Below are 144,179 nucleotides of genomic sequence, written 5' to 3'. Positions count from 1 at the left end.
TCCATCACAGATCGATTCCCGCCGGTTGTCCGCCATTAACAGCGTTTTCCCGCCATCTGCAGAGTTTCCCGCCACTGGGAGACGATTCCCGCCATTTCCGAAGATTTCCCGCCTTGCCAGAGCGGACGCCATTATGGGCGTGCCAGAGGGTGGCGGGAGGCCACCTCCCATCGTGGGCCAGGACAGAAAATGGCGCCAAAAGTGGAAACCGCCCCCACCAACAGAGACTGTGATGCTAGAGGTGTCTGTCAGCGTGAAAGAACTACCCCTGGAGCTGACAATCACCAAGTGGCCCCGGGATCGCCTTCGAAGTGGGAGGACTGAGAAGAAGAGAGCAAAGATGGGTGTCGCCTGGAGCAGTCTGGAGCGAGCGCACCCGGAGGCAAGAAGCCTGGAGAAGAGTATCGGAGGAGCTTACCCGGAGATGGCGAGAAAGCAGAGCAGCACCGGCCCGTTGGCCAGGAGCCTGCTAGAAACAGAGGAGGGAGAGCAGAGCAGCACCGGCCCGCTGGCCAGGAGCCTGCTGGAAACAGTGGAAGGAGAGCAGAGCAGCACCGACCCGTTGGTCAGGAGCCTGCTGGAAGCAACGACCCCACTAGGCCTAGTGGAGGTCCTAGCACAGCTCCCCCGAGACCGGGAGTGTCCACAGACCGCTCTGGAGGGCCTCGCAAGGAGGATGGCCCGGGTGCAGCGAGAGACGTTGGCGGAGTGGAGCCGTGAGATGGCCCAGCAGACCGAGACCTGTAAGCGGAGCACGCCACCCAAGACGAGGAGACAGACCGCCTCTGAGGATGGCGCGGGAGGACTGAAGGCCGGAGACGGCGCCGAGAAGGGAGCCGAACGATTGGAGGCAGGTAAAGGGGACGTCTATACCCCAAACCGGGAAACCGCGTACCTGCCCCAGCTCCCCGTCGCAGAGCCCGAAGTCTATCCAGCCGTGCCCGTAATCGCCACGTCACCGCCACAGACTAGGCCTCAACCGGAAGCCGCCGCCGCGACCCCTGTGACGCCATGCGCAATGACCCCGAGCGTGGCCAAGCAGGAAGTAACACAAGCCTGGTCGCAAGGCCTAGTACCCCCGGGCGCCGCAACACCAACAGCGCCCCCTACCTCCGCGGAGCCACCGGCCTGGTCGCAGGGCCAAGTAGCCCAGGGCGCCGCCATCCTTACGGTGCCCTTCACCTTCCAGATACCCCAGGCCTGGCCGCAAGGCCCGGGCAACCCGGGCGCTAACACCACCGCGCCCATAAGACCAAGAGTGCCGCATCTGGGAGAGGACCAGTTTACCCAACACACGTGCCCGGATGGGCAGCCTTTCATCTGGCCCCAGGAATATCATGAACTGGAATGGCAGAGGAAGGCTGGGGCCATGTGTGCACCCCTGATCCCGGCTCCAAAGCCCGTAAAGAGGATCTCGCCCCCGCTAGAAGAGGACAAATTTGAGTGGGACCCCACCGGAGAAGATCTCATGGGGTTCACTCAGGAGACTCGGGCAGCTGCAGCGGAGCGTGCTGAGTGCTGCCGCCAACAACTCGAGGTCTTCGAGAGGGAGCGGAGAGAAAGGCGGGTCCGGGAACAGCAAGCTCAAGTAAGGAGCGCGGAGCAGAAGAGCCGGGCCAGGAGAGACCCCCGTGCAGCGCATAGTCCCCGCACCACCGGGACTGTGATCAAGTTTAACATGCAGCATGGGTGGGGCTTCATCCGAGACCACCGCACCCCAGGCGACGTCTTCGTGACTAGGAGAGACGTTGAATCCCACCTACCGGAGGGACACAGAGGTCGTGACCTTTACATCGGGGACGAGGTCACCTTTACCCGGCACAAGTGTGCCAAAGGACCCTACGCCCTCCATGTGCATCGCCTGACGGAGGAAGAGCTGCGGTGTGAGGAGGAAGAACAAGAGGACCCGGACGGGTCTGAAGTTAAAGGTAACCACAAAGAAAGAGCAGGAGGACGTCGTCGTTGAGTACGGCAGAGTAGAGGCTGTACATAGTTACCCGTCGGGGTACCAAAGAAACTGTTGCTGATAATATAGTCCCCGTTGGGACCAGCATGTGTGAACTGTTTACCCGTTTATCCCTTAAATCCCACTGACCGAGGACTGAGAGCGGTCATTCCTCCCTTATACCTGGCCGAGGACTGAGAGCGGCCATATCCCCTGTATATAGTTGCGCGTCCTAAAGCGCTCCCTACTGGTTTTACAGGAAAGCCACGAGTTTTTTCAAGAAAAGACTGTCGCACTTTACCCGGTCACACGTTGCACAGTGACCGGAGGAGGAGCCAGAGGCGACGAGAATGTTATTTATATGAAAAGTTTTCTGATATATATATGATATTTTATATGTTTTTTATTATGTTGTTTATATGAAAAAATTTGTATGTTTTGTGGTGTTTTGTTCTTACAGCCCGAGGACGTGCTGTGATTTACCAGGGGGGAATGTAGCACCCTGAGGATTCGGCTGCTACAGGGGTATTGCACCTCAACCCAGAGGTGTGGTATTCCACTCCCGGGTAAGGATGGAGTGTGGACCTGAGCTCGGTAGGCTGCATGCACTACACACATCCCATTTCCGAGGAACAGACCAACGGTACTCCCACTTAGAAATGTGCAGGTACGACCGAGTCTGTTCCTGGCTGGAGTGGGAGGGGGGTGGTACATCCCAAGTAGTGTAGGGGCAGATAGGGGGAGCAGCCTGGGTAAAGATAGGAGCTCATTGGGTGCTGGTCACCTGAGCTCACACATAGAGGGAGTATATAAGGTGGGCACCATCTAAGATCAGGGTCAGTCTGTGAGGAGTCAGTCTGTGAGGAGTCAGTCTGTCAGAGTCAGTAAGAAGCAGAGGTCCAGATGAGCCTGCAGAGAGAGAGTGGAGCAGAGAAGGAAAGACCCAGAGAGGGAAAAAGAAAGGACTCTGAGAACCCAAATTCAATCCCCGGGTGAAGAGTCGGCAATAGGGTACCGGATCCCAAACTGGTGGGGGCAAAAGCACACCCTAGCCAGAGACCGGAGGCCGTGGGCAGCGTCTGCCATGGCCACCCACCACATCCACCCCGAAGGCAAACCACGTGGAGGGTCAGGGAACCCAAGGCCAAGGGTCTCCCAACAGAAGGCCCGAGGGAGCTGGACCTAGGTGGATCACTAGTGGGGACGGCCAGAGGAAAGGACAGAAGGAGAGCTCAGGGTCACGCTCCGGACTTGTTTGGGGGTTTGCTGAATCCAGGACCTGGTGGACGCAGCACGGCTCGGGTGGTCACTTGAAGCTGGAGTGACCGGAACATCAGCAGTGAGTAAATACCCTAAACTGCACAACCCGACTCTGTCTTCACTTAACATCTACGCTGCACCACCACAACCCCCATCCTCTGCACCTGACCCCCTGAGGCCATACCCCACCCGTTGGGGGTTATACTACCAAAAGCTGCACCAACACCATCAGCCTCAGCGGACCCTGCTGCAGCGGCGGCCATAGTGACCGCAATACAACGGGTGGCGTAGTCGACAATAAAGAACTTAATAACATCTGTAGGACTGCCACACACACTGAGCTTGACACCCTGGGCACGGACCGGGTCACAGCCACTCGGAGACTACAATCCCCATCTGATCCGGCTCCGGGTATTCCCCTAAAGAATATGGCCCAGGGGGTGCGTCAGAAGCACTGCAGCACTGCCTTGGCCAAGCGGCAAAAGGCTGTGCTGAAGCTAATATGCTTAGCTGAAAAACCGCACAATGCTGAAGAGCTGTGGAAAGCTCTGAAAGAGCAGGCAGATCTGTGGCTCACACCGCTGAACCTACAGCCAGGCAAGGTCGTGTGTGACAATGGCCGGAACCTGGTGGCGGCTCTGAGGAGAGGCAAGCTCACACACGTACCATGCCTGGCCCATGTGCTTAACCTCGTGGTTCAGCAGTTTCTCAAATCCTACCCGGAGCTGCCAGATCGGCTTGTTAAAGTACGCCGCCTGTGTGCCCATTTTAGAAAGTCAGCTACAGCTTCCGCCGCCCTTGCCGTGCTTCAACAGCGTTTGCAGCTTCCGGCTCACAGACTGGTGTGTGATGTCCCCATGCATTGGAACTCTACACTGCAGATGTTGGGAAGGATTTGTGAGCAGAAGAGGGCAGTTGTTGAGTACCAGCATCAACAAGGCCGTCGGTATTCAGTTCAGACTCCACACATAAGACCTCAGGAGTGGACATGGATGTCAGACATATGTACCATCCTCCAAAACTTTGAGGACTCCACCAAGATGGTGAGCGGCAATGATGCCATAATTAGCATCACCATCCCGCTTCTCTGTCTTCTGAAACGCTCTCTGCTCACAGTCAAAGAGGATGCATTGCAGATGGAGCAAGGAACCATACAGGGTGATTACACACAGCCAAGCCTCATCTCATCCCAAAGTGGATTGGGTGACAATGAGGAAGAGGAGGAGGAGGAGGAAGGACAGGAGCTAGTTTCATGCACTATAGATGGTACTACCTGCACCGTTGTCATACTGTCTGTTCAGCGTGGATGGCCAGAGGACAGAGAGGAGGAGGAGAGCTTGGTGAGGACACGGAAGTCTTGCCTGTTAGTAGTCTGGCACGCATGACTGAGTTTGTGTTACGCTGCCTTTCCCATGACCCTCGCGTTCTCAAAATTTTGGGTGACAGTCATTACTGGTTGGTGACACTTCTAGACCCACTCTACAAGGAGAACTTTCTATCTCTTATTCCTGAGGCGGACAGGTCAACAAAAATGGGGCTGTACCAGAAGGCCCTTGTTGCGGAACTATTAAAGAATTTCCCATCTGAAAAAACTGGCGACAGACGGCACAGTTCGTTGGACAACCAAGGAGTACAGGCGAGAGAGACACAACTTCAATCCAGCAGAGCCAGGGGAACACTGTCAAAGTTTTTGGAGAGTTTTCTCAGACCCTCCCATCGCACACGCCCTGAGGTGCGGGGTACTCTCACAAGGAGTGCAAAGTTTGGGAAGATGCTGAGGGAGTACCTTGCCGACCGTACCAACGTCCTTCTTGATTCCGCTGTGCCTTATAATTATTGGGTATCCAAGCTGGATACGTGGAATGAACTGGCTCTCTATGCCTTGGAAGTCCTGGCCTGCCCTGCCGCCAGCGTTTTATCAGAGCGGGTTTTTAGTGCCGCTGGTGGAATTGTAACTGATAAGCGCATCCGCCTGTCAACTGAAAATGCTGACAGGCTGACTGTTATAAAAATGAACAAGGGCTGGATTGGGCCAGACTTCTCAACACCACCGAATGATAGCAGCGTAACATAAACTCAAATCCAGTGTCTTTTCTTGGGAGGTGTATTCCCATGCACCTTTTCACACCCACACATGGGTATACTCTTCCTGATTTTGGCTATTTGCTCTTGTCCTCCTCCTTCTCCTCATCCTCCACCACCATATCACCAGGGTGACCGTGGTCCATGATGCAACACCCACATAATTTTTATAAAGGGTGTTTATGATGCCCGTAAAAAAATTTTTTTTATGCAGTATGTTCATGTATACCCCCCAGGGGTAAATGTTTGTCAGCCCATACACTTAGTGCATGGGCATTACAAGTATAGGAGGCCCGCTCCTTTCTAATGGGAACATTTTTTTATGAGGCCCTCCTCCACGTCTCTTCCAAGGGTTATTGAAGTGCCTCCAAATTTTTGGCAGCCCTTGCATTCACTGCATAGGCCAACACTATGGGAGACACTCTCCTTTCTAATGGGAATTTGTCGTTACTGTGGCCCTGCTCTATGCGTCTTTAAATTCTTAGTGGGGTTTTTCCTAAAATTGGTCAGCCGTTGGACTCACTGCATACCCTATAACTGTATAGCAGACCCTCTCCTTTCTAATGGGAATTTGTTATTACTGTGGCCCTGCTCTATGTCTCTTTAATTTCTTAGTGGGGTTTTTCCTAAATTTGGTCAGCCGTTGGACTCACTGCATACCCTATAACTGTATAGCAGACCCTCTCCTTTCTAATGGGAATTTGTCGTTACTGTGGCCCTGCTCTATGTGTCTTTAAATTTTCACAAATTTTGGCAGCCCTTGCAGTCACAGCATGGGCATTACCCCCCGCTCCTTTATAATAGGAACATTTTTTTTACTGAGACCCTCCTCTATGTCTCTTCATAGGGGTATTGGGTTGCGTCCAAATTTTTGGCAGCCCTTGCAGTCACTGGATACGCAATAGCAGTATAGGAGACCCACTTGTTAATAATGGGAACAACAAAGCATAGCCGGCTGATGGCTCTCTAACAATAGCGAGGGCCGACTGCTGGCCTTTTAAGAATAGTAAGGGCCGTCTGATGGCCCTATAAAAATAGGCTTTATGACTTTCAGAGTCCCTCCATCATAAATAAAACAGGATGTGTCTCATGATGTGTCACACACCACATTGCCAGATAAGGTTGTAAAATGTTAAAATGACATTTCCCGGTGAATGCATTTGTCTTAAAAAATAACGTAAAAAACCCCCCAAAAAATAGGATCTTTCTTAGTATAAAAAACAGCGTCACCAATTTAACCTCAATGTAATCACATTGTTCAGCTCATGCACCTCCTCCTCCATCTCCGAAATGACCACATCAGTCACAAGCTGACAGCACTGCAGCACTGCCTTGGCCAAGCGGCAACAGGCTGTGCTGAAGATAACATGCTTAATTGACAAACCGCCCAGCGCTGCAGAGTTGTTGAAAGCTGTAACACAGCAGCCTGATCTGTGGCTCTCACCGCTGAACATACAGCCAGGTATGGTCGTGTGTGACAATGAGCGGAACCTGGTGACGGAGAAATGACAGCCGGAGTAGATACAGTTTCCCTCTATGCCAGTCCTTTCACCGAGCTAAAGAATATGGCTGTGGTGAAATACAACTCCCACTGAGAAGCTGTTTCAGATTGAAAAACATTGTGCCCACCAGAGGATTTGATTCTGAGGGATAACCTTTCTCCCCCGCTCAAGAGCCCCATAGCAGCTGCAAAGTTAGCGCTATCATGAACTCTCCTGAGGTAGAAGCCAAGGCACACCAGAGGATTCTCTGGTGGGACCGTCCAACCCTGCCAAGAAGCAGTCCTGGCTAAGAAAATGTTGGAAGGTTCCCGGACACTCTATTTTTACTGAGGAGGAAACACACGCAAACACAGGGAGAACATACAAAGTCCTTGCAGATGTTGTCCTTGCTGGGATTTGAACCCAGGATCCCAGTGCTGCAAGGCTTCAGTGCTAACCACTGATCCAATGTGCTGCCGTTCACCCTCTAATATCTAACAGGCTGGAGAAACTTGCACCTACAGCCACTCTATCTTCAGCTCCTTTGTGAGAAAATGTATTTGGGAAGCCACTCAGTCTACCAAATAAAATTCCTGAAAAGGAAATTGGGGATGGCTTCGCTACTGGTACTGGGGGCAGTGCTAATACCATGGCGTTGTACCATAGTTTGCTGGAAATATTCCAGACTCGTAGGAGGCAAGCAAATTCCCACAGAAAAGTACCAGCAGTAATGTTCAGGCCACATTTCAAGTGCAAGCAGCTTTAGAGGACTTCCTGAGAGACATGACACGCAGGGCAGATAGGGTTTCCCTCTATGCTAAATACAACTCTTAGGAAAAAAAGTTGTGGACTGGCTCCGTACCGTCCCTGGCCACATTCACCTGTCAACGTGTTTGTGGTTAGGCGGTCCTTCCCAATAAATGCACTGGGGAGGGCACGGGTAATGTTGTGGGACCCGTGCTTGTGGAAGGTGGAGGCGATACCGGGAAATATAGTGGCGGCTGGGGACCAAGTATGGACACCCGGCCGCCGCCGGCATGAGGTTGTGAAAAGCTTCTGTGTCACCCTGGCCTGGATGCCACAAATATAATAAAGCTGTGTCTGAGAGCAAGGGGGAGGTCCTCTAGTCAAGGACCATTAGCATGCAGCACCTCCTGTTCCAGACCAGTAGGGGGAGCAGGCTGCCCCTAGAAAAGCTGGAGCTGGGGGCAGGGTTAGAGAGAACTGAACAACCAGTCTCTGGATTGAGAGGTGTCCCAGAGCAGGGACAGACAGTTGTGTTGCAGCCTAAGAGGACGTGTGGCAGTAGGAGAGCCACGAGCCAGGGACCAGAGGCGAAGTGAGCCTGTCCTGGCAGACAAAGAAACTAATCTACCAGACTTTGGTGTCTGAGGCTGGGAGGATTCCAAGTCCTACAGCAGATAACCAGTCCGCAGGGGACTGTATGTTCCTTGGCCTAAGAAGCCCGGAGGCTCTGCCACAGCAGAAGGGACCAGCAAAGCCGTACCTGGCCGGGAGTAGAAATGGACCCAAGTTGCAAGCCATACGGGCGAGAGGACACGGTGAGCTCGGGAACGTGGGCTGTTACACTACAGGGAGGGAAATAGCCAGAAGGAGCACAGAGAACACGGTAGGCCTACACCCTCACCCTGACCAGGGTCAGCTTCCCACTTGTTTTCAGACATCCAGGCCCCCTCATAGCCAGGCCTGTTTCTGGGTCATTTTACCTGTTCTAATAAAGACCCTGAACTGCTTAAGAGGCCTCCGTTTACTGGCTATCGCGGTTGGAATCATCCCCTCCATCATCCATTATATATACTGCCCTGGGGCCATACTCCTCCCGTGGGGAGTTGAACTATTCAGTGCTGCACATTTATATCAGCCCCAGCGGTCTGCACTGCAGCGGCGGTTAGCCCTGACCGCAATTCACGGGTGGCGTAGTCGGACATTACCTACAGCACATCGTAGACTACCACTGGTCTGACCACCCTGAGCTACGGAACCGGGTCGCCACCACTACCCCCATTATTGCCCTGTTGCCCGGATCCGAGTGCCCCACGGCCCAGGGGGCGAGTCACTTCCGCCTCCACGAGCTTAAAAGGCCATATTTCAAGGGCAAAGAGCTGCCAAGAAATCTGGCAGTTTAGTGTTGCGGCCTGTGGGTGGGTGGGTGGCTGGCTGCATACTTGCGCTTGCATTCCAAGTAACAGAAAACTAAGCAAATGGTGGCCTCTATCATCATCATGGCCTCACCTCGGCACTATGAACTCTCCTGAAGGAAAAGCTAGGGCCCGTCCAACCCTGCTGAAAAGCAGCCCTGGCTAAGAAAAGTGTGGGGGAAGATTCCCGGACATTCTATGGCTGCTTTTTTACTGTGGATCGGCCATGCTTATGCATGTTATTTCTCAAAACGTATTACAGATCAGGCCATTGTCCAACTCTGTATTCAAGACATTAAATGCGCAAAGAAAGATGTGTGTGTGTCAAAGCACCACCGACAAGTGCGAGTTGATGTTGGACGGGTTGCCATTACTTCTGCAACAAGCTCAATTACAGGTCTTCCTGGGAGAAATGACACGCAGGGTAGATAGGGTTTCCCTCTATGCCAGTCCTTTCACCGAGCTAAATACAACTCTTAGCAAAAAAAGTTGTGCACTGGCTCCGTACCGTCCCTGGCCACATTTACCTGTCCACGTGTTTGTGGTTAGGAGGTCCTTCCCAGCAAGTGCACTGGGGAGGGAATGGGTAATGTTGTGGGACCCGTGCTTGTGGAAGGCGGAGACGATACCGGGAAATATAGTGGCGGCTGGTGACCGAGTATGGACACCCGGCTGCTGCCGGCATGAGGTTATGAAAAGCTTCCGCCCCCACGAGCTTAAAAGGCCACATTTCAAGTGCAAGCAGCTGTCAAAAATTTGGCAGTATAGTATTGCAGCCTGTGGGTGGGTGGGTGGCTGGCTGCATACTTGCGCTTGCATTCCAAGGAATGGGGTAGGGACAACTGAACGCTGCACTGGGACAAGGACGTGGATGGTGATTATTGCACGTCTGCAACGACAGGTGCATGGCGGGAGGCATCTTCGCATGCGCCAAGGATCACTTATGATGGGCACACTTTTAGGCAGTGACCTGGGAGTCAGAGATGCTTCCAGAGGTCTTCCCCATGCTGTTCCCATGTCTTTTCAGCACTGTATGGATGTGTCTGATGATCTGTCACACACCACATGGCCAGATAAGGTTGTAAAATGTTAAAATGACATTTCCTGGTGAATGCATTTGTCTTGGTTGAAAGCAATGCAAAAGTGCAAAAACGCTACGTGTGAACATAGCCCAAGGTGTGGAGGAGTATTTTTGGTTTTGGTTATTTATTTTGCCTTATATACAAGTCATTACCCTGGAAAGGATGTTCCTTAACATATTTCCCAGGAAAATCCATTTTGGTTTCGTTTTGGTATGTTTTATTGTGAGTCCGTAAAAGTGGCGTAATACTCGGACCACGTTGTTGACAACAGTGATCTGGGAGTCAGAAATGCTTCCAGGGGTCTTCCGCTTGCTGTCCCCATGTCATTTGAGCACTGTTCCCATCAATTTGGGCAATTTTTAGGTCCTCTGCAGACCGCGGGGGGGAGCCGCCTGAAAAATGCTCGAGTTTCCCATAGACTTACATTGGGCTCATTGCTCGGGTCGAGCACCCGAGTATTCCAATGTGCTTGACCCGAGCAACGAGTACCCGAGCATTTTAGTGCTCGCTCATCACTAGTCGGTTAGTGTAGTTTACAGGAGATATCTGTGTGTATTTGGTATTGTGTGTTATCCTAATCCTCTTTCCCATTTATTTTACCCCTCCTACTGTTCCCTTGATTTCCACTCGGTTGTTTGGTGAGTGTATTTGTATGATTGTAGTTTTCTTTTATCCCTGTCTGTTTCCCCTGTCTGTCAGGTTTGTGTTATCCTATACATTTCTGGCCCATACCTCCCTGGGTGCGTTAGGAAACAGATCAGCGTGCATATACAGTGGGTACGGAAAGTATTCAGACCCCTTTAAATTTTTTACTCTTTGTTTCATTGCAGCCATTTGGTAAATTCTAAAAAAATTCATTTTTTTTCTCATTAAAGTACACTCTGCACCCCATCTTGACTGAAAAAAAACAGAAATGTAGAAATTTTTGCAAATTTATTGAAAAAGAAAAACTGAAATATCACATGGTCATAAGTATTCAGACCCTTTGCTCAGTATTGAGTAGAAGCACCCGTTTGAGCTAGTACAGCTGACTCGCCCCCTGGGCCGTGGGGCACTCACAACCGGGCAATGGGGAGACAATGGGGGTAGTAGTGGCGACCCGGTCCCGTGGCTCAGGGGGGTCAGACCAGTGGCAGTCCTTTATAAGTTTTAAGTGATGTCCGACTACACCACCCATGGATTGCGGTTATTATGAACCGCCGCTGCAAGGCAGACCGCTGGGGCTGATGGTGTATGCAGCTGAGGTAGTGTAACTCCCCACGGGAAGAGTGCAGCCCCAGGGCAGTGTAGTGGATGGTGGGGGTGATAGTGCAGGGCATCCCAGTACCGTTAGTGCTGGCGAAGCAAAAAGCACAAAGACAACGTGTTGCAGTCCAGGGTCTTTTACTCACAGTTCGTATATTCCCAGTCACTTCTGTCAGCAATGACCGCCCGAGCCGTGCTGCGTCCACCAGGTGAGGGGCTCGGTCAACCCCCAGGCAGTTCAGGAATATGGCATAGGACCCCCTTCCATCCTTTCTCTGGCCTGCCTCACCAGTGACCAACTTTTGTCCAGCTACCGCGGATCTGCGCGGGTAAACTTGGGCCCCGTTCCCCGCTGTCCTATATGGTGCCTTCCTAGCAGGTTTGGTGAGGTGTCGCACCAATAAATGATCACGACCTCCGGTCTTTGGCTGAGGATAGTTTCTCCTCCACCAACTTGGGATCCGGTACCCTTAATCTGCCTGACCCTTCACCCGGTATTCTCATGGGTTCTTAGGGTCCCTTCTGCCTTCTTGTTTCTGAGTCCTTCTACACTTTGGGTACTTCTCTTTTCTTTTCTTTGCTGTTCCTTTCTGTTCCCTTCTGTTTCTGTTCTTTTCTGTTTCTGTTCCTTTCTTCTGGCTCCGGCCTTCACTCTAGGCCTGCCTCGTGGAGCTGGGCCCAGACTGAGCCACAGCTCCCTGTCAGCCCTCTCTGGCTGAACTTCTCCTCTATCTGCACACAGAACTAAGATGGTGCCCACCTTATATACCCTCCCCTAGTGTGTGAGCTCAGGTGACCAGCAACCAATGAGCTCCTATCTATGCTCAGAAACCGTCCCCTTCTGCTCCTACATCACTGGGTTTTCCTCCCCCCTTCCCACTCCAGCCAGGGACATATTCTGTCGTGCCTGCATACTAATGGGAGCACCGTTGAGCTGTCCCCTGGAAATGGGGTGTGTGTGATGCATGCAGCTAACTGGGCCCTGGTCCATACTCCATCCTTACCCGGGAGTGGAATATCACACCTCTGGTTGAGGTAATAATAATAATAATAATAATAGTTTATTTTTATAGCGCCAACATATTCCGCAGCACTTTACAAATTTTAGGGGGGACTTATACAGACAATACAGAATAAGCATATCTCATATCGAACGGAGTGAGGGCCCTGCTCGCGAGCTTACAGTCTATGAGGAAGTGGGGGAGACACAAAAGGTAAAAAGTACATATATTGTATAATGCAGCCTTGATATACTGAATAGGATAAATAATAATACATGGACTGGTCGCCAGCCAGTATGTGTGCAGTCCTGACAGAGGCTTTTATGTGCATGGTTGGTTTGAACCCGAAGTTGAAGAAGATTGTAATATGGGGGAAAGCTGGGATGGACAGAGTGTGTTTAGGTGATACGCCAGTCTAAAGAAATGTGTTTTTAGGGTTCGCTTGAAACTGTGGGTATTGGGAATTAATCGAACTGTCCTGGGTAGTGCATTCCAGAGAATTGGCGCAGCACGCGAGAAATCTTGGATACGGGAGTGGGAAGTTCGGATTATGGAGGATTTTAGTTTCAAGTCATTTGCAGAACGGAGGGCACGTGTAGGGTGGTAGACTGAGACAAGGGAGGAGATGTAGGGGGGTACTGAAGCATGGAGCGCTTTGTGGGTAAGCGTGATAAGTTTAAAACGAACTCTATATTGGGTGGGCAACCAATGCAATGACTGGCACAGGGAAGAGGCATCTGAGTAGCGGTTGGCGAGGAATATGATCCTGGCTGCTGCGTTCAGGACGGATTGGAGAGGGGAGAGTTTAGTAAGAGGGAGACCGATTAGTAGAGCGTTGCAATAGTCAAGACGAGAATGAATAAGAGCGACAGTAAGAGTTTTTGCCGAGTCAAAGGTGAGAAAAGTCCTGATTCTTGAGATGTTTTTGAGGTGTAGATGACATGAACGAGCGAGTGATTTGATGTGAGGAGTGAAAGAAAGATCTGAATCAAAAATGACCCCAAGACAGCGGGCTTGTAGCTGGGGAGTAATGGTTGAGCCACAAACGGAGATGGCAATATCGGGCACAGGTAGATTAATGGAGGGAGGAAAGACGAGTAGTTCAGTTTTTGACAGATTCAGTTTTAGGTAGAGGGAGGACACAGTGTTAGACACAGCAGAAAGACAATCACTGGTCTTTTGTAGTAATGCAGGGGTGATGTCCGGAGCAGAGGTGTATAATTGGGTGTCATCAGCATAGAGATGGTGTAACATACCTGGCGGCGTCCTTGCATAGTGGTCCATCTCCCACTGTGCAAGAGCGCGCACTTGATCTCCTGTCCAGAATGTCTCTCTGGCTTCCCTCCATGCTGTCTGTTTGTGTCTGTTTCTGCTGCTTAAGGGCGGCGCCCGATCACTTCCTGCTTTTTGTACCTGCTGTGGGTCACACCCCTTGTGCGTCCTCAGCCTATTGCTGTCTGTCACCTGGTATATAGCTCAGCTGCTTCCATCTATCCCTGCCTGAGCATAGTGTTTCATTCAGTGTGTGCTTGCACTCTGAAGGTGCCAGGTCCCGTTCTGTGTTCTCTTGTCTGCCTATCCTGGAGGCTGTATTTCCAGGCCTGTCTGAACACGCTCCTAGCCTGTTCCTCCTGCCTTCTAGGGGCCGATTACCTAGACCTGTTCCTGTATCTTGTCTGACCTGTCTGAACACGCTCCTAGCCTGTTCCTCCTGCCTTCTAGGGGCCGATTACCTAGACCTGCTCCTGTATCTTGTCTGTCCTGTCTGAACACGCACCTTGCCTGTTCGTCCTGCCTCTCTGGGGGCCGTATTCCCAGACCCGCTCCTGTATTCCGTTGCAGTGTCGGTCTCCTCCGTACACTCAGTTCCAGTCTGAACTCTCTCCTATCCTTTACCTGTTTTGCCTCTATGTCCGTTCCCTTCCTTTTTCTGCAGAGTCTGAACTTGTACCTAACTCCTGCTTGTTGTCTCTGTACTCCCGTTTGTGAGTTTGTGGTCCACTCGCTACTTCTCTGCTAGTACCCTGTGGGTGTCTGGCTCTGCCTTTCCCTTCCTGTCTGTTCCGTGTGAACAGAGCCCTGTCCCCCCTACTCAGCCTAGCCTGCTCTGACTCCTTTGCTCACCGCTCCGGTGGTTCTAGCCTGCCCTGCTTCTGCCCACTGCTCCGGCAGTCCTGTCCTGCCCTGCTTCTGCCCACTGCTCCGGCAGTCCTGTCCTGCCCTGCTTCTGCCCGCTGCTCCGGCAGTCCTGTCCTGCCCTGCTTCTGCCCGCTGCTCCGGCAGTCCTGTCCTGCCCTGCTTCTGCCCGCTGCTCCGGCAGTCCTGTCCTGCCCTGCTTCTGCCCGCTGCTCCGGCAGTCCTGTCCTGCCCTGCTTCTGCCCGCTGCTCCGGCAGTCCTGTCCTGCCCTGCTTCTGCCCGCTGCTCCGGCAGTCCTGTCCTGCCCTGCTTCTGCCCGCTGCTCCGGCAGTCCTGTCCTGCCCTGCTTCTGCCCGCTGCTCCGGCAGTCCTGTCCTGCCCTGCTTCTGCCCGCTGCTCCGGCAGTCCTGTCCTGCCCTGCTTCTGCCCGCTGCTCCGGCAGTCCTGTCCTGCCCTGCTTCTGCCCGCTGCTCCGGCAGTCCTGTCCTGCCCTGCTTGTGCTCGCTGCTCCTGCAGCCCCGTCCTGCTCTGTTCTTGCCCACCGCTTCGGGCGTTCCCTCTCTGCTGTGGTTGTCTACCGCATCTGCGGTTCTGTGACCCAGTCTGTACTGGGTCTTAACCTTTCTGTGCTCCAGCCCGTCCTTTCGGCCAGTACCTCCCTGCCTGCATACTCGCCTGTATCCACCCATCTGCATACCTGCCGTGTTTGCTTATATCCACCAGTCTGTGCCAGCCTAACCTGCCTGTTCCTGAGTCCCAGTGTGTACTGGGTCCTATCCCGCCTGTGTTCCTACCTGCTAGTGCCTCCCTGTCTGCACTCTAGCTGGGCTTGCCTGTACCCCTCTACCTGTATTGTTCCTGAGTCCCAGTGTGTACTGGGTCCTATCCCGCCTGTGTTCCTACCTGCTAGTGCCTCCCTGTCTGCACTCTAGCTGCGCTTGCCTTTACCCGCCTGCCTGCATACCAGTCGTGCCTGCCTATACCCTCCAGTCTGTGCGCCAGCCTAACCAGCCTGATCCAGTAATCCCTGTGTGGGTCAACCCCCGTGTCCGGAGTTTGACCTGGAGTAGCACCTGGTCCCTCTGCCCGGTTTCTCCCTGGTGCACTTGCGTCGTATGCCGTCGTGCCATCTTGGTCGGATCGGCCAGATACTTAGTCACGCCCCTCCAGGCACTCTCCGGTTCATGGTCCAGTGGAATCACACGCACACGCCGCTCAGCCCGGGCGTGTGCATAACAGCATGCTCAGGCCATGGTTCCCGTTGAGCCCCACGGCCTTCGCTCTCTGAGAAGTTTTCCAGCGAATACATGCATTAAAATAAATAAATAAATATTTTTTTTTTCCTTTAGCTGAGTTCCAGGCGAATTACGCACCCGTCCAGATGGATCTATCTGCTCTCGTTCCCGCGGATCCGCTACGTTATTATGGGGATCCTAGACAAAGTCGTGCATTTGTGGAGCAATGCATGCTACACTTCAAGTTCTACCCTCTATGTTTTCCCACCGATCGGGTTAAGGTGGCATTCATTATGTCTTACCTGGCGGGTGATGCCTTGGAATGGATCAACCCCCTATATGAAACACAGGATCCGATCCTCCTGGACCTAATGGCCTTCCTGGTGGCCTTTCTAATGGTCTTCGATGATCCTAACCCGGAGGCTCCTGCTGAAGCTTCACTTCCCAATATCCCGGAGCAGCCCCAATGGGTAATGTGTGTGGGTAGCGCAATAGTCCTCCAGCCCAATGAGACTACTGCCCACCCAGAATCCTCACAGGGTGACTACGCTTTCCGGAATACTTCTCCCAACCTCAAGAGGCAGTCCAGACGTGCTAGACGTAGAGGCAAGCCGTCACGCCAGGGTCTGTCCTCCCTGAGACCTCCTGACCCCAACCTTGAAGTCCCTACTGAAGCTTCATCTCCCTGTATCCCGGAGAAGCCCCAACGGGTAATGTGCATGGGTAGTGCACCAGTTCTCCTGCTCGAAGAGACTTCTGCCCATCCAGACTCCACACAGGAGAACTTCCTGCACCCGGCATCAGATGCTTCACCCACTTTAACCGGTGTGCATGTCCAAGGATGCTCCAAAGCTGTGGTTACCTCAGAGTCTGTGCACCTCTACTACCTGGCGGAGGACCCCCTGTTGCCTCCTGAATCCTCCGGGGTACCACTCGATGACAAATGGAGAGAGAATTCTCTACACCCGGTACTCGATACTTTGTCCGCTTCGTCCTGTGAGCCTGACAATGGGTACCCCAAAGTGGTAGTTACCCCCGAGTCTCTACACCCCTCCGACCAGGCGGAGGACCTCCAGTTGTCTCCTGAACCCTTCGGGGTGCTACCTGGTAGCGAAAGGACAGAGACTCTCCTATACTCTGTACCTGATACCTCGCTCGCTTCGTCCAGTGAGTCCAACCTAGTGTACTCCGAAGCAGAGGTTACTCCCGAGTCTCTACAACCCTCCGACCAGGTGGAGGACCTCCAGTTGTCTCCAGAACCCTTCGGGGTGCCACCTGGTGGTAAATGGACAGAGACTTTCCTATATCCTGGATCTGATACCTCGCTTGCTTCGTCCAGTGAGTCCGACCTAGTGTACTCTGAAGCAGAGGTTACCCGTGAGTCTCTACACCCCTCTGACCAGGCGGAGGACCGCCAGTTGTCTCCAGAACCCTTCGGGGTGCCACCTGGTGGAGAATGGACAGAGACTTTCCTATACTCGGTACCCGATACCTCGCCTGCTTCGTCCAGTGAGTCCGACCTAGTGTACTCTGAAGCAGATGTTTTCTCTGAGCCTCTGCACTCTTCTGACCCGGCGGAGGACCTCCAGTTGTTTCCTGAATCCTCCGGGGTACCACCAGAAAACAAAGAGACAGTGACTTTTCCTCATTATGTACCTGATAACCCGTCTATTTCTTCCTGTGAGCTTGACAAGATGTACCTCGAAGCAGAGATTACCCCCAAGTCTCTGTCCCCCTCCAACCCGGTGGAGGACTTCCAGTTGTCTCCTGTACCCTCTGGGGTGCCACCTGAAAATATGTGGAGAGAGACTTCCTTGTGTGCTGTTCCTGGTACTCCACCCGTTTCGTCTGTTGCTAAGGGTGGCTGGATGGGAGGTAGCATCCTAGCTACCCAGAGGAGACCAGTTTTTCCGGTGGACAGGGGAAGTGATCTCTTCGAAGTGAAGAATTGGCCCTCGAATTCCCTGCGGAAGATTCTGGCAGGCCTGAAGAAGAGGGGGCGTAAGGGGGGGGGTACTGTAACATACCTGGCGGCGTCCTTGCATAGTGGTCCATCTCCCACTGTGCAAGAGCGCGCACTTGATCTCCTGTCCAGAATGTCTCTCTGGCTTCCCTCCATGCTGTCTGTTTGTGTCTGTTTCTGCTGCTTAAGGGCGGCGCCCGATCACTTCCTGCTTTTTGTACCTGCTGTGGGACACACCCCTTGTGCGTCCTCAGCCTATTGCTGTCTGTCACCTGGTATATAGCTCAGCTGCTTCCATCTATCCCTGCCTGAGCATAGTGTTTCATTCAGTGTGTGCTTGCACTCTGAAGGTGCCAGGTCCCGTTCTGTGTTCTCTTGTCTGCCTATCCTGGAGGCTGTATTTCCAGGCCTGTCTGAACACGCTCCTAGCCTGTTCCTCCTGCCTTCTAGGGGCCGATTACCTAGACCTGTTCCTGTATCTTGTCTGACCTGTCTGAACACGCTCCTAGCCTGTTCCTCCTGCCTTCTAGGGGCCGATTACCTAGACCTGCTCCTGTATCTTGTCTGTCCTGTCTGAACACGCACCTTGCCTGTTCGTCCTGCCTCTCTGGGGGCCGTATTCCCAGACCCGCTCCTGTATTCCGCTGCAGTGTCGGTCTCCTCCGTACACTCAGTTCCAGTCTGAACTCTCTCCTATCCTTTACCTGTTTTGCCTCTATGTCCGTTCCCTTCCTTTTTCTGCAGAGTCTGAACTTGTACCTAACTCCTGCTTGTTGTCTCTGTACTCCCGTTTGTGAGTTTGTGGTCCACTCGCTACTTCTCTGCTAGTACCCTGTGGGTGTCTGGCTCTGCCTTTCCCTTCCTGTCTGTTCCGTGTGAACAGAGCCCTGTCCCCCCTACTCAGCCTAGCCTGCTCTGACTCCTTTGCTCACCGCTCCGGTGGTTCTAGCCTGCCCTGCTTCTGCCCACTGCTCCGGCAGTCCTGTCCTGCCCTGCTTCTGCCCACTGCTCCGGCAGTCCTGTCCTGCCCTGCTTCTGCCCGCTGCTCCGGCAGTCCTGTCCTGCCCTACTTCTGCCCGCTGCTCCGGCAGTCCTGTCCTGCCCTGCTTCTGCCCGCTGCTCCGGCAGTCCTGTCCTGCCCTGCTTCTGCCCGCTGCTCCGGCAGTCCTGTCCTGCCCTGCTTCTGCCCGCTGCTCCGGCAGTCCTGTCCTGCCCTGCTTCTGCCCGCTGCTCCGGCAGTCCTGTCCTGCCCTGCTTCTGCCCGCTGCTCCGGCAGTCCTGTCCTGCCCTGCTTCTGCCCGCTGCTCCGGCAGTCCTGTCCTGCCCTGCTTCTGCCCGCTGCTCCGGCAGTCCTGTCCTGCCCTGCTTCTGCCCGCTGCTCCGGCAGTCCTGTCCTGCCCTGCTTCTGCCCGCTGCTCCGGCAGTCCTGTCCTGCCCTGCTTGTGCTCGCTGCTCCTGCAGCCCCGTCCTGCTCTGTTCTTGCCCACCGCTTCGGGCGTTCCCTCTCTGCTGTGGTTGTCTACCGCATCTGCGGTTCTGTGACCCAGTCTGTACTGGGTCTTAACCTTTCTGTGCTCCAGCCCGTCCTTTCGGCCAGTACCTCCCTGCCTGCATACTCGCCTGTATCCACCCATCTGCATACCTGCCGTGTTTGCTTATATCCACCAGTCTGTGCCAGCCTAACCTGCCTGTTCCTGAGTCCCAGTGTGTACTGGGTCCTATCCCGCCTGTGTTCCTACCTGCTAGTGCCTCCCTGTCTGCACTCTAGCTGGGCTTGCCTGTACCCCTCTACCTGTATTGTTCCTGAGTCCCAGTGTGTACTGGGTCCTATCCCGCCTGTGTTCCTACCTGCTAGTGCCTCCCTGTCTGCACTCTAGCTGCGCTTGCCTTTACCCGCCTGCCTGCATACCAGTCGTGCCTGCCTATACCCTCCAGTCTGTGCGCCAGCCTAACCAGCCTGATCCAGTAATCCCTGTGTGGGTCAACCCCCGTGTCCGGAGTTTGACCTGGAGTAGCACCTGGTCCCTCTGCCCGGTTTCTCCCTGGTGCACTGGCGTCGTATGCCGTCGTGCCATCTTGGTCGGATCGGCCAGATACTTAGTCACGCCCCTCCAGGCACTCTCCGGTTCATGGTCCAGTGGAATCACACGCACACGCCGCTCAGCCCGGGCGTGTGCATAACAGATGGTACTGAAAACCGAATCTACTGATTGTTTGTCCAATAGGAGCGGTGTATAAGGAGAAAAGAAGGGGGCCTAGGACTGATCCTTGAGGAACCCCGACAGTAAGAGGAAGTAGGGAGGAGGAGGAGCCGGCAAAAGACACAGAGAAGGAGCGGTCAGAGAGATAAGAGGAGAACCAGGAGAGAACCGTGTCCTTGAGGCCAATAGTGCGGAGCATAGTGAGGAGGAGCTGGTGATCCACAGTGTCAAATGCTGCAGAGAGATCCAGGAGAATCAGCAGGGAGTAGTGACCATTAGATTTAGCTGTTAGTAGATCATTAGAGACTTTAGTGAGGGCAGTTTCAGTAGAATGTAAAGAGCGGAAACCAGATTGTAAAGGGTCAAGAAGAGAGTTGTCTGAGAGATAGCGGATTAGACGGGAGTGGACCAGGCGTTCCAGGAGTTTAGAGATAAAGGGAAGATTGGAAACAGGTCTGTAGTTGGCCGTGCAGTTCTGGTCGAGGGATGGTTTTTTAAGTAATGGTTGTATGCTGGCATGTTTAAAAGAAGAGGGAAAGATACCAGATGAGAGGGAAAGGTTGAAAATTTTAGTTAGGTGAGAGGTGACAGCTGGAGCAAGGGACTGAAGGAGATGTGAGGGAATAGGGTCGCTGGTGCAGGTGGTAGGGCGAGAAGATGCAAGGAGCCTGATCACTTCATCTTCCGTGACTGGTTCGAAGTCAGAAAATGAGCAAGATACAATGTGGCGGGGGGGAGCATGCATAACATTTGGGGATTGGGAGAAAATTTCCTGTCGGATATGGTCAATTTTTTCTTTGAAATAGTTAGCCAGATCGTCAGCGCTGAGGTCGGTGGTCGGGGCCTGTGCTGTTTGATTGAGGAGAGAATGAAACGTGTCAAAGAGTCGTTTAGGATTATTGGAAAGTGAGATGATGAGGTTGTTAAAGTAGGTGCAATACCCCTGTAGCAACCGAACCCTCGGGGCGCTACACAGCCATGAGTCTTCTTGGGAATGATGCAACAAGTTTTTCACACCTGGATTTGGGGATCCCCTGCCATTCTTCCTTGCAGATCCTCTCCAGTTCCGTCTGGTTGGATGGTGAACGTTGGTGGACAGCCATTTTCAGGTCTCTCCAGAGATGCTCAATTGGGTTTAGACCAGGGCTCTGCCTGGGCCAGTCAAGAATGGTCACAGAGTTGTTCTGAAGCCACTCCTTTGTTATTTTAGCTGTGTGCTTAGGGTCATTGTCTTGTTGGAAGGTCAACCTTTGGCCAAGTCTGAGGTCCAGAGCACTCTGGAAGAGGTTTTCATCCAGGATATCTCTGTACTTGGCCGCATTCATGTTTCCTTCAATTGCAACCAGTCATCCTGTCCCTGCAGCAGAAAAACACCCCCATAGTCTGATGCTGCCACCACCATGTTTCACTGTTGGGATTGTATTGGGCACGTGATGAGCAGTGCCTGGTTTTCTCCACACATACCGCTTAGAATTATCACCAAAAAGTTCTCTCTTCGTCTCATCAGACCAGAGAATCTTATTTCTCAGAGTCTGGGAGTCCTTCATGTGTTTTTGAGCAAACTCTATGCAGGCTTTCATATGTCTTCCACTGAGGAGAGGCTTCCGTCGGGCCACTCTGCCATACAGGCCTGCCTGGTGGAAGGTTGCAGTGATAGTTGACTTTGTGGAACTTTCTGCCATCTCCCTACTGCATCTCTGGAGCTCAGCCACAGTGATCTTGGAGTTCTTCTTTACCTCTCTCACCAAGGCTCTTCTCCCACGATTGCTCAGTTTGGCTGGACGGCCAGGTCTAGGAAAACTTCTGGTGGTCCCAAACTTCTTCCATTTAAGGATTATGGAGGCCACTGTGCTCTTAGGAACCTTGAGTAGTGCAGAAATTCTTTTATAACCTTGGCCAGATCTGTGTCTTGCCACAATTCTGTCTCTGAGCTCCTTGGGCAGTTCCTTTGAGCCCATGATTCTCATTTGGTCTGACATGCACTGTGAGCTGTGAGGTCTTATATAGACAGGTGGGTGACTTTCCAAATCAAGTCCTATCAGTTTAATTAAACACAGCTGGACTCCAATGAAGGAGTAGAACCATCTCAAGGAGGATCACAAGGAAATGGACAGCATGTGACTTAAATATGAGTGTCTGAGCAAAGGGTTTGAATACTTATGACCATGTGATATTTCAGTTTTTCTTTTTTAATAAATTTGCAAAAATTTCTACATTTCTGTTTTTTTTCAGTCAAGATGGGGTGCAGAGTGTACTTTAATGAGAAAAAAAATGAACTTTTTAGAATTTACCAAATGGCTGCAATGAAACAAAGAGTGAAAAATTTAAAGAGGTCTGAATACTATCCGCACCCACTGTAGGAGCATAGCAAGGTACGAGACCCCAGCATCTCTACCTTCAGGGGTAATCTGGGGTACAGGGATAGCCTAGGGTCCTCCTAGTTTGAGGGACAGGGAATGAGTCAATTGCCCTGGGAAATTCTGCTCCAGTATCGCGACAGCACCTTGGAACAGCAGAGCCAGGGATGCAGACAAGCATCTTAATACAGTAGAGCTGGGTAGACAAACAGGCACTTTGACACAACAGAGCAGAGTGTGCAGACAGCACCTTGAAACAGCCTGGCAAGGGATTCAGATAGGCACCTTGATACAAGAATGAGAATACAATGCACACTAGTAGAATGGGAGCCAGTTGCTGGGGAAGGAGGAAGCAGAGCCCGGCGCCGGAGCCAGGACAGGAACTTAACCACCAGAAGAATTTACCTCTATGGCTTTCTGAAGGTTAGCAGGTGATAATAGCAGTAACCATCCATTACTACCTGGGATATTAGGTGGCAACTAACCCAAGATCTATAGATCGATATCAACATAAATCCCCTTTAGATCACCATGTATTTCATTGTTAACCCATTCACCAGCCTATACCTCTAAACACATGTTGTCATACATGTAGAAAGTTGACAAAGTAAGTATAACCGGTGAGTGGAATTTTTCTCTTTCTGTAAAGCCATAAAATACAATATTTGTCCCTCAGGCTGATGGCTCTTAACTACTTGGGTTCATTGTTAGTATGCGGTGATCGTTTGTGAAAAGTGTAAAGCTCTCCTGTCTTTATAATCTAGAGAACGGAGCTCTGCCGGATCAGACTACACAGGTTATTTTTGTTGTCTGTAAGCAAGGAGGCACATCGCTCTGCACAGGAGCTGTATACCCAATACGGTAGAAGATTTTCAATGGACACTATTTAAGTTTTATTCATTTTTAGTTTTAGATGAAATGGAGCCGAAACAAAATGTTTCAAAAGTGTACACACCCTACATTAGAAAAAGGTTTGATTTACTGTGCTCTACCATGAGTAACATAGATGACATTGACTCTTCATTGCAAATAACTCTAATGTATAAATGGGAATTTTCCATGTGATGGGACATTACGACTACCCGCACCCGCCACACCAGCAGACAACATGGGAGTAATTGTGTATATAAGAAGGCTCTGGACCGCTCCCATCCCCCACACATACTGTAAAAGTGTCCACTTCTATTGAGGGGTTTTCAACTCAAGAGTTTATTAAACCTCAGTGTGAATGATCAAAGCGGTTGTGAAAAAACATCTGTTAAATTCTATGACAAATCCATTGTATGTAATCCCCTTTATTATACTCCAGAGCTGCATTCATAATTCTGCTGAATTACTATAATGCAGGGGGAATCTCCAAGTTTTTATGACATCAGAAACTGTATAGAACCTGGTGTAAAATGGCAGGGGCATCATACGCCACCCGCGACATGCAAGCCAAGATCATCTGCCAGCCTCTGATTGGCCGGTGACCTTTATTGATATTGTGGCACAGGGAGCCGGCGGGTTTCTGCACCACAATACATTTCAGCTGAATGTGCAGCCAATGACACACGTCCAACTGAAAATGATGCTGACGTCGGAGGGTCCCCAAGACTCCACGTCCCTAAAGACATTTTCCAGAATGTAAATGGACCCCGATTAAGTAGGGAGTGCTGGGGGATTTTAGCCTGCAGATTGTGATTGCAGTTCTGAAGTTAATAATACAAACCATCAAATCATTATGAGCCAGATCAGCAAAAGTGCAGACACTACTTAAAGGGAATTGGTCACCAATTTTTTGCACTCCCATTTGAGAGCAGCATGAAGTAGGGACAGAGATCCTGATTCCAGTGATGTGCCACTTACTGGGCTGCTTGCTGCAGTTTTAATAAAATCACTATTTTAGCTGCTGCAGATCTAGCAGTGCTCTGAATGCTGAGCTGTACATAACCCCGCCCACACCACTAATTGGCTGCTTTCTGTGTACACTATGCATAAGCCACCAATCAGTGGCAGGTTGTGGTTGGATAACATGGCAGCAGGTTTACTAGTCCTTTAGTGATAATCTCCTGCTAATAAAACAGTGATTTTATCAAAACTACAGCAAGTAGACCAATAAGTGACACATCACTGGAATTGGAGTCTCTGCCCCTACCTTATGCTGCTCTCATATTAGGTGGTAAAAATCTGGCGACAGATTCCCTTTAAAGGGAATGTCTCATCAGAAAATTACCTACTGTTTAAATCAGGTTCTTTTGTGACATATTTTTATTTTTTTTAAACAATCTGAATGGCCTTTATGCAAAGCTACATTCCCCTTCATTGGCCCCTGCAGGGAAAATACCTGCTTTCTTCCGCCAAATCATTGATGAGATTACCAGAATTGCCCCTTTAAGGTTGAAATGGTAAATTCTTTCTTGCGGGGGCTGTAGCCATTAGGAATCTCAGCGAAGAAAAATATTTGATCCAGTAACACTTGGTCTAATGATATCAAAGTCCCCAACCCTGAGGAATTCTTAGAGTAATTCTTTGTTTCCTTCAGTATTTGCTACTTTTTAGCTTTGATCCATGAAGACTGAGCTATGACCAGTGACTCCAGCTTAGTTGTGCTGTCTATTGGAATCAGAGCAAGCCTGAAATCTACCCTATGTCTCAGATGCTCGGGTTGTCTCTCCCCTATGCTTTACACTGCACTTTATCTTTATTAGTTAAATAACTTATTTTGACAAATCAGACTTTTATAGACCTGATGATCCTATATCCACGGTATGTACATATATATATATATATATATATATATATATATATATATATATATATATATAGACGCCTACATAGTATGGAGTATACTCAGCTTCTGTACCTGCACCATATCCATACACCCCCACGCAATGTGTGACATACAGTACATGAAGGTGACATATTGGAAGGGGGATAAATGGGTATAAAGGATTATAAAAACATGTCTGCTTTTCTTCAGTGCAGTGCCACCTCTGTCCACAGGCTGTTTGTGGTATTGCAGCTTTGTCACATGCACTTCAAAGGATCTGAGTTGCAATACCACAGATAACCTGTGGACAGGTGTGGTGCTGTATCTGGAAGAAAACAGCCAAGTTTCTGTAATCATGGACAACCGTGTTAACTGCAGACAAAGGGAGCTACCTTAAATCGTGGGTGGCCAAAAGTCGCCACAAATGTAATAACTAGAGCTACAATAGGATATATCAATCAACTATATTAATTAATAGTATGTATACTATAGGGTGCAGTATAGAATACTCTACAAATTGTGCCCACAATGTACATGGCATACATATTCCCTTTCATTTAACCCCTTTATTTCTGCATCATTTCAATGGTGGCTGTAGTGTTCATATTTGCACATTAGAGGGCATCCTTGTACAGGATTTGATTTTTTTTTTTTTTTTAAATCCCAGAACTATTTACTGATCGTTCTTCGTTAATAAAAAAATATCTGCTATGGGTGTAAAACATCTGTAATTGATATGCCTGATAGTCCTACACTAACGCTGGTTGCTAAAGATCCAATCAAAACCGTTCCGACAAGATGTTAATTTTTTTTAATTTTTTTTTGCTTGAATGCTTTTTCTCCCATCGGCTATAGAAATATTAATAAATACAAAAAAAAACCAACAATTTTAACTTGTGGTATTCACTCCTGTATCCATTCAAATAAGGAGGGAATGACGTTGACACGTGAGTCGCGACCTTCATTATAATGGTAAAAAAATGTCGTAAATAAGCAAATCTCTTATTTTGTTACATTGTTGGTGTTAATATGAACGCTTAGAAAAGACAGTGTTAAAAAAAAAATAAAAAATATATTTTATTTTTTTTATTTTTTTTTAAATTTGGAAAAAAATAAGATGATTGGAATAAAAGAGAAGTTTGACTCTTGGTTTATTAAAAAAAAAAAAAAAAAAAGAGTGAGGACTTTCCGTTCTCTGTGAACCTGGATTGAAATGATGACATCTTCCTTCTGGTTTCCATAGCATCCGCACTGGTGAGACTAAGAATGAATTCTGCACAGGGCGATCCGCCCAATTCCCTTGGAAAGTTAGCAGTGGAAGCTTGAGGAGGCTCTTCCTTTCGACTGGACCTGTCCATGGTGCTGAAAGGAGTTAAAGGGCAGCCTCTCAGTCTCCAAAACCTGAGATTTTAATTGCTTGCTATGGTCAAAGGGACTTCAATATTTTCCTGGTGAAAGTCTTTGCAGTTTATCCTCTAAAATAAATGCAATTTTTGCAATATTGGGATTTTCTACTTTGGACGTCAGTTTTGGTCTATGGTGAAATGCAATATCCTCCTCATCAACTTTCCATTCCCGCTGCTGAGAATCCACAATATATGGAGGCGATGGTGATGTAAAATGAATTTTTAAGCCGCCAGAGGACCAAATGCTGCTCTGTTCCAACCATGAAACTGCCTTCACTTACAGTACGAGGAAGCTCCCCAGCCAGCAACACTTTGTAATCCTCCTTCTCTATCTGTAGGCGAAGCCATCACTTTTCTTTTTTTTTTCTTTGTAGGATTAGGTTTGGAATATTTTGTATCCTGGGATCTATACTAGCACTATGAGAAGTTGCCATTCTTTGCATTGTACAATTTAGCCAGAGAACAAGCAACAACACCTGAAGCAATAATGGATACAATAAAACAAAGGGTCTTAGCACCTGGGAAAGAAGGGCTGAAGAATTTTGCAGGAAAATCCCTGGGTCAGCTACACAGGTATCAACATTTTAATGAAAAAAAAAATTAAAGTTTATTTGTAATCTTTTGAGTTTTCTGAATGTATCTGTGCACCTTTTGATAAATATGTGTAAAAGGTTCATTCGGTGAGTCCAAATATCTCCCATTGATACGATGAATATTGATAAGTTGTGTACGTGCTCGGTCGCCGCCATATTCCCTGCTCATTAATTATTGGTTGGCTTCAAATTTAATTTCAATTTTAGAGCTTAAATATTCTAAAAAGCAGGAACCTGTGAGGGTAAAGAAGCAGACACGCCATGAATAGATTCCCAAGTGGAATGTACAGAAGCTTAAGCGGAATAAATAAATATTTAATAAGTACGAAGGTCGACTTCAGCAGGGACACAAATTAGACATTTCCTTCCATCCGCTAATCTTTTTTCTTTTTTTCAGAAGTGTTTAATTTTTTATTATATTTTTTTAGCACTTTTTTTTAATATGGTTTTGCCATGACGTAGCTATGACGCATGTGATCGTATACACACGTCTATACATTTTTAGTTATAACTAAATATTTATTTTTGCATCTATCTGTAAGTGCAATATCAAATTTTTAAAACACTTTGAATTTTTGGGAAAATTTTATTTTATGTATCATTTATTTCCCAACGTGTATTATTTGAATTTTTCAATTTCCGGTGGTATAATATTTATTAATAATTTATTAATAATGCTTAAAAAAAATGATAGGTTAAAACATATATACTCCTTTAAATACAATATATTATTAAAATCCTTATGATCAAATTGTTTCTTTTCAAAAAGTGTCGTACAATCAAATGTTTTTATTGTAACTTTTTAGTGATATTTTTATTTTTTACTTTGGTAATTAGAGATATATATGTCATTATTTTTCTTTTTATGTGTTTATATATGTGTGTCTGTATATATATATATATATGTGTGTGTTTGTGTATATATTGTGTGTGTGTGTATATATATATATATAATGTGTGTATGTATATGTGTAATATATGTGTATAAAATATATATATAATGTGTGTGTATATATGTGTAATATATATAACATATATACAATGTGTGTGTATATATGTGTAATATACAATATGTGTGTATGTATATATGTGCAATATATATATATACACATATATAATTTATGTGTGTATATATATATATATATATATATACACATAGAATTTATATATATATGTGTATATATATATATATATATATACACACACATAAATTATATATGTATATATATATATATTTCTTGCTATTATGTGTTTTATGCAGAGTTTAGTAAAATCATTTCATGTTTGAGCTTGACATTTTTGTAACTATTTGTTTAGGTGGGTTTTTGGGAATCTATATAAGAACCCCCTACATTTTATGACTATGTGAAATATTTATTAAGTCTATGTTTCATATTTTAAGGGGATTATTTTTCTGGGGCTTTACATCTTTTTTACTCTATTATCTGAAACAAATTTTTCTAATTTTTCTTTTTCGTTTCAAAGCTTTGAATTAGAACGTTACGAGCCATTTTGCATTTACTTGACATCGAGCTATAAATATTTGGGTTATTTTAAGCGGCAAGGAATAAAAAAGAATGCAAACTAACGTTATAATTTTTTTTGAAAATTGAAGAAAATGAAAATCGTGTTCTTATTTTTTAAGGGTTTTAGAAAAAAAAAATAAAAACGAACATATTGAATTGACGGAAGATGGAAAACCATTGCAAGTGTCTGAGAAAAAAACTCCTATATGTGACTGCACCTGCTTCGGGCTACCGAGGAGATATATCATCGCCATCATGAGTGGGCTAGGGTTCTGCATTTCTTTTGGGATTCGTTGTAATCTGGGAGTGGCCATAGTGGATATGGTAAATAACAGCACCATTCATCTACACGGAAAAACTATTAAAGAGGTGAGCAAGTCTAAAACCTACAGAAGAAACCCTTATGCATTCCCACCTCCTATCTATTTTAACCCTTTTACATCCATCGTAGTCTGAAATGATTTTGTATACAATTTAAAAAAATGTGTAAAAGGCATGAAAAATAATTGTTACTATCTGGAATTTTGGAAAAATGGAAACAAGTAAACAAAAAGAAAAATTTTTCCATTTTTTTCCTCCATTCTTTTTCTTCCTCTATTTGTATCACTTTCAAAGAATTGTAACAAATAAATAATTTATAGGATATGTAAGGATGTTTTTTTGTTTCTTTTTCTTTCCTTTAACAGAAAGCAAAATTTAATTGGGATCCTGAGACTGTTGGAATGATCCATGGCTCATTCTTTTGGGGTTACATAGTAACACAAATCCCTGGAGGATATATAGCTTCAAGATTAGCTGCTAACAGGTACCGACAATTCAGTAATTACATGAAAGCCTGAACGTCGCCCTACGATGTGATTTATTTTCCGAATAAAATATTGTTGTTTTTTATTGCTGCTCAGTTTACGTGAATCTTATACGCGATCAAAGCTACAATAAAAATAATTTTCTAGAATAGCTAACCTTATGTGTTGTAAGGAAAAAAAATATCACAATTCGAAAACGTTTAAAACGTTCTTTAAAGTTATTTTAATTTTAAATATTTTAGAATTATAAAAAAATATTTTATCATTTTTTAAAATAAAAAAAAATGTAAAGACATTTAGGTTTTTTATTTCATTCAAATGAAATAATTTCCATTCTTATGTAACCAACATGATATTTATATATATATATATTTTTTAAAATATATATATATTGGATTTATTTTATTAGATATAGTAAAAAAATGTACTTGCTTTTTATTTTTATTTTTGAAATGTACTTTTAATTAAAAATATATTCTAAGCAAAATCCAATCCCCCATGCAGAGACTGCTACAGATGGTGCTCTCAAAGCCCAGACCTCAGTTTCTATGGTGTTTGGCAATATTTCAGGGACCAAGGGTGTGATTCCACCTGTTAATTAGATCTACTGAGAATTGAGGATGAATTCTACTCTCTCATCCCTTTGTAATAACTGTGGGCTTTATGTTCAGTGTGAAACAGGAAGAGGAAGAAATTTTGTGATGCTGACAGTATGTACGACAAGATCTGTCAGTCAGATCCTAGAGATAATATACAATGTATCACTGAAGACAAGATTATAAACAGGAAGCAATAAATCATTTTCTATTTTCCAGGGGGGAAAAAAAAAGTAATTATGTTAAGAAGGGAGAGTGAATACTTTGAAGGGTTGTGAATTATCTTTCATGGAAGGGGTTAACTAATATGTTCCTGTGAGCTATTTTGCATAGTATAAATAATGCATGAATGGAAAGGAAAAAAGTCATTGCTTTATGGCTTATGCTGCTAGAAAACAGTTAAATAAATCAGTGCTCCAAAAATATTTATATTTGAGATATTGTTTGTTTGATAATAAATAAATAATATATATATATATATATATACATCTGTGTATATATATGTGTGTATATATGAATGAATGGAAAGGAAAAAAGCTTCATAGCTTATACTGCTAGAAAACAGGTAAATAAATCACCCCAACAATATTTATCCTTGATACATTGTTTAAGAAAAATAAATACCAAAATAAAAAATAATAATTAAAAAAATATATATAGAAATATATATATATATATATATATATATATATATATATATATATATATGTTCCAACATGACTATAAGATTCTCTTAAATATCAATGTTTTAGTTGACTCATCAAATTTTTGGAGAACATTTTTATAAAATTTTGTCGAATGTTTATATGGTTGAAACGTATAATTTAGAATACTTTATTTTTTATGGCAATCATTGTGATTATCAATATAAGGTTAAAGTAGAGGCTGAATGGGAGGGAATGTTAAATGTAATTTTAAGGATATGTTTTCGAAAATTGTCCCTTAAATATTGCAGTTCTCTCTGTTTCTGTCTGACTTGTGATTTTCCCAGTCCAGATGAATGTGGTCTATCAGCAGCAGATTTTTGACTATGAACGAGACGCTGCTTGTTTGCACTGAATTCGCTAATGAGCAGATATTTGTATGAGATGAGATAAAATATTGTAATGGCAGACAGATGGGAGGAAGATTGAAAATATTTTTTTTTGGGCAGGACTGAAATATTGTCCTTTAAATGACCTTGAAAAAAAAATATTTTTTCCTTTTGGAAAATTGTTGCAGAAGAGATTTCTATGAGAGTAAAGAAAGAAAGAATCTGATTTATTGATGCAACAATGTATCAGTGTATGCATTCTTAGGAGTAACATAGAGAAAGATGAATAATATGATAATAAAAGGCTACTTTTTCGTTCAGAGAATGGGTAAAGAACTATGACTGCCCCCTGTAGGCCATACTCTAATGTTTTGGTTAATGTTTGACAGAGAAATAATGGTGAAAGCCACCAACTGACAAGGTCCATACAAATACTTCTATTTTATCTAGGATATTGTCTATATACTCTATATATCTATTATTTTCTATCAATGTATTCCATTTATTTATCTACCTATCATCTATCTATCTTTCAAACTATCTGTCTATCTATCATCTTTCTATCACTCATCTTTCTAAATCCATCTTTTATCTAATTAAAAACTAAATATCTATTTCTTATCTATGTATTCTATTTATCTAATCTATCTGGTTTAACTGTAGTTGAAAATGTTCATATCGACATATGGACACTACTTTCTAAAGTCTTTCATTGGACACTTTTCAACTGCCCTAATGTCCTTCCAGACTTATACACAGGGGATCACAGCAATAAAAACCAATCCTTTGGAACAATTGTCACCAGTAAATGTTGTGATATTACAAATAAGCGTGACCCAGAATTAGGCAGGTTGGATTAATGAGATTACATGGGACACAGATGCAGTGTAGTCACACACCTGCTACTCCGAAACAGCATAACAGTCATTGTCCAATGATATGATAAGACTGACAACAGTACATGTCCAGTGTGACAGCTGTACAATAAAATATCAGAGTATGTAATGAGGTGTAGACTTAAACAATGTAGAATGATAATGTTATAGCAGTTATATGCTTGTACATAGGGGGCAGTATTATAGTAGTTCTATTCTTGTACATAGGGGCAGTATTATAGTAGTTATATTCTTGTACATAGGAGCAGTATTATAGTAGTTCTATTCTTGTACATAGGGGCAGTATTATAGTAGTTATATTCTTGTACATAGGGGGCAGTATTATAGTAGTTATATTCTTGTACATAGGAGCAGTATTATAGTAGTTATATTCTTGTATATAGGGGGCAGTATTATAGTAGTTATATTCTTGTACATAGGGGCAGTATTATAGTAGTTATATTCTTGTACATAGGAGCAGTATTGTAGTTATATTCTTGTACATAGGAGCAGTATTATAGTAGTTATATTCTTGTACATAGGGGGCAGTATTATAGTAGTTATATTCTTGTACATAGGGGGCAGTATTATAGTAGTTATATTCTTGTACATAGGGGCAGTATTATAGTAGTTATATTCTTGTACATAGGGGGCAGTATTATAGTAGTTATATTCTTGTACATAGGAGCAGTATTATAGTAGTTATATTCTTGTATATAGGGGCAGTATTATAGTAGTTATATTCTTGCACATAGGGGCAGTATTATAGTAGTTATATTCTTGTACATGGGAGCAGTATTGTAGTTATATTCTTGTACATAGGAGCAGTATTATAGTAGTTATATTCTTGTACATAGGAGCAGTATTATAGTAGTTATATTCTTGTACATATGGGGCCGTATTATAGTAGTTATATTCTTGTAAATAGGGGGCAGCATTATAGTAGTTATTTTCTTGTACATAGGGGGCAGTATTATAGTAGTTATATTCTTGTACATAGGGGGCAGTATTATAGTAGTTATATGCTTGTACATAGGGGCAGTATTATAGTAGTTATATTCTTGTATATAGGGAGCAGTATTATAGTAGTTATATTCTTGTATATAGGGGGCAGTATTATAGTAGTTATATTCTTGTACATAGGGGGCAGTATTATAGTAGTTATATGCTTGTACATAGGAGCAGTATTACAGTAGTTATATTCTTGTACATAGGGGCAGTATTATAGTAGATATATTCTTGAACATAGGGGGCAGTATTATAGTAGTTATATTCTTGTACATAGGGGCAGTATTATAGTAGTTATATTCTTGTACATAGGAGCAGTATTATAGTAGTTATATTCTTGTACATAGGAGCAGTATTATAGTAGTTATATTCTTGTACATATGGGGCCGTATTATAGTAGTTATATTCTTGTAAATAGGGGGCAGCATTATAGTAGTTATTTTCTTGTACATAGGGGGCAGTATTATAGTAGTTATATTCTTGTACATAGGGGGCAGTATTATAGTAGTTATATGCTTGTACATAGGGGGCAGTATTATAGTAGTTATATTCTTGTATATAGGGAGCAGTATTATAGTAGTTATATTCTTGTACATAGGGGGCAGTATTATAGTAGTTATATTCTTGTACATAGGGGGCAGTATTATAGTAGTTATATGCTTGTACATAGGAGCAGTATTACAGTAGTTATATTCTTGTACATAGGGGCAGTATTATAGTAGATATATTCTTGAACATAGGGGGCAGTATTATAGTAGTTATATTCTTGTACATAGGGGGCAGTATTATAGTAGTTATATTATTGTACATAGGAGCAGTATTATAGTAGTTATATTCTTGAACATAGGAGCCGTATTATAGTGGTTATATTCTTGCACATAGGATCAGTATTGTAGTTATATTCTTGTACATAGGGAGCAGTATTATAGTAGTTATATTCTTGTACATAGGGGGCAGTATTATAGTATTATATATTCTTGTACATAGGGGGCAGTATTATAGTAATTACATTCTTGTACATAGGGGGCAGTATTATAGTAGTTATATTCTTGTACATGGGGCAGTATTATGGTAGTTATATTCTTGTACATAGGGGGCAGTATTATAGTAGTTATATTCTTGTACATAGGGGGCAGTATTATAGTAATTATATTCTTGTACATAGGGGGCAGGTATTATAGTAGTTATATTCTTGTATATAGGGAGCAGTATTATAGTAGTTATATTCTTGTACATAGGAGCAGTATTATAGTAGTTATATTCTTGTATATAGGGGCAGTATTATAGTAGTTATATTCTTGTACATAGGGGCAGTATTATAGTACTTATATTCTTGTTCATAGGGGCAGTATTATAGTAGTTATATTCTTGTACATAGGGGGCAGTATTATAGTAGTTATATTCTTGTACATAGGGGCAGTATTTTAGTAGTTATATTCTTGCACATAGGGGCAGTATTATAGTAGTTATATTCTTGTACATAGGAGCAGTATTATAGTAGTTATATTCTTGTACATAGGGGCAGTATTATAGTGGTTATATTCTTGCACATAGGGGCAGTATTATAGTAGTTGTATTCTTGTATATAGGGGCAGTATTATAGTAGTTTTATTATTGTACATAGGTCGCATTATTATAGTAGATGTAGCTTTTTCCATAGGGGCAGTATTATATTAACATTTGCTTGCTAAAATACGCAACTCAATTTTTTAAATAAAGTGATATCTGTGTTTGTAAATGACTAATGTGCTTAGAACAGTTTACATTCCTTTTTCGCCTCTACTCCTTGCAGTTCATACATTACAGCAAGGGGGGCAATAATGAGCATAGAAGTAAACATTTCCAAGGGTAAAAATAAGGTTATCTCTGAGACCTGTATTCCATTCTGGGGAGTAAGGTTGAAACATGACATTCTTTGCCCTTTTAATATTTCATTATGTGTTATGCATCATAATTAATAATACTATGCAGGTATTGTTTACCTGATATTAGTGTGTGATGCTTAAACGCCCCCAAATTAATCTCTCTGATCCCCTTCCCCAGTTTTTTAAACCTTCAATACATTCCTCCTCAGAGAACATTTTACATTTCCAGAAATAACCATATATCAATATAATACTAACATAACAATCCAAAACTGTATAATACATACAGTGGGGGAAATAAGTATTTGATCCCTTGCTGTTTCTGTAAGTTTGCCCACTGACAAAGACTTGAACAGTCTATAATTTTAAGGGTAAGTTAATTTTAACATTGAGAGATAGAATATCCCAAAAAAAAAATCAAGAAAATCACATTGTATAAATTAGATACATTCATTTGCATGTTGCAGTGAGAAATAAGTATTTGATCCCTCTGGCAAACAACACTTTATACTTGGTGGCAAAACCCTTGTTGGTAAGCACAGCAGTCAGACATTTTTCGTAGTTGATGATGAGGGTTGCGCACATGTCAGGAGGAATTTTGGTCCACTCCTCTTTGCAGATCATCTCTAAATCATTCAGATTTTGAGGCTGTCACTTGGCAACTCGGAGCTGCAACTCCCTCCATAAGTTTTCCATGGGATTAAGGTCTGGAGACTGGCTAGGCCACTCCATGACCTTACTGTGCTTCTTTTTGAGCCACTCCTTTTTTGCCTTGGCTGTATGCTTTGGGTCATTGTCTTGTTGGAAGACCCAGCCACGACCCATCTTCAATGCTCTTACTGAGGGAAGGAGGTGGTTGGCCAAAATCTTGCAATACATGACCTCATCCATCTTCCCTTCAGTGCAGTGCAGTCGTCATGTCCCCTTTGCAGAAAAGCACCCCCAAAGTATAATGTTTCCCCCACCATGCTTCACGGTTGGGATGATGTTCTTAGGGTTGTACTCATCCTTCTTCTTCCTCCAAACACAGCGAGTTGAGTTAATGCCAAAGAGCTCAATTTTTGTCTCTTCTGACCACAGCACCTTCTCTCAATAACTCACAGAATCATCCAGGTGTTCACTGGCAAACTTCAGATGGGCCTGCACATGTGCCTTCTTGAGCAGGGGGACCTTGCGGGCACTGCAGGATTTTAAACCTTTACGGCGTAATGTGTTACCAATGGTTTTATCGGTGACTGTGGTCCCAGCTACCTTGAGATCATTAACAAGGTCCCCCCGTGTAGTTTTAGGCTGATCTCTCACCTTCCTCATGATCAAGGATACCCCACGAGGTGAGATTTTACACGGTGCCCCAGATCGATGTCGATTGACAGTCATTTTGTATTTCTTCCATTTTCTTACTATTGCACCAACAGTTGTCTCCTTCTCACTCAGCGTCTTACTTATGGTTTTGTAGCCCATTCCAGCTTTGTGCAGGTCTATGATCTTGTCCTTGACATCCTTAGAAAGCTCTTTGGTCTTGCCCATGTTGTAGAGGTCAGCATCTGACTGATTAATTGAGTCTGTGGACAGGAGTCTTTTATACAGGTGACTATGTAAGACAGCTGTCTGTAATGCAGGTAACGAGTTGATTAGGAGTGTCTAACTGGTTTGTAGGAGCCAGAACTCATAATGGTTTGTAGGGGATCAAATACTTATTTCTCACTGCAAAATGCAAAAAAAATTATCTAATTTATACAATGTGATTTTCTTGATTTTTTGGGGGATATTCTATCTCTCAATGTTAAAATTAACCTACCCTTAAAATTATAGACTGTCCATGTCTTTGTTAGTGGGCAAACTTACAAAAACAGCAAGGGATCAAATACTTATTTCCCCCCACTGTAAATCAAGGTAATTTACGTCTAAAATATAGAATTAAAAAAAATACTAAGAAAAATATTAAAAAAAAAAATAGATATTCAGGATTTTTGTAGGTGTTTATACCATCTGATTATTCAATTACATGAACCCATCAGCAATGAGATGTTACATTGAATTGAATGCATCTTGGAACTTTATTGTCCTGAGGTTGATCAATGAATATTATTTTTTCAGTGGGTTTCCTTTTAAGCCGCAGTGACCGTGAAGAGGTCGGGCCTTTGTCTGACACCATTTTAAAGGACAAGAAGGGGCTCCCCGTGCCACACGACAGCCTTAATCCTCATTCAGCACTTGCTACTTTCCATATGCTCCATGCAGGGGCCTTTGTCTTCCTCTAGTAATATAGACGTTTTCCTGTTTTAATGAATCACAGGGGATTCAGTTCAATATGAGCGAGTCTCAGATGTGCGGCCCGTAATGAAGAAAAGCTGATTTGTTTTTATTAGATTGAAAGGTGAAAAGAATCTACTACAGAATATAAATGCTCCAGCTTCATCAGGTCTGGCGCCATGTAAGACGTCTTCTATTCTCGTGATTCCCTGACACACGTCTTCATTTTATACAATTGTCTTTGTAAATCAAAAAGCCAACGCTCTAGAGCAGGGGTCTCAAACTCGGCTGGGTATATGGGCCGCACATGGAAAAAATTTGAATTTGGGGGGCCGCATTCTTTGTTCAATGTGACATTTTTAGTGATACCATTTTTTTTGTATACACCTTTTGAACATTTTTTCCGTGTTTATTTTTTTATGGCTTGGGTCGTTATGGATGTGGCGATAATAAACGTGCACTTTTTTGTGTTTACTTTAGTTTACATATAAAACAGCATTTTTAGCGCCCAATATTTTTTCATGCTTTATTTTTATTTTTTTGATTTTTACAATTTTGTTTCCCCCAATTGGCCACATTCAGTAATATTGTCTTACAATTAGCATCATATAGTAATAATGGCAAACATCTTGTAGTAATGTTCCCCATCCAAGTCCCCATCTTGTACTAATGTGCCCCATCCAGGTCCCCATCCTGTGGCTATGTGCCTCATCCAGGTCCCCATCTTGTGGCTATGTGCCCCATCCAGGTCCCCATCCTGTGACTATGTGCCCCATCCAGGTCCCCATCCTGTGGCTATGTGCCCCATCCAGGTCCCCATCTTGTGGCTATGTGCCCCATCCAGGTCCTCATCCTGTGGCTATGTGTCCCATCCAGGTCCCCATCTTGTGGCTATGTGCCCCATCCAGGTCCCCATCTTGTGGCTATGTGCCCCATCCAGGTCCCCATCCTGTGGCTATGTGTCCCATCCAGGTCCCCATCTTGTGGCTATGTGCCCCATCCAGGTCCCCATCTTGTGGCTATGTGCCCCATCCAGGTCCCCATCTTGTGGCTATGTGCCCCATCCAGGTCCCCATCCTGTGGCTATGTGCCCCATCCAGGTCCCCATCTTGTGGCTATGTGCCCCATCCAGGTCCCCATCCTGTGGCTATGTGCCCCATCCAGGTCCCCATCTTGTGGCTATGTGCCCCATCCAGGTCCCCATCTTGTGGCTATGTGCCCCATCCAGGTCCCCATCTTGTGGCTATGTGCCCCATCCAGGTCCCCATCCTGTGGCTATGTGCCCCATCCAGGTCCCCATCCTGTGGCTATGTGCCCCATCCAGGTCCCCATCCTGTGGCTATGTGCCCCATCCAGGTCCCCATCCTGTGGCTATGTGCCCCATCCAGGTCCCCATCTTGTGGCTATGTGCCCCATCCAGGTCCCCATCCTGTGGCTATGTGCCCCATCCAGGTCCCCTCTTGTGGCTATGTGCCCCATCCAGATCCCCATCTTGTGGCTATGTGCCCCATCCAGATCCCCATCTTGTGGCTATGTGCCCCATCCAGGTCCCCATCTTGTGGCTATGTGCCCCATCCAGGTCCCCATCTTGTGGCTATGTGCCCCATCCAGGTCCCCTCTTGTGGCTATGTGCCCCATCCAGGTCCCCATCTTGAGGCTATGTGCCCCATCCAGGTCCCCTCTTGTGGCTATGTGCCCCATCCAGGTCCCCATCCTGTGGCTATGTGCCCCATCCAGGTCCCCATCCTGTGGCTATGTGCCCCATCCAGGTCCCCATCCTGTGGCTCTGTGCCCCATCCAGGTCCCCTCTTGTGGCTATGTGCCCCATCCAGGTCCCCATCCTGTGGCTATGTACCCCATCCAGGTCCCCTCTTGTGGCTATGTACCCCATCCAGGTCCCCTCTTGTGGCTATGTGCTCCATCCAGGTCCCCTCTTGTGGCTATGTGCCCCATCCAGGTCCCCATCCTGTGGCTATGTACCCCATCCAGGTCCCCTCTTGTGGCTATGTACCCCATCCAGGTCCCCTCTTGTGGCTCTGTGCCCCATCCAGGTCCCCTCTTGTGGCTATGTGCCCCATCCAGGTCCCCATCCTGTGGCTATGTACCCCATCCAGGTCCCCTCTTGTGGCTATGTACCCCATCCAGGTCCCCTCTTGTGGCTATGTACCCCATCCAGGTCCCCATCTTGTGGCTATGTGCCCCATCCAGGTCCCCATCTTGTGGCTATGTGCCCCATCCAGGTCCCCTCTTGTGGCTATGTGCTCCATCCAGGTCCCCTCTTGTGGCTATGTGCTCCATCCAGGTCCCCATCCTGTGGCTATGTACCCCATCCAGGTCCCCTCTTGTGGCTATGTGCTCCATCCAGGTCCCCTCTTGTGGCTATGTGCTCCATCCAGGTCCCCTCTTGTGGCTATGTGCCCCATCCAGGTCCCCATCCTGTGGCTATGTGCTCCATCCAGGTCCCCATCTTGTGGCTATGTGCCCCATCCAGGTCCCCTCTTGTGGCTATGTACCCCATCCAGGTCCCCTCTTGTGGCTATGTGCCCCATCCAGGTCCCCTCTTGTGGCTATGTGCCCCATCCAGGTCCCCTCTTGTGGCTATGTGCCCCATCCAGGTCCCCTCTTGTGGCTATGTGCCCCATCCAGGTCCCCATCCTGTGGCTATGTTTTCCCTGTGCTGTTCTTCACACACATAAAAAAAAAAAGATGATTCTCACCTGTCCTCCGTTCCCTCGGCGTCCTTCCTGCAGATGTGGCCCGCAGGCACCACAGAGTCAGACCCCTTGACGATCCCGACCTGGTCCAGGAGGAGCCGCCGACAGCAGCGCTGCATTGCCGCACAGAGACTGTCTCCCAGCATAGCATTTTCAATGTCAGCCGCCGGCCAATCAGAGGCCAGCAGCTGACATCTGCATATGGCAATGACGTCATACTCGCTGCGCCGACACGCAGATATCAGCTGCTGGCCTCTGATTGGCCGGCGGCTGGCATTGGAAATGCAGTGCTGGGAAACAGTCTCTGTGCGGCAATGCAGCGCTGCTGTCGGCGGCTCCTCCTGGACAAGGTCGGGATCATCAAGGGGTCTGTGCCTGCGGGCCGCATAAAGCAGCCTCAGGGGCCGCATGCGGCCCGCGGGCCGCGTGTTTGAGACCCCTGCTCTAGAGTGTCTAAAATAAAGTTTACCTATGCTAATGCGCCCAGTCCCAGCGTGATCTGCTTATGAGATCTAATAAAAAAAAATATGGGTATGCAGCATTATATTATAAAAGAAAAATAATCAAATAAAAAAATGTAACAAAAAAAGTTAAAAATGAATTATAAATGCACATATTTCTCATTGCATGTAGAATGTGTATATTTTTTCACATTATTTTATAAAATAATTAAAAAACATACAACATAAGAAATACATTATTAGTGATGGCTATCATAATAATGGGAAATAAATCTATTAATACAGTAATAATTATTATATTATTAATAAAATTATTATTAATAATAATTATCAGTTTCATTATTATTATTAATATTAATAATAAAATGCGTATTTTATGGGAAATAAATCTATTAATATAATAATAATAGTTATTATTATATTAATAGATTTATTTCCCATAAAATACGCATTTTATTATTACTATTATTAATAATAATAATAATAATAATAATAATGACAATAATAATTATTATTATTATTAATAACATTCGTATTTTTTTGTTTACATAGCAATAATTATCACACCGAAAAATCCAGGAACCAGGGCACCAGACGTCTTCCTTTTAATAGCTGTATTAGTGCAGAAAAGTCACAATGTTTCGGCCGTGCAGGGCTTTTATCAACAATAGAAAAGAGAGATCTGCATCGCAATAATTATCACACCATTATCATCTGAACTAATTTACTTCTAATTTCCCAGAGGGAGTTTTTTCACTCTCTTGGGTCAGTTCTCTAATAATATACCCCAATGCTGTCCAATTATGTGTATGAATGAGCTAAATACAGGTTACTATGCTGCCAGTGATGGCGTATAGGCGGCATACTTATGCCTTTGCATACAGATTATTCTTAGATTAGGCTTGTGAACCATCAACAGACTTGGCCATTGCATCATGTGAATAGGTCTGTGCTGCAATACCACACACAACCTGTAGACAGGAGTGGCACTGTTTTGGGAGGAAAGCAGCCATGTGTTTGCAATTCTGTTCAATTCTTTTAAGGGTGAAGATCCTTCAGGAGGATAAAGGGCTCAATGGCTTTTTAAAGTGTAGGTGAAGGTAAATTAATTCTAACAAGGTAAAAGCCATACTATTAGAATTTTCAAATTATGTTCCAAAGGGACTAGTTATGTAATAAGAGGACATCAATCCTAATTTTGGCCATTTTAGCCACACTTATTTCTGCTTGAGAAAAGTAGAAGACCTCACAAAGTGGCGGATTGTGAGAAGGTGACCTCATTCTGAACGCTCAATACTAAGTGCATCCACCTGTTGTAGTAATGTTGACTGTAGAACAGTTTTCCACATTGAGTTTCCATGGTCGAGCATCTGCAAGTAAGGTGAATTCTGCAGATGGAAACTATTTTCTGAAGCGTTGGAGGATGAACTTAGATTTCGGGGCTGAGGCTAAGACTTTCTGATATGTATTGGAGGGACAATTAGGGTCTGAGCTGTTCTTCATAGTTCCAGCCAAGTGACATCCAAAGAAATAATGAGCACACCTAACATTCTAACTTTGTAACAACACTTCGGAGAAACTTTTTTCCTGTTTTAGCAATAGACTGTTCCTGTTCACAAAGTGAGGTTCCTGATATTTGATTTGTTGAGATTGTTGAGGAAGAACTCTGCTGACCTCCAGAGTTTTGGACCTCAACTCCACCGGATGCCATGGATGAATTGAAACTTAAAGGAGTTGCCTAACCTAAATAGCATAATACAGTATACAGTTGCAAAAGAAGTAATGGTCACCTCGCCAGCTTCCTGCCTCTCCTTTGCCAATACTTCCATGGTCTCCTGCCAGGTTGCATCAATGTTGTGCCAATACAACATTTGGCCATTTCAGCCAATCATTGACTGTATCGGTTATGTGTCAACACCATCATGTTCACTGCTGTGGCCAGTGATTGGCTTCTAAGGTCAAATCATGGTTAGCACTGTTGCTTTGCAGCGCAGGGGTCCTGGGTCCAAATCCCACCAGGGACAACATCTGCAAGGAGTTTGTATGTTCAATGGGCGTTGGCACAGGACTGACAGGGGGATTGGTAAAGTTATTGGTATGAGCTGGTTTTACAATATTTTGTGGGCTTGGACAATTCCATAGTACTGAACTCATTTATGAGTCTTTGGCAAACTGGATGTCACAGTTCCAAAATTTGGTCTCCCTAGAAGGGAATAAGATATTATAGAGGGAAAATCATGACAAGGTGATGGTTAGGAGAGATGGAGATTGATCATCCAAAGATGGTAGTAAATACTTTTTATACTCATGAAATTATTATGCATTTTGGTGCAGAATTGCCCTTTCTTTACCTTTGACATGGAAAATGAATTTTACATTTGTTAGTAGTTGCCTGTAGTTAATGAAATTGTACTAAGCTTCAGGCTCCTATCTTCAGTCATTCATTCATCCTCTGATATGCTTTTTGTAACCTCACCCAAGTGTCAGATTTGCATCTTGGGTGAGTGCCTGTCTCAGTAATATAGGCTGGATGTGAAGTCTGTCATGTAGTGACAAGGGACTGTGGGCTCCTACCCTATCCCTTGAACTTGGGGCGCCCTAGGCGATCCCTGTCCCCCGGATTACACGTGAAGGTGGAGACGCCGGGTTCTCGTACCTGCCTATGCTCCCAACTTAACCCTTATCTGAAGTGAGGGGCTGAAGTATATATGAAAACATTAATCAGACAGGGTTAGCAAAAACGGATAAAAGAAAACTACAATCATACAAATACACTCACAAAATAACAGTGGGAAACAGAGGAGGTATAGTAAGAGGAAACCAAATGCGAGAGGATAGGGAAAACCATGCAAACCAACTCCACGCAGGAATGTCCAATAAAGCTCTCCAACCCCCAAATCCTAAAACTGAACTTTCTCCTTCACCACCAAAGCAGGAAGTAGAACTATCACTGCCAACTCCCAAGTGCCAGAGGCGAGCATATATACCAGAGGGGAGTGGTCAACACAGAACAGCTCAGACAATTCAGGATGGAGAGCTCCAGGAGATCAACTGAACTGATTAACCCTGGCCATTACAGCAAGGAAACCTGCACTGTTTAATAGAATGGTGAAGCAGTTCTAATAAGTGCAGAAGTTTGTGTAACGAGACGCTGCCATCTTCTGGTCCCTCTCTGTCGCAGTATTCCCAAGACAAGGTCTTTGTGTATCCAGGGTGTTGCTATCCTCGTTAGCTCATGTGTCAGCACAGCTCCTAGCCTGCACTTATTTCCATTTCATGTACTTCCCTCCTTTACTACAGTCCGTTTTCTCTGCCCTCCCTAAGACTATAGAAGCTTTACCATCTCTCCACATTGTCTACAACCCCCTCCCTGATGCCATCTCTAGCACTAAGAGAAGAGAGAGGTGTCACAACCAGGAGCAGCTCTTATTGCACTAAGCTTCAGTCTCCTATCTTCTGTCCATTAATTTTCACATCCCCTGATATGCAGTTTGCAACCTCACCCAAGTTTCAGATTTTCTTCTTGTCGGAGTGTCTCTCCCAGTAATATAGGCTGGATGTGTGGTCTGTGTGTAACCAGGGTGTTGCTGTCTTAATTAGCTCATATATCAGCACAGCTTCTATCCTTCATTTATTTCCTTTTCATGTGCATGCCTCCTTTTCTACAGTCTTTTTTCTCTGCCCTCCCTGAGACTATAGATGCTTTACTCTCTCTATCTCTGCATTGTCTACAACCCCCTCACTGATGCTATCTCTAGCACTAAGAGAAGGAAGTGGGAGAGCAGAGAGAGGTGTCACAACCAGGAGCCGCTCTGATGGATTTGTACCATTTTTGAGGATCACTCAACTAGATAAAGGACTTACAGACTCTGCAGCAGCAAAATCGTAGATAATTTTAAATGAAGACTATTAAGAAAGTTGATTAATTTTATTTTAGGAAGCAAATGAACAATAATAGTATTCTGTTCCAAGGGGTAGACAACAATATGAGAACTGGGTTGTTTTCAGACTCCAGCTGGTAGATCACAAACTATGACTGAAGAATGGGAACCACCATGGACATTACTCCAATTACTTTTTCTTAGATCTCGGTATATGATACCTGATTCTCCTAGTGTAGAGGTGCAGTCAGGTAATTGGGCTTTATTCTATATTTATCCCCTTCTGTCATTTGTGTATATGTGTCAGTGGCTTCGGGGATATGATGTTACAGTCAGTCAATTGTTCTTCTAGGTCTCATGGGTCGGAGAGGTGCACAGGTGGTGGCGGGATGATATAATCAATAGCAATACATATTACCGCTTTTCTCGCAATTCTACATTTTGTTCTCCCAGAACAGCAATGAATCACCGCAGAGCAATCATTGAGAATATCAGCTTGTAATTTCCATTTTACGAGATTAAGGGGTCATGATTTTAACAGAAATAATATTGGCAAAATGTCCACTAGAAACAATAATATCAATGAATAAAGGGTATCTCTGCTTGTCAGAAGGGCCCCTTGAAAATCACTGATCACAATATATCCTCTTGTTGGGAACCCGAGTCATCAGCTGCTCCCTGAAGGGAATCCAGGCAGCAAAAGTTCAATTTCCCACTAGCGCCACCACAGGGGAAATAAAGTATTGCACAGATCTTATTGACATGAATGGTTTGTCTTTGTAATGCAGGAAAGGACAGGTCCCCCAGAGAGGGAGACGCTCTTTGTAACCACTCTCCATTCTGGCAGTGAGATGAGGATCCCAAATAGAGGATTCACCTCCGCTACATAAGAATGCCGTGATAGGGTTGTGACTAGTCGATGGGGCTTTGTTTTCCCCAGACTAGTCGGCCCTCTCAGCATCTTATTACGCCCCCCCACATGGACGTGATAACATGATTTGCAAGAGATGGCGTTATCGCCAGCTCTCTGCAAATCTCGCGCGTGCACACGACTTTCCTCGCCCACATCATTGCGTCTCTTAAGCCGGATGTACGCTTCCCGGCTTCACAGGCGCACTGCCCATGTCTGAAAGTGAGTAAGATGTCCTAAGGACCCTTGTGTGGATGAAGTAGCAGTGAGCATGTGTGACCGCTGCTCCTTTCACTGGGAAACACACAGGGAACTTTGGACCCCCATTCTCCGGATAGGTGGAGGGTCCTTCCAACTTCTCCTGAACTTAGTCTTCAGAACAGGAGAGATGAAGGGAAGTCCAACGTTCTGGTGATTGATTGATTGACCTACAGAGAGGCTAGCTGAGACATTGCAAGGCTGGTGGTGTGATGTAGCTTTCCTGCTTGGGAAGTTGTGTGAGAGAGAAAACAGCTACGAGCTGCTACAATGTAGAACCCATACTGCAAGGGTATGTTATACAAGGGCGTAACTACCGCGGTCGCAGAGGTCGCCACCGCGACCGGGCCCGATGGGTGAGGGGCCCGCTGACACCAGTGAATACTTCCTCAGATGCACATTCAGCTGCAGTGTATTGCGGTTCACAGACCCCTCAGGTCCGTGCGCTGCAATACACGCGGCTGGCCAATCAGAGGCCAGCAGCTGATGTTGGCGTGCATGTGACCGGGGGCGCATGGCACTGACATCATGCGCTTTCATCGCTTGCATGCTGAAGTCAGCTGCCGGCTTCAGAAGAGGACGACGCGCGGCGGGGGAGCAGAGGGAAGGTGAGTAGAATGGTTTATTTTTTTCTATACATTAGAGAACAGCGTCAGAACGGGGGACACATACCAAGATGGGGGATATATACACCAGGAGGGGGGATATATATAGCAGGATGGAGGGCATATATGTACCAGGATGAGAGACGTGCAGGATGGAGCACATATATATATACCAGGATGGGGGGGGGCCCCGGTGACCCTGGTTACGCCACTTGGTATGTGCACATGTTCAGTAATTGCAGCAGAAAAATCAGCTGCAAATACTGATGTCTTGGCAGGAGAAACTCAATATAAAATACATGTGTTTGTTAGACATTTCTGATGCGGTTTTTGCATGTATTTTCCCATTCATTATTTAGTATGGGTGAAATCTGCAACAAAAACGCTGAAAGAATTAAAGTACTACAAATCTGCAAGCAAAAAATAAGCAACATATGCATGAGACTTAATACAGACCCTGGGAAGCACAGAGTTGATATACCTGGTGGCTGATTATTTTTTTTTTAAACTGGAGTTTTCCTTTAAATTAATCTGTAGATGCACTTTTACATCTTGCAGTTCTGTTTCGTCCCCATTAATTGTTTTTTTTTTGCTCTTGACGTTGCAGGGTGTTTGGTGCGGCCATAGTGCTCACGTCCACTTTAAACATGCTTATTCCGTCCGCGGCCAGAGTGCATTTTGGGTGTGTGATCTTCGTAAGGATTCTACAAGGGCTTGTGGAGGTATTGATTTCCTGACTCACTGCAGATTAATTTGTCAAGTTGTGGGAGGAAAATCTCCTGTAGAATTTCTTTGATGAGATTACAGTATGCGTCTCCCAGCGACTGACCCTAGAGCCGCTCCAGTGCTACGTTTCATTAAAGGAACACTCCAGGCAGAACTAGAAAACTGCGGGGCAGAGCCTGACACAGGGACTGTCTCATTAATGTTACTTTATTCTGTGTCATGCTCCGCCCCCGAGGAATCTGTACGAGATATAATGTAGTGTATTAGTTTTGCCGATGATGTTTCTTTAATTACTGTTCAGGCTTTCAGTTTTACATACTTTACTTTTTTTGTGTGTGTGTGTTTTGTAAGTTTTTTCCATGTTGGTAAAATGTAAAAAAAAAACAACTATCATTACATTTCTACTCCTCAATCAAAATAGACAAACAACCTGTCATATCTCGGCCCTCAACATCTAATATGTCAAATTCACAACGAGAAAGTGGATTTTTAAATGGCTCATTATAATTTAAGGGAAAGTTTCATCAGAAAATTACATTGTTTAAATCAGGTTTTTGTGTTGAATGTATATTTTTAACCACATTGTTTTTCTTTTTTAATATCACAACCTGAATTTAAGAAAAAAAAAAGTAGAAGTCTTGCAGTTTACACCCTGGCCTCTAGGGCTATTTACACTCATTTGTTACAGAAGAGTGTACTGTTCAGCAGTCTCATTATCATCACAGGAAAATAACTAGGGAACAAGAACAGTGCAATAGGGTGTGTAGAGATTCACACTCTCAGGTAAGCATTAGGTATCGTTCACAGGGAATGTGGTTTGGTCCAAACGTGCAGTTTTATTGCTTTTAGAAAACTCCAAGGGATTCAAAACCAAAAGCAACCACTTCTGGGCACAAAGCTATCACAGCAAATAAACAGCTCATTTAGCAGGCACGTATACGTCAGTGCAGGCTCACCCAAACAGATTACAGTACTTTCTCCCAGAGCAAACTTTACACACAGAAGAGGTACGGTCCTACCAGTCTCGGTATCACCTTCAGCCTTAGCTCCAGCACCAAACAGAAGTGTTCAACTCCGAACACAGTTCACACTGGACAGGCTACAACTTCCACATGTTACTCTGCAGCTCCAACACACAGACTGCTCAGCTTTCCTAGCTTACCCATGCAGTCTCCATCCAGAGAGAGACCCTGGCTTGTCTATCTCCCAGCTATAGCTCATATTTTTGGCTAGACACTCACCAGCTTCAACACACTCTACTCTACTCAACATCTAGCACACTAACACAAGGTGAACCCATTTCCTGGTTCTTAGTCAAAGCTAGCCAGGTGCATCTAATTAAGTCCTGCAATGGTATGATTTAACCCAGTCCTACCTGGGTGTTATCCAAAATAATGTAGTAATCAAAGGGCAGTTCGCTCACCTGGTAGGGTTGTGTGAGACACAACTCTGATATGGTAACAAATAAGGTTCCAGCTGCTGCAGCCCCTCTGGTAAATCCAAAGTAGTAATGTAGGAAAGGAGATAGCGGATATTCTGCGCTGCTGATTTGCAACCAATAAAGGAGTCTGAATCAAGCAAAGATATCGACAGCATGGTTTAATCTTGATGCATTTCAAAGTATTACAACTTCTTCTTCAGGAGAATTTCTGGTTTCCTATTGAAGTTGTAATACTTCGAAACGCTTCGAAATTAAACTGCACTGTCAATATCTTCGCTTGATTTTGACTGTTTTATTGTTTGCACACCAGAATATCCGCTATCTCCTTTCCTACATTATCATCACAGGCAGAATTACAATGACAGGAAACTCTTTTATACACAGCTGATAACACAGGATCCACCATGCATGGGTGATGTCACAGCTCGCATCCTTCTCCTCCCAACACAATAACTTTTGCATGTTCATTAGATGCTTAAAAATAAAGATCACGTCTAAGTCAGACTATTGCGGCTAATGTACATGTGCATTTCCTGTAGTCTAGAATAGCCCAAGTGGCCAGTGTGAAAATTGCAAGATTGTGATATGAAAAATAAATAATAAAAAATAATACAGTTATATCATGAAAACCTGATTTAAACAATAGGTGATTTACTAATGACACATTCCCTCTAAATTGCAATATTGGTTTGTATTTTATTGTATTATGTTACATTATATTTTGTTATCATTTATGTTTTGTGTTACATACTATTATATTTTAAGTTCTATAATGATGTTAGATTTGGTTACTTTTTATGTTAGAATCTTAAATTATGTTACATTCTATGTTGTGATATTGTAAATTATAAGATATATTGAATATATTTTATTACACTACATTATATATATATAGATAGATATATGTATATATATATATATATATATATATATATATATATATATACATATATATATATATATATATATATATAGTATAAATTGCTATCAGTATCTTTGTGTAACCGTTCCAGGGTGTCACCTACCCCGCCTGCCATGGAATATGGAGTAAGTGGGCCCCTCCGCTAGAAAGAAGTCGTCTGGCGACCACCTCCTTTTGTGGTAAATACTTAACCAATTATAAGGCGTTCTTGTAATTTGCTTCCTTTCATGGGCGCCTGTATTATGCTTCTGCTTTCTCTCACCAGGGTCCTATGCGGGAGCAGTGATCGCTATGCCTCTAGCTGGGATTTTAGTGCAATATACAGGATGGTCGTCTGTTTTCTATGTGTATGGTAAGTCTGTGCATACTATGTGTTTTATGTACAGTGATAAGAACATGAAGCCTGATGAGATTTATACCCACATTGGTCCATGCAGATCACTCATGTTCCTGCAGACTTAACCCTCTCTCTACCAGTCATTATATGTTGCCCATTGCACAGTTTACTACAGGCTAGTTTTTCTTATAGCTAATTGCAAAATCGAAAGGTGGCCAGATATAGGGTTAGATTGTTCCAATGTTAAAAAAGTGCTTCTGCACAAACATAATCCTTGTGGCATCATCTTTTGTCATTATAAAGTATTTTTGTCCTTTCACACAAAACCTGTAGAAAGCATGGCCTCATCCCTCACAACGTGTTAACGATGCTTTTGGGTACATACCAGTCTAATATGTCTAGGAACTGTCTTGATTATGAAGCTCTGTAATTTCTTTTTGAGTGGGTGGTTCCTATTCATCAGCATTCAGACAGGACTATAGGTGCTGGAACTTTCTTTCCCTCATTTTCCAGCATGCATGGCTCTTATCATTATCCAATGTTTTCTCTACCCTTAACATAAAGCCCACCTCTGTTATGCACATTATACAGTTTGTCAACCAGAAACAGAGAGACAAAGATTTGCACCCACATTTCTGTACGAAGGGACAAATATCCATCCTTACTTACTGTGAAGACATAAAAGTGATGAAGGCCTACCTGTTTATCACTGGGAGTGGGTCTTTGTCTCTCTGCAGGAGGTGGAGGGCGGTATTTATTTCTATAGATAAATACCCTCCCCCACCTGCTGTAGAGAGACAAAGACGCACCCCGACTTCCTGCAGAGAGATAAAGACCCACCCCTACTTACTGTATAGAGATAAAGACCCACCCCCACTTACTGTACAGAGATAAAGACCCACCCCCACTTACTGTACAGAGATAAAGACCCACCCCCACTTACTGTACAGAGATAAAGACCCACCCCCACTTACTGTACAGAGATGAAGACCCATCCCCACTTACTGTATAGAGATAAAGACCCATCCCCACTTATTGTATAGAGATAAAGACCCACCCCTACTTACTGTATAGAGATAAAGACTCATCCCCACTTACTGTACAGAGATAAAGACCCACCCCACTTACTGTACAGAGATAAAGACCCACCCCACTTACTGTATAGAGATAAAGACCCATCCCCACTTACTGTATAGAGATAAAGACCCATCCCCACTTACTGTACAGAGATAAAGACCCACCCCACTTACTGTACAGAGATAAAGACCCATCCCCACTTACTGTATAGAGATAAAGACCCACCCCCACTTACTGTACAGAGATAAAGACCCACCCCCACTTACTGTATAGAGATAAAGACCCATCCCCACTTACTGTACAGAGATAAAGACCCACCCCCACTTACTGTATAGAGATAAAGACCCACCCCCACTTACTGTACAGAGATAAAGACCCATCCCCACTTACTGTATAGAGATAAAGACCCACCCCTACTTACTGTATAGAGATAAAGACCTACCCCCACTTACTGTACAGAGATAAAGACCCACCCCCACTTACTGTACAGAGATGATGACCCATCCCCACTTACTGTATAGAGATAAAGACCCATCCCCACTTATTGTATAGAGATAAAGACCCATCCCCACTTACTGTAAAGAGATAAAGACCCACCCCTACTTACTGTATAGAGATAAAGACCCATCCCCACTTACTGTATAGAGAGAAAGACCCACCCCTACCTACTGTATAGAGATAAAGACCCACCCCTACGTACTGTATAGAGATAAAGACCCACCCCCACTTACTGTACAGAGATAAAGACCCACCCCCACTTACTGTACAGAGATAAAGACCCATCCCCACTTACTGTATAGAGATAAAGACCCACCCCCACTTACTGTACAGAGATAAAGACCCATCCCCACTTACTGTATAGAGATAAAGACCCACCCCTACCTACTGTATAGAGATAAAGACCCACCCCTACTTACTGTATAGAGATAAAGACCCACCCCCACTTACTGTACAGAGATAAAGACCCACCCCCACTTACTGTACAGAGATAAAGACCCATCCCCACTTACTGTATAGAGATAAAGACCCACCCCCACTTACTGTACAGAGATAAAGACCCATCCCCACTTACTGTACAGAGATAAAGACCCATCCCCACTTACTGTATAGAGATAAAGACCCACCCCTACCTACTGTATAGAGATAAAGACCCACCCCTACTTACTGTATAGAGATAAAGACCCACCCCCACTTACTGTACAGAGATAAAGACCCACCCCCACTTACTGTACAGAGATAAAGACTCATCCCCACTTACTGTATAGAGATAAAGACCCACCCCTACCTACTGTATAGAGATAAAGACCCACCCCTATCTACTGTATAGAGATAAAGACCTACCCCTGATTACTGTATAAAGATAAAGACCCATCCCCACTTACTGTACAGAGATAAAGACCCACCCCCACTTACTGTATAGAGACAAAAACATACCCCGAGATAAAGACCCACCCCCACTTACTGTATAGAGACAAAAACATATCCCTGATTACTGTATAGAGATAAAGACCAACCACCACTTACTGTACAGAGATAAAGACCCACCCCCACTTACTGTATAGAGATAAAGACCCACCCCTACGTACTGTATAGAGATAAAGACCTACCCCTGATTACTGTATAGAGATAAAGACCCACCCCCACTTACTCTATAGAGATAAAGACCCACCCCCACTTACTGTACAGAGATAAAGACCCATCCCCACTTACTCTATAGAGATAAAGACCCACCCCCACTTACTGTACAGAGATAAAGACCCATCCCCACTTACTGTACAGAGATAAAGACCCACCCCCACTTACTGTACAGAGATAAAGATCCACCCCCACTTACTGAATAGAGATAAAGACCCACCCCTACTTACTGTACAGAGATAAAGATCCACCCCCACTTACTGAATAGAGATAAAGACATACCCCTGATTACTATATAGAGATAAAGATTCACTCCTGTTAGAACCTTGCTCTTAGGTTTTTTTTCCTTTGCTGGTCACATGACCTTGTTGGCCTATTTAAGCCTGCTCCGCCCTTCTGGCTTTGCTGGACTTCATTGTATAACTACTTTCTAGCTAGCCTGTGCTCTGTATCTTACTCTGTTAGTTTGCTTGGTCTACGGACCTCTATGTTCTTTATATTTTGTTTGTTCGTCTGTCTGCTACTATTTCTGTTAGGAGGTGTCCCATATTCCTCCCAGTCCTTAGTACTTGTAGGGATTCCTTCCCCACATCTATAGGTCTCCGTACAGACTAGCTTAGGACTTTAGCAGGTCTGATCGCAGGATCAGGTTCCCTGTTACATCGTAGGGATTCAGCTGAGTTCTATCGTAGGGACAGATCTCCTCTCTTTCCTTAGCTCTGGTAGCAGAACATAACAGTAAGTCCAGCCTGCAAATTCTCTAAGGAAAGATTTTTCTGTTCCATCATGGTGTCGGTTCAGGATTTGGCTAATCGCCTGCAGGGACTCTCTCTGGAGGTGGCCGAGCTCCGTCAGCACGTGAGTAACTGTCCTGGAGCACATTTCTTGGAGCCTAAGGTATGTTTGCCGGATTTATTTTTTGGTGAACATCGAGAATTTTTTTCATTTAAAAATGCTTGCTTATTGTATTTTCGTTTGAGACCCAAGTCCTCTGGGGATGAATCCCAGCGCATAGGGTTCATAATGTCACTTTTGCGCAAAGAGCCTCAGGAGTGGGCCTTTTCTTTGCAACCTAGTGATACATGCTTCAGATTAGTGGATAGTTTTTTTTCTGCTTTGGGGCTATTATATGATGATCCTGACCGTGTTGCATCAGCTGAGACTGAGTTGAGACGTTTGAAACAGGGATCAGGTAATGTGGAAAAATATTGTACTCATTTCCGTCGTTGGTCTACTCAAATAGGGTGGAACGATTCTGCTCTGAAAAGTCTATTTCTTGCTGGGCTCAGTGAAAGGGTTAAAGACCTGCTAATTGCTTATCCTACACCTGAAGATTTGCAACAGGCTATGCAATTAGCTATACGGGTGGATAGGAGACTGCGTGCAAGGGTTAATGAGAGCAAATCCTCTGCTATGTCAGTTTCTGGTTATGAGAATGTGTGTACTAACAGTGGTGAACCGATGGAGATTGGATCGGTGGCACCTCGCTCTCAAGAAAAAGACAGTCGATTTTCTGAAGGCTTGTGTTTCTATTGTGGAAAATCTGGTCATTTGATTAAAGGCTGTGAGCTTCGTATGAAGAAAGAAAAAAAAATGGTCAGTCATGCCCGTATTGCCTGTTTAAATTCCAAGGGTGTATTTTTAGCTGCTTCCACGATTGCTCAGGAAAAATTAATGGAATTTCGGGTGTTTGTTGATTGTGGGTCTACTCTGAATGTAATTGATGGGGAATTCTTGGAAAGACTCAATTTAAAACCCGAACCTTTATCATCCCCCATTGCTGTGGTTTCTGTGGATGGTTCCCCTTTGAAGAATATTACTCTCAAGGTCTGTGAATTTCCTCTCACTATTAATGGTGTTCACCATGAGAAATTGGATTTGGTAGTTTTGAATAACTTGCCTTCTCCAGTAATATTGGGATTGCCCTGGTTAAAATTTCACAATCCTGTACTGGATTGGTCTACCAATGAAATTAAATCCTGGAGCCATAAATGTTATGACAAGTGTTGTAACGGGCGTATTGCAGCTTTGGATAGGGGAGAATTGCCTGTTCCTATTCAGGATTTTTGGAGAGTTTTTTCTGAGAAGGAATCGCAGGTTTTGCCTCCCCATAGAGACTATGATTGTTCTATTGAATTTGTCCCTGGAGCGACTCTTCCTAAAAGTCGTTTATTTAACCTTACTATTCCTGAGAGGAAGGCTTTGGAGGAATACATACAGACAAGTTTGGCCGCCGGTCACATTAGGCCCTCTAAGTCTCCTGTGGCGGTTGGATTTTTTTTTGTAAAAAAAAAGGACGGCGGTTTACGTCCTTGTCTGGATTTTCGTGAGATTAACAAAATTACTGTACGCAATCCTTACCCACTGCCATTGATTCCTGATCTGTTTAACCAGTTAATGGGGGCCAAGTGGTTCTCTAAAATTGACCTTAAGGGGGCATACAATCTGTTGCGCATGAAGGAAGGTGATGAATGGAAGACTGCTTTTAACACTCCTGTGGGTCATTTTGAGAATCTGGTTATGCCTTTTGGTCTTACTAATGCTCCTGCATTTTTTCAGAATCTTATTAATGACATCCTGAGACCTTTGATCGGCAAAAATGTGGTTGTGTATTTGGATGACATTTTGATTTATTCGCCGGATCTGGAGTCTCATTGGCGGAGCGTACGTGAGGTATTACAGTTGTTAATGGACAATTCGCTTTTTGCTAAGCTGGAGAAATGTGAGTTCGCTGTACAGAGAATTAGTTTTTTGGGTTACATTATCTCCAGCGAAGGTTTTGAGATGGACCCGGTTAAAGTTCAAGCTGTACAGGAATGGCCTAGGCCTATTGGTTTGAAATCGATACAGAGGTTTTTAGGTTTCGCCAATTATTACAGAAAATTCATAAAAAATTTTTCTAGTATTGTCAAACCTCTGACCGATCTCACCAGGAAAGGTGCTGATGCGGTTCAGTGGTCTTCTGAGGCCATTGAAGCTTTTGTGTATCTCAAGGAGAGGTTCACCTCTGCTCCCATCCTTATGCAGCCTGATGTGACTAAGCCGTTTTTGGTTGAGGTGGATGCTTCCTCTGTGGGGGTTGGCGCAGTATTGTCTCAGGATAACGGGGATGGATTACATCCCTGTGCCTTTTTTTCAAAAAAAATTTCGGAGACTGAACTGAATTACGATATTGGTAATCGGGAATTATTGGCTATTAAACTCGCATTTGAACACTGGCGTCACTTCTTGGAAGGTGCGGAATTTCCTGTTCAGGTTCTTACGGATCATAAAAATCTGATATATCTTGATGCTGCCAAGCGCCTGAATGTCCGTCAGGCTAGGTGGGCACTGTTTTTCTCGCGGTTTAATTTCTCCGTTACTTACATCCCTGGTACTAAGAATGTTAAGGCGGATGCCTTGTCTCGCAGTTTTTCTCCCATAGTCGGTGCTGAGAAAGAGGAGAACATTTTACAAGAAGGTGTTGTGATAGCTGCTTTGGACTCCGTTTTGGAAGATGAGATTCTTAAAGCACAGGAGAATGCCCCATCTAACACTCCCCATGGGAGGTTGTTTGTGCCTGGGACCTTTAGGAGAGATTTATTTGTTGAGTGTCACGAATCTCGGTTGGCAGGTCATCCCGGAATCTCTGAGACCAAGAGACTGGTGGGTCGCAGTTTTTGGTGGCCTGGATGGCAGAAGGAAGTCATTAAGTGGGTGCGTCAATGTACTATATGTGCTAGATCTAAGTCCTCACATACTCCTGCTGCGGGGTTGCTTTGTCCTTTGGAGGTTCCCAGTGCTCCTTGGACACATTTGGCTATGGACTTTATAACTGACCTTCCCCCCTCTGAGGGTTTTACTGTCATCTGGGTGGTCGTGGACCGTTTTAGCAAGATGTGTCACTTGGTTCCCTTTGTCAAACTACCCTGCGCTAAAACTCTCGCTAAGGCCTTTGTCAAGGAAATTGTCAGACTTCATGGCGCTCCTACTGACATTGTTTCTGATAGGGGTCCTCAGTTCGTGGCTCGTTTTTGGCGTGCCTTTTGTGACAGGTTGGGAGTTCATTTATCGTTCTCGTCCGGATATCATCCTGAATCTAATGGCCAGACAGAAAGGAAAAACCAGGATGTTGAGCAGTTCTTGCGTTGTTTTGTGGCAGACAATCAAGAGGGGTGGTCTGAGTTTCTGCCACTTGCTGAATTTGCTCTGAACAATCATACATCTTCTTCTGCTGGTTGTTCGCCTTTTTTTTGTTGTTCTGGGAGACATCCGTCGTTTGGGTCGTTCTCCAAGTTGGGATCTGCCGTGCCTGAGGAGGAGAATTTTTCCGGTGATTTGGAGAGAGTTTGGACGGATGTGCGTGGTAATCTTCAGGAGGCCAACAGAAAATCTAAGGACTACTTTGATAGGAAACGACAGGAGGTTTTGTTCGCTGTTGGTGACATGGTTTGGTTGTCCTCTAGGAATCTGCGGTTGAGGATTCCTTCTAAGAAATTGGGTCCCAACTTTGTAGGGCCCTTTAAGGTGCTTCAGGTTGTCAACCAATCTGCTGTTAGGTTGGAGGTTCCTACCTCCTGGAGAATTAATCCGGTATTTCATGTCTCTCTGTTGAAAAAAGCTGTTGTATCGGATTGTGACGCCTCTGCCTCTGTTCCTCCGGTGGTGGAGGACGGGGAATATGAAATTTCTCGCATCCTTAACTCTAGACTGTATAGAGGTAGTTTGCAGTATCTTGTGGCCTGGAAAGGTTTCGGACCCGAGGATAACTCTTGGGTGAGGTTGGATGATGTTTCCGCGTCCAGACTTATCAGAGCGTTTCACAGGAGATTTCCTGATAAGCCTGGTCCTAGGGGATCCGGAGGATCCTCTTAGAAGGGGGGGTACTGTTAGAACCTTGCTCTTAGGTTTTTTTTCCTTTGCTGGTCACATGACCTTGTTGGCCTATTTAAGCCTGCTCCGCCCTTCTGGCTTTGCTGGACTTCATTGTATAACTACTTTCTAGCTAGCCTGTGCTCTGTATCTTACTCTGTTAGTTTGCTTGGTCTACGGACCTCTATGTTCTTTATATTTTGTTTGTTCGTCTGTCTGCTACTATTTCTGTTAGGAGGTGTCCCATATTCCTCCCAGTCCTTAGTACTTGTAGGGATTCCTTCCCCACATCTATAGGTCTCCGTACAGACTAGCTTAGGACTTTAGCAGGTCTGATCGCAGGATCAGGTTCCCTGTTACATCGTAGGGATTCAGCTGAGTTCTATCGTAGGGATAGATCTCCTCTCTTTCCTTAGCTCTGGTAGCAGAACATAACAACTCCTGATTACTGTATAGAGATAAAGACCCACCCCCACTTACTCTATAGAGATAAAAACCTACCCCTGATTACTGTAAAGAGATAAAGACCCACCCCACTTACTGTATAGAGATAAAGACCCACCCCCACTTACTGTATAGAGATAAAGACATACCCCTGATTACTATATAGAGATAAAGACCAACCACCACTTACTGTATAGAGATAAAGACCCATCCCCACTTACTGTATAGAGATAAAGACATACCCCTGATTACTATATAGAGATAAAGACCAACCACCACTTACTGTATAGAGATAAAGACCCACCCCACTTACTGTATAGAGATAAAGACATACCCCTGATTACTATATAGAGATAAAGACCAACCACCGCTTACTGTATAGAGATAAAGACCCACCCCCAGTTACTGTAGAGGAATAAAGATCCGCCCCCGCTGATTGTAGAGGAATAAAGATCCGCCCCCGCTTCCCGCTGAGAGATAAAGACCCACCCTCCCATCCTGTAATCCATCTCGTAGTCTCTGCTGTTAGAGACAGATTATATTTGACAACAGGCAGTGAACAGCGAGTTACACAAAAAGAAGACACCTAGTACAAGGCTCTTTGAAGTGATTTTTTGGGGGATACAGCATAATTTATAAATAAAATGATTTTCAGATTGTCTATTTATCACATCATCTATTAAATGAGATCAAGCTGTTTGAAAGTACCACAACCATTTAATTAACCCCTTTTTGAAGAGCTGGGTGACAGCTGTAAGAACACCATCATAGGTTAAATAGGGGATGTCACCCAGCTTTTTCTAATGGTAGAACCTGGTTACGTAGTGGTACAGGCTGACCTACTATTTAGAAGTCTAAAAAAGTTTAGTGACATCATATGAGATGGATTTCCATTTGATATCCTCCTTAATAGAGGAGTTTTCAAGGAGTAGAAAAAAAACAACTTTCAGAAATAGCGCCTCACCTGTACATGGACTGTGTCCGGTATTGCACCTATTAAAGTGAATGGTGCTGAGCTGCAATACCACAGGCAACCTGTGAACAGGCGAGGAGCTATATCTGGAAGGAAGTGACCATCTTGGTCTCATCCCTGGACAACCCCTGATTTCTTATGACTTTGCAACAAAGACAAGATGTCCATTCAGTCCTCCCAGCAGTGAGATTAGTAGGACAGATCTTAATTACTGACCACAGGATACATTGCATGAAAAAATAACGCAATTGTAGCTGCAAACGTTTCCAGTTCTGGCCTAGGTGGTTTAATAAGCAGCCTTCCTGGAATAAAAACAGCAACACATATCCCGGAAACCAATTAGGAGACTTGTATTGAGGGACATTCTGTTCTAGGTGATTAAAATCCCAGTATATTTGTCAGATGCTGTCAAACACAGAACAGTATGAAATACAGGGGTCTGCAGCTCAACCCCCGGAGGCTGCCATAAAGGACTAATTGTTAGGAGTCCTTTCTTGAATAAAGGTAGATTTTGTATTTGAGGTTACTTATGTCTCCGAACTCCTGATTAATTCAGAGTTAGAAATGGAGCTAGTGGAAGAATATCTATAAAACATGATCACATATCATTCACCTCCTCAATCCAATGCTCAATTCTCATGGGTCCCTTATCTCTATTTTCGGCACAGAGTTAGGAATTGTAACATCTAGTATGTAACATAACTATCACCTCTTTTGGAGTTTTCTCTTATTATTACATCATTTGTTCTTTTGTGTCTCTGGACTGTCTATGCTGCTGCTGCTGCTGACCCCTCTTTTCAGCACTTTGATCATCACCAGCTATTTATATGTTAAAGGAATAGACTGAGTTAACAATGAACAGATCATTTGAATAATTGTGTGCTTAACAGGCAAAAACTAAACTTAACATCAGGGGCATACAAAAAAATCATGGGGCCCCATACCAGAAGTTCTATTTTGCCCCCCCCCCCCAAAAAAAAAACCCCTTCATATTCGGCGGGGGCACAGAAGAGCATATCTCATGACTTTGCAGCCTTTACAAAGTCAATATCCTCCTATCTCGTCCTCCATACAGTATCATGAGCACCACATAGTCCTCCATAATGGGCCCCATATAGTGCTCCATACAGTATAATGGGCCCCACATATACAGTATAATTTGCCCCACATAGTCCTCCATACAATATAATGGCCCCACATAGTGCTCCATACAGTATAATGGTCCCACATAGTCCTCCATACAGTATAATGGCCCCACATAGTGCTCCATACAGATTAACTGACCCACATAGTGCTCCATACAGTATAATGGCCCTAAATAGTCCTCCATATAGGATAATGTGCGCCACATAGTCCTCCATACAGAATAATGGGCACCACATAGTCCTCCATACAGTATAATGGGCCCCACATAGTCCTCCATACAGTATAATGGGCCCCACATAGTCCTACATACAGAATAATGGCCCCACACAGTCCTCCATACAGTATAATGGGCCCCATAAAGTTCTCCATACAGAATAATGGGCCCTACATAGTGCTCCATACAGAATAATGGGCCCCACATAGTCCTCCATACAGAATAATGAACCTCACATAGTCCTCCATTCAGAATAATAGGCCCCACATAGTCCTCCATACAGAATAATGGGCCCCACATAGTCCTCCATACAGAATAATAGCCCCACATAGTGCTCCATACAGAATAATGGGCCCCACATAGTGCTCCATACAGAATAATGGGCCCCACATAGTCGTCCATACAGTATAATGGCCACACATAGTGCTCCATACAGAATAATGGCCCCACATAATCCTCCTTACAGTATAATGGCCACACATAGTGCTCCATACAGTAAAATGGTCCCATATAGTGCTCCATACAGTATAATTTGTCCCACATAGTGCACTATACGGTATAATGGCCCCACATAGTGCTCCATACAGTAAAATGGCCCCATATAGTGCTCCATACAGTATAATTTGCCCCACATAGTGCGCCATACGGTATAATAGTCCCACATAGTGCTCCATACAGTATAATGGCCCGACATAGTCCTCCATACAGTATTATGGCCCCACATAGTCCTCCATACAGAATAATGGCCCACATAGTGCTCCATACAGTAAAATGGCCCCATATAGTGCTCCATACAGTATAATTTGCCCCACATAGTGCGCCATAAAGTATAATGGGCACCACATAGTCCTCCATACAGTATAATGGGCCCCACATAGTCCTCCATACAGTATAATGGGCCCCACATAGTCCTAAATACAGAATAATGGCCCCACATAGTCCTACATACAGAATAATGGGCCCCACATAGTGCTCCATACAGTATAATGGCCCTAAATAGTCCTCCATACAGAATAATGTGCGCCACATAGTCCTCCATACAGTATAATGGGCACCACATAGTCCTCCATACAGTATAATGGGCCCCACATAGTCCTCCATACAGTATAATGGGCCCCACATAGTCCTACATACAGAATAATGGCCCCACATAGTCCTCCATACTGTATAATGGGCCCCATAAAGTTCTCCATACAGAATAATGGGCCCTACATAGTGCTCCATACAGAATAATGGGCCCCACATAGTCCTCCATACAGAATAATGGGCCCCACATAGTCCTCCATACAGAATAATAGCCCCACATAGTGCTCCATACAGAATAATGGGCCCCACATAGTGATCCATACAGAATAATGGGCCCCACATAGTCGTCCATACAGTATAATGGCCACACATAGTGCTCCATACAGAATAATGGCCCCACATAATCCTCCATACAGTATAATGGGCCCCATAAAGTTCTCCATACTGAATAATGGGCCCTACATAGTGCTCCATACAGAATAATGGGCCCCACATAGTCCTCCATACAGAATAATGAACCTCACATAGTCCTCCATTCAGAATAATAGGCCCCACATAGTCCTCCATAAAGAATAATGGGCCCCACATAGTCCTCCATACAGAATAATAGCCCCACATAGTGCTCCATACAGAATAATGGGCCCCACATAGTGCTCCATACAGAATAATGGGCCCCACATAGTCGTCCATACAGTATAATGGCCCCACATAGTGCTCCATACAGATTAACTGACCCACATAGTGCTCCATACAGTATAATGGCCCTAAATAGTCCTCCATACAGAATAATGGCCCCACATAATCCTCCATACAGTATAATGGCCACACATAGTGCTCCATACAGTAAAATGGCCCCATATAGTGCTCCATACAGTATAATTTGCCCCACATAGTGCACTGTACGGTATAATGGCCCCACATAGTGCTCCATACAGTAAAATGGCCCCATATAGTGCTCCATACAGTATAATTTGCCCCACATAGTGTGCCATACGGTATAATGTTCCCACATAGTGCTCCATACAGTATAATGGCCCCACATAGTCCTCCATACAGTATTATGGCCCCACATAGTCCTCCATACAGAATAATGGCCCACATAGTGCTCCATACAGTAAAATGGCCCCATATAGTGCTCCATACAGTATAATTTGCCCCACATAGTGCGCCATACAGTATAATGGCCCCACATAGTGCTCCATACAGTATAATGGCCCCACATAGTCCTCCATACAGAATAATGGCCCCATATAGTCCTCCATACAGTATAATGGCCCCACATAGTGCTCCATACAGTATAATGACCCCACATAGTCCTCCATACAGTATAATGGCCTCATATATTGCTCTATTCAGAATAATGGGCCCCACATATTGCTCCATACTTAAAAATAAACAAATACGCACCTCTCCCTGTTCCCCTGCTGCTCCGGTCTCCTCAGCGTCTTCTGACCCTCTACACTGCTCGGCATAGAGGATGCGCTGTGGTGATGTCACAGCTTAGATGCTGAGGTAGAATGATGGGAGAGGCAGCGTCAGCTGATGGCTTTCTCTCCCATAATTGTTTTCACCTGTATCTGCATCCAGAATGACGAAAAAGTTGAGAGTGTGATGGGGGGGAGTGTGTCCATAGCAGTCAAGTTGACTGCTGCCATTGGCAGAACACCATTGCTTAACATGTAGTAAATATAGGAAAATCAATATCTTTTTTTTTTTTTTTAATTATACCAAATGGTTCAATCATCAGACATCCCCTCCAGTTTGTCAGTCCCATTTTGGTCCTCTGCCCAATACAGGAGACAGTTTTTTATGCTGGTATGAGGCTGTGTGAAGGGGGCTGGCTTGGCTATTGCAATGATCATTTAGCCAGCCTCCCTCACAGCTGGCTCTGGTCACGTGCCAGGAAACTTCTTCTTGCCTGACAATTGTGGTATCTGACTGGTTGAAGTATACTTTTTAAAGTTACATGGGGAGAAATAAGTATTTGATCCCTTGCTGTTTTTGTAAGTTTACCCACTGACAAAGACATGAACAGTCTATAATTTTAAGGGTAGGTTAATTTTAACATTGAAAGATAGAATATCCAAAAAAATCAAGAAAATCACATTGTATAAATTAGATAATTATTTTGCATTTTGCAGTGAGAAATAAGTATTTGATTCCTCTGGCAAACAACACTTTATACTTGGTGGCAAAACCCTTGTTGGCAAGCACAGCAGTCAGAGGTTTTTTGGTTGATGATGAGGTTTGCGCACATGTCAGGAGGAGTTTTGGTCCACTCCTCTTTGCAGATCATCTCTAAATCATTAAGATTTTGAGGCTGTCACTTGGCAACTCAGACCTTCAACTCCCTCTATAAGTTTTCTATGGGATTAAGGTCTGGAGACTGGCTAGGCCACTCCATGACCTTACTGTGCTTCTTTTTGAGCCACTCCTTTGTTGCCTTGGCTGTATGTTTTGAGTCATTGTCTTGCTGGAAGACCCAGCCACGACTCATCTTCAATGCTCTTACTGAGGGAAGGAGGTTGTTGGCCAAAATCTCACGATACATGACCCCATCCATCTTCCCTTCAGTACAGTGCAGTCGTCATGTCCCCTATGCAGAAAAGCACCCCCAAAGTATAATGTTTCCCCCACAATGCTTCACGGTTGGGACGATGTTCTTGGGGTTGTACTCATCCTTCTTCTTCCTCCAAACATGGCAAGTTGAGTTAATGCCAAAGAGCTAAATTTTTGTCTCATCTGACCACAGTACCTTCTCCTGATAACTCACAGAATCATCCAGGTGTTCATTGGCAAACTTCCTATGGGCCTGCACATGTGCCTTCATTAGCAGGGCGACCCTGAGGACACTGCAGGAGTTTAAACCTTTAAGGCGTAATGTGTTACCAATGGTTTTCTTGGTGACTGTGGTCCCAGCTGCCTTGAGATCATTAACAAGGTCCCCCCGTGTAGTTTTAGGCTGATCTCTCACCTTCCTCATGATCAAGGATACCCCACGAGGTGAGATTTTGCATGGTGCCCCAGATCGATGTCGATTGACAGTCATTTTGTATTTCTTACTATTGCACCAACAGTAGTCTCCTTCTCACCCAGCATCTTACTTATGGTTTTGTAGCTATTCCAGCTTTGTGCAGGTCTATGATCTTGTCCCTGACATCCTTAGAAAGCTCTTTGGTCTTGCCCATGTTTAGAGGTTAGCGTCTGACTGATTAATTGAGTCTGTGGACGGGAGTCTTTTATACAGGTGACTATGTAAGACAGCTGTCTGTAATGCAGGTAACGAGTTGATTAGGAGCGTCTAACTGGTCTGTAGGAGCCAGAACTCATAATGGTTTGTAGGGGATCAAATACTTATTTCTCACTGCAAAATGCAAAAAAAAAAAATCTAATTTATACAATGTGATTTTCTTGATTTTTTTTGGATATTCTATCTCTCAATGTTAAAATTAACCTACCCTTAAAATTATAGACTGTTCATGTCTTTGTCAGTGTGCAAACTTACAAAAACAGCAAGGGATCAAATACTTATTTCCTCCACTGTATATAACTTTTTATAAACACATTGATAAAACATTATTTGAGCTAGACATTAACCTTTAAGAAGTGCAGATATCTATTTATCTACTGCAGCTATCTCATATCTATTCAAATACAAATTTTAAAACCATATGGACATTTTGGAGCAATTTTTTGACACTTCACATTTTTAATAAATCCCAATAGTAAAAAAAATGACTAAGCCCATAATACCTGCATTTAAAGGGTTTTTCCTCATCTTAATAATAAGGTAAAATTGGGAAGAGCTTGTATAAACAATTAAGTTTATAATTTATGTCCTATTTAAAAAAAAACTCACTATTTTGAATTTGGGAGGGATTCTTAAATCTATGGAGTTCTGCTTGTTCCTAAGGTTACCGGCCACCTCAATTGTTGCCAGTTTCCTAGGCAAGTTTCGACCACCCTTTTTATTAAAAAAAATGCTCCAAAAGTATATGTAATCCAGCATTTTACTGGTCCTGAGCTTCGGAATGATCATATTTGTCCTGGATTTGGTGTGGACCATATGAATGCCTAAGTTGGCTCACAAATAATAGTAAGACATATAAGTCCTGGGTTTGTGTTTTTGTATAGGGTTATCATCATATTTTACGTGAAACTAGATAACATTAGATTTCTGGAAGTTTAGGAATGAGGGGCTGCGGTGTAATGTCTTCTGCTTCTTTTTGGTCGTCACCAAACCCAAGATGAAGGATATACGGGATATAAGAGAATGGCAGTAAATTACCCTGGGGTCACATTTATTAATTGTCGGCCCTTCTATGTAGGTAGCTTTGGTCTAGTCTGGTACCTCTTCTGGATCCTGGTGTCCTACGAGAGCCCAGCCAAGCACCCAACCATCACAGACGAGGAGCGCACTTATATTGAAGAGAGCATTGGCGAGTCTGCCAACCTTATGGGTGCCATGGAAGTAAGTCATTTACCTGCATATATTGTCATTGTGTCTGTGTCCTACTGGAGGGTTTTCAATATACTCGCAACATTGAAATTGCAACACCAAGAAGGAAAAGTCGTGGAATTCTAGAAATCACAAGATGGAGACGTTACTGATCTGCAAATGATGAAAAATAGAAATCTAAATTTTTGAAAAATCTGGATTTCTTCAGTCTGGAGTATGAGCCATGTGCAGAATTCCTGGCACTTCCAGCCTCGGCTGATATCACTGAGGTTATTAATGGTCGTCTGAGGAAGGTTCTGCCGCTGAATGCACTTGGGCAAATCATCAAGATCCTCTGCTGGTAGCTCCTGTGTAATCACCGACCAATGACATCCCTGATGTGCTCGATGGAGACAAGTCCGGAGACGCTGCAGCCATGGAAGCTGATTTAGGTCACATGGATTGTAGATCAGTAACATGTCTACATCCTGACTATTCCTTCTTGTCATTACAATTTCAATGTTGAGGCTTGTTCTTAAGGTCAATTGATAACTTTTCAGTCTTAAAGGAGAACTCCACTTTTCAACAATAGTTTTCCCTTTTCCAGTTTAAAATTTACCCTAAACATCAAGTAACCATGTAAATACTTTGTCTCTTCTCCATTCATATCCAACATTCTGAATTATGCTGACTTCCTATAGCAAGAGGCCAATGCATTTTGGGAATTTATAGATAATCATGGTAGAGGGGTTTGGCAGCCCCGTATCTCCCTTATTTCATCACTTAGTCATTTTAGTCTGTTCTTCATGCAGCAGGAAACTAATATCTATACACAGTCTAACGATCTCCAAGACGCACTAGATTAACGTTGACTGAACCCGTGGGCTCAGCTGAGATAAGGATGTGACATGTCCGATATCAGACTCCCAACTTTTGTTCTCGGTGATACAAGCCTCCTCCAGAGAAGTCTGGCAACGACTCTCTCGTAGAAAGCACAGGAGCGCTCACTCAGCAGAGCCAGCGCTCGTCTGTATGGGCGAGTGGGGCCAGATAGCTGCTGGCCTAACCATCAACCGAACCATTGTTCGGCCAACAGGTATCTTCTTGTGTATGGAGCCCCCAATGTCATATTGTTGGTCAGTGAGTGCAAATAAATTACAGAATTTGTAAAACAGCTTTTGATGTGACTGGAGAATAAATAATATCTAACTCAGTGTCAGAGTGATAACATAGCTACTCAGTATTCTCTATTCTTTAAATTGTTGCTCTCCCTTAAAGAATGTGTATGACCAACATTTTATTTTTAATATATTCTGTGTTGATTATTTTTAAATGTATCTTTAAAGTCGTTGGAACTTATTTTTTTCTGACCCAGAGCTTTAATTCCCCTGCATGGATATTGTGGTAAAATTCTGACTCCCTGCGGCCTCCACTAGATGGCGCCTGTAAGCTTATTGTATACATTGAATACAATATGAAAGCAGTATGACTTACGCTCCCCCTAGTGGAAGCTGCAGGAATTTACAATGGTATCTTTGAATTTGGACCTAAAAACAAATCGGTTTAAAGAGGACTTGTCACTTGCCATAAATATATATATATTAATACCTGGTGTAAATGTCTCTGTTTTCCTGAGATATGTCCCCTACATCCCTGTATATAAATCTAGTCTTTTTAGCCAAGGGGGCGTACTGTCAAGAAGGCACCCATAGAGAAGAGTTGAGGACCACGCCCACTTGGTAACAAGGATAGATTTATATTCAGGGAAGAGAGGGTCATATCTCAGAAATGGAGATGCGCAGGAATAAAAGAAAAATAACTCCGGATTCAGGAGAACAGCGGCATTTACATCAGGTAAGAAATAAGAATATTACATATTTATTGCACTTGACAAGTCTTCTTTTAGATGTTTTTAGATCCTTACAACTATTTTTTTTTATTATTGACGATCCCTGTTGGTTTTGGACTCGTTCCAGTTATGTGTGTGAACTCATTGAATAACAGATTGTATTCTTGTAATGGGGGTGCACTTACTTAAATTCAACAAATAATTTCTATGCAATCAACAATTGATGTTTTCTCTTCCAGAAATTCAAGACTCCTTGGAGAAAATTCTTTACCTCGATGCCTGTCTATGCAATCATAGTTGCAAATTTCTGCCGGAGCTGGACCTTCTACCTTCTGCTCATCAGCCAGCCGGCGTATTTTGAAGAGGTGTTTGGATTTGAGATTAGCAAGGTGCAATGATTTCCAAATTTTTGTGGAGTGAATACGGCTATAGGGTATTTTATTTATGAGTGATGTGTTAACAATGATTAATCAGGCAAAATAATCAATGTTTTTAAATCAATCCGGTGGTTGGAAGCCCAGTGATAAAATCATATTGATCGACTTTGTCCATGGGCAGGTGTGAACTATCCATTTGGGGATTGGATTCCCAGGCCAATTAGCAAAGAGAAGTCATCATCAGAAAATGACCTATTGTTTAAATTGGGATTCTGTGCTAAATTGTTTTTGTTTCATTTTTTGCAATGTTATTTTTCTCCACAATCTTAATAAAAAACAAAAATAATGATTCTTGAAATTTTCATACTGCAAGATTTTCACGCTTTTAGACTCTGACTTCCTGTTGTTTCAGGAAACAACACATGTACATTAGCAGCAATGAATAAACTCCAATTCTAGCTTTTGTGTTGAAGCATCTAATGAGCATGTGCAAAGGTTACTGTGAAGGGAGGTGGAGCAGGGAAGCTGTGACATCACCTATTCTGATTGATGGATCCCGTGTTATCAGCTGTGTATAGAGGTGTTTTCCTGTCATTGTCATTCTGTCTCTGATGATAATGCGCCTGCGGAAAACTCTTCCTGAAAGGGCAGGACCTTTGAGTCTTAAAAAAATCCCCAGTGGCCAGTGTGAAAATTGCAAAGTTTCTAATTTTGTTTTCTATCAAAATTCATGATATGAAAAAAAAAGTTCATGTAAAAAAAAAACCTGATTTAAAGAATAAGTCATTTTCTGATGATCGCTTCCATTTAAAGACTCTACCAATTTTTGTTTTTGCGATTTTATTTTCTCCCCGTCTTCCAAGAGCCATAACTTTTTATTTTTATGTCCCTTGATAAGTAATTGTAGTTTTGAATGACACTATTTTACTTAAAAAGGGAAAAAATATTCCAAGCAAATTGAATTGGTGAAAAAAATTCTTCCATCATTTTTTTTTTTGTTTGATTTCTGCAGCTTTCATAGACCTGATAACATGATCCTTCAGGTTCATCGGATTATGGCAATACCGAACTTTTATAGTTTTCATATTATTTTAAAGGCTTAAAAAAAGGTCACCATTTTCTGAGACCGGTAACTTTTTAATTATTCCCTTGATGGAGCCGTATTTTTTTCCGTGCCTAGCTGTCATTTTTAATGGTAATATTTTGGTATATACGAAGTTTAGATTATTTTTCATTGAATTTATTTTTTTGGGGGGGTGCATTAACTCCCCCAAAAAGGCAATTTTGGTGCTTTTAATCTTTTTTTCTTTATGACGTTTACATTATGAGTTACGGTAATTAATTTTATATTTTCAGGCTCATGATGCACTGATGACACCTATTTTGCTTATTTTTTAATATTTTTTTTTGGGATGGGGAAAGGAAGGGTAATTCTTTCATGGGGGGATAACAATTTTTTCTAACATTTTTAATTGTATTAATATTTTTGAATAAATATTTTTTAACTTTTTTACTTTATTTTTTAGTCCCTGTAATTGTTTGATTGCTTGTTCTTTATATTGCAATACTTTGATAATTACGGTCTCCAATTAAGCTCAGCCTGTGGCCGGGTTTCACAGGAGTGCTAAGATGGAGGCACTTGGGATCTACAGCAGACCCCCAAGTGCTATGGCATTGGCAACCCATCCACACCCTATGATCACGTCGCGGAGGGAAGGGGGCGATGGGCACCACTTGAATACCTTTCTCAGAGATTTGACAGCGGCATAGTGCCGATGGCTGCTGTCAGAGGCAGGTGAGGTCTGTATAACACAGCCGGCGCTTCACCTGTGTGGAGCTCCTGAGCACGCTCCATACATCCGCGCCCGACATGTGATGCACATATATGTCATGTATAACAAGGGATTCATTACATTACATTATGTGTATAAAGGTAAGACGCTGGGGCTGACCAAAAACTGAATGTGTGAACATGGCCTAAATGCCAGTGTCTTTCTGTGTCAGGTGGGAATGCTGTCTGCTTTGCCGCATCTTGTCATGACGATTATCGTGCCTATCGGGGGACAAATCGCTGACTACCTACGGAGTAAAAATATTCTCTCTACGACCACTGTGCGGAAGATCATGAACTGCGGAGGTCAGTGACATGGCTGCTGCGAACAAACCATAGCGCCCCCGAATGGCTGAAATTAGATTTCATCCAAATCCTAATATATGTGAATCAATGAGTAATTTATTATTATTATTATTATTATTATTATTACTACTGTATATAGACTAGACATGTGTCCTAATGTCTGCACCATAGAGTTTCATTCTGCTAAATATCATTGATTATTATTCTATCGGACACGATATCAAGCCCCTTGTTCCCTTTATGTGATTTGTACAGTATGGAGCTTATGGGGCCTCATTCATCAGAATGGTCTCATAGTAAAACCATATGTTGCCCATAGCAACCAATCAGAGCTCTGCTTTCATTTTATCAGAGTTTAGCTTTTAGCACAGAAGCCAATCAGAGCTCAGCTGTTATCAGAGTAACCAACAAGAACTCAGGGGTTTTTTTCCAAGCAGCCAATCAGAGCTTAGTTTTCAGCAGTATAAGGAATGAGCAAAGCCCTCATGTCCTTCCGCCCGGTCAGGTGTTGCTCTGCAGAGGGCAGTAGTGTTGTGTACATACAACATGGCGGAGGCCGATGTACACACAGGATCATTCACAGAAACGCACGACTGTCCCATTCCATTAAAATGTAGTTTACATGAGCATGATTTGGTGCAGAAGTGGTTTAACACAAGATACCAAAAAATAGACATCGCGCGTTCATTGTTGCAGACATCCAGGAGACGATTATGAGGAGCCCCAGGAAGTCAGTCCGAAAATATCCCCAGCAGAACAACATGGCGGCCTGTATTGAAATCACTTCACCTTATGCCATGTGATAGCAGTGCAAGAGTTAAAACAGTGGTCCAAGGCAGAAGGAAGGGGGGGAGCTGCATTCACAGTTTATATTCAAAGCTGAAATCTCCCAGTGTTCGCTGCATGTTCAGTTTCTGCATCAGGGTTAAAGCGTAACTGTTGTTTTATATGACATGCCCCCTTTTTCAATGCCCCCACTCGACTCTGGGTATCCACATGATTACGGGTGGGGGTGTGAGAGGCCCAGTGTCAAGCAACAGCAGGCTCCTTGACCGAGGGGTACCGCTATGGGCATCACGCCCGTGCCTGCAAGGGCCCCCTCCACCTCTAGGCCCTGGTGGAGTTGCACCGGCGGTATGTCCACCCCTGGCCAAAACCTCTTACTTCTGTCTCCCCCAGACACAGGAACATTTGGCTGAACATTCAAGTATTCTTAATGGTGAGAAAGGAGAAAGGCGCTGCTAGACACCCATGGCAGCCACTTATCTCCCCTGAAAACAAAAGGATTAGCCATTAAATTTCTAACCACCCGATCCTTCTATCCCCCGACATCATCTCCCATGGAAAGGTTGGAAAGTCCTGTACACATCAGATGGTCGGCAACTTTCATCTAATGTGTATGGGGCCTTACTCTGGTGACTTCTTCCTCTACTTGCCCCATTTGTGTCCCCAGCATGTGTCCCTCCTGCTGGTAGGGAGTGCAGGGAGTTGTAGTTTTATCATTGAGGCCTTAGGGATAATGCTCGACCACTTAGTGCGGAAATCACGTGCTGAGAAAGCGCAATCTAACCCGCAGAATGTCTTCTCCATGTTTCAGGTTTTGGGATGGAAGCGACTCTCCTCCTTGTGGTCGGCTACTCTCACAGTAAAGGGGTGGCCATATCATTCCTTGTCCTTGCCGTTGGTTTCAGTGGATTTGCCATTTCTGGTGAGAACATTATTTTGACACTTATTTCATTTACAATGTAGAAAGTTTTTGAAAGTTTAGAAAAAAAAAGTCTGATTTTTCTAGAAACTGCGCCACTCTTGTCTGATATTGCAGCTCAGCATAAATACTGCAATATCAGGCACAGCCGTAGACTGGACTGGTGTAATTACTAGGGACAGAAATCAGCCCCTTTTTACTAAATCTGGGCATACCCCTTTAATTTGGTACAGTTCATGTACGGACTGGTTGTCTGACTTCACTTTAGACGTCTTCTGATTTTAGTCTTGACCTTGGAGTGGTGCAATGTTTGTTTCCTGCTGCAGTGTTCATCTTTACTTCATCTCCTCAATGAGGAATAGTGGAATAAATGTGTTTCATTTGCATCCGATTTATATTCCTGGCAGGTTCTGATGAAGCATTTACAGACGGATTTGGAGCAAATAAATGCAAATTTGTTTTTTTATCCTCATGGATTTTTAGAATTATCCTAAAGAGGTTTTACAATTTTTGAAAAATACCCGAATTTTTGTACCAAAAATGTTTCCTGTAATGTGAAGTAAGAAAATCACATAGTTCTCACCCTTCCTAGGTCCAGCGCTGATTCTCCGCCTCTTTTCCATGGTCAGTGTTTTGGCTGCAGCTCAGGTCCCGGCGACAGCTCATATCACTGCTGCAGCCAATCACGGGGCTCAGTGGCTCGTGCCATCAACATTGGCCTAACAGCTGAGCTCAGTGATTGGCGGCAGCAGGGATGTGAGCTGTCGACATTATATCGCTGCTGCAACCAAAACACTGACACTGGAGCAGCGTCGGAGAACTGGCGCTGGCCCTGGGAAGGGTGAGTACGATCTGATTTTGTTATGTTACATTACAAGAAAAATTTCAGGTCTATTTTTTTAAAACTGGAAAACCCCTTTAAAAGAGAACTAGCACATTTTTTTCCCCAAAAAATCAGAAACAAAAAATTTAAACACTTGATCACTTGCTTATCTGTTGGGATCTGATTTCCCAGCCACCCACCAATTCTCTTAATTTTCCAAGTGGAGCACCACGGTGCAAGGGTAAAGTCTAGGGGGCTTCCACTCCTGCAGCCTGGGGACTTATGATGGAAGCCCAGAAGTCAGACCCCCACTAGTCTTAATGTTTTGGAATTCCTTAGCCATATGCTTAAACCTTATGTAACTGAAATATTCTCTCAAGGTATCAAAGTTTGACGTCTCCATCCCTATGTCAAGTCAACGCTTCTTGCCTCAGAAATCAGGCCCAGTTTAACCATAGTGATGCTTAGCCTTAGGGCTCGTGTGCACCACCATAAAAATTGGACAAGGGCTATCTGTCGTTTTTATGGATAGCTCTAGTCGCTATGTTATTCAGTGAGGCTGTGCACATGTTTGATTATTTTCCTGGGACCACTTGGTCAGAAGAAACAAATCACAGCATGCATGATTTGCCTCCGATAATTGGAGCGCTTTCAGCCATTTAGGTCTGTGAGTCCGTGGAAAAAAATCGGACTGCACTCTGATGACATCTGTGAGCAGTCCGATTATTTTCATGGACAGACTGAAAGCAGAAGATGACAATAATTTTTTTATTCACCACATCCGAGAAAATGGGATCCCACTGTGATCACACTCTAATCACGCTCTAATCACACTGTAATCATGCTCTGATCATGCTCTAATCACGCTCTAATCATACTCTAATCACGCTCTAATCACGCTCTATTCACACTGTGATCATACTCTGATCATACTCTGATCACACTAATCACACTCTGATCACGCTCTAATCATGCTCTAATCACACTCTGATCATACTCTGATCACACTGATCACACTCTGATCACACTAATCACACTCTGATCACACTAATCATGCTCTGATCACACTCTGATTACACTAATCCCACTCTGATCACGCTCTAATCACACTGTAATCATGCTCTAATCACACTCTTAACACACTCTGATCATAGTCTGATCACACTGATCACACTCTAATCACGCTCTGATCACACTAATCACACTAATCACACTCTGATCATACTCTGATCACACTGATCACACTCTAATCACGCTCTGATCACACTAATCACACTCTGATCACACTAATCATGCTCTGATCACACTCTGATTACACTAATCCCACTCTGATCACGCTCTAATCACACTGTAATCATGCTCTAATCACACTCTTAACACACTCTGATCATAGTCTGATCACGCACTGATCACACTAATCACACTGTGATCACGCACTGATCACACTCTGATCACGCACTGATCACACTCTGATAATAATAATAATCTTTATTTATATAGCGCCAACATATTCTGCAGCGCTTTACAATTCAGAGGGTTATATACAACAGTCATAAGTAACATAGCTAAAGATAATACAATAATTACAGCAAAAATAATGACGACCCTGCTCGTAAGAGCTTACAATCTACAATGAGGTGGGGGTGACACAAAGTACGGGAGCTTATTTACAAGGATGGTTCAGCCATCTTGAGGGGATGAGGGATAGATAAAGGCTGCATAAGCTCATCACCAGCCAGTATCTGTAGTGCTTTTGGGTTCGGTGGAGACTTATGTTTGGAGAAATAAGGGATGGGATAAAAGGACTTCGATTAGGAAAGATGATAGGCCGCCCTAAACAGGTGTGTTTTTAGGGAGCGCCTAAAACTGTGTAAGTTGTGGTTCATCCTAATTTCTTGGGGTAGAGCATTCCAAAGAATAGGTGGAGCTCGGGTGAAGTCTTGGAGCCTGGAGTGGGAGGTACGGATTAGTGCGGATGTTAGTCGAAAGTCGCTTGCGGAGCGTAGAGAACAGGTAGGCCGATAAACAGAAATGAGGGAAGAGATGTAGGGGGGTGCCACACTGTGGAGAGCTTTGTGGATGAGAACAAGCAATTTAAATTGGATCCTATAACTCATGGGCAGCCAATGCAATGACTGGCACAGAGCGGAGGAGTCTGAGTAACGGTTAGCCAAATAGATGACCCTGGCTGCAGCATTAAGGATGGACTGGAGGGGGGAAAGTCGAGTGAGGGGGAGGCCAGTTAATAGAGAGTTGCAGTAGTCAAGGTGGGAGTGGATCAGGGCAACAGTGAGGGTTTTTGTTGATTCCAAGGTGAGAAAGGGGCGGATTCTAGAGATGTTCTTCATGTGTAAGCTACAAGAGCGGGCAAGAGATTGTATATGGAAGGTGAAGGAGAGATTGGTGTCAAACACAACGCCCAAACAACGCGCCTGCTGGCTCGGCATTATTGTGGTGCCACACATGGAGAGGGAGATGTCAGATTTAGGGAGGTGAGTAGACGGCGGGAGCAGAAGAAGTTCAGTTTTCGAAAGGTTGAGTTTCAGGTAGAGAGCGGACATGATGTTGGAAACTGCGGCCAGACAGTCACTGGTGTTCTGTAGTACAGAGGGGGTAAAGTCAGGGGATGAGGTGTATAGTTGTGTGTCATCAGCATAAAGATGGTACTGAAAACCAAATTTGCTGATGGTCTGTCCAATTGGGGTTGTGTAAAGAGAGAAGAGGGCCAAGGACTGAACCCTGAGGAACCCCAACAGTGAGAGGAAGGGGGGAAGAAGTGGAGCCAGCGAACGATACACTGAAAGAGTGGTCAGATAGGTAGAACGAGAACCAGAAGAGAGTAGTGTCCTTTATGCCAATTGAGTGGAGCATAGAGAGTAGGAGGTGGTGGTCAACGGTGTCAAAGGCTGCAAGAAGGTCAAGAAGAATGCGCAGAGAGTGGTCACCATTACGTTTTGCTGTCAGAAGGTCATTGGTTACTTTGATGAGTGAAGTTTCTGTAGAATGTAGGGGGCGGAAGCCGGACTGTGATGGGTCTAGAAAAGAGTGAGTGGAGAAGTAACTGGTAAGGCGGGACTAGACCAGGTGCTCCAAGAGTTTAGAGATGAAGGGAAGATTGGAGACTTTTCTGTAGTTGTTTGTGCAGGAAGGGTCAAGAGAGGGCTTTTTTAATAATGGAGTGTTTGAAGGAGGAGTGGAAGATACCAGAAGAGAGGGAGAGGATGAAGATTTTAGTTAGATGAGTAGTGACGACTGAAGAAAGAGACTGTAGTAGATGTGAGGGGATGGGGTCAGTGGTGCATGTAGTGGGATGAGAAGAAGAGAGGAGCCTGGAGAGTGGAGAGTGATCCAGTGGGGATGTGGGGAGGGATGGGAGTCATGGCACTTGGTGGCTGGGAGCTGATTTCCTGACGGATGGTGTCTATTTTCTCTGTGAAGTAGGAGGCCAAGTCCTCGGCACAAATGTCCGTGATGGGGGCCTGCGCTTTAGGACTGAGGAGGGAGTGAAAGGTATCGAAGAGTTTTTTGGGGTTGTTGGATAGTGAGGAGATCAGGGTGGTGAAGTAGGTCTGTTTGGCGAGGTGAAGGGCAGAGTTATATGTTTTTAACATAAATTTATAGTGGATAAAGTTTTCTAGTGTGCGAGTTTTCCTCCATAGGAGTTCGGCACTTCTAGAGCATCGCTGGAGAAATCGGGTATGTGTTGTGAGCCAGGGCTGTTTTACTCTGTGTTTAGAGGTTCTGAGGGTGAGGGGCGCTACTTGGTCCAGCGTGCTTCTGAGAGTGTTATTGTAGTGGTTTACAGCCAAATCAGGATAGGAAAAAGAGGAGATTGGGGACAGTGATGAGTGAAGGGAGTCTGTAAGTGTATGAGGGTTAATGGCTTGTAGATTTCTGAATGTGTGATAGGTAGGAGTGTGCTGGGGCGGGCGAGGATTTGTGAGCGTAAAGGAGAGAATGTTATGATCAGAGAGGGGAAGAGGAGAGTTATTTAGGTGGGGGATTGAACTAAGCCGGACAAAGACCAGATCAAGGGTGTTTCCATCTTTGTGTGTCTCAGAGGTTGAAAGCTGTGAGAGGCCAAGAGAAGTGGTTAAAGATTGAAGCTGGGATGCGGATGAGGAGGTGGGGCTGTTTATGGGGATGTTGAAGTCTCCCAGGATAAGGGTTGGTAAATCTGAGGACATGAAGTGTGGCAGCCAGGCAGAAAAATGGTCAAGGAACTGGGTGGGTGAGCCTGGGGGATGGTATACGACGGCTAATCTGAGGGAGAGGGGATGGAAGAGCCTGATGGTGTGGACCTCAAAAGAAGGGAATGAGAGTGATGGTACTGGGGGGATGACCTGGAAGGTGCAATGTGGGGACAGGAGTATTCCGACCCCACCACCAAATCTGTTTGCAGTTCTCGGGGAATGGGAAAAATGTAAGCCGCCATGAGAAATAGCGGCAGGGGAGACAGTGTCAGAATCCTGATCCAGGTTTCAGTGAGGGCCAGCAGATTGAGAGAGTTGGTCAGAAAGTAATTGTGCAGGAAAGGAAGCTTGTTGCATACAGACCGTGGATTTCACAGTGCACAATTGAAGGAGGGAGATGAAGGAGTACAGCTGATGTTAATAAGGCTAGCAGGGTTTCGATGTGAGGTGAAGGAGAGGTTGAGGTTGGTGGAGGGTGGTCCGGGGTTAGGAGAGATATCCGCTGAAATGAGTAGTTGCAGTAAAAAGCGAAAGAGCAGATAGTTTTTGGATTTGTGATGTAACACGGGTACTTTAGATGCAGCGACACAGAAACACAGAGCAGCCAATACCGGGTTAATAACCAGGGGAAGTTTATGATAACAGGGTCAATCTCCACGCAGGGAGTAACGGGAAAATATGGGGGAAAACAAGGGAAGTAGCAGGTAAAAGTCTATAACTGACAGTTCACAGTTCACAGTTTAACAAGATATAGCAGAGTTGAACCGGTTGTAATCGACAGTTTTTACACTTAGCTGACTCTTTTCCTCCACAAGGCAGTTGCCAGCTGATGCCGGTGTTGATTTCTTCAGGCTTCCCCACCCAAACAATGCTCCGTCTTCTGGCGGCAGCGGGCGGTCTCCGGCTTTACCCGCTGAGCCTCTAGTCCATAACACGGCACCTCACGTGCTCGGCTCCACAGACCCTGCGTCTCTTCTCTAGTCAGCTTGACTCCTCCGGTCCACTGCACTTGGCTCTTGCTCCCAGTACTGGAGCCAGGAGCATGGACCCTATCACACTGCTCTCCTGAGCGTGACTCTGCTCTCGCTTTCCTGCGCAAAAGTCCTTGTCTCTCCCTCTCTCTAGCCACGCCACCAGCTTCCCAGTCACCTGACTCCTGTGCTGGAAGTCTGTCTTCCCCCTGCAACCAGATGTACGGCCCCGGCAGTTCCGGATCCCTTGTTCTGACAGTACATACACCCCGGTCTTCCCTCTTACACCCCCGCTCTCCTTTAACTCGCCATTCCACGGGCGAGAGCTCCTTCACTAAACGTTCACATTCTTGGACTTCCTGGATGATACGGTACCATATGAATTGATCTTGTTCGTAACGGTGAGGAGGCACTCCTGCTGCTGTTCGTTCTGACCGGCGTACCTCAGTTTGAACGATGGGGGGTGCAGGGTCACTCGGATTCCCAATCTCCGCCTGCCCGGTGGCTTCAACCGAAGTTGTGACCTCGCCGCCTGCACTGGGGACTGCAGGTAATCAAGTGCTGGGGCTCGGAGGTAGAACCAACAATTCTTCTTCGTCCATATCGTGGCTCGGGGCAACTGTAACAAGACCCTGTCTAGAAGCAGGTGATTCTTCTCCATCCTCATCATCTTTAGACAGACAGGGTCGCAGCATACTACGATGAACCACTCTGGTAGGGGCTCCTTCAGCCCCCTCGGGTTGAACTTCATACACAGGTCCTTCAGCGCCAATCCTGCGATTCACCCGGTGCGGGGTCCGTTCCCACCGCCTACTCAATTTGCCTGTCCCGAACCAACACCCGCTCCCCGGGCCTCAGAGCTGTCCCTCAAAGAGGCAATGTCTCATGATGTTTGAGCTCCTGAAACTTTTGTTGTACCAACCGTCGGAGGGTCTGCAGTCGATGCCGATGTTCCCGGACCCAGGAAGCCATCCCCGTCCGTTGGTAGTCCTCTTCGGGGTCCAGCTCTAACTCGGTAATCTCTTGCCCCTTTCGCCTGAACAGCAAGGTATAAGGAGTGAACTCCGTCGTACTATTCACTCGGTTGTTGTAGACCCACACCAGCTCGGCCACAAACTCAGGCCATCGAACCTTCCGATCTTCCTCCAACGTGCGGAGCATTTGGATCAGTGTCCTCTTAAAGTGGTCACAGGCCCCATTTCCTTGAGGGTGGTAAGGAGAAGTCCGTGACTTCTCAATCTTGTACAACTGGTGCAGCTCTTCCATCACCCAGTCTTGGAAGCAGGCGCCTTGATCGGAATGGATCCTCTTTGGGCAGCCGTACACCCGAATGAAGTCTAGGCAGATGGCCTGTGCAGCTGACTCGGCGGTCTGGTCTCTGGTCGGGGTCACTACCGCAAACTTTGTGAAGTGGTCTGTCATTACCAGGCAATGTTCATACCGGAGATGCGCCGGTCCAACAGTCAAATAGTCGATCATCAGCACCTCCAAGGGGGCAGAAGTCACAAAGGTTTGTATGGGGACCCGTTGCTCCGGGGGCTTAACCAGCTCACAGCTCCAACATCTTCAACAAGTGTATTCTATTGTTGCTCACAGTGGGGGATGATACACCAGCCTCTGCAACCACTGAAACGTCTTCTCTGGTCCGAAGTGAGCCCCTCGTTCATGAGCCTTCTTAGCCACTACTCCGACCAACTTCTCTGGGATCACCACTTGCCAGGTGGTCCCGAACTCTCGCAGTAGCTGCACCCGTCGGTACATCAGCCCGTCTCGCAAACACAGTCTCTCCTATTGTCCTAGCATTTTCAGTGCTCCCGGGGACAGGGTACTCCTCTCTTCTCGACTGGGGACTTGCCGCAAAGCCACCCATTGACGTAATTGAGCAACTTCTCTGTCAGTCTATTGAAGTCGGATCCAGTCATCTCCTGGCCGCCTTAGCACTTGTTCTTCCGACGTCTCTCCGATCTGTCCCTGCGCCGCGGCCAGCGGTCCCACAAACTTCGGAAGCTAGGGGTCTCATCCGTCTCCAAATCTTCATCGCGATCATGATCAGGCCGTTCATAAGTCACTCTGGAGAGGGCATCGGTGTGAGTATTCTCTGCCTTAGGCCGGTAGGCGATCTTATACCGGTACCTGGCCATGCGGGCCACCCACCGCTGCTCCAGGGCCCCCAATTTCGCATTCTCCAGGTGGGCCAGCGGGTTGTTATCTGTTCTCACCAGTACTTCGGACCCGGACAAATACTCTGCAAACTTCTGGGTCATTGCCCAAACCAGAGCCAGCAACTCTAATTTAAAAGAGCTATAATTATCTGGGTTCCCCTCGGAGTCGTGAAGGGAGCGGCTGACGTACGCAATCACACGCTCTTTCCCCTCCTGTACTTGGGATAACACGGCTCCCAGACCATGTAGGCTCCCATCAGTGTGGAGTATGAATGGTTGGGAGAAATCCGCATAGGCAAGTATTGGGGCCTCGGTCAGGGCAATTTTTAGGGCACGGAAGGCCTCTTCCTGGCTGCTTCCCCACCGAATCGCCTGATTCTTGGAGCCCGCCGACACTCCCTTAAGTAGCTCCAGCAATGGGTTGGCTATGGGGGTGAAGTTCTTCGTGAATCTTCGGTAGTACCCGGCAAGTCCCAGGAAGGCCGGGTACTTCCTTCGGAGTAGGCCACTCCTGTACGGCGACCACCTTTTCCTGGGTGGGCCTGACTCCTTCACCGGACACAGTATGACCGAGATATTCGATCTGTTTGCGGAACAGGTGGCACTTCTGGGGCTTCACCTTTAGGCCATGACTCTGTATGCGACTCAGTACTTGCTCCAGTCGCTGGAGGTGCTCCTCGAAGGTGGCGGCATAGACAATTATGTCATCAAGGTAAATCAGTGTCGCCTCGAAGTTCAAATCGCCCAGGCACCTCTCCATCAGATGCTGGAATGTCCTGGGGACGTTAGTCAGGCCGAAGGGCATCCGATTGAATTCGAACAGTCCCATGGGTAATATGAACGCCATCTTCGCATGGTCATGTTCGGCCACGGGCACCTGCCGGTACCCACTGGCCAGATCCAAGGAGAAATATCTTGCCTTCCCCAAGGCCGACAGGGACTCTTCGATTCGTGGTAGTGGGTAAGAGTCTCGTACTGTACAGGCATTCAGTCGTCTATAGTCCACACAGAACCGCAGGGTCCCATCTTTCTTCCGAACCAGGACAATCGGGGTTGCCCACAGACTCTGACTCTCCCATATCACACCATTCTGTAACATATGTGCTAGCATCTCCTTAACCTCTTTATACATCTGGGGAGGTATCTGCTAGTATCTCTCCCGCATTGGGGCAGCGCTCCCCGTGGGAATCTCGTGGGTAATGGCTTCGGTGCAACCAAAATCATCCTCATGGCGAGCAAAGACTTCCTGGTACCGCTCCAGTACCTCCTCAACCTGCTGCACCTATCGAGGCGAAAGTCCCATCAATTCAGCCTGCATTCGTTCTAGGATTCTTCGCCCCCACCTTCGCACTAGCCCGGTGGGATTCCGGTGGCACGGTGACCGCCAGAGTCCAGGGGTCTCCTCGTACAGTGGACAGCTGTACCACATAAGGTCGCACCAACTTCTCTGGCATTCCCAGAATCTGGGCTATTTCCGCCCTGGGAGGGAGTGTGAGATCATCTTCGCTCAGATTAACACACCTCACTATAACATTGCCACCCTGAACGGTGGCAAGTGTCCGAGCCACCAAGAGTCCGGGGGGTACTCTGTCCATCGATGTTGGTTCTATCTGAACTTCGACCCCCTCAAGAGGTGTACAGGCCCATGCGGATACAGTTTGTCCGGGCGGTAAGGTGAGCGCCGTAGTTGCTGGCACTATTATTTTCCCCAGGATCTTCCCTTCACTCAACGTCTCCTGAGCCTGGGCAGCTCGGATTAGTTGTTGAAAGACCCTCCTTTGGGGGGTTCCTGGGTCCCACTGGTCTAGAGGAATCTCCTTCGGCTCACTAATCAGGATTTGCCCGATCTCTTTCAGTACATTCATTCTGACGGTCACCGGGGGTCCACTTCCCGTTCCCCCTGTGACCAGGACGACTCCTTTTTTCCCACATCTTTTCCACACACTCGGATCTTCATCCACACCACCCCTGCGACGGGGATGGGTAATTGATTAGCTGCCGTGAGTCTAATTACTGGTTCCCATTCAGGCCGCTCTATCTCTGGAAATCGCAGTCGTCGTAGTCACCTGGGATCCCGTGTCAATCAGGCAGTGAACAGCCCGACCACTTATTTCGGCCCAGACAGTCGGGCTGGTGGAACCCAGGTCCTTGGGACTTCCTCTTTTTCTTTCCCCTTCCTCAGGCTCCGGGCTGTGTCCCCCAAACACGCAGGCCGCTAGTTTAATGGCTGCCGCGTCAGGGGCGCCCTCGGCTAGCACAGCCCCTGGCATAATGTCCTGCGCCTCCACACTTCCAGCAGGTTGTGTCTTTGTCTGTGTAGGGCTGCCTCACTCCCCTACGGAACTCTCCTGCTCTTCAATTCTTTCCATAACTGGAGCAATCGATCTGGGTATCTCTGGTGTCGGGGCTGGAGTCTTCTTGAGACTGGACCATTCATCCTGCATCTCCTGTATCTCCTTTCGCATCTCTCGAGCCCATTCCGGTTCAGCTGCAGTCGGGGTGGGTACCTCGTTACTCCAGACCATCCCTGCCAGGGCCGTCACCCTCATCTCCTGCTCTCTCACACGTGCTTCCGCCCCCACTTCTAGAAAAGTCATACGTGGGTTGGCGCGCAGGCGCTCCCGCAAGGCCTGCTTCAGCTGCACATCCCTGAGGCCTGCCACAAACTGGTCCCTTAAGATCACGTCAGGGGGGCCCATTCCCAAATTCCCCATGTCGTCTTTTCTAGTGATATATGCATCTCCTCCAGTATCCGCACCAATTTTTCTACAGTATCCCGGTCATGGGGAGGGCAGTACATCACGGATTGTCGGTCCTCGCCGTCCAGGGCCAGTATGGCTATTTCGGCTTACATAGCTGGGGTCATCGGATGCATACGTAACATACTCCTAACTCTCTCAATCCAGTCCCACAGCATCATATTGTCCCCGGTGAACTTTGGGAGATTGCTGAGCATGGCCCCCAGCGGCAAGCTAGATTTAGGGGCTCCCAGGATGTATTGCTCTGCAGTGTCTGTGTCTAACAACTGCATCCTGCCGACTACGCCAAATGTAACACGGGTACTTTAGATGCAGAAACACAGAAACACAGAGCAGCCAATAGCGGGTTAATAACCAGGGGAAGTTTATGATAACAGGGTCAATCTCCCCGCAGGGAGTAACAGGGGAAAATATGGGGGAAAACAAGGGAAGTAGCATGTAAAAGTCTTTAACTGACAATTCACAGTTTAACTACATATAGCAGAGTCGAACCGGTTGTAATTGACAGTTTTTACACTTAGCTGACTCTTTTCCTCCACAAGGCAGTTGCCAGCTGATGCCGGTGTTGATTTCTTCAGGCTTCCCCACCCAAACAATGCTCCGTCTTCTGGCGACAGCGGGCGGTCTCCGGTTTTACCCGCTGAGCCCCTAGTCCATAACACGGCACCTCACATGCTCGGCTCCACAGACCCTGCGTCTCTTCTCTAGTCGGCTTGACTCCTCCGGTCCACTGCACTTGGCTCTTGCTCCCAGTACTGGAGCCAGGAGCCTGGACCATCTCACACTGCTCTCCTGAGCGTGACTCTGTTCTCGCTTTCCCTCGCAAAAGTCCTCATCTCTGCCTCTCTCTAGCCGCGCCACCAGTTCTCCGGTCACCTGACCTCCCAGCTCTCACTCTGGACACACCCCCATCTTCCCAGTCACCTGACTCCTGTGCTGGAAGTCTGTCTTCCCCCTGCAACCAGAGGTACGGCCCCGGCAGTTCCAGATCCCTTGTTCTGACAGTACTTACACCCCGGTCTTCCCTCTTATACCGACATGGTTTCTTGTGCTATACCTTTGGATGAGACTGAGTGAGATTTTTCAGAAAGTTCAAAAGAGCATGTGAACTGTACATGGGAGAGGGAAGGAGTGAGGGGCAGATATGGATGAGTGGTGATGGAGGGGGGATAGGGCGGTGAATGTGGATGAAAAAAGTACACAGGAATACGGACGCAGGAATAAAGTACATAGTTAGAAGAGAGTATAAAATGTGGGTGACCAGACTCCTGCCCTGAATGACTGCCATTGAAATGACTGTCAGACACTTGTCGAATAGGATACTTTGCTGAAGAGGACACATGCGTGCAGCCCACACTGCGTGCACCTCTGATAACACTAATCACACTTTGATCACGCACTGATCACACTCTGATCACACTCTGATCACGCACTGATCACACTCTGATCACACTAATCACACTAATCACACTCTGATCACACTCTGATTACACTAATCACACTGATCACGCACTGATCACACTCTGATCACGCACTGATCACACTCTGATCACGCACTGATCACACGCTGATCACACTCTGATCACACTAATCACACTCTGATCACACTAATCACGGTCTGATCACAATAATCACACTCTGATCACACTAATCACACTCTGACCACACTAATCACGCTCTGGTCACACTCTGATCACAATAATCACACTAATCACACTCTGATCACACTAATCACGCTCTGGTCACACTCTGATTACACTAATCACACGCTGATCACACTAATCACACTCTGATCACACTCTGATCATACTCTGATCATACTAATCACACTCTGATTACGCACTGATCACACTAATCACACTCTGATCACACTAATCACACTCTGATCACACTAATCACGCTCTGATCACACTCTGATTACACTAATCACACTCTGATTACACTAATCACACTCTGATCACACACTGATCATACTCTGATCACACTAATCACACTCTGACCACACTAATCATGCACTGATCACACTAATCACACTCTGATCACGCACTGATCACACTCTGATCACACTAATCACACTCTGATCACACTAATCACACTAATCACCCTCTGATCACACTCTGATTACACTAATCACACTGATCACACTCTGATCATACTCTGATCACACTAATCACACTCTGATCACGCACTTATCACACTAATCACACTCTGATCACAGTAGTCACATGCTAATCACACTAATCACATGCTGATCACACTAATCACACTCTGATCACACTAATCACGCTCTGATCACACTAATCATGCTCTGATCACACTCTGATTACACTAATCATACTCTGATCACACTGATCACACACTGATCACACTCTGATCATACTCTGACCATACACTGATCACACTAATCACACTCTGATCATACTCTGATCACACTAATCACACTCTGATCACACTCTGATTACACTAATCACACTGATCACGCACTGATCACACTCTGATCACGCACTGATCACACTCTGATCACGCACTGATCACACTCTGATCACGCACTGATCACACTCTGATCACACTCTGATCACACTAATCACACTCTGATCACACTAATCACGGTCTGATCACACTCTGATCACACTAATCACACTCTGATCACACTAATCACACTCTGACCACACTAATCACGCTCTGGTCACACTCTGATCACAATAATCACACTAATCACACTCTGATCACACTAATCACGCTCTGGTCACACTCTGATTACACTAATCACACTCTGATCACACTAATCACACTCTGATCACACTCTGATCATACTCTGATCATACTAATCACACTCTGATTACGCACTGATCACACTAATCACACTCTGATCACACTAATCACACTCTGATCACACTAATCACGCTCTGATCACACTCTGATTACACTAATCACACTCTGATTACACTAATCACACTCTGATCACACACTGATCATACTCTGATCACACTAATCACACTCTGACCACACTAATCATGCACTGATCACACTAATCACACTCTGATTACGCACTGATCACACTCTGATCACACTAATCACACTCTGATCACACTAATCACACTAATCACCCTCTGATCACACTCTGATTACACTAATCACACTGATCACACTCTGATCATACTCTGATCACACTAATCACACTCTGATCACGCACTTATCACACTAATCACACTAATCACACTCTGATCACAGTAGTCACATGCTAATCACACTAATCACATGCTGATCACACTAATCACACTCTGATCACACTAATCACGCTCTGATCACACTAATCATGCTCTGATCACACTCTGATTACACTAACCATACTCTGATCACACTGATCACACACTGATCACACTCTGATCATACTCTGACCATACACTGATCACACTAATCACACTCTGATCACACTAATCACACTCTGATCACACTAATCACGCACTGATTACACTAATCACACTCTGATCACGCACTGATCACACTAATCACACTCTGATCACACGCTGATCACACTAATCACACTCTGATCACACTCTGATCATACTCTGATCATACTAATCACACTCTGATCACGCACTGATCACACTAATCACACTCTGATCACACTAATCACGCTCTGATCATACTCTGATTACACTAATCACACTCTGATCACACTAATCACACTCTGATCACACTCTGATCATACTCTTATCACACTAATCACACTCTGATCACACTAATCACACTCTGATCACACTAATCACACTCTGATCACACTCTGACCACACTAATCACGCACTGATCACACTAATCACACTCTGATCATGCACTGATCACACTAATCACAGTCTGATCACTCTCTGATCACACTAATCACACTCTGATCACACTAATCACGCTCTGATTACACTAATCACACACTGATCACACTAATCACACTCTGATCACACTAATCACACGCTGATCACACTAATCACACACTGATCACACTAATCACACTCTGATCACACTAATCATACTCTGATCACACTAATCACACTCTGATCACACTCTGATCATACCCTGATCATACTAATCACACTCTGAACACGCACTGATCACACTAATCACACTCTGATCACACTAATCACGCTCTGATCACACTCTGATTACACTAATCACACTCTGATCACACTAATCACACTCTGATCACACTCTGATCACACTAATCACACTCTGATCACACTCTGACCACACTAATCATGCACTGATCACACTAATCAGACTCTGATCACGCACTGATCACACTCTGATCACACTAATCACACTCTGATCATACTCTGATCACACTAATTACACTCTGATCACGCACTTATCACACTAATCACACTCTGATCACAGTAATCACACGCTAATCACACTAATCACATGCTGATCACACCTAATCACACTCTGATCACACTAATCACGCTCTGATCACACTAATCATGCTCTGATCACACTCTGATTACACTAATCATACTCTGATCACACTGATCACACTCTGATCATACTCTGACCATACTCTGATCACTCTCTGATCACACTAATCACACTCTGATCACACTAATCACGCTCTGATTACACTAATCACACTCTGATCATGCACTGATCACACTAATCACACTCTGATCACACGCTGATCACACTAATCACACTCTGATCATACTCTGATCATACTAATCACACTCTGATCACGCACTGATCACACTAATCACACTCTGATCACACTAATCACGCTCTGATCATACTCTGATTACACTAATCACACTCTGATCACACTAATCACACTCTGATCACACTAATCACACTCTGATCACACTCTGATCATACTCTGATCACACTAATCACACTCTGATCACACTCTGACCACACTAATCATGCACTGATCACACTAATCACACTCTGATCATGCACTGATCACACTAATCACACTCTGATCACTCTCTGATCACACTAATCACACTCTGATCACACTAATCACGCTCTGATTACACTAATCACACACTGATCACACTAATCACACTCTGATCACACTAATCACACGCTGATCACACTAATCACACACTGATCACACTAATCACACTCTGATCACACTAATCACACTCTGATCACACTAATCATACTCTGATCACACTAATCACACTCTGAACACGCACTGATCACACTAATCACACTCTGATCACACTAATCACGCTCTGATCACACTCTGATTACACTAATCACACTCTGATCACACTAATCACACTCTGATCACACTAATCACACTCTGATCACACTCTGACCACACTAATCATGCACTGATCACACTAATCAGACTCTGATCACGCACTGATCACACTCTGATCACACTAATTACACTCTGATCACGCACTTATCACACTAATCACACTCTGATCACAGTAATCACACGCTAATCACACTAATCACATGCTGATCACACCTAATCACACTAATCACGCTCTGATCACACTAATCATGCTCTGATCACACTCTGATTACACTAATCATACTCTGATCACACTGATCACACTCTGATCATACTCTGACCATACTCTGATCACTCTCTGATCACACTAATCACACTTTGATCACACTAATCACGCTCTGATTACACTAATCACACTCTGATCATGCACTGATCACACTAATCACACTCTGATCACACTCTGATCATACTCTGATCACACTAATCACACTCTGACCACACTAATCACGCACTGATCACACTAATCACACTCTGATCATGCACTGATCACACTAATCACACTCTGATCACTCTCTGATCACACTAATCACACTCTGATCACACTAATCACGCTCTGATTACACTAATCACACTCTGATCACACACTGATCACACTAATCACACTCTGATCACACTAATCACACACTAATCACACTAATCACACTCTGATCACACTAATCATACTCTGATCACACTAATCACACTCTGATCACACTCTGATCATACCCTGATCATACTAATCACACTCTGATCATGCACTGATCACACTAATCACACTCTGATCACACTAATCACGCTCTGATCACACTCTGATTACACTAATCACACTCTGATCACACTAATTACACTCTGATCACACTCTGATCATACTCTGATCACACTAATCATACTCTGACCACACTAATCATGCACTGATCACACTAATCAGACTCTGATCACGCACTGATCACACTAATTACACTCTGATCACGCACTTATCACACTAATCACACTCTGATCACAGTAATCACACGCTAATCACACTAATCACATGCTGATCACACCTAATCACACTCTGATCACACTAATCACACTCTGATCACACTAATCACGTTCTGATTACACTAATCACACTCTGATCACGCACTGATCACACTAATCACACTCTGATCACACTTTGATCAGAATGTGATTAGCATAATCGGACCAATTTTCTCAGATGAAAAACAATTGTGTGACCTGAGCCTATTAGTAACCATTCAGAATTTAGATTTTATTTTTCTTACACAGGTAAGTAAAGGGAAGAAGAAATCTGATGGGTTATTAAGAGTTCATTCAGGAACAAGAATGTTTCTATTCACTGACTGCAAAAAGAGATTTTAAAAAATGATTAGGAAAAATCTATCTTTTTGCAGTGATTACACTTCTTTTGAATTCTCCATGTCATTGTTTTTTTTGTGCCTTGTTGATAGGTTTCAATGTCAATCACCTTGACATCGCTCCCCGTTACGCCAGTATTCTGATGGGAATTTCTAATGGCGTTGGCACCCTGTCTGGAATGGTGTGTCCGCTGATCGTCGGAGCCATGACTAAGAACAAAGTACGTTCCTATTAAACATTTCTTGACTTTATTGCCGTTCCTGTGTTCTTTGGAAAGGTTCAGAGAGAAAGACCTTAGTCTAAGCCTCCAGGCACGTCAGCTATAAATAGAAGCCCGAATGCAAGCCCTGGATCCTCGAGTGACCGGGGGAGTCATAAGGTTTTAATTAACTGAGGAGAAATCATGCTGAGAGCAGAGAAACATGGATCAGCAGCCAATGCTTATTAGAACTTACGTAACTGTCATCTGCAAAACAATGAATGGGATGAGGAGCACGGGGCTGAACCGCTGCATCAATGAGAACGTCTAGAATATAGAGATTTACCATAATTAGTGGTTTTTCTCTTGACTTCCAGACCTGTAGATGGCAGGTCTTTGTCACCCAATACATCTGAGTTCCTCGTTATTGGCCAACAGTCTTCATGGCTATGACAAGAACGTAACCCATGAATTTCTTGGGCATGTGATTTTGGTGTTGGGTGCCAAGGTTGGCGGAACAATATATATAGCCTTAGCCATGGCATTTAGATACAAGACTAAGGCATCCAAACTCTTAGCTCCACATGAACGTAAGCCGAGCTACAGCTATAGGTGACATCAGGATCCTAAACAAGGTCTTCTTGTTCGGAGAAGTATTTGGATGTTTTTGAATTATTTTTATGACTTCTCCCAAGATCAGGTTTGTCTTGCTTTAGCTCAGGATGCATGAACACATAATGAGACCCATGACTGACCTTCCAGATCTCTTCTTAGTTTGAGAATCCATCCACATCCGGTGGTCTTTCAGTCTTGACCGTACATAGTGCAATTTTTAAAATCAAAGTAAGAACATTTTCAGAGTTCAGTGGTGAGGATGGCAATTGTTCTCTTTCAATTAGGACAGATGTTCTAATTTTACAGTCATTTGTCCATGATGATCGGGGAACATCCAAAGTTTATTGATTAAACGTCAAACTACAGAAAGTAAAATACACCGGGAACTTACGAAATGACACAATGTAACTCCTATGAGAACTGATGTTGCTGCTATGTTGTTTATAAATTCATTGTTATATTGTTCAAATGTTTTCAATAAAACGGGTGTAAAAAAAGAAATACATTGGCAAACTAAAGAATGAATGATAAATACAATGTGCAAAAGATCAGATTACAAGTGCTTCAGCCCATACGTTGGGAGACACTGCATCTAGCATTATTCAAGACTTTGCATTCTCCACTATGGTAGACTTTGCATCCTTCATTATTGGAGACCTTGCATACACCAGTAAGGGAGAATTTGCATCCTGCCTTACAAGAGACCTTGCATTATCTACTATTAGAGACCTTACATCCTCAATTACAAGAGACCTTGCATACTCCAATAATGAAGGATGCAAAGTCTCTTGTTATGAATGCATTCTCAATTATTGAAGTCCATACATCCTAAACTATTGGAGTCCATGCATCCTCCACTCTTGGAGTCCATGCATCCTCCACTCTTGGAGTCCATGCATCCTCCACTATTTGAGTCCATGCATCCTCCACTCTTGGAGTCCATGCATCCTCCACTATTTGAGTCCATGCATCCTCCACTCTTGGAGTCCATGCATCCTCCACTCTTGGAGTCCATGCATCCTCCACTATTGGAGTCCAGGCATCCTCAACTATTGGAGTCCATGCATCCTCCACTAGTGGAATCCATGCATCGTCCACCATTGGAGTCCATGCATCCTCCACTACTGGAGTCCATGCATCCTCCACTATTCGAAACCTTGAGTCCTCCGCCGTTGGAGACCTGGAGTCCTCCGCCGTTGGAGACCTGGAGTCCTCCGCCGTTGGAGACCTGGAGTCCTCCCTGTTAGACACGTGGCTTCCTCCACTACTTTAGACAGTGCATCCTGTATTGGGAACATGGCATTCTCTACTTTTGAGGATGTGGCATCCTTCACTAAATTAACAGGTCAACATTGAGTTCCGTGTTTGTGCCAGTGGGACTCTTTTTCTAGGTATCCTATTCTTTATATATGATGTGTCTCTCAACACTGAGCATACCACATGGTTGGCTCTGCTGGGTGAATTATCATTTATTCTGGGATGTGTCTAGTCACATTATTTACAATGAAAATAGAGAGAGGGACGTAATTTTATATACTCTTATTAGATGTATGGAAAGCAAAGGGGACAACCCTATTTAGCAACCAAAGTTTCAGAAGCGAAATGTGAGATAAATATCTACTGAAACATTTTTGACCATTTTCTTTCCCCCCCCCAGACACGTGAAGAATGGCAATATGTCTTCCTGATAGCAGCTCTCGTACATTATGGTGGAGTTATATTCTACGGTATTTTTGCCTCTGGTGAGAAGCAGCCATGGGCAGACCCTGAGCAGACCAGCGATGATAAGTGTGGCTTCATCCATGAAGATGAACTAGCTGAAGAAACCGAGGACATTAGCCAGAATTACATCAACTACAACAACACAAAGTCCTATGGAGCCACCACGCAGGTAAACAGCGGCTGGCCCAACGGTTGGGAAAAGAGAGAAGAATTTGTACAAGAAGAAGGACAAGAGTCATATCATGATGGAAGTTTCACCTCTTAACAATTCCCGCAGTAGATAGTTATTTTTCATAGTGTCTGTGATTAAAAATTCATTGTGGTGTTTGCACAAAGTGTTGGTCAGGATCATGTATAGCGCACACACATCCATCAAGCGCAGATCATGCTGTGACGATGATGAGTAACTATTTGTATGAGTCGCCTGATAATTCACCATCATCTTTGAAACCATCTGGATTTTTACTTTCCTGAACCATGCCACCACTAACCCTATAGATGCAGTATCTCCACTAGCGTAAGCACAGTTAGACATAGCACATCTGAAACTTTGACCAAGTCTTTTGCGTTTCAAGATCGAACAACCAGCCATAAACACCTTCAGTCGACCCATGGAAGATGCCAAACCAATGCCAAGGGTCTATCGAGCCTCTTTGAGATCAGTGGGAACCTACAAAATATCTATATTTCTCCCGGCTAATCGACATCGAAGAACAAACCCATCAAGTTCATCTTGAATTTGCAAATGTTGAATGACTCAGGAAAAGTTTTTGGAACAAACTTAAAATGTTTTACTCATTGTTTAGAAGATGAGAATGACCAGGACACGAGGCCGTCCATGGGTTACCGGCTGATTGATACATTTTGTATTAATATCTTCTTAATTTTTGTCCAAACGATGGATAAGATAGATAAAACATGATATCAGGGTGAGATGTACTGTAAGGCTAGACACAAATGTGAATATTTTCCGCCTATACATATATATATACACACAGGTATTTTTCACATATAAACTATATGATACATATCAGCACATTCCTTACTGGGTAGATACAAGAATTCCAATTAACTAGTGACCCATTTTATGTAAAGATATATTAAAACGGGGATTAAATAAGGGAATTATACCTCTAAACATACGTAGCTAGATATTATATAGGGTTTGATAAACGGCATCATTTGTTTTTAGGGTGGAGTATATGATATATCTGAAAAAGTTGATGTAGATGAGGATTGTCCATGGATAGACCAGCAGAGTTGCTATACTATACATCCATTTCCGATTGTAATAAAAACGGGAAACATAAAGAGCGCAATAGGGTCTTATCCAGGTTAAAAAGAGGAACAGAGGCAGAGAAAATGCTCACCTGAGGGGGTTGTGAAAGTCACAGCCCTTATGTTAGCTTGAAAAGATTTAGGCTGCTGCAGATCCACAAACGGTATATCATATAGAAGCTGGAGGAAAGTGGAGGTAGATCCGCTCAGCCAAAGGTATCGAAAACAGTAGGAGACCGTAAAGATGTAAATGTGCTTTTTATTTATCAACGCATTTCGAAGCACACCTGCTTCTTCTTCAGGACAAACGACAAAGATAAAAAAAGTTTTTTTTTAACTACAAAGTTAAAAAGTTTTTTTTTATCTTTGTGGTTTGTCCTGAAGAAGAAGCAGTTGTCCTTTGAAACGCGTTGATAAATAAAAAGCACATTTACATCTTTACGGTCTCCTACTGCTTTCGATACCTTTGGCTTTGCGAATTTACCTCTTCTTTCCTCCAGCTTCTATATGATATACATCCATTTCCAGTGCTTTTATTGGGGCTGGGAAATGTCTCGTAGTCTTTCCTCCATTTCTCTTCACCTCCTAATATTGAAACCAAATACCTACTGTAATTATGGTCCAACTAAAAGATAGGTCCATCATGGGTATTATACTACCAATACATCCACACATTTTGTAGATATCTGCATCTAAGTCAGACGCCGTATAAATCGGAACGAGGTGCATGGACTGTCCCGACCCGAGCGTGACCGCTTCATGTATTTCTATGAGCACTGCGTTCCGATCTCGGTCCGATTCGTACGACTGTCTGACTGCGTCCTAAACTACATCTATCTCAACACTATTGCACTTTCATTTTTTCCGTACTTGTTTAAAAAAAGCCATAAATCGATCAAAACATTATAATAAAAAAAAAATAACATTCGCAATCGTACTGCTTGTTATGGATAATCCCTATAGAAATATATTATTTAAATAGAGCTTCAAATTTAATAAGATCTAACAATATCAATGTAGACCTCTGATCCAATAAATGAACAGCGCTGCCCTTTTTCTGAAAAGTCTATGACTGGGTTTTCAGTGCGCTAAAAAATTCAAGGAACGACAATATGTTCAATAATGTCTCATAGATATGAATATAACTAGTTTTAGGGATCTATATTACAACAGAAAAATTACTCTAGAAATATTTGCCAAGATTCTGATTTATGATAACTGGACTAATAATTCTATATTTATTTTATAATGTAACACTTTTTATTGTTGTTGTGTAATGTTATTTATCATATTTTTTCTTTTTATTGTGCTTTATATTTACATTTTAGATATTTTTTTTCTTCTAGGTGACATTTTGATTTTTTTTTTTCTTTTTTTTATACAATTGATGATGCAGATCCAGTGTTTAAAATCCATAGCCAGCCTGGACTGAGATTCTAGAGACTTAAAGGGACTTATCAGGTTTATATAAAATCATTTCCAGATATCTTTTTTTGATATTCTGAGTCCACCTAGGCAGCGAGGACCGAGAAACACGGCAGTCTGTCTGCCCTCTTAGGGCAAACATCCAGCCGATCACCAAGACACCAGTTCAAAGCAAAAATGTTTTCAAGGCACCTTTTTGAACCTAAGACTGCGTTCACACGTGCAGTTTTTGGATTATTTTTTTGCTATTTTTAAAGTTCGAGGCAAAAGATGCGTTTTGTTGTTTTTTTTATGAACGCAGCCATAGGAAATATTTGCTTTGGACTTCACCAATGGAAAGTCTTTCATTTAGGACCTCCATCAATTAACCGAAAGAGCATTTTATACGTAGGCCGGTTGCACAAGTCCAATATTCACAGCCGAGTACAGACCTTGATATCTGGACCGTCCGCAGATGTTGTGACCCAAATTCAGCAGCCTCATATATGCCTATGAAGCTGTTGAGTTCGGATCATGAGACCCAGAATTGGTCAGGACATGGCGGTCCACACCCGGACTATTAATGTAAGATGTGAAAAATTGTCCTTTTTCTCTCTCTGGAGGTCCCAGAACATCTGTGTATCAAGCAGAACACTGATTGATTTCAATGGGCACCATGTAATGCTTTGTTTCACCATTGGAGGCGCTGCAGTGAAATTGTATAATTGCAACCAAATGATGCTTTTATTTAAGATTTTGTAAAAAGAGGACCAAGACCACCCACTGACATTATTATATCCCCCCTTTTCCATGCAAATTATAGTAAGACCTAAATATTTTTTATCGCGATTACCAAATATTAACAGTAGAGTTTCATAGCAATTTATTTGCAACATTTTTAATTGACACCAAGCAATAACTTCAGCGATAACTTGCAGGGTTAACATGACGTTAAACGAATTTATTTAAAAATTGCATTAAGAGCTGGTGCTTGAGACCAAATGGTAACGCATCCATCCTCGCCACGTGAGCCGCTTCATCGCGACGACGCTCATCTCCACCACCATCTGACGGCGCTTCTATGTGTGTTAGTGTGAGCCCTTTTTATTCCGTCCGTTGTACCGTGTTTGTGATTGGAGGCCCTGCTACTTGCAATATCGACCTTGAACTATTCCAAGGGCAAAAAAATAAATAAAAAAAAAATAACATGCAAAAATATTCAAGGCCTTGAAATAATTAAAAAGAAAAAAAAAAAAAAGAAACCTATTTTTATTTTGGTTTTGCTTTGTGCCTAAAAGTGCTGTGAAATGTGATCAAGGCTTTCGCTGTGTTAATGATAAAGTTGGACAGTGTCACTTTTGTTGGTGCAAAAAGTGTTAATAAAATGCTATATTTATCTTTTTGTTAAAAAAAAATAGAATAATAATTGTCTTTTCTTGATATCCTTCTTTTAATGGTGAAGATTATATTAAAAATATGCAGGACAATTCCTTATTTTTGGAGTTGACAGGACTTGATGGGTGTTGTACTATATGACGGTCATAGAGAAGTTTACAAAACTCTTCCAAGTTGGACTTGGGGCTTCACGATGAGAGATTCAACTCAAAATATTGCAATGGTGGATGTAATGAGCTTCTATGGTGTTGCGTTGCGACCGCGCCACAGAGTAGAAAATTAGAGATGAGTGAACCCTAACAGGAATGTTCGACGTTAATACTGGACAGTTACTGTCCGGTGCTAAATGCCGAACACAGACTTTCCTGGAAGTCCGTAGCAATGTTTGAAGATCTGGAGTAAGACCGGAGAGACAAAGAATTTTTTTCTTTCTTGTTTGGGTCTCCTTTATTTTCAATGGGGTACCGGTTCTGGTTGAAGTTCGGATACTGTTCTGGTACCCGAACCAAAGTTTGGACTAAAGTTTGGGTCGGGTACCAAAACCCAAACTTCAAATGGTCCGCTCATCCCTATTGAAAATGTTTCCAAATGTCTTGGATTTTTTATCGCTGATTGCAGTTTCCATAGACTTCAATGCAAAACGCCCCAACAGGACTTGTGCGCAACTTGCCTGTTTTATTTTCAGTAAAATCTGAGCTCTAAAATACATCAAGTCGCACAAATCTTTTTGTTACTGGACTTTTCTGAGAGTTGCCGTCGTATGACACATGTTGCCGTGGAGCCCAAGCCTAAATTTTGCTTTCCTCCAGCATTAACACTAGAATTGATGATCAGGTAAGAAACAGGACCTCCTAGATGTCTACAAGAGAGATAGTGAACACATCCATCCATCCATAAAACAAAAAAAATCAGCCAGATTTGCTAATACAACTAAATAATGGCGCTAACTTCTCATTCACCATGCATAAACACTAAGACCATTCATGTTCACCAAACATTCAGGACCCCATCACCATCCATAGTCATATAACCATCCATGATTAACAACAATGTTCAGCATCCATGATCAGCTCACCACTTGTGATTACCAAAAATGTTCACACCATCATGTGCCATCCATAGCCACCATCGATGAACATCATAACCACACATGTTCACCATTCATGATCACCATCACAATCCATACTCTCATCACCACCCATCCTCAACATCCATGAAAACAATTACCACCCATGATCCGATAGCTACCATCATCAGTCACCAATAAGGTTCACCCTGACCACTCATGTTTATCACCTATAAAAACCATCACCACCCATGTTTAACATCCATGATCACTCATGATCCTCATCAATTTACACCATAACCACCAAAAATCACAATTACTACCTATGGTCACCATCTATGATCACCATCACCACCCATGATCACCAGGACCCATGCAGACTATCATCACTCCAGTGTTACCTGGTTGTGGTGTAAGGGGGAAGACCGGGTTGTAAGTACTTTCAGAACAAGGGATCCGGAACTGCCGGGGCCGTGCCTCGGGTTGCAGGGAGAAGACAGACTGTGAGCACAGGAGTCAGGTGACAGGGAAGCTGGGGGAGTGTCCAGAGCCAGAGCTCAGGGGTCAGTTGACCGGGGAGCTGGAAGCGTGTCTAGGAAGAGGGAGAAAAGGGAGTTTTGCGCGGGAAAGCAGGCAGTTGAAAGTGGGAGTCAAGCCCGACTAGAGGGAGAAGAGACGCAGGGTCCGTGGAGCCGAGCAAGTGAGGTGCAGTGTTATGGACTAGGGGCTCAGCGGGTCAAACCGGAGACCGCCCGCTCCCGCCAGAAGACGGAGCATTGCTTAGGCGGGGAAGCCAGAAGAAAACAACACTGGCATCAGCCGGCATCTGCCTTGTTGGGAATAAGAGTCAGCTAAGTGTAAAACTGGCGATTGCAACTGTGTCAACTCTGCTACATCTAGCCAAACTGAATTGTCGTTTATAGTCTGTTACCTGCTACTCCCCTTGTTGTCCCCATATTTCCCCTGTTACTCCCTGCGTGGAGATTGACCCTGTTACAGTAAATCCTCCTTGTTTATTAACCCTGTACTGGCTGCTCTGTGTTTCTGTGTCACTGCATCTAAAGTACCTGTGTTACATTTGGCGTAGTCAGCAGGATGCAGTCTTTACACACAGACACTGCAGATCAGTCCCTCCTGGGAGCCCCTGGATCTAGCTTGCCGCTGGGGGCCATGCTCAGCAATCTCCCAAAGTTCACCGGGGACAACATGATGCTGTGGGACTGGGTTGAGAGAGTTAGGAGTATGTTACGTATGCATCCGATGACCCCAGCTATGCAAGCCGAAATAGCCCTACTGGCCCTAGACGGTGAGGCCCGGCACACCGTGATGTACCGCTCTCCTCATGACCGGGATACTGTAGAAAAAGTGGTGCGGATATTGGAGGAGATGCATGGGGATCCCACCAATGTAGGAGAGCTGAGGATACGGCTGTTTCACCAAGTGCAGCAGGAGGAGGAGACTGTGACGCAGTATGTTAATGCATTACAGGGGGTGTAAGGTATAGCAATAGGGGTTAAAGAAAACCACACAGGGAAAATAAGTATTTAGAGCGAGTGTAGTGCTACAAAGGATTAAAACTTAGCATTTATTACAACTGAATAAAAAAGTAATACACAAGTCCAAAGGACCTAAAAACAAGTATAAGCCTGTCTGTGATAGTGAGTGACTCTAACAATCAATAACTCGTTATGTCCAGGAATATAACCGTATGTGGTCTACCTGTAACATCACACAGAGAATGGCGGGAAAATAGTAGCGGAGCTCTCAAGACAGTGTCTCAAATGTATCATGTCTCAGGCCACAAGAACCTTAATACATTTACACAATCGATGGTGAGCCTTTAAACACTAATAAATATGTTAATGGAACGACCTCACCGGATAAATATTGGTTCTTGCTCTCAGGCCTTAGAACAGCTCCATGTGATGGGGCATCCAAAACCTTATTCAGCCTCCAGCAACTCACAGCACACCGGCTGTGACACGCAAACGTCACTTCCAGCCCGCGCGTCCCACAGGAAGTCAGTGCGCAGACCTGGAGAAGACGAATAGGGGGAATGAACACAGTGTGCCCACACATAGCACGCCGCGGTGGGTGGTAAAACGAACTCCCACCCACCCAGGATCCCCCCCACACACCAGGAGGAGTGTCAGATAAAAAGGAGACAACAATATAATATATGACACTCCTCCGGTCACATACCATATGCCGCGCAGTCTATAATTACCACGCTAGACATACCCCAATGGTAAAAAGACTGGAGATACTTCACGGGTCAAGTCAGATCAGTGGTAATGAGACAGAGGACAAATTCGCACACATAAAGCCCAAAAAGGAGGGAGAGGTAATTTGTACAAATGGGGAGAAAACTGGGGAGGACCGCACCTCCAGAACAAGGAAGAGGGGAAGGGGAGATGAGAGACAAGAAGAAGGAGAGTGGATAATGGGGCATAATACCGGGATAGATATTGAGCAAAAAAACAACATCGACCCAGTGAATACACCAAGGGAAGTAGAGACAGCAAAGGGGACTGCATAGCCCTATTGATGAACTAATAAGGACTGTCCCTACCTGTCAGTGGAGGTTGGCACCCTAGAACCTGCGCAAGTGGCGCCCCCACTCCGCGGCGGCTGTCCCTACTCTCCTTGCCCTAGTTCGCCCTGCACTCATAAGAAGGACCGATAGGACAACTGTTCATTTAGGCCCTGAGGGGCCATTGTCTGCAATCTAAAGATCCACTTGGTCTCCCTTTGGAGAATCAATTTGTCCCAGTCACCCCCTCTTGGCGGGGCAATCACTTTATCGATTCCCATGAAACGTATCACGTTCGTGTCGTTAGGATGCACATTGTTCACATGTCTCGCCAGGGGGGTGTCTCTTTTCAAGGCTATATCCCGTAGGTGTTCCCCCACTCTTCTCAGTTCTCTTTTAGTTTTCCCCACATAATCCACCCCGCACACACAGATGGCCATATAGATTATCCCCTTGGATCTGCAATTGATAAAATGTTTGACGACAAAGGTTTCTCCGGTGACATTGCTTCTAAAGTCCTTTCCTTGTATCATAACCTTGCATGATACACATCCACTGCATCTGAAACTACCGTTGATAGAACTCCTTAACCAGTTGTTTCCCAGGTGACCCGTGTAGTGGCTGTGGACCAGTCTGTCCCTAAGGGATCTGCCCCTTTTATAGGTAATCATGGGTCTTGAATCGACCACATCACCAATGTCTTCATCCATTTGGAGGATCGGCCAATGTTTGTGTAGTATCTCACGAACTGTATGTGCCTGATTAGAAAAGGTAGTAATAAGTCTACATGGAGCACTAACTTTGCTCGGTTTGGGGGGTGGGTGTAGTAGGGAGGTGCGGTCACTAGCCAGAATCTCACCATAAGCCTCGGCCACCACCCTCCTAGGGTAACCCCTCTCGTAAAAACGCCGAAAGAGGTCACTGGCCTGATATCAAGGATGTAAACCTTTTTGTCGCGGCAGCCGTTAAACTAACGGGCTCCGTGTTTGGGGGACACACAGCCCGGAGCCTAAGGTAGGGGAAAGTAAAAGAGGAAGTCCCAAAGAGCTAGTTTCCACCAGCCCGACTATCTGGCCCGAAATAAGTGGTCGGGCTGTTCACTGCCTGATTGACACGGGATCCCAGGTGACTACGATGACAGAAGCCTACTTTCAGCAGCAATTTCCAGAGATAGCGCGACCCGAATGGGGAACAGTAATTAGACTCACGGCAGCTAATCAATTACCCATCCCGGGTAAAAAAAAAGGATCTTCTTGGTCGCAGGGGGAACCGGAAGTGGACCCCCGGTGACCGTCGGAATGAATGTGCTGAAAGAGATCGGGCAAATCCTGATTAGTGAGCCGAAGGAGATTCCTCTAGACCGGTGGGACCCACGAACCCTCCAAAGGAGGGTTTTTCAACAATTAATCCGAGCCGCCCAGGCTCAGGAGACGTTGAGTGAAGGGAAGGTCCTGGGGAAAATAATAGTACCAGCAGCTACGGCGCTCACCTTACCACCAGGACAAACTGTACTCACATTACCCACACGGGCCTGCACACCTTTTGTGGGGGTCAAAGTTCAGATAGAACCAACATCGATGGACAAAGTACCCCCCGGACCCCTGGTGGCTCGGACACTGGCCACCATCCAGGGTGGCAATGTTATAGTGCGGTGCGTTAATCTGGGCGAAGGTGATCTCACACTCCCTCCCAGGGCGGAAATAGCCCAGATTCTGGGAATGCCAGAGAAGTTGGTGCGACCTGATGTGGTACAGCTGTCTGCTGTACGAGGAGACCCCTGGACTCTGGCGGTCACCGTGCCGCCGGAATCCCACCGTGCTAGTGCGAAGGGGGTCGAAGAATCCTAGAACGAATGCAGGCTGAATTGATGGGACTTTCACCTCGATAGGTGCAGCAGGTTGAGGAGGTACTGGAGCGGTACCAGGAAGTCTTTGCTCGCCATGAGGATGATTTTGGTTGCACCGAAGCCATTACCCACGAGATTCCCACAGGGAGCGCTGCCCCAGTGCGGGAGAGATACCGGCAGATACCTCCCCAGATGTATAAAGAGGTTAAGGAGATGCTAGCCCATATGTTACAGAATGGTGTGATACGGGAGAGTCAGAGTCCGTGGGCAGCCCCAATTGTCCTGGTCCGGAAGAAAGATGGGACCCTGCGGTTCTGTGTGGACTATAAACGACTGAATGCCTGTACAGTACAAGACTCTTACCCACTACCCCGAATCGAAGAGTCCCTGTCGGCCTTAGGGAAGGCAAGATACTTCTCCTCCTTGGATCTGGCCAGCGGGTATTGGCAAGTGCCCGTGGCCAGACATGACTGTGCGAAGACGGTGTTCATGTTACCCATGGGACTGTTCGAGTTCAATCGGATGCCCTTCAGCCTGACTAACGCCCCCGGGACATTCCAGCGTCTGATGGAGAGGTGCCTGGGCGATTTGAACTTCAAGGCGACACTGATTTATCTTGACAACATAATTGTCTATGCCGCCACCTTCGAGGAGCACCTCCAGTGACTGGAGCAAGTACTGAGTCGCCTACAGAGTCATGGCCTAAAGGTGAAGCCCCAGAAGTGCCACCTGTTCCGCAAACAGATCGAATATCTCGGTCATACTTTGTCCGGTAAAGGAGTCAGGCCCACCCGGGAAAAGGTGGCCGCCATACAGGAGTGGCCTACCCCGAAGACAGTGAAGGACGTTCGGACCTTCCTGGGACTTGCCAGGTACTACCGAAGATTTGTGAAGAACTTCACCCGCATAGCCAACCCATTGCTGGAGCTACTTAAGGGAGTGCTGGCGGGCTCCAAGAATCAGGCGATTCGGTGGGGAAGCAGCCAGGAAGAGGCCTTCCATGCCCTAAAAATTGCCCTGACCGAGGCCCCAATACTTGACTATGCGGATTTCTCCCAACCATTCATACTCCACACTGATGGGAGCCTACATGGTCTGGGAGCTGTGTAATCCCAAGTACAGGAGGGGAAAGAGCGCATGATTGCATACGCCAGTCGCTCCCTTCACGACTCTGAGAGGAACCTAGATAATTATAGCTCTTTCAAATTAGAGTTGCTGGCTCTGGTTTGGGCAATGACCGAAAAGTTTGCAGAGTATTTGTCCAGGTCCGAAGTACTGGTGAGAACAGATAACAACCCGCTGGCTCACCTGGAGAATGCGAAATTGGGGGCACTGGAGCAGCGATGGGTGGCCCGCATGGCCAGGTACCGGTATGAGATCGCATACCGGTCTAAGGCAGAGAATACTCACGCCGACGCCCTCTCCAGAGTGACATATGAACGGCCTGATTATGACCGCGATGAATATTTGGAGGCGGATGAGGTCCCTAGCCTCCGAAGTTTCGTGGGATCGCTGGTCGCGGCGCAGGGACAGATCAGAGAGACGTCAGAAGAACAAGTGCTAGGGCAGCCAAAAGACGACTGGGTCCGACTTCAACAGACTGACAAAGAAGTCGCCCAATTACGTCAATGGGTGGCTTTGAGACAGGTCCCCAGTCGAAAGGAGAGGAGTACCCTGTCCCCGGGGGCCCTGAAAATTCTGGGACAATGGGAGAGACTTTATTTGCGAGACGGGCTGCTGTACCGACGGGTACAGCTACTGCAAGAGTTCGGGATCACTTGGCAAGTGGTGATCCCAGAGAAGTTGCTCGGAGTAATGGCTAAGAAGGCTCATGAACGAGGAGCTCACTTCGGACCAGAGAAGACATTTCAGTGGTTGCAGAGGCTGGTGTATCACCCCCGACTGTGAGCAACAATAGAAGACACTTGTCGAAGATGTCGAGCTGTGAGCTGGTTAAGCCCCTGAAGCAGCGGGTCCCCATACAAACCATTGTGACTTCTGCCCCCTTGGAGGTGCTGATGATCGACTATTTGACTGTTGGACCGGCGCATCTCGGGTATGATCATTGCCTAGTGATGACAGACCACTTCACAAAGTTTGCGGTGGTGACCCTGACCAGAGACCAGACCGCCGAATCTGCTGCGCAGGCCATCTGCCGAGACTTCATTCGGGTGTACGGCTGCCCAAAGAGGATCTATTCCGATCAAGGCGCCTGCTTCCAGGGCCGGGTGATGGAAGAGCTGCATCGGTTGCACAGGATTGAGAAGTCACGGACTGCACCTTACCACCCTCAAGGAAATGGGGCCTGTGAACGCTTTAATCGGACACTGCTCCAATGCTCCGCACGTTGGAGGAAGATCGGAAAGTACGGTGGCCTGAGTTTGTGGCCGAGCTGGTGTGGGTCTACAACAACCGAGTGAATAGTACAACGGGGTTCACTCCTTATACCTTACTGTTCGGACGAAAGGGGCGAGAGATTACCGGGTTAGAGCTGGACCCCGAGGAGGACTACCCACGGACGGGGATGTCTTCCTTGGTCCGGGAACACCGGCATCGACAGCAGACCCTCCGACGGTTAGTACAACCAAAGTTTCGGGAGCTCAAACATCATGAGACATTACCTCTTCGAGGGACAGCTCTGAGGCCCAGGGAGTGGTTGTTGGTTCGAGACAGGCGGCCCCGAGGCAAATTGAGTAGGCGGTGGGAACGGACCCCATACCGAGTGAAACGCAGAGTTGGCGCTGAAGGACCTGTGTATGAAGTTCAACCCGAGGGGGCTGAAGGAGCCCCTACCAGAGTGGTTCATTGTAGTATGCTGCGGCCCTGTCGGTCTAAACATGACGAAGATGAAGAAGGATCACCTGCTTCTAGAGAGGGTCCTGTCACAGTTGCCCCAAGCCACGATGTGGATGAAGAAGAATTGTTGATTCTACCTCCGAGCCCCAGCGCTCGATCACCTGCAGTCCCCAGTGCAGGCAGGGAGGGAACACCATCGGTTGAAGCCACCGGGCAGGCGGAGATTGGGAATCCAAGTGTCCCTGCACCCCCCATTGGTCAAACTGAGTTATGCCGGTCAGAATGGACAACAGCAGGAGTGCCTCCTCACCGTTACCAACAAGATCAATTTATATGGCAACATATCGTTCAGGAAGTCCAAGAATGTGAACGTTTGGTGAAGGAACTCTCGCCCGTGGAATGGCGAGTTAAAGGAGAGTGGGAGTGTAAGGGGGAAGACCGGGGTGTAAGTACTTTCACAACAAGGGATCCGGAACTGCCGGGGCCGTGCCTCTGGTTTCAGGGGGAAGACAAACTGCGAGCACAAGAGTCAGGTGACCGGGAAGCTGGAGGCGTGTCCAGAGCCAGAGCTCAGGGGTCAGGTGACTGAAGAGCTGGAAGCACGTCTAGGAAGAGGGAGAAAAGGGAGTTTTGCGCGGGAAAGCAGGCAGTTGACAGTGGGAGTCAAACCCGACTAGAGGGAGAAGAGACGCAGGGTCCATGGAGCCGAGCAAGTGAGGTGCAGTGTTATGTACTAGGGGCTCAGCGAATCAGACCCGAGACCGACCGCTGCCGCCAGAAGACATGGAGCCGAGCAAGTGAGGTGCAGTGTTATGGACTAGGGGCTCAGCGGGTCAAACCGGAGACGCCCGCTGCCGCCAGAAGACGGAGCATTGTTTAGGCGGGGAAGCCAGAAGAAAACAACACCGGCATCAGCCGGCATCTGCCTTGTTGGGAACAAGAGTCAGCTAAGTGTAAAACTGGTGATTACAACTGTGTCGCCTCTGCTACATCTAGCCAAACTGTGAATTGTCGTTTATAGTCTGTTACCTGCTACTCCCCTTGTTGTCCCCATATTTCCCCTGTTACTCCCTGCATGGAGATTGACCCTGTTACAGTAAATCCCCCTTGTTTATTAACCCTGTACTGGCTGCTCTGTGTTTCTGTGTCACTGCATCTAAAGTACCTGTGTTACAGTGGTGGTGGTGAACATGGGTGTTGATGGTCAATTTGGATGGTTATGGTCTTCTTGGATGGTGAGGCTACCATGGGTTGTGATGGTGTTCATGGATAGAGAACATAAATGGTCATGGTGAAGAACCATGAGTGGTGATCTGATCATAGTTGGTACTGGTGTTCATGTAAGATAATCCTGGGTGGCGATGTGACTACTCAGGTTCACTACTGACCATGAAATGAAAAAAAAAATCAGTAATTAATCTAAGATCCGTAAAGAATGCAGTCATACTCGTGCCGTTGTAACTTAGTGGCCCAATGGTCCTCTTGCCACGCTAGAGAACACTACGACATTATCTATTAGAGTTGGTGCAAATCGAGCCGCATAGCCCAGTCCATCAGTGGTTTGTGGCCGCTGGATGAGAAGGGGAGTACCGCCTCTTACCTCACGGCATCCATGGTTCCTCTTTTGATTAGCCAACCTGACGTGATGGTCATCATTGCGTTGTGATATCATACCAGGCCGGCAAATCAAAAGAAAAGCCACGGATGCAGTCAGGTAAGAGTAGGTACTCCCTCTCCCGGTCAGTGGCCACAGGCCACTGTCATGGCTGATTCACCGATTTGCGCCAACTCTACTAATATGTATCTACCGTGAAACTTTTCTACACATTTCAAGAAGACTTCTCTGCGGTGGGTGAGACAAACAGTATTTTACCTGAGCCTTCATTATCATATTCTCTGCCTATAAAAGTTATATCTTTTTATGTTACTCATAGAAATTCTTCATCGTGCGTCTCACATTTGATGTTTTCATTCCATATCCTTCAACTTTCGGCACAGGTGCATCAGATGCAGAGAGAATGGAACCGATAATGGAATTATTGTGAGGAACAAAAAAATGTCAAGGCTGAATGACAGGCGGAACGACGACACAAAGCGCCCACAAAGGTCCTTGGATGTAGTGAGGAACTCGCCCCATACTTCAGATCAAGGCTGCGCGGCGGCGGAGAGCTTATTCTCCTGCTTTTGTTCCCTATTGATTTCTCTCTGTGTGGGGGATGGGAGGCGTCGAGGCAATGTTAACCCCCTACCAATATGCTTCACAGTCACTACTAATTAATAAATGACTGTGTTTGTTCAATCACTCCTATGTAATTATAGGAACATCTAGGACTTAGCTAAAGTCATATTAATTCAGCTTTAACAATTTTTTTCTTTTCTTTTCTTTACAATGTAGTCTGGGAAATTTTATAATGTAGGGTGTTTTAGAGAAATTTGGGATTTTTTTTTTTACTCCAGCTCAAAATGAGGCATAATAGTACAAATATTAATATAATAATGTTCAAAAACTAACAATAAATTTAAAGCGGTTGTCTCATTTTCTTAAAAGCGTAAAATTGCAAAAGCACTTGTAAAAATAAGCAACTTTAAAAATTACTTCATATTAAAAAATCCCCTCCGCTCTCAAGAATGGAGGGATTGTTAGTTGTAGCTTGCTGTTCGTTGCCTAGGTTATTGGCCACCTCTATCAGAGGTGGACGAGTTCCTAGGCAAGGAGCACAATGCTCCAGCAAGCAGGGAGGCAGAGGAGCAGTGCGCTCCTGAAGACAAGACTGAAGTTACTTGTTTATTCATAAAAAATATTTATATCAAATTATTATATACTGTATGTCATAGTCCTGTGCTGGGAGACCACTGCACACCGACATAATAAGTGAACGCCCCCCACAGGGGAAATAAAGTATTGCACAGTCCTCAGCAGGGGCGGACCTACCGCCCGTGCAGCCGGTTCATTGAACGGGGGCCCCCGAGGGAGAGGGGGCCCCTCCAGCCTCCGGCAGGGCCGCCATCAGGGCATGACTGCCCTGACTCCAGCATGGGGCCCGGCCGGTCGGGGCCCGGCCGGTCGGGGCCCCATAGGAGCCCCGTTGGGGTCCCCCTCTTGTGCGTCTCCTCATGGGGCCCCCCCGCCGTCACATGACCCCTCGCCATCACATGACCGGAGATGTCCCTGCGCTCAGCATGGGCCCCCGGCCCCATGCTGAGCGCAGGGACATATCCGGTCATGTGACGGCGCTGGCACAATACTTACCCCTCCCCGTGCCTCCGCAGCGTCTTCCGCGTCCTCTGACTGTGACGTCTCAGGTCAAAGGGCGTGGTGATATGTTTACACCGCGCGCGATCTCTCCTGAGCTGTCACAGCGCGAAGACGCGGGCGATGCTGGAGTCCGGATCAGCATCAGGTGAGAAGTGAGGTGAGTATTTGATTTTTTTTTTTTATGTATGGGGTCATGGGGCATTATATGGTGGGGGGAGAGTGGGAGTGACATCCTGCATGGGGCATTATATGGGGGGGGGGGTGTGACATCCTGCATGGGGCATTATATGGTGGGGGAGAGGGGGTGTGACATCATGCATGGGGCATTATATGGGGGGGTGTGTGACATCCTGCATGGGGCATTATATGGGGGGGGTGGTGTGACATCCTGCATGGGGCATTATATGGGGGGGTGACATCCTGGATGGGGCATTATATGGGGGGAGAGGTGACATCCTGCATGGGGCATTATATGGGGGGGTGACATCCTGCATGGGGCATTATATGGGGGGGGTGTGACATCCTGCATGGGGCATTATATGGGGGGGTGACATCCTGCATGGGGCATTATATGGGGGAGAGGTGACATCCTGCATGGGGCATTATAAGGGAGGGGGGTGTGACATCCTGCATGGGACATTATATGGGGGGGTGACATACTGCATGGGGCATTATATGGGGGGTGACATACTGCATGGGCCATTATAAGAGGGGAAGGGGGAAGTGACGCCCTGCATGGGGCATTATAAGAGGGGGAGGGGGGAACTGACATCCTGCATGGGGCATTATATGGGGGAGGGGGGAATTGACATCCTGCATGGGGGCATTATATGGGGGTGGGGGTGTGTGACATCCTGCATGGGGCATTATAAGAGGGGAAGGGGGGAAGTGACATCCTGCATGGGGCATTATAAGAGGGGAAGGGGGGAAGTGACGCCCTGCATGGGGCATTATAAGGGAGGGGGTGTGTGACATCCTGCATGGGGCATTATAAGAGGGGGAGGGGGGAATTGACATCCTGCATGGGGCATTATATGGGGGTGGGGGGGAGTGTGACATCCTGCATGGGGCATTATAAGAGGGGAAGGGGGGAAGTGACATCCTGCATGGGGCATTATAAGAGGGGAAGGGGGGAAGTGACATCCTGCATGGGGCATTATAAGGGAGTGGGGGTGTGACATCCTGCATGGGGCATTATAAGAGGGGGAGGGGGAATTGACATCCTGCATGGGCATTATATGGGGGTGGGTGGGAGTGTGACATACTGCATGGGGCATTATAAGAGGGGAAGGGGGGAAGTGACATCCTGCATGGGGCATTATAAGAGGGGAAGGGGGGAAATGACATCCTGCATTGGGCATTATAAGGGAGGGGGGTGTGACATCCTGCATGGGGCATTATAAGGGAGGGGGGTGACATCCTGCATGGGGCATTATAAGAGGGGGAGGGGGGAATTGACATCCTGCATGGGGCATTATAAGGAGGGTGGGTGTGTGACATACTGCATGGGGCATTATAAGGAGGGGGGGTGTGACCTCCTGCATGGGGCATTGAAAAGGGGGGAAGTGACATCCTGCAAGGGGCATTATATGGGGGGGAGAGGTGACATCCTGCATAGGGCATTAAAAGGGGGGTGTCATCTTGCATGGGGCATTATAAGGGGGGAACAGCCTGCATGGAGCAATTTATATGGGGGCCAATATTCTGTATGAAGCGTTATATGGGGGTCAGTATTCTGTATGGAACGTTATATGGGGGCCAGTATTCTGTATGGAGCGTTATATGGGGCCAGTATTCTGTATGCAGTGTTATATGGGGACCAGTATCCTGTATGGAGCATTATATGGGGACCAGTATCCCTTATGGAGCATTATATGGGGACCAGTATCCTGTATGGAGCGTTATATGGGGGACAGTATTCTGTATGGAGCGTTATATGGGGGTCAGTATCCTGTATGGAGCGTTATATGTGGACCAGTATCCAGTATGGAGCATTATATGGGGACCAGTATCCTGTATAGAGCATTATATGGTGTCCATAATACTGTATGGAGGACTATATTGTCCGGTCTGCACTGCGCGCTGTGAGGATTCGCCGGTTTATGAGCTTTTGTAGAATTTACAATAGCTATCGCTCACGTAATGTAAGAAGTGAAATTCTTGGCCTTGTACTATATATATATATATTTCTCTGCGGTATCTGTGCATCATGAATCCGTGGTATGTGTTAAAGGGGCAACTGAAACTCTGTCACCCAGGGCCCACAAAAACCTGGAGCCGACCCTCGGGGTAAGTATAACAAGTTTTATTTTTTTTAAATACAATTAATTAACTAGGAGTGAGGGGAATCAGAGATGCACGGGGTGATGAGAGAAATGCACTGCGGGGGGGGGGGGCCTTCATGCCCCCTGTGAAGGGCAGGGGGGGCCCCAAAAAAATTCTTGCACAGGGGCCCACTACAGTCTGTGTCCGCCCCTGGTCCTCAGTGTAATCAAAATAATGGGTTTCCAAACCAGTCAGTACCTTTACATAATATAGAATTACTATGATACATTTATACTTTCCAAGTAAACCACATGAGGAGCAGACGGAGCCAGGAGATGACTAGAGACATCGGGAGGGATGGTGGACGGGTCAGAGATGCAATAGACAGGACAATTGGTCAGCTAAATGCCATAACTATTGCTTAGCTGGGGCTTAATGGTGGCGCTTTTGTCAGGGTAATATATTTTGATGGAGGCTCTGACTGCACGCGCCGCTCCGCCTCTGCTACAGCACAAATTAAGTTAATAGCAGAAAATTACACTCAATGAGCCCTTTTCCCATTATCCCTTTTCACTGACTCTAAATACAACACTAGAGACCAGCAAATATTGAAGATATAACTGAGATTAAGTGAAGCGATTCCCAGCAAGTGCAGCGTCCGTGCGCGGCGCTGTGTGTGTGGTGCGCAGCACGGAGAGGGCAATTTCCAGATATCTATCTATTATCTAGCTATCATCATGTATGTATCCATTTATCGTTTTGGTATCTATCTAGTTACCTAAATTCTATCTTTCCATCTCCCATCTATTAACTGAAATATCTCTTAGATCTCTATTATCTATCAATTTATATATTCATCATATCAATCAATTAATTTATATGTAAACCAATTATTATCTATTATAATATAATTAAGAGTTTTTAGATCTTTTAGTCAGATGTTTTTATCTTTACTAAAATATAATTATCAGGGTGTTTTTTAAACTTTTATTGACAAATACATCTAGTTTATGTAAAGACTCAATCTTTACAGTGTTGAAGTTAATTTTTCAAGAATTTGTACTTTCACCCCCGGGCAGCAGGATATCAGATTCTGGGCCAAATCCTGACTGATGACCAATTCTTGTCTAATCAGTGCTTGGAGATTATCACAATTTTTGTGATGGTTTACCTGCTCTTTGAGGATCGATCACAGGATTTCAATGGGATTAAGATCTGGATAGTTTCTGCCCATGGACCCAAAATTTCACTTAGTTATCACTTTTTCCTTGTGTCATGATCTCCATTTGCTGGAAACTGTTCATCACCAAATCGTTCCTGGGTCGTTGGGAAAAGTTGCTCTTGAAGGATATTTAGATTATATGCTTTATTCAGACCATCGGTTAGAGAGGATTCATCTATGGGAGTCATTCAACACCAGTGCAGAGCTTGCTCAGAAATGGCAGCAGGCAGGTGTCAGTGCATCTGCAGCCAAAGTTTGGCTAAGGCTTTTAAAGGCTCCTTGGTGTCAAGAAGAGCAGCAAAAAAGCCACTTCTCTCCAAGAAAAATATCAAGTTCAGACTGACATGCTGCAGGAAGTACAGGGATTGAACTGCAGAGGACTGGGGTAAAGTTATTTTCCCTGATGAAGTCCCCTTCTGACTGTTTGGAACATCTGAAAGAATGATTGTCTGAAGAAGAAACGGTGAGCGATGTCATGAGCCCAGTGTCTTCCAACAGTAAAACATCTTGAGGCCATTAATTTTGTGGGGGCTTCTCATCCATAGAGGGGGCTCACTCATAATTTTGCACAAGAACATGAAAGAAGAATGGGATCTAAATATCCTTCAAGAGAAACTTCTCCCAACGATCCAGGAGCAATGTTGTGATGAACTATGTTTTTTCCAGCATGCTGAAGACCATGTCACAAAGCAACAGGGATAACTAAGTGGCTCGGGAAACAAAACATTGACATTTTTAAGTCCAAGGCCAAAAAACATTTTAGAGATCCTGAAAAAAAATCCTCAAAAAGTTGGAGGACAAACAAAAACACAGACATTGCAATAAATTTCAAGCACTGTTTAGATAACAATGGGCTGTTATCAGTTTGGCCCAGAAGCCGTTATCCAGCTGCCAGGGCGAAGGGCAGAAGTCTTCAAAAATAAGGGTCAACGCTGTAAATCTTGAGTGCCTTACCCACAAAACTCTCCACAGTACTGTACCACCCTACATCTCCTTCCTATCTCTGTTTATCACTCTACTTGTCCTCTCCGTTCCGTTAATGACCTAAGACTATAATCCGAACCTCTCACTCCCGTCTCCAGGACTTCTCTCGTGCTGCACCAATTTCCTGGAATGCACTACCCCATAAAATCTGGTTTATTCCCCGTATCCACAGTTTCAAACGTGCCCTAAAAATGCATTTTTTTAGACTGGCCTGTCTCCTCATCTCACTCATTCAATAGCACTTTGTATCTTTACTGGCTGATGACCAGTTTATGCAGTGATATTTGAATACCCTATTTATAATATTGATGGCTGGGACCATACATGATGAGCACTTTATTTTTACCTTTTGTGTCATCCCTAATACCTCAAATTATAAGCTTGCAAGTAGGACTCTCATTCCTCTTGTTATTCTGTAATGTCTTATCTCGTTTGTCCCCTCTGAATCGTAAGGTGCTGCGGAATATGTTCATAGAATCATAGAATGTTGGCGCTATAGCAGTTATAATTATTATTATAGATTATCTATTTAGTTACCTTTTATCTACATATCTCTTATTTATCTATATATTTTAGGTATGCCTTATCTATATTTTAATTATTTATCTATCTCATATCCATATGTATGTATATACTGTAGATATAAATATTATATATTTTTGAATTGCACATTCTTCTCACATCTCTCTATCGAGTAATTTTTTCAGTGTTCTCCATTAGACTTAGCTCTCAAGAAGTACTGGGTCCATTATCTTCTGCCGTACCTTGGTATAAAATACATGTTCTGTAGTCTCAGTCTGACATTGAATAGATCGAGAGCGGAGAGCCCTGCGCGATGGGTTGCATTGTGCGTCTGTTTCTCTGGAAACCATTTCTATGGTATAAACAGTAGATTTTGTTTTTGCAGAGCATCAGTTAAGTGCTGATCCTTCATTTGTGGGTCAGGGATAGAAGGGCACTTCATAAAGCTTTTCCCTTGCTTGTCTCGCTTCATAGGGGTATAGATAACTCCTTCCCATTCTCTGATCTCATATTTATCAGGCCGGAGAGATATGCCGAGCTTTTCACAATAGTAACAAGATTTTTTTTCCATTGTTTTTCTGTTTTCTTTTACAGTTTTTTTTGAAAATCTGAAATAATTCCAAGGTTAGATAGATAGATAGATAGATAGATAGATAGATAGATAGATAGATAAATACTTTCATTTTCTTTCTTTTCTTCTCCTTTCCTCTATCCTTCACTGCAATTCTTCACTTTTTTTCCTTCCTTCTTCATCCTTCCTTAGATAGTCCTTATCTTTCTTCTCTCTCCTTCTTTCTTCCATCCTTTACTTCTTCATTCCCTACATTATTTCTTCTTCTCTTCCACCTTCTCTTCTTACTTTTACCTTCTTTCTTTTCTTCTCCTTTCCTCTATCCTTCACTTCAATTCTTCACTTTTTCCTTCCTTCTTCATCCTTCCTTAGCTAGTCCTTATCTTTCTTCTCTCCTTCTATCTTCCATCCTTTACTTCTCCTTTTCCTGCATTATTTCTTCTTCTCTTCGACATTCTCTTCTTACTTTTACCTTCTTTCTTTTCTCCTCCTTTCCTCCATCACTCACTTCAATTTTTCATTTTTCTTCCTTAAATAATCAATCAGTAGCATATAACCATAAACTAACCCTAACCAACTTAAAGGGGTATTCCTATCTCCAAGATCCTATCCCAATATGTAGTACGTGTAATAATAATAACATTAGCAAATACCTCCAATTAGAAATGTAGTATAGTTCTTCTGATTCTCAATGTCGCTTAATCAATGTGCAGGGCATGGCAGTAGCTTAGGCATCGACAACTAACAGCTAATAAACTAACTAACTGTCACTATATGAGTGATCGTAACCATGGATACCTAAGCTACTGCAATGCCCTGCACACTGGGTAAGCAACATTGTGAATCAGAAGAACTATACTACATTTTTAATTGGAGGGATTTGCTAATATAATTATTTTTACACCTACTACATATTGGGATAGGATCTTGGAGATGGGAATACCCTTTTAATACACCACACAGCGCCAAAGAAGCAGCCATATAGTATCAAAGTCATACCACGTTCCTATACTGTGCTCCACTAATACTGTCATACAGTGCCAATGAACAGACGCATCGTACCCAAAGAATACCACATTACCATACTGTGCTCCAGTAATACCTCCATATGGAGGCCAAATTATAGTACATCTAAGGAAATATTACTTGCTGTAAGTCACCAGAGAGGAAATATTATAGATGAACTGTAGCATCGAGCCAACATTTCCTCCTCACAATATTATATTACATTAATTTACACCAGAACGTGATACATTGTTATATTCTCCTGTCACAAAAGTTTGTTTCTTGTTCTGCTCAATTCTTAGGCGGCGGAGAGACCCACATCCTCTCCAGCAACCCTGACACTTTTAATGAGTGTTGCATATTGACTGCAGAGCTTGAGATGCGGACTCTTTCAGATAAGACCTATTCTTACCTCCTACAATATCCATTCTGCATTGATGTGCGGCTAAGGATTATTGGCGCCACCTACTGGTGGAAACAGAAGTGAAGAAGTAGAGATGAGAATCTGCAAACTAATTCTCTTATGCGTTAATAAATCAGAATTCAAATAATTCCAACTCTCTGCAAATCTACAAATAAATTACATTACTGATCCTAAGTTACATCCTGTATTATACTCCAGAGCTGCACTCACTATTCTGCTGGTGCAGTCACTGTGTACATACATTACATTACTGATCCTGAGTTACATCCTGTATTATACTCCAGAGCTGTACTCACTATTCTGCTGGTGCAGTCACTGTGTACATACATTACATTACTGATCCTGAGTTACATCCTGTATTATACTCCAGAGCTGCACTCACTATTCTGCTGGTGCAGTCACTGTGTACATACATTACATTACTGATCCTGTACTGATCCTGAGTTACATCCTGTATTATACTCCAGAGCTGCACTCACTATTCTGCTGGTGCAGTCACTGTGTACATACATTACATTACTTATCCTGCACTGATCCTGTGTTACATCCTGTATTATACTCCAGAGCTGCACTCACTATTCTGCTGGTACAGTCACTGTGTACATACATTACATTACTTATCCTGTACTGATCCTGAGTTATATCCTGTATTATACTCCAGAGCTGCACTCACTATTCTGCTGGTGCAGTCACTGTGTACATACATTACATTACTGATCCTGCACTGATCCTCAGTTACATCCTGTATTATACTCCAGACTTGCACTCACTATTCTACTGGTGCAGTCACTGTGTACATACAATACACTACTGATCCTGAGTTACCTCCTGTATTATAATCCAGAGCTGCACTCACTATTCTGCTGGTGGAGTCACTGTGTACATACAATACATTACTTATCCTGCACTGATCCTGAGTTACATCCTGTATTATACCCCAGAGCTGCACTCACTATTCTGCTGGTGCAGTCACTGTGTACATACATAACATTACTGATCCTGTACTGATACTGAGTTACATTCTGTATTATACTCCAGAGCTGCAGTCACTATTCTGCTGGTGGAGTCACTGTGTACATACATAACATTACTGATCCTGTACTGATACTGAGTTACATTCTGTAATATACTCCAGAGCTGCACTCACTATTTTGCTTGTGCAGTCACTGTGTACATACATTACATTACTGATCCTGTACTGATTCTGAGTTACATCCTGTATTATATTCCAGAGCTGCACTCACTATTCTGCTGGTGCAAACACTGTGTACATACATTACATTACTGATCCAGTACTGATCCTGAGTTACATCCTGTATTCTACTCCAGAGCTGCACTCACTATTCTGCTGGTGTAGTCACTGTGTACATACTTTACATTACTGATCCTGTACTGATCCTGAGTTACATCCTGTTTTATGCTCCAGAGCTGCACTCACTATTCTGCTGGTGTAGTCACTGTGTACATACATTATATTACTGATCCTGTGTTACATCCTGTATTATACTCCAGAGCTGCACTCACTATTCTGCTGGTGCACTCACTGTGTACATACATTGCATTACTTATCCTGCACTGATCCTGAGTTACATCCTGTATTATACTCCAGAGCTGCACTCACTATTTTGCTGGTGCAGTCACTGTGTACACACATTACATTACTGATCCTGAGTTACATCCTGTATTATACTCCAGAGCTGCACTCACTATTCTGCTGGTGGAGTCACTGTGTACATACATTACATTACTGATCCTGAGTTACATCCTGTATTATACTCCAGAGCTGCACTCTCTATTCTGCTGGTGCAGGCACTGTGTATGTACATTACTGATCCTGAGTTACATCCTGTATTATACTTCAGAGCTGCACTCCCTATTCTGCTGGTGCAGTCACTGTGTACATACATTACATTACTTATCCTGCACTGATCCTGAGTTACATCCTGTATTATACTCCAGAGCTGCACTCACTATTTTGCTGGTGCAGTCACTGTGTACACACATTACATTACTTATCCTGTACTGATCCTGAGTTACATCCTGTTTTATACTCCAGAGCTGCACTCCCTATTCTGCTGGTGTAGTCACTGTGTACATACATTACATTAATTATCCTGTACTGATCTTGAGTTACATCCTGTATTATACTCTAGAGCTGCACTCACTATTCTGCTGGTGTGGTGGAGTCACTGTGTACATACATTACTGATCCTGTGTTATGTCCTGCATTATACCCCAGAGCTGCACTCACTATTCTGCTGGTGTAGTCACTGTGTACATACATTACATTACTGACCCTGTACTGATCCTGAGTTACATCCTGTATTATACTCCAGAGCTGTACTCACTATTCTGCTGGTGCAGTCACTGTGTACATACATTACATTACTTATCCTGTACTGATCCTGAGTTACATCCTGTATTATACTCCAGAGCTGCACTCGCTATTCTGCTGGTGCAAACACTGCGTACGTACATACATTACATTACTGATCCTGAGTTACATCCTGTATTATACTCCAGAGCTGCACTCACTATTCTGCTGGTGCAGTCACTGTGTACATATTACATTACTGATCCTGAGTTACATCCTGTATTATACTCCAGAGCTGCAGTCACTATTCTGCTGGTGCAGTCACTGTGTACATACATTACATTACTGATCCTGTACTGATCCTCAGTTACATCTTATATTATACTTCAGAGCTGCACTCACTATTCTGCTGGTGCAGTCACTGTGTACATACATTACATTACTGATCCTGAGTTACCTCCTGTATTATACTCCAGAGCTGCACTCACTATTCTGCTGGTGCAGTCACTGTGTACATACATTACATTACTGATCCTGAGTTACATCCTGTATTATATACCCCAGAGCTGCACTCACTATTCTGCTGGTGCAGTCACTGTGTACATACATTACATTACTGATCCTGAGTTACCTCCTGTATTATACTCCAGAGCTGCACTCACTATTCTGCTGGTGCAGTCACTGTGTACATACATTATATTACTGATCCTGAGTTACATCCTGTATTATATACCCCAGAGCTGCACTCACTATTCTGCTGGTGCAGTCACTGTGTACATACATTACATTACTGATCCTGTACTGATCCTGAGTTACATCCTGTAGATCTTTTATTATAAAAATGAAAAACATAACAATAATAATAACAGAAACATAACAAAATTAATAACCAGAAAATAAACAATGTAATGAACTGGTCCAGCCGCTCCCTCTCTCCTCACACACATATTATACATATATACACAATAATAACTACCTACACCATGACATCTGGTCCGGTTACCAAACAAATAATAACAATATAATAAACAATAACCAACAATTTATATACAAACTAATATATACATTCTTTTTTTTCTTTTTTTTAAATAAAATAAATACTAGTATACAAATATGTACAAGACAAAACAAAACACCCCACACTCGAGCCCACCAGTCCCTCCCCGGCACTGACCGGAGAGCTGGTCCTGCACCTCATGCTTCAGTCCATGTCCAACGTCCATAGGCCAGATCAGGCAGTGCCAGTTTTTCACCCAAATAACCAGTGTCCCACAAGATGAACCCACCTCCCCTCTTTTCCCACCACCCAACTTAACACCTACACCCAAACCCATATATACAATATATACAGAAACAAACAATACAATAACAAACAATACAATAACCACAACTGACAAAGCCCAAGTTCGGTGCCTGCAGCCCTACATCACTGTCTACTGATCAAAAACAAAAATCTATGGTGTCAGCAGCAGCCCACCACCAGGAGAGGAGATGACCAGACTAGGGCACACTAAAAGAAAAGCCCCTCCAGAGGAGAGCGGCCCTCCGTGTACCCAGTCTCTCATATTCCAGAGAACGCACCTTCACCAGGTCACCGAGTATGGTCCTAAACACATCGTCCACTGGGAGGATTTTCCGTTGCGTCAATACTAAGCACCGTGCGTTCCACGTGTGATACCTAACCACTGCGCTAACTAGAAATATGGTGCAGTGGTCCCGACCACCCAGGTCCTCGAATGCTCCATAGGCCCATTCCGCATAAGAGAGACCGGCCAGCCGGGGCCAGCCAATGGAGGCGCCCACCCTGTTGTACACCTCTGTGTTAAAGGGACAACGAAGCAGGAAGTGGTCCATGCTTTCAAGCATGGTACCACAATGCTCCCGAGGACAGTTCCTGTCCTCAGAGCTCCTACACTTCAGATTGTCCCTCACACACAGTTTCCTATGGAGGCAGCGCCAAGCCAAGTCCCAAACCTTCGAGGGGATTCTGATAGAATTCAAAAGATGCAGACCCACCCCAAGATCCCGACTTGGTCAATCCCTGAGCGCCAGAGGCCTCTGAAAATGGGTCAACAGAACCCTTTTGTCAAGGAGCTTCCTTGGCAGAGTCCTGACCTCCCACATTCCCAGACCCCACCGGCGAATTACCTTCAGAACCACGGTAGCGTAAGCCGGGAGATGTCCATGCGGTGTGCGGAGATCCTTCACTTGCCCTCCTGTCTCCCATTCCTGGAAGAAAGGCTGAAACCATCCCTTACAGGAGAATACCCACGGAGGAGCCTTCTCTTTCCAGAGGTTTGCAATATTGATCTTAATGAAGATATTCACAAGGAATACCACAGGGTTGACCATACCCAACCCTCCTAGTCTCCTCGTACGGTAAGTAACCTCCCTCTTGACCAGGTTCAGTCTATTCCCCCATAACAGTTGGAAGAACAAACTGTAGACCCGAGTCCAGAGAGGCTCTGGCAAGATGCACACACTGCCCAGATAGATCAGCAAAGGGAGCAGGTAAGTTTTGATCAGGTTTACCCTTTCTCTTAGGGTCAAAGACCAACCCTTCCATTGGTTCACCTTCTGAGTGGCGATCTCTAGCCTGCTGTCCCAATTTTGTTTGGGGTAATCCCCCTGGCCAAATTCGATGCCAAGAACTTTTGCAGAGACTTTGGGTTCTGGAAGGGTGTCCGGGAGATCAAAACCAGGATCTCCTCCTCCCAGCCAGAGACTCTCACACTTATCCCGGTTGATCTTAGACCCGGATGCCTCCGAGTAGCGATTTACCTCTGACATCAGCCATTCTGCCTCCCCATCAGAGGAAACAAAAACGGTGACGTCATCGGCATACGCCACCACTCTCAGAGTGGCTTCCAGTGCTGCCCGGTCCATCCCAATCCCAGCCAACGGTCCACGCTCCACCCTCCTAAGAAGTGGGTCAATCGCAAACACGTACAGTAGCGGGCTCAAGGGACAACCCTGGCGAACACCACACCCAACCTCAAAAGAGCTGCCAATCCAACCGTTCACAAGCGGGAAACTCTCTGCCCCAGCGTACAAGGTCTTAAGCCAATCAACAAACCCCCCCGGCAGGCCATACCTCAGAAGGACAGACCAGAGGTACTCATGATTAACCCGATCAAAAGCTTTTGCCTGGTCCAATGACAGCATGTACCCCTTCCAGTGGCCAGCCCTACCCTGCTCCACCGCCTCTCGGACACAGAGTACAGCACTAATTGTACTGCGGCCCGGAACAGAGCAATGCTGGGCCCCCGAAAGGAGCTGGGGTGCAAATTTCACCAGCCGATTAAACAGCACCTTTGCCAAAACCTTCCTGTCTGCATTGATAAGCGCTATGGGACGCCAATTCTCAATGCAAGATGGGTCCTTACCCTTTGACAAGATGATCAGGGCTGACCTCCTCATTGACTTTTGCAGAGTGCCCGAGGAAAGACACTCATTGAATACCTCAGTCAAGAAGGGAACCAAGGCGTCCTTAAAGGTCTTATAGAATTCAGATGTTAAGCCATCTGGACCGGGAGATTTCTTTAGGGCAAGCCCTTCAATCGCCAACTTAACTTCCTCTTCCCTGATCATCTCTGTCAAAACACCAAGAGAGGGGTCTACCCCTGGTTCGGGGACGGCTTCAGCCAGAAAAGCCGACATCTCATCCCAATCCAGATCCCTCTTACCCAAGAGGTGCGAGTAGAAGCATCTGACGACCTCCAGGATCCCTGATCTGGATCTTTTCAGGGACCCCACAGTGTCAACCAGTCCTGTAACAACTTTACTATTCACTGACATCTTGCAGTTTCTGTAAGGGTCGGGCGAGCGATACTTCCCGTAATCCCTCTCAAAAACCAAAGATGCATGTCTATCATACTGACACCTCATTAGCAAAGATTTCACTCTGGAGATCTCCTCGCGGCTACCTCCAGTTGAGACAAGATGCTCGAGTTTCCTCCTCAGGCCCTGATACAGGCGGTACCTGTCCAGGCTCCTGAGGCTCGAGAGCTGGCGGAAGAATCTCACCACCCTTTTCTTAAACATCTCCCACCACTCTGGCTCTGAAGAAAATCCTCAAAGGACTGTCTTATCTCCGCTTCTTCCAAGAGAGACGAATTGAGCCTCCAAAAGCCTCTTCCCATCCGGGGGGTCTCTGTAACATTCAGGGAAAACAAAATCAAACAGTGATCGGAGAACTCCACCTCAACAACAGATACTGCTGAAGAGACGGCTTCCTCCTTTAAATAAAACCTGTCTATCCTGGACCTACAGTTACCTCTATGATAGGTGAACCCCTCGTGGCCTGCGGTGTGCCGGATGTGGACATCCACCAGGAGAGCCTCACTAGCTATACTATTAAGGGCGACGCTATCATAAGTCAGCTTGTCTCTGGAACCTCCTCTATCCCGGGGCCTCGTGACAGTGTTGAAGTCCCCTCCAAAGACGACCTGCCGACTCGTAAAAAGGTAGGGCTTGATCCTCGTAAAGAGACACTTCCGGTCCCACTTAGATTGGGGACCATAGATGTTAATGAGCCGGAGCTCTTGTCCCTTCATGAGGACATCTAATATCAGGCACCTCCCCATTTCTAACTCAATAACCCGTCGGCATTCTACCGGTGCGGTAAAAAGGACCGCCACTCCGCTATACGGCTCGGCCGCAAGAGACCAATAGGAGGGCCCGAGTCTCCACTCCCTCTTAGCTATAAACACCTCTGCCATATTTGGCAGCCTGGTCTCTTGCAAAAAGAAAATGTCAGCTTCAACCCGGCTGAGAAAATCAAAGGCCGCAAATCTAGCCATATTTGACTTAATGCTGGCGACATTAATGGACGCCAGCGTCAACGGAGTGGGTACCGCCATCACTGGTGATTAAGTTAGATGGCTTTCCTCTTCCCACTCCCCTTATCCTCTGCCTCAGAGGAGGAATCCTTTCCCCTCTTTAATGACACAGAGGTGTCCATTCCAGCAGTTTTCCTTCTTTTCTCGTCCTCGTCTCCGGACTCTAGGCCAGTCCCTCCCTCCAAGGACCTTGCATCCCCAGGAGAAGGAGACTCGGCGCCCCCTGTAAGCTCCGCTGAGCCGGAACCTCACCCTCAGCCTCCTCCTCAGAGGAAGAGATATTATCAAGGGCTTGGAACCGGTTAGAAAGTCCAACCAGAGGGGAGTCGGTTTTACCTTCCTTGGTCAGAGCGGGAGAAGATGTTTTATCTCCCTTCTTTTTCTTCTTTTTGGTGCCGAGCTTACGCTTGTTCTCTAGCCACCGCTTATTATCCTCATCCATACTTTCATAATGGGAGGATTCTGAGGCAGAGGCAGTTTCCTCCCTGTGGATCCTCCTGACCTCCTCATCCAACTCATCATCCCTCGGGGCCTCAGCAGCAAGACTGGCATCCAGGACAGGGGCTGCCCCGGTAGTCTGGGGCTCGCCTCGCTCCCTCTCCTGTCTGCGCTTGTCTAGACGCCTCAGCTGGGCAGGTGTCTTATTACAGCTTTTCTTCCCTGGCCCCTCAGCTCCCCCACCCCTGCTAGTCCCCTCCCCAGCAGAATCGGCCTCACGGCTTTCTCCCACCGGGGTCTCGACTGCATTAGCGAAGGAGCGAGGACAACGGCTGAATGGGTGACCTAACTCACCACACAGGTGGCACCTAATCTCCACACAAGAGGCGGCAAGTTGGCCGACACCCCCACACAACGCGCATTTCTGCACAGTGCAGTTTGCACTGAAGTGTGTGGGGTCGCCGCACCTGTGACAGAGCTTCGGTTGCCCCTGGTAGAAGACCAGGATACGATCCCTACCCAGGAAGGCAGACGATGGAATATGGGCAACCGTACCACCTGAACGCCTAAGTTTTACCATAAACGTGCAGGCCCCTGACCAGATACCAAACTCGTTGCGGTTTTTCTTTGGCATCTCCACTACCTCTCCATACCGACCAAGCCACGTCATGATGTCATAGCAAGAAAGAGACTCGTTACGAGTCATCACGGTCACTTTCTTGATCTGGTTTTGGCGAGACACTGCCTGAACGGCAAAGTCTCGCCAGCCGGGCTCATTTTTTGCCAACTCATAATTCGCCCAGAAGAGCTCAAGCCCCTCCAGCCGAACAAAGCTGACATCAAACTCAGGCGTGGAATAGGGATGTATCAAGGCGTAGATGTCAATCGCCTTGAAGCCCATCCTCAGCAGGAGCTCCACAACTTTAGACCTTGGAGGACATGCATCACTGCCCCTCCACCGAAGACGGACCACATTCCTACGCACACTGCCTGGCCCGGCTGTTGGGAGGGACCACACTGTATCCCCCCCTTTTTGCTCTCGGAAGGCCCCGAGGCCATGCCTCTCTATCCAGAAGGATAGATCAACCTCTCGACCCTCTACCATTAGTGATCTCTCCCCCTTCTTTAGAGCCTCCAGAAGGCGCCGTTGCAACATGCTGTCCCCAAAGCCCGGAGACGAGGAGGATGCCCTATTTCCCCCGGAGGTGACACTGGCATAACTCTGGACAGGTGTTGCCACCCCCGGGGGGGCAACCGGACCAGTGACCACATCAGCCCCAACAGCATCACCATTACCCACCTCCATCTCACCCTCCACCAAACCAGCAACCACAACACTAGACAATGAATTAGCCTCATTCACCCCCACCACCACATTCATTCCTGCTGGACCAGTAACAATGGCGGATGACATTTTGACCTCCGCATCAGGCACAAGGGGCTCAGTCACCTCCATGGAGCTGGAGGTGACCTCACCCCCGGTCTTATGTGTGCCCTCCACATCTTCGGTCGGTAATTTCCGCTGTTTGGCATTCGGTATAATGTGCCGCTAATCTTTAGCTGCTGTTAGGCGCCGCTGATCTTTAGCATCAGGATCTTCCGGACCAGCGACGCCAACACAAAATAGCACTTTGTGGTAGGACCGGAACGCTCAGCCCCGACAGCCCCCTCACACTGCCGCCGCTTCTCAACTAAGTGATCAGCGGCAACAGCATTCAGAGGTGCCGAGGCTACCGGAGCTGCCCCCGACACTGGGCTGCTCCCCCCTCCCACTGAGGAGCGCACCAAAGCATCGTGGCCTGACGGAACGCCCGCCGCCGGGCCGCCCTCACTGTCCAGCCTCTCGGCTGATGCACCTCCTGCTGCGTCCCCGCTACTACAAGCAGAGACGGAGCTCTGCGCCTCACTACCACGCTCTGTAATCTCCCCGCGCCTTTGCACCGGATCCACAGCAGAACCCGGGCTGGGCTGGGCAACGGGGCTTATACAGTGAGCTGAGCCTGCCGCCGACTCAGGGGGTACAGGGAGGGGGGCATATACATAGCTTACCACTTCCTGCAGCTATGGCTTGGTCTTCTTTGCCTTTTTGTGGCCCCCAGGTGCCTCTTCTGGTAGATCGTCACCAAGATGGAAGTTTTGGAGGCACAATGGGGACTCCAGGAGCTTAATCTTCGCCATTAGCGCCCCTCCCTGGCCGCTGCTGTCACTGTCCTCCCCAGAGCCGGCAGAACTGCGACCGGATGTCACTGTCGCCTGTCCTGCAGGGAGCTCGCTGCACGTGGCCTGCGGGTGACTTTGCAGGCTGCCAGGTGGGGCTTCCTGCTGGTCATCTTCACTCTCATCATCCACCTGGCTCTCAGGCTGCAGCCCCATCTGCCTTTGCTCTCTGGTATCAGCCATTTCTCTGAAGCGGTCTTCATTTATAAGTTTTTCTTTGAATGGACCACTCTGCTCCCTGATGGTGGCTTTCCTAAGTTCCAGCAGGTGAATCTCGCTGGTGAGCCTCTTTACTTCAGCCTGGAGTTTAGCCTTCCTCTGTTTGGAGGCCCCCGCAGCTTTTGCGCTTGTGCAGCGCAGCTCCTCCCGAAGTCTCCTGACCAGCTTACTGGCATCTTCATACTCACGGAGGTGGATCATGACCCGGGAGGCATAGGTGGACACAGACTCCCGGGGTCCCTGCTGCGCCCAACCCCCCTCAGGGAGGTTGGCCTCACCTCCGTGAGCACTCCGCTTTCCTCCGGAAGGAGCGCCATCATGCACGCCGCTGTCAGGCTTTTCCTCCATGCTGGAAGCCTTGCGGCTTCTAGGGGTCTCCACAATCCCAGGGGGAGTAGGAGCCACATTGCTGCGACTCCTGGTGGAGCGTCTCACCCTCGAGTCCTCTGATGTGCAGGCCGGTTGCTGGTTTCTTCTGCCCCCCGCCGGCCTGGTTTGGGAAGCAGAAGCCTGGGACTTGGCTCCTTCACTCATCCCAGAAACCCGCTCCCTCCCTGGGTAAGAGAGAACAGGTCCCCAGGTGGAGAGGTGTTGGTTTCTCAGAGATCAGGAGCACACAGCAGGATCTGCAGCCACCACACCCGCAATCACCACACTGACTAGCAGCTGATCAGAGCTGCACCCAGTATGCTGCTGGTGGAGTCACTGTGTGTACACATTAAATTACTCATCCTGTACAGATCCTGGGTTACATCCTGTATTATATTCCAGAGCTGCACTCACTATTCTGCTGGTGGAGTCACTGTGTACATACATTACATTACTCATCCTGTACTGATCCAGGGTTACATCCTGTATTATACTCCAGAGCTGCACTCACTATTCTGCTGGTGCAGTCACTGTGTACATACATTACATTACTCATCCTGTACTGATCCTGGGTTACATCCTGTATTATACTCCAGAACTGCACTCACTATTCTGCTGGTGGAGTTACTGTGTACAGACATTACATTACTGATCCTGTACTGATCCTGAGTTACATCCTATATTACACTCCAGAGCTGCACTCACTATTCTGCTGGTGGAGTCACTGTGTACATACATTACATTACTGACCCTGTACTGATCCTGAGTTACACCCTGTATTATACTCCAGAGCTGCACTCACTATTCTGCTGGTGCAGTCACTGTGTACATACATTACTGATCCTGTACTGATCCTAAGTTACAGCCTATATTACACTCCAGAGCTGCACTCACTATTCTGCTGGTGGAGTCACTGTGTACATACATTACATTACTGACCCTGTACTGATCCTGAGTTACACCCTGTATTATACTCCAGAGCTGCACTCACTATTCTGCTGGTGCAGTCACTGTGTACATACATTACTGATCCTGTACTGATCCTCGGTTACATACTGTATTATACTCCAGAGCTGCACTCACTATTCTGCTGGTGCAGTCACTGTGTACATACATTACATTACTGATCCTGTACTGATCCTGAGTTACATCCTGTATTATACTCCAGGGCTGCACTCACTATTCTGCTGGTGCAATTGTAGCACCCTGAGGACTCGGCTGCTACAGGGGTATTACACCTCAAGCCAGAGGTGTGGTATTCCACTCCCGGGTAAGGATGGAGTGTGGAACTGAGCTAGTAGGCTGCATGCACTACATACATCCCATTTCCGGGGGACAGAACGACGGTACTCCCACCAGTTTATGTGCAGGTACGACAGCGTCTGTCCCTGGCTGGAGTGGGAGGGGGGTGGAACATCCCAGTAGTGTAGGGGCAGATAGGGGGAGTAGTCTGGGTAAATGTAGGAGCTCATTGGGTGCTGGTCACCTGAGCTCACACATAGAGGGAGTATATAAGGTGGGCACCATCTTAGGACAGGGTCAGTCAGTCAGTCAGTCAGTGAGTCAGCAGTAACTCCAGGAGAGAAGAAGGAAGAGGGACCCAGAGGCGCAGTACAAGAGGGGACCCCAAGATCCCAGAATAAGGACAAAAGGGTGAAGGGTCGGCAAAAGGGTACCGGATCCCAAGCTGGCGGAGGCCAAAGCAAACCTTAGCCAGGAACCGGAGGTCGTGGGCAGGATCTGCCACGACCCTCACCAAATCCACTAGAAAGGCACACCGAGCATAGGGTCAGGGAGCCCAGAGGAGGCTTGACCAACAAGAGACCCGAGGGAGCCGGACATAAGTGGATCCCTGGTGGGAACGGCCAGAGGAGGGGAGAGTCAGAAAGGAGCTCAGGACCACGCTCCAGAATTGCCCGGGAGTTGACCGAGTCCCGCACCTGGTGGACGCAGCACGGCTTGGGTGGTCACTGCTGTACAGAGTGACCCAAGCAACACCAGTGAGTAAAAAAACCCTGAAACTGCATTTCATGCCTCTGAGTCTCCTTGCTGCACCTTCACAACCACCATCCTCCACGTCTGACCCCCTGAGGCTATACCCCTCCCGTTGGGGGTTATACTACCACAGCTGCACACACACCACCAGCCTCAGCGGACCATCCTGCAGCGGCGGCCTTTTGACCGCAAATCAACGGGTGGCGTAGTCGACACTAAGAACATCTGCAAGGACTGCCGCACACTGAGTTTGACACCCTGGGCACGGACCGGGTCACAGCCACTCGGAGACTACAACCCCCATCTGATCCGGCTCCGGGTATCACTAACAGCATGGCCCAGGGGGCGCGTCAACTTTGGCGTAGTCGGCAGGATAACGTGCCCGCAACCACCGGGTACTGCGTGCCTGAAGAAAAATTCGCATTTACCTCAAAACGAAGTCTCCCGCCAATTCCAGAGGGTCCCCGCCATCGGACGCCATCTCGGATCAGTTCCCGCCATTTGCCCGTCATCTGCAGTCTTTTCCCGCCATCTGCAGTGTTTCCCGCCACTGGGAAGCGGTTCCCGCCATCTGAGAAGATTTCCCGCCTTGGCAGAGCGGACGCCATTATGGGCGTGCCAGAGGATGGCAAGAGGCCACCTCCCATCGTGGGCCAGGATCGGAAATGGCGCCAAAAGTGGAAACCGCCCCCACCAGCAGAGACTGTGATGATTGATATGTCCATCAGCGTGAGGGAACTGCCCCTGGAACTGGCAATCACAAAGTTGCCCCAGGACCACCCCCAATGTGGGCAGAGACAGAACAAAAGAGTGAAGATGGGTGCAGCCTGGAGGAGTCTGGAGAGAGCGCACCCGGAGATGAAGAGTCTGGAGAGGAGTCCAGAGAAAACACACCCGGAGATGGAGGGAGAGTCAGGCAGCACCGACCCTGTGGTCAGGAGCCTGTTGCAGGCCGCCACTCCAGAAGGCCTGCTGGAGATCCTGGCACAGCTCCCCCGAGACCGGGAGCGTGCACAGACCGCGCTGGAGGGCCTCGCACGAAGGATGGCCCGGGTGCAGCAGGAAACGCTGGCGGAGTGGACCCGAGAGATGGCCCTGCAGGCTGGAGCCTGCCAGCGAAGCATGTCACCCGCAGCGAGGAGCAAGTCCACCTCTGAGGACGGCGAAGGAGGGACGACGGCCGGAGACGACGCCGCGGAGGGAGCCGAAGAGATGAAGGCAGGTAATGGGGACGACAATATCCCGTGCCCAGAAGCCATAAACCTGCCCCAGCTCCCCGTCGCAGAGCCCGAAGCCCCACTCACCGTTCCCGTAGCCGCTGCGTCATCGCTCCAAGCTAGGCCTCAAGCGGCCGGAGCCGCGACCACGCCCCCTGTGACGTCACGCGCCTCGATCCAGAGCACGGCCAAGCAGGAGACGCCACCGGCCTGGTCGCAAGGCCGAGTGCCCCCGGGCGCCGCAGTACCAACAGCGCCCTCTACCTCCACTGAGCCACCGGCCTGGTCACTGGGCCAAGTAACCCCGGGCGCCGCCGTCTTCATGGTGCCCTTTACATTCAGGGTGCCCCAGGCCTGGTCGCAAGGCCTGGTGAACCCGGGCGCCGCCACCACAACAGCGCCCTCAACGTCCACAGCGCCACACCTGGGTGAAGACCTATTTGCCCAGCACACATGCCCGGATGGGCAGCCCTTTGTGTGGCCACCGGAGTTCCACCATCCCCGACTCCGGAAGGAAAGACCCCTGGATGAGCCCCTGATCCCGGCTCCGGCGCCCGCCAAGACCACCCCACTCTCGTTGGAGGAAGCACAGTTTGCGTGGGACCCCACCGGAGAAGACCTCATCGGGTTCACCGAGGAGACCGGGCAGCCGCAGCGCAGCGTGCGGAGTGCTGCCGGCAACAATTGGAGGTTTTTGCTAGAGAGCGACGAGAGAGGCGGGTCCGCGAGGAGCGGCTCCAAGTGAAGAGCGCCGAGCAGAAGAGCCTAGCCCGCAGAAACCCCCGTGCTGCCCACGGTCCCCGTGCCAGCGGGACTGTAATAAAATTCCAGTTGGAGCACGGGTGGGGTTTCATCCGGGACCACAAGACCCCCGGCGACGTCTTTGTCACCCGCAGAGACGTTGAAAGTCATCTGCCGGAGGGACACAGAGGTCGTGACCTATACCTGGGTGATGAGGTCACCTTCACCCGGCATCAGTGCGCCAAGGGCCCGTATGCCCTGCACGTGCATAGACTTACTGAGAAGGAGCTACGGGGTGAGGAGGATCAAGAGGACCCGAACGGGTCTAAAGATTACCCTCAGCCAAGAGCACACCGCCACTGATGAACTGTAAATAGAACATGTAAATAATTACCCGTGTGGGTACAAAAACTGTTGCTACAAAAGTGTAGTCCCCGTTGGGACCAGTGAACTGTTACAGTGTGTCCCATCTCCCCACAGGCTGAGGACTGTGAACAGCCATTCCTTTTCCCCACTGGCCGAGGACTGAGAGCGGCCATATTCCCCTTGTATATAGTTGCGCTTCTTAAAGTGCCCCCTACCGGCTTTATAGGAAACTGTTGTTATTACTACAAGAGACTGTTGCACGTTACCCGGTCACAAGTTGCACCGTGGCCGGAGGAACAAGAATGTTTATATGAAAAAGTTTTATGCTGATAGTATATATAATGTTTTATATGTTTATGATGTTTTGAAAAAAATTTTGTATGTTTTTGGATATTTTATTCTTTTACAGCCCGAGGACGTGCTGTGATTTACCAGGGGGGAATGTAGCACCCTGAGGACTCGGCTGCTACAGGGGTATTACACCTCAAGCCAGAGGTGTGGTATTCCACTCCCGGGTAAGGATGGAGTGTGGAACTGAGCTAGTAGGCTGCATGCACTACATACATCCCATTTCCGGGGGACAGAACGACGGTACTCCCACCAGTTTATGTGCAGGTACGACAGCGTCTGTCCCTGGCTGGAGTGGGAGGGGGGTGGAACATCCCAGTAGTGTAGGGGCAGATAGGGGGAGTAGTCTGGGTAAATGTAGGAGCTCATTGGGTGCTGGTCACCTGAGCTCACACATAGAGGGAGTATATAAGGTGGGCACCATCTTAGGACAGGGTCAGTCAGTCAGTCAGTCAGTGAGTCAGCAGTAACTCCAGGAGAGAAGAAGGAAGAGGGACCCAGAGGCGCAGTACAAGAGGGGACCCCAAGATCCCAGAATAAGGACAAAAGGGTGAAGGGTCGGCAAAAGGGTACTGGATCCCAAGCTGGCGGAGGCCAAAGCAAACCTTAGCCAGGAACCGGAGGTCGTGGGCAGGATCTGCCACGACCCTCACCAAATCCACTAGAAAGGCACACCGAGCATAGGGTCAGGGAGCCCAGAGGAGGCTTGACCAACAAGAGACCCGAGGGAGCCGGACATAAGTGGATCCCTGGTGGGAACGGCCAGAGGAGGGGAGAGTCAGAAAGGAGCTCAGGACCACGCTCCAGAATTGCCCGGGAGTTGACCGAGTCCCGCACCTGGTGGACGCAGCACGGCTTGGGTGGTCACTGCTGTACAGAGTGACCCGAGCAACACCAGTGAGTAAAAAAACCCTGAAACTGCATTTCATGCCTCTGAGTCTCCTTGCTGCACCTTCACAACCACCATCCTCCACGTCTGACCCCCTGAGGCTATACCCCTCCCGTTGGGGGTTATACTACCACAGCTGCACACACACCACCAGCCTCAGCGGACCATCCTGCAGCGGCGGCCTTTTGACCGCAAATCAACGGGTGGCGTAGTCGACACTAAGAACATCTGCAAGGACTGCCGAACACTGAGTTTGACACCCTGGGCACGGACTGGGTCACAGCCACTCGGAGACTACAACCCCCATCTGATCCGGCTCCGGGTATCCCTAACAGCATGGCCCAGGGGGCGCGTCACAATCACTGTGTACATACATTACATTACTGATCCTGTACTGATCCTGAGTTACATCCTGTATTATACTCCAGAGCTGCGCTCACTATTCTGCTGGTGCAGTCACTGTGTACATACATTACATTACTGATCCTGTACTGATCCTGAGTTAGATCCTGTATTATACTCCAGAGCTGCACTCACTATTCTGCTGGTGCAGTCACTGTGTACATACATTACATTACTGATCCTGTACTGATCCTGAGTTACATCCTGTATTATACTCCAGAGCTGCTCTCACTATTCTGCTGGTGCAGTCACTGTATACATACATTACATTACTGATGCTGAGTTACATCCTGTATTATACTCCAGAGCTGCACTCACTGTTCGGCTGGTGCAGTCACTGTGTACATACATTTCTGATCCTGTACTGATCCTGAGTTACATCCTGTATTATACTCCAGAGCTGCACTCACTATTCTGCTGGTGCAATCACTGTGTACATACACTATGTTACTTCTAGTACTTGATTGCATGTAGTGATATGGGCCATTCTGGTATAACCTGGGCATCTTCTGGTATCATCACTAAGTAGATCATATAGAACTGGATTTTGCAGGTAGTAAATTGATCTAAAATGCTAAAATCCACAAGGAGTCAGTAGAGGCTGCAGCGAGTTTTGTGACTTCTCTTTTTGCAATTTAATTTTAAGTAAAGCAAAATGCAAAAACCAGCCAGTGGAAAAATGAATGAAGTGTGATAGGAATTAAGCAGAGGCCATAAAACCCGGTAACATTTACATTAGAGCTGGACCAAATGCAGCAACTGGCAGGGGGAAGCTAAACAGCTCGGCTCGCTATTCCTGGCTACCTGCAAATAAGCGAGATCATTCTGGTCAGACACAAATTGCAATCCCAGACAAGCTGCAAATTCATAGAGAGGGAGATAGCGGGGGTCAGACTCCAGCAGACTGTGCACACAGAGCTGTTTTACGGTCAGCAGTGATAAAGTGGGGCTTATTGCCCTGCCCCACAACCTCCCCATTACCCCTTTAAGAATTGGCATCGGACCAATCAACACTCATTTGTAATGGGGGAATTTTCCACAATGACTGCAGTGATGAAAGGGTTAATGCGCCAATGCTACATTTTTAATGAGAAAGGGGGAACGATTCCAAGATTTCAACCGGTCGTAACAATTTAAAGGGGGTTATTACTTTCCTTTGAAAAGCAGAAATATTTTAGCGTTTTCCTCTGTGATTTAAAAAACAACAACCCTAACTACTATTCACAAGCAGGACATCACTGAGGAGCCATCATCCTGGTTGGTGGAGGCTTTTGTGTGGCTCCATGGTTGGTGCAATAGACTTTATTGCATTGTTTTAGAGACAGTAGTCAGCGGTCAAAGCATACGTTACAGCAGTGGCAGGACAGTTTCGGGAAAGGGATCACAAAGTTGCAAAGCTTAGCCAAAATCATAAGTGGTGACATTTTGGTGGTGGGTGGTAATTTGGGGCAGTTGTCTCGAGGGCAGATCATCGCTACAATCGGTTCTCCCATCTTACAAGACAAAACAATATCATCCTGGTGGGGAAATGTTAGAAGGGGATCAAGTCCCCATTATTCTCAGTATCATGGGATTCAAATTCAATAGTGAATTGGATGTATCATCGGTGCAGCCGCACAGGGGCCCGAGAGGTAAGGATATTTTCACATTGCGTCCTGGCTCCCGTTCGGTGTCCCCGTCGGGGCTTATGTCCCAACCCCCCAAAAAAAGGGGTTCAGACGCATGTGCCAACAGGGTCATAGACTATAATGGTGCCGGCAGAGGGAACGTGCGCTCTGCCGTGCATCATTTTCGAGACTGTACTCCTACTGGAGGAGGACACTCAAACGTAGTAGACTGCGTCGGGGTATCTGCCTCCAGTAGGCGTATAACTCCTGAAAATTGGGGACGTTAGAGCGCATGTTCGCTCCGTCAGCACCATTATAGTCTATGGCCCCATTGGCAGATACGGCCGAACCACGTTTTGCAGAGAATTTGGACCTAAACCCCAACGGGGCCACCGAACGGGTGTCAGAGCGCAATGTGAAGGTACCCTAAGAGGGCCACATCTATCTCCAAAGCAGGTGGAATTGTGCATTATGATGAATCCACATACTGGTCTTGCCCAGGGGCCCCTCTTTTCTGGTTGCCGGTGGCGCCCACAGTATGTTAGAAAATTGCAAGAACGACGGAGATCTTTTTGGCTCTTTTGCGGACATCTGGGCAGCAATGGCGTCATGGTACTGGAGACATCAGCAGCAGCTTCAGACTCATTCCACCACGGTCTCTACATTGGCACCGAAGCTTGTGGCAGGAGCAGCAGCGCCCGGTGGTCAGGTGCAGGCGGCTGAGTGATAATTGTCAGGACCGGTGGCAGCTCTAAAGCCAGGAGTGATGTGAATCAATATCCAGTTGTTAGAGGAACAGCCGCGTCCGTTCTGGATGGCTGCCGGGGTGAAAACATGTTTGTTCTGTTTAATGTGACTCAGCTCTGTCAAATTAATGCTCGGCTGACAGAGGTTGTCTGGCTTAATGAATGGATGACATCTTTACAACCAATTTATAATGGATCCGTAACCCTTTCACTGCCAGCAAACCCCTTACCATGCCAGAATCTTGTATTAGAGGGTGCATAGGGAGTGGATAGTTTTTGCAACCTTTTTTTTGCAATGGCTTCAATATATCTGAAATGCTTTTATTCTACATTTTTAATGCAAAATTGCATGCAACCATCTCCTCTCTGCATGATTTCCAGCGTCTTCTCGGGGGAATTCGGTGACGCCGTACAGGTCACTTCACAACATAATGCTGTTATGATCTGCAACAAGTACTAAGGAAAGATAGGAGAAAGCTGTAGCGGGCTGACTGTTCCTAGCGAACAGACCCGCCTCAGTCCTCGGCTAGTGTGAACGAAGACCTATAGCATTAAGGGAGGGGTCCCTAAAAGAACTAAGGACTGGAACAAAAATGGGACACCTCCTAAACAGAGAAGTTGTTGCAGAACACAAAAAGACAAACTGACAAAAAGTACTACAGGTCCCAGAAGGACCAAACTAGCTTGACAGAGAAAGGCAACGAAGCACCAGGCTAGAGAAGCAGTCAAACACTGAAGTCCAGCACAGCCAAAAGGGCGGAGCTGGAATATAAAGGCAGATGGTCACGTGACCGCAAAACACAAGATGGAAAAAAACAAACAGGAGGGTTCTAACACTTTCCTCATTTTCTACACAAATTTCATAGTGCCTTAGTCTTGCCTTGGTGCCCCACACTAGCCTCTCCGCCCACCCCTAGTAACTGTACCCCCAAAATATTATGGTCCACCAGTTAATTTGAGGACACTGTTACTGGTGGCTTCTCTCCTCTACAGATCTGGTTGCATCCCATATGACCACAATTGTTATGCCTCACTTTAAAGGGCTATACCAGCCCAAATTGTCACCTATCCACTCCTGGGACCCTAACCAATCGCCAGAGCGAGGATTGTGTTCTCCATTTACCCCGCTCCACAAGACTCAAGGGCATCTATGTAGCAATGAACATTAAGTGAGGACAGGCTCTAAGAGGGTATTCCTATTTTATGGATATTCCTGACTTATCCTCAGAAATGGCAACATCCCTTTAAGATGCATTTCTTAGAAACTGATTTCTCCAGATTGATATCTTCATTATTTTTGTACTCAGAGCATAAAAATAAAAGTAATTTTGAGATTGCAAATATTATGATAAACAACCTGTCAAAGTGTTCTCCTCCACAACAGATAACGTCCTTCAGAAGGTTGTGAGATCCAGGAGAGCGTGGTCATACAAACTGATTAATGGAGAGTGAGGCCACGTTCTCCAGGTCTGAAGGTGACACCATCGAGGTCATCTACAGAGAGGCGCATCCTATACTGTGAGATGAACATCTGGATATACTAGACACTGGAACTGTATCATGGACGGGCTGGGAAAATGATCTTTTTTTCATTAAGAAGATGGTATCAACATGAACAGGTCAAACAGATGAGAATTCAGACAATGTATTAAAATGTATTAAAAAGGGAAATAAAAACGGACTCTATACATTTAAGGTACAGTAAAATGGTACATATTGTCTATATAATTAATGTACATACAATATTGTCACTGCAAATATGAATGACCTAACTGATCTGTACTGATCCTGTATTGTCCTCCAGAGATGGACTCACTATTCTGCTGGTGGAGTCAGGGTGTACATACATTATATTACTGATCCTGAGTTACATCCTGTATTATTCTCCAGAGCTGTGCTCACTTTTCTGCTGGTGCAGTCACTGTGTACATACATTACATTACTGATCCTGAGTTACATCCGGTATTATACTCCAGAGCTGCACTCACTATTCTGCTGGTGCAGTCACTGTGTACATACATTACATTACTGATCCTGTACTGATCCTGAGTTACATCCTGTATTACACTCCAGAGCTGCACTCACTATTCTGCTGGTGCAGTCACTGTGTACATACATTACATTACTGATCCTGTACTGATCCTGAGTTACATTCTGTATTATACTCCAGAGCTGCACTCACTATTCTGCTGGTGCAGTCACAATGTACATACATTACATTACTTATCCTGAGTTACATTCTGTATTACACTCCAGAGCTGCACTCACTATTCGGCTGGTGCAGTCACTGTGTACATACATTACATTACTGATCCTGAGTTACATCCTGTATTATACTCCAGAGCTGCACTCACTATTCTGCTGGTGCAGTCACTGTGTACATACATTACATTACTGATCCTGAGTTACATCCTGTATTATACTCCAGAGCTGCACTCATTATTCTGCTGGTGCAGTCACTGTGTACATGCATTACATTACGGATCCTGAGTTACATCCTGTATTCTACTCCAGAGCTGCACTCACTATTCTGCTGGTGGAGTTGCTGTTATATTACTTGTATTGTACTGATCCTGCATTATATCCTGCATTTAATTACATGTATTATTATTAACCAGAGTCCAGTTATTGGATTGAGCTCAGCCTAGAACATTTCCTTATTTGACAACTGTTACAGTGAATGATATTTTTCTATGTTCTGTGCTGAAAAATGCCATATGAAATGCCAGTGCCTCTGAAGATTTACCATAAAAATTCTACATTTTTTCAAGTATTTTACTCATTGTTTTGGGTCTAAAATATGTACTGCATATATTTTTTTCTATTTTTCTGAAAATAAAAAGTAATATACGTATATTAATTCTAAAAATGTATATATATGAGCACTGGATACATTGTGATCTATCAGTTATACAATGGTTTATGCCTCATCATTTTCTTTCTCTCAGCTGAATCCACCATGGCTGCTTTGTTCTGCGGTTTAGAGGTGAAGCTTATGCTCGGTGCACACTGACTTTTTAATTGGGAGCCTGAGTGACAGCTTGTTCTGACCCTGAACAAGTCCCCGAGCCCCAGGTGCTAAAATATGAGATGGTTTTAATTTCACAGAGAGGATTCTGGGAAATTTTAATCCATATTATTTACAGCCGTCCGAGCACCTGATTTATTCCACAACCTGGAAACCCTCTTGCTTCCTTGTGGAAACATCACGTTGTGGGAATTGACTGAAATGAATTTATGTTTAATGATTATTTTAATCACAAGATAAGATAAGGAGAGTGAGAAAAGTAAAACAAAAAAAGAAATACATCGGAATGTTTATATGTAAATATTGATACATTTTTTGCTGCCATGTTTGAAACGTCAAAAGAAATGTCCTAAAAAAATTCCTAATAAATGCCCTATTAACTCCAGTTATAGGAAACTTGTCACAAGACTCACGCTGCCCAAACCACGATTGCAACAAGGTATCAAAACATAGTTTGAATATTTGACCGGAAACCATTCGGAGAGCTCAGACTTCTCTGGCACTGCCCCCTGCTGGCTCTTCCCAGTGCTGCACCGGGTGATTGACAGGTCTCTCCCATAGCAAAATCACCTGGAGCAATGCAGAGGGAAATTGGCAGGGGCAACACCAGACTAGTCTTGCCTCTAGCTACGGTCCCCAGATCTTTTGACATACTGTATATACTGTAATGCAGCGACTTGCTGGCATTACGGTAATGGTCTAGGATGTGTTTTACCTGACCATATACCTTCCCCCTCAGGTGACTGGTCACATGACTGTGACATCACACAGGTCCTGTATGCACAGTAAAGGTCTGTACACATGACTGGGACAGCACACAGGACCTATACACACAGCTGACTGATCACATGACTGTGACATCAGCAAGGTCCTGTCAGTATGTGTGTGTGTGTGCACAGGATATATAAACCCTGGTAATTTGAGACAGGTGTGTTCGGTGAGGCCTGTGCTCCGTGTGTGTGGGACACCGTTTGTGAGAGGCCTAGGGAGGCCGAGAGTGAAGCCTGGTGCCTGAAAGGCAGAGCCTGGATCCTGTGTGGATGCTAGTGGCCTTGGAAGGCAGAGGCTAGAGTAAGAGTCCTGAAAGGCAGAGCCTGGATCCTGTGTGGATGTCAGTGGCCTTTGAGGGAACGACGGCTGGAGACCCCCACCTGGGAAGCCGCAAAGCCACAGTGGTGGCGGAGTAATGGACTGAGACAGCTAAACCCGGCAAAGGTAATACCCTGTGTTATATGGACATTAATATGGACATTGCTATTTTATTACCTTGCTGAAGGCTGTTACTTGGGCCACTTGGGCCTGTCTGCTACTTGAGAGACTCCCGGATGTTAAGTGTGTAAACATGCCGGTGGCAGACTAAAATGGACTGTGTGAACTGTGGTTTATGAAGTGTAATAAACTGCAGCATTGAGAAATACCGGAAGGACATTGCTGGTGTGCTTTGATTTACCCGGTGCAGCGAGTATTCCCCATTATGATGTCTAGCGCTGCCTTACAATACACACAAACATGTATATAATCTTCTAGCTATATTTCGATCACTGGCGGACACAGACAGAAGAGGACCCCTGTGCAAAAGAAGTATATGGGCCCATTGCAGTCCTATTGATCAGAATGCAAAATGTCACCTTCTTTGGAGCTGAATGTGGGCCCCCTTACCTCTTTGACCCCTGTGCGGCTGCACCAATTGTATGTCCACCCCTGATCTGGATCCTCTAACTATGCTCCGGCATTTCAGAGAACATATACTTGGCTATAATTGTGCAGTCATGGTCAGATTCATGTTGCACGTTGTTTGGGCAACAAGAATCGGTCGACAGGTTCCCTCTGAATGTGCACTGTCCAAATCGATAATTACACTTTTGCACCAATATTATGCAAGATTGTGGTGGAAAATCATATTTAACAGACCCCATTGGTCAGAAAATTCTCAGTGTAGCTGTGCTCATGGTTCAGGGAGCCATAAAATGGCAACTAGGAGCACTGAGTTGTAGACCAAGTGTTAGAAAAGGGAAGGAACGGCGCAGAGTTACACACCATCGTTTAAAACAGTGGGGTAGGTATAAGGGGTATAAATGTAGCGTTGACACCCAGGACTAGGCATGTATAGTTGCCAAATTTGCCAGAAGTGCTACTTCTTTTGGGGAAAAAAGTCTTGAAAATGTGTCTTGTTCTTGGCTAAAAATTGGGGATATTTCATAAAAGTGTCACGATTCCACCCCTCAGTGTGTCTGAGATGCAGTTACTGACAGCTCAGCCGTCCAATCTGGTGCAGGGGAGTGCTGAAGCTGTCAATATTTTGATTGACAGCTCAGTCTTCCAGTCTGGTACAGGGGCGTGCTGAGCAGTCGGTGTTTTGATTGACAGCTCAGCCTAAACTGGGAGGTGGAAACTTCAGATGTTCCCTGTCCCAGGTGATTTCCCGGCTACTTAGCTGGGCTGACAGTCCCACATCTCTGTCAGACGTAGATTCAGCTCTGTGTGGTTTGTTTCTCTGTGCCTTGTGCTTTGCTTGTGGATCTTTTTGCTGCCTAACCTTGGACCTCGTTCTGACCATCCGTTTTGCCTAGCCCCTTTGCTCTGATCCGTTATCCTCCTGGTATTCTGACCTCGGACTGTTACCTGACTACGCCTTTGTCTCTTCCCTCTGTTTATGACCTTGGACTCCTTGATTAACCTGACTCTCGGCTTGTCCGTGAGAAGTGACTCAGCGTCACAAAAAGTGGGTGGTCCTGCTCAGTTTGGGGCATTTCCAAGGGTATGGTGCATGGAGCTGCAGTGATGATGGTATACACAGAACAAGGCCTCTAAGATTAGTGATTAACTGCAGCGGTCATGTGACTGATGAGCTGCTGCAAGACCAGCATGACCATGGAGGCCAGGACAATGGGCAATTTCAGAGTTATGTTTTGTTTTATTCTTTATTATGCTGTCACATTGCTCGTGGTTCTGTTGGTTTCATAAACTCTCTGACAACCCCATATATACAAATTTATATTTTCTACCTAATAATCAATGTAAGTCTACAACACCTTCAGAATTATCTCTATAGAAGTCAGTGGAGACTAAAAATGATCTTTTTTCCCCCAAACGCTAAGTGCTGCTCCCTTTGCCGTGTCTTCGGTAGTACCGATCCATCTGAATTAATCCATGCAATATATTCATATTATGTGCCGGGCAGAAATAAGAAACATTGAGCTCAGGTGCTGTCCAGAATTTAGGTACTTGACATAAATATGGAAAATTTATTCGCACTTGTAAAGTTCCATGTGGAAGAATCTCTGTGACCTTTATAAAGATAAAAGATCGAATTTTTTTTTTGTTCTCCAGGAAGATGAAATAACATTCTTCTTTGTTTTTCATTGCATTGTAACAAACATAACCGTTTGTGTATTCTCACCGGACTCATTGTGCCAGAATTTCTACGTATTTTTCCTGTTGCCATAGTAACTGACACTCAGGAGTCCGTCAAGATATATTGGGGTTAGACCTGAAGAAACCAATTAGGACCATAGTTATTATGCTATATTCTAGAAAAGGAAGAATCAGACTGGACTATGGTCGACAGTCAATAGACTTCACCGGATCACGATCAAGAAGATGATGTGCGGAAATTAGGGTGAAATATAAGACGAAGTGGTGGGATAATAAGAGATTGTGAATTCGTTATATTGTTCTATTCGTTGAAGGGATTGTTCTGTTTGAGCAGCCGACTGTGTTATTCCAGGTCCTTCGAGAACTAATTTATACTTATCAACATCTTGGATGGTAAAATTGGGATAAAGGCGTTGTCCGGTGAAAATGAGTTATCATGTATCCACAGGAAAGGTACAAACTTGCTGATCAGTGGGGGTCTGACTGCTGGGACCACCTGCACCGATCAGCATAAGAGGGCACTTTTATCCCACAGATGCCCGCCTGACGCTCCATTCATTCTCTATGAGGTTGCTGAGCTCTGTGCTCGGCTTTTTTCGGCAGCCCCATGGAGCATGAATGAACTGGCCGTTGGTCATCTGACCAGCTGTTCCATTTTGCAATGGGGGTAAAAGTTCCCTATTCTAGCGATTGCTGCAGGTCCCCGCATTCGGACCCCCACCAAGTTATCACCTGTCCTATGGATGGGTGATAAAAGGGTCATTCAGTGTAAACATGTTGCGTAATGTCTCCAGGAACATCCCAGAAATGCTTACAACCAGGTGGGACTGACAGTCACTCCCAAACAGATAACAGGTGTGAATAGGTGCATACTAAGAGTAGCCACCTCCATATATAACTAACAAATAAAGTTGCACTGTGTAACGCTATAGCATGCAAACATGAAATATATGAAATTGGAATTGCATTACTGCTCTAAAAAATAGGTTAAAATGAATATACTTAGAGTATAAATTGGCCAATTTATGTGTGAACAGCAGCCAACGACAAGGCTCTCTGACCGAGCACTCCTCCATCAACCTATGGTGGTTTTAATCACAGCAGGATCCTACCTACCTATAATTGCAGGCTAGCAGCCCAGGAGAGGTACATGTTTGGTTAGGTTTCCAGCAAAGAGGATCACCTTGTCGTTGGCTAATGGGCAGACATGAATTGGCCAATTTATGCTCTAAATATCTTCGTTTTTTCCTATTTTCTAGAGCAGTAATGCAATTCCAGTTTCATATATTTCATGTTTGCATGTTATATTGTTACAGAGTGCTAGTTTATTTGTTAGTTAAAACCGGATGGGAACGCTCACTTTTGTTTGGGATTTCTAAAATCCCACCCCTATTCAAACTAGGTTATCACAAAATTTGCAGCAATTGTTGTATAAAATTTGGGATATAAGCTAAATTGTGGGTTCATCTGTCGAGAAACCACAATATCTGCACTAAGGGACTGGGGAACTTGCAGCTGAGTGGTCAATAAATATCAATATATTTTACCATTGAGATCAATGGGAAAAAGGAGTTGGCATAGTGTTATGGGGTAGTGGCCCTCAGAGGCATTACTAAGGGTGGACCTGGTGCCAACATTTCATACTGCCTCGTTCACATAATGTACAGGGTGGGCCATTTATATGGATACACCTAAATTAAATGGGAATGGTTGGTGACATTAATTTCCTGCTTGTGTCACATTAGTATATGGGAGGGGGGAAAGTTTTCCAGATGGGTGGTGACCAAGGCAGCCATTTTGAGGTTGGCCATTTTGGATCCAACTTTATTTTTTTCAATGGGAAGAGGGTCATGTGACACATCAAACTTATTGAGAATTTCATAAGAAAAACAATGGTGTGCTTGGTTTTAACGTAACTTTATTCTTTCATGAGTTTTTTACAAGTTTATGACCACTTATAAAATGCGTTCAAAGTGCTGCCCATTGTGTTAGATTATCAATTCAACCCTCTTCTCCCACTCTTGACACACTGACAGCAACACCGCAGAAGAAATGCTAGCACAGGCTTCCAGTATTCGTTGTTTCAGATGCTGCACATCTCGTATCTTCACAGCATAGACAATTGGCTTCAGATGACCCCAAAGATAAAAGTCTATGGGGGTCAGATCGAGAGACCTTGGTGGCCATTCAACTGGCCCATGACGACCAATCCACTTTCCAGGAAACTGTTCATGTAGGAATGCTCGGACCAGACACCCATAATGTGGTGGTGCACCATGAGTGGACCCATGGAAGTTCGGGTTCTGGTACCCGACCCTAACTTTAGTCCAAAGTCCAGTTCTGCTTCCAGAACTGTACCCGAACTTCAACCAGAACCCCATTGAAAACAATGGTGACCCGAACGTTGGATCTGTAACTGTCGGGTATGAACCCCAAACTTTTAAGTTCAGGTTCGCTCATCTCTAATCTTGATGTACACAATTTGAAACTTTCCCCTAGTTAGAATTAGATGTCCTGTCACTGATTGACCAGCAGATGGTGACAATGAGCACAGGAGAAAAGAAAAACAAACTCCTCCCAGTGTAAAGAGACTGTATAGTCTGCGCTCTGTCCTGAGGCATGATGGGAGTGATATTCAGAAGATAAAATAAGATATTCACTTAAATCTTTTTTAGAAAATATTTTTATTATTTACCCCAGAGATGATTGATGAATCCTCTGATAGTAATACGAATGGTGATTGGAATTTTCCTTTAAGAAATCAATCTGCCTCCCATTATAGAACATGAGGCGGTATAATAAAATACAACGTGTGACATGTTCATTTACTACACACAGGGCAGCATAGTGGAGGACATGCATTTTTTTTTTCCTCCATTTTTTTTTTAGATTATATCCTGTTTCTAGCCGCAGCATAAATGTATTTACTTTGCTGCCTGATCCCTAATTCAAGAAATTGATGTTGAATCATGCACAGCTGCTTTGGAGATTTGCTGAGGGAAGACTGGCATTTTAATTGATCTCTGGGTATCCTGCAGTCTTATTACATCTTAACCTGTGACGGCCGAGGAGGAGACTGGTTGCCTAGCAGCCACCTGAACCCGGCTAATCAAGGAACAATACCAGGCAATGCTAAGATGGAAACCCCCTTTCTTTAGGTGTCTATGAAAACAATAATCATTCGGCATGGATATATGACGCAGATCCCACATGCATTAATCCCGGGGCGCACAATCCTCAATTTGTAGCATTGTCATCTATGTATGAAAAAGCAAAGGAGGATGGTGCTCTGCAGATGTTTATTCAAGGTCATGAAACATGGAGTAGACGAGACTATAAGGGCCCCTGGCAGGGGCGTGATTTGAAGCTCATGGGCCCCAATGCAAAAACTCCAATGAGGCTCCCAATTTTTGCAAGTCTTTAATAGCATTGGTCTTTATATATAGGCAAAAGGGACTTTTAGGGCCCCCTAGGCTCCAGGATCCAGGTGCGATTGCAGCTCCTAAACCGTTATGCGCTTGGCCCTTGGTTACAAAATTATAGATTAGAACAGGTGAGGGGCAAAGGTGAAACTTGGAGCTCAAGGGTCCCAATGCAAAATTTGCACTCTTCGCCCACCCATCATGTGTCAAACCAGTTGCGGCATAGAAGTTCCAGCTCCGAGTTGTGTAACTTTATGGATGGGCTAAGCCCCTCGGAGCAAGAGTCACCTAATATATTCTCTACTCTGGGTAATAAGGGTGTCTTAAAAAAGGGGGAGGCCCTCTCTTTTGCCTCCACGTCCCCCAATAAGGCATGTAGAAAGATACAGACAAGAAATTAGCAAATCTGCAAAAATTCAAATTTGGCAGATTTCATCGAATCTGGTCAAGAAATTTGATTTGTATCACATGCGTTCAGTATGAACCAACTCTGCTGGGAAGGGGTAATAAAAAAAACAAAAACTCTTTTCCTTACCCCTTCCCTTACCCCTTCCCGGCCCTTCATATTCCTCTTCTGCAGTCACCTGGTCCTTTGTTCAAATTCTCTGTTTATTTTTTCTGTCTTCTATTTTCTTCTATTTCCGAACCTTCTGCGTTGATGTTCCTCACCAGGCCTCAAGCCATCACGTGGGGTGTGATGCCCATCAATAACGTGCATCGTACCCCACTTGACCATTTGGGTCCTCGTGAGGAACGGCTGGAAAATGGAAGACAGAAGAGAAAAAAAACAGACAAATCGAACGGAGAACTAGGATGTTGAGGGAGAGGAATGGGGAGGAGGAGCAGGTGTGTTCACTCAGAAGTTTTTTATTCAGTTTTTGGAGAAAAATGCTCCATAAACCATGAAGAGTTCAAAAACCACAAAATTGATTAGGTGATTTCTGCTAAAATAAAAAACTCAGTGTGAACAAACCCCAATAGGTTTTTTTTAATTGTTATTTTTAACCCCTTCCCGGCCCTCAGTGCTTGTTCAAATAAATTGTGAACATTTTGGATTACGGCGGACCCATATTTTTCAAAAAATTTGTAACAAATTCGATTTCTTAAGTCGATTTATTCTCTAGAACTGATCCATTTACCAAAGTAGGAATTTACGCCATCTACAATAGATAGAAAGAGGAAAGAATATTGAATATTCAGACCTCCTTTATGTTTGGATGTGGTAGTTTGAAAATACAAGGAAGTAGCTACAGAGATGCAACGCTAATGGCCGCACTAGGTTACCGGGGCCTGATATATGGTGGGTGAAGGCCTTGGTACAGATATTGCATTGGGCTCACACCTCTGAGAAGTTAATGATGGCCCATCCACCACTGTGGATGCCCATGGCTCCTAGGTCTCATATCAAAACTGTGTGAAAGATTGTTGCCCATACCAACCAATCTGAGCTTAGCTTTCATCTCTAAAACAGCTCTCGCAAAATGGAAGCTGTGCTCTGATTGGTTGCTATGGGAAATCAAAGCAATTATTCTTTTAGACCATTTTGATAATTCTGCCTCATTGTCCTTTATACCGAGGCACAGCAACCATGTATACTGCACTATCCTATGGTTCTCATATTATACCCTGCAGACTATCTCACCTTCTCTTATATACCGAATTTCATTAAGACCTTGGCAGCTTCCACCAGACTAAGACAGTTAAATATTTCACACCTAATTCAGACTTTCTACAATAAATCCACCAGGTTTTAAAAATATCTGGGAACATTTCCAGCTCCTTCTGAGATGAATTCAGTAACGTGATGCCGGCAGCTTAGGAATAGTACCGTCCCGGTGCGGGAAAGACGACGTATTTACACTATGTACGGTATGGGCTGCCCGGTGAGGCGCACATTGGGCATGTTAGAGGGGTCTCCTCTAACCTTCCGGAATACCCCGTCTATCTACGTGCCTTCTAAATATGACAACACTTGTTTATACCTAGAGGGATAGAGAAACCAGAGCTGAACGTCG

General features: G+C 45.6%; 1 protein-coding gene across 1 annotated transcript; it reads left to right on the top strand.

Moving 5' to 3' along the window:
* Window positions 1–26,154: 26,154 nt before the first annotated feature.
* Window positions 26,155–92,575, top strand: SLC17A6 (solute carrier family 17 member 6). Its single transcript, XM_073658218.1, has 12 exons — window positions 26,155–26,879; window positions 28,545–28,794; window positions 29,112–29,230; window positions 46,298–46,412; window positions 48,871–48,958; window positions 49,045–49,131; window positions 64,811–64,953; window positions 67,009–67,158; window positions 69,151–69,283; window positions 70,881–70,991; window positions 88,620–88,747; window positions 90,999–92,575. The coding sequence occupies exons 1-12, from the start codon at window positions 26,794–26,796 to the stop codon at window positions 91,326–91,328; spliced, it is 1,740 nt and encodes a 579-aa protein (XP_073514319.1). The 5' UTR covers window positions 26,155–26,793; the 3' UTR covers window positions 91,329–92,575.
* Window positions 92,576–144,179: the final 51,604 nt, after the last annotated feature.

The sequence above is a fragment of the Phyllobates terribilis genome, unplaced genomic scaffold, assembly GCF_046119375.1.
Source record: "Phyllobates terribilis strain yellow unplaced genomic scaffold, ASM4611937v1 Scaffold_13__5_contigs__length_258822181, whole genome shotgun sequence".
Taxonomy (NCBI): Eukaryota; Metazoa; Chordata; class Amphibia; order Anura; family Dendrobatidae; genus Phyllobates; species Phyllobates terribilis.
The sequence above is the reverse complement of the archived record's forward strand: the minus strand, read 5'-3'. Positions and strand labels throughout refer to the sequence as shown.

What these genes read in the sequence shown, in the direction of transcription:
- SLC17A6 (XM_073658218.1), top strand. Translation starts at nt 26,794, where the DNA reads ATGGATACAATAAAACAAAGGGTCTTAGCACCTGGGAAAGAAGGGCTG. An exon ending in ACGGAAAAACTATTAAAGAG is followed by an intron (nt 28,795 to 29,111) that starts GTGAGCAAGTCT and finishes TTCCTTTAACAG; the next exon opens with AAAGCAAAATTTAATTGGGA. An exon ending in GGCGACCACCTCCTTTTGTG is followed by an intron (nt 48,959 to 49,044) that starts GTAAATACTTAA and finishes TTCTCTCACCAG; the next exon opens with GGTCCTATGCGGGAGCAGTG.